The following is a 144,179-nucleotide window of genomic DNA, read 5'->3' as shown; positions in this document are numbered from 1 at the left end:
TCAATGATCTGACATTAAAACACTAAAGCAAAACATTAAAACATTACCATGTTTTAAAAAACTTATTAGGGTAAATGTATCTAGATTATCTGTTATATATAAAATAAATTTTAAACCTAGCATTTACGCTGTAATGTTTGTGTGGGATTTTTAATGTACAGTGACGAACTCTGTCAGATTCAGATCAGCTGTCGCGCAGCACACACACATAGGCGCACTGAAAGAGAGATTCTCATTATAAAACAGATTCTTAAACAAGATTTCAAGCCCATTATGTGTTTTTACCAAACTTTAGAAGTGATAAAATACGGACTTAAATCGGCTTTTTTGACACACAGTGATGAAAATGCGGTTTCAAAATCATTTATATTCACACCGGAGCCTGAAGAAACATCACTCTCCACTCCATGCCGTCTCGCTCCTCCATGTTCGGTGATCAGGTTTCATGCGCGTGCAGCTTTTTAGTAACAACATAAGGTGTAAACGTGCGTTTGTGTGTTTGTCGGTGCACTGCGCTCTCTGTTCAATATTCCGCTCGGTGTTTGCGCTGCGCGTTCTGCTCTGTCGTTAACGGCACATAACGTTAAGTAACATTGTTTGAAATTTAACTTCTCCAGTCGGACAACTAATTAGGGCCCGAGCACACCGGGGTGTGAGGACCCTATTGTTCTTCAAGGAGTTATTATGATTATTTTTTTCTTTTTCTCCGACTTCAGCAGGACTTTAGAGGGCCTAAACATACTCGAAAACTCATGAAATTTTGCACAGATGTCAAGAGTGATGAAAATGTACATGTGGTGTAGGCTTTAGAATTAGGCGTGAGAAAATGGCTCTATAGCGCCACCTACAAATTTTCAACGAAGCAGCCCTCGGACTGTGTTTGACGTACAATTACGAAATTCGGTACGCGTCTGTAGCATGACAAGACCTACAAAAAAGTCTCTTGGAGCGAAGCCGTAAACCAAACAGGAAGTCAGCTATTCGGAGTTATTTTTGTGATTTGGGCGCATTTTTTGTCATTTCCAGACGTCATACTTTAACTAACTCCTCCTACAGTTTTCGTCGGATCATCTTCATATTTGGTGAGTGTCATCTTAAGGCCTTTGTGATGCTAAATTGCGAAGGATTTGACTCTACGTAAAAATTTGTGTCGGTTCTGGCCCGACAAAGTTTGATGTTTTCCAATGAAACAGGAAGTTGCTGGAACTCATGCATACAATGTCCGATCTGTCCCAAATTTCACTTGATTGCTAAGAGTCCTGACCTGAACACATCTACATAACAATTTTCATTTATAGCCATAGCGCCACCAGCTGGCAACCTGAAGGAACATGTTTTAGCACCACTTTCAAATATTGAATGAAGCAGCCCTTGGACTGTGTTTAACTTACATGTACGAATTTCGGTATGCTCATGTATTATTACAAGCCCTACAAAAAAGTCTCTTGGAGCAATGCCCTAAACCAAACAGGAAGTCAGCTATTTTGAATTATTTCTCAGATTTTGGCTCAGTTTTTCTCATTTCCAGCAGTCATACTTTAACTAACTCCTCCTACAGTTTTCGTCGGATCATCATCATATTTGGCGAGTCTCATCTTAAGGCCTTTGTGATGCTAAATTGCGAAGGATTTGATTCTATATTAAAATTTGTGTCTATTTCGGCCAGCCAAAGTTTGATGTTTCGCTATGAAACAGGTTGCTGGAACTCAGGCATACAGTGTCCGATCTGTCCCAAACTTCACATGATTGCTAAGATTCATGACCTGAACACATCTACATGTCAATAGTCACTTATGGTTATAGCGCCACCAGCTGGCAACAGGAAGTGACATGTTTACAATGATTATCCAATGTCTGATCTGTCCCAAACTTCACATGATTAATAAGAGTCCTGGACTGAACACATCTACATGTCAATAGTCACTTATGGTTATAGCGCCACCAGCTGGCAACAGGAAGTGACATGTTTACAATGATTATCCAATGTCTGATCTGTCCCAAACTTCACATGATTAATAAGAGTCCTGGACTGAACACATCTACATGTCAATAGTCACTTATGGTTATAGCGCCACCAGCTGGCAACAGGAAGTGACATGTTTACAATGATTATCCAATGTCTGATCTGTCCCAAACGTCACATGATTAATAAGAGTCCTGGACTGAACACATCTACATGTCAATAGTCACTTATGGTTATAGCGCCACCAGCTGGCAACAGGAAGTGACATGTTTACACTGATTATGCAATGTCCGATCTTTCCCTTACTTCACATTATTAATAAGAGTCCTGGACTGAACACATCTACATGTCAATAGTCACTTATGGTTATAGCGCCACCAGCTGGCAACAGGAAGTGACATGTTTACACTGATTATGCAATGTCTGATCTTTCCCTTACCTCACATTATTAATAAGAGTCCTGGACTGAATACATCTACATGTCAATAGTCACTTATGGTTATAGCTCCACCAGCTGACAACAGGAAGTGACATGTTTACACTGATTATGCAATGTCTGATCTGTCCCAAACTTCACATGATTAATAAGAGTCCTGGACTGAATACATCTACATGTCAATAGTCACTTATGGTTATAGCGCCACCAGCTGTCAACAGGAAGTGACATGTTTACACTGATTATGCAATGTCTGATCTTTCCCTTACCTCACATTATTAATAAGAGTCCTGGACTGAACACATCTACATGTCAATAGTCACTTATGGTTATAGCTCCACCAGCTGACAACAGGAAGTGACATGTTTACACTGATTATGCAATGTCTGATCTGTCCCAAACTTCACATGATTAATAAGAGTCCTGGACTGAATACATCTACATGTCAATAGTCACTTATGGTTATAGCGCCACCAGCTGACAACAGGAAGTGACATGTTTACACTGATTATGCAATGACCGATCTTTCCCTAACTTTACATGATTAATAAGAGTCCTGGACTGAACACATCTACATGTCAATAGTCACCAGTGTTGGGCAAGTTACTAAAAAATTAGTAATTCGTTACAGTTACTAATTACTTATTTTAAAAGTAACTGAATTACTCTACCGGTTACTGTATATCAAAAGTAATTAGTTACTTAGAAAAGTAACTTTTAAGTTACTTGTATGTCTGCTTTTTAAATGTAAATATGAACAGTACTGAACAGTCAAACAGTAAAATGATATGGATGGGCTATTTTACACGTAAGACTCTAATATATCACATACTGTAGGAGCCTATTTTGCTTTAGATTCAACCTTTGAATATTTTTGTTAGAAATTATCTTAATATGTAAACTTAGTTTATTTATGTATATCATTTAGACCATTTAGACAAATATTCTGCATGTTTACAAAAATATAAAATGTGTTAAAATTGTGTAGTGTCTCTTTAAAAATTTGGAGACAATTGTGTCAACATGTCAAATTTTGTAAAATAAATTATAATTTTTCTGATTTCATATTTATTTTCTTAAGTTAGAAACGTCTCCGCTGTGTCCTGCTGACAGGCACGTTGCGCGTGCAGCAGATGAGGCAAATTATGGGTCCTCCGAAGGTTAGACCGTCTCATTTCAGTTCTCTTTGCGAACTTCTGAGCGCCTTGAATGGCAGAGTGCTCACCTTTTATTGCATGCTTAGTAGGGTGCAGCCCTTGAATTGGAACACAGCTTGTGAAGCTTGCCGCAGGGACTGCGCTCTTTGGTCATATATTGTTTGTTTTCTGTTGGATTTAAATGATACACAGGATTAAAGGAAGATATTTATTCAGAAAACGGAGTAGGCTACGTGGATTGTTTTGTCGGACGGACACAGAGCGAGTGGATTGTTTTGTCAGACGGACACAGAGCGAGTGGATTTTTTGTTCGGATACGGAGAGACTGAAACTAAAACTAAAAGCAAGCTCACACATACTATGGAGTTTTAACACGGGTGTACACCGCAGTGTGAATATTTTAGTGGAAACAACAATCGCGGATCGTTCTCTTCCATGAAGCCGATGTAAACATCTAAGAATATATGAACATTTCTTAGATTTATTACCTTTGTGGACTACAAATGCAAGTTGATGTCATACTGCGATTGCTTGGTGAAGATAATTTACAAACATGAGACCGGATGGATTATGACTTGCGCACAATTTTTAAACAAAGGTATGTTGTCCCGTTTAGATTTTTCATGTTCATTCTATATGCACTGTCAGCTATGATGAAGTGTAATGAATCATTGCGCCGCCAACTACGGTCCTGCGACGTCAGATATGTCTTGTCTATTTTTTACAAAATAGAGTAACGCGAGTAACGAACTCATTTAAATTTCAGTAATTGTAATTGCGTTACTTGATTTTAAAAAATTGTGGAGTTACAGTAACGCGTTACTCCCATCACTGATAGTCACTTATGATGCCAATAGTCAGTTACGGTCATAGCGCCACCAGCTGGTAACAGGAAGTAACATGTTTACAATGATAATGCAATGTCGGATTTGTCCCAAACTTCACATGATTGATAAGAGTCCTGGACAGAACACATCTACGTGCCAATATTTACATGTAGTCACTCATACTCACACACACTCGCTCACTCACTCTCTCTCTCTCTCTCTCATGCTATCTTACACGATGCTACCTCGCTGTCATTTGTAATTAGCAACAGGAAATGTGGCACATTATACTACACTTTCAAATGGTTCACCTATGTTTACATGCTTAAATGCCTATTTACTACTGTTCCCTTTAATTCTTATGCCACGGCGTGGCGGTGTCAGGTGTGCGAGGGCCCTTCCATCACTGCTTGCAGTTTTAATTTTCTCTTACACTTGTCCTTCAAAAAATCCACTTGTCCCAGACAAGCCTTAATGTCGAGCCCTGTGGTGATTTTGTTGTTTGAGCAACCTAGCTAGGCGGCACGTGCCTGATTCGCTCTTGCTCACGTTATTTATGTGCATTATTTACATGCTACAGTAGCTACACTCCTTTAAGATAATATAATGTTCTACAAAATCTGCTTCAGTTTGTGTTTATTAACCCTTAAGTTTCACTTCATCACGCAGCTATTCCCGTTAGAGGTATCTGTTAAAAACATTTAATTCATTAATAATCTAGTATGTGTTCATTTTCTGTCAGTTTCTTCAAAATTAAGTTTTATTTTCCTTTTCATCATGACGTGTACCCTTTGATTACCACGTCCATGGAATTCTACACCTCTGCTAATTTGGCTGGTAACACTTTATTTCGATAGTCCACTTTAGAAATTTTACTAATTATAAGTAACTTTGCAACTACTTATCAACTACCAATCTTTAGAGAATTAGTAGACTGTCTGCTTAATATCTACTAACACTTTATTGTGATTATATCTCCTCAGACATTTAACTGTCTACAACAGGGGTTTTCAAACCTGTCCTGGAGGACCACAAGTACTGCACATTTTGTGTGTTTACCTTTTGTGACACACCTCATTCAGTTACCTTACACACCCAGTTCAGGTCTTACAGTCTCTACTAATGAGCTGAAGATTTAAACCAGGTGTGTCTAATGACGGAGACATGCAAATTGTGCAGTACTACTGGTCCTCCAGGACAGGTTTGAAAACCCCTGGTCTACAAGTATCTTTGCAGGTGCATGTCAACTTATTCCACTAACCCTAACATCTTTCCTAACCCTTACAGTCTACTAATACTTTAATGACAGTTAGTTGATGTATAGTTGCAAATTAATGAAAGTTAGTTGACATGAAGTTGCAAAGTTATTTATACAGTTGAAAAAAAAGTATGTGAACCCTTTGGGCTTACTTGGATTTCTTCATAAATTGGTCATAAAATGTGTTCTGATCTTCATCTAAGTCACAACAATAGAGAAAAACAGTCTGCTTAAACTAATACCGCACAAACATTATATGTTTTCATAGTGCAGGGTGGAAAAAGTATGTGAAACCCTAGGCTAATGAGTTCTCCAAGAGCTAATTGGAGCCAGGAGTCAGCCAACCTGGGGTCCAATCAATGTGATGAGATTGGATGTGCTGATTAAAGCTGCCCTGTCCAATAAAAAACACACACCAGTTTTGAGTTTGCTGTTCTGAAGAAGCATTGTCTGATGTGAACCATGCCTCGCACAAAAGAGCTCTCAGAAGACCTACGATCAAGAATTGTTAACTTCCATAAAGCTGGAAAGGGCTACAAAAGTATATCTAAAAGCCTTGATGTCCATGTGTCCACGGTAAGACAGATTGTCTACAAATGGAGAAAGTTCAGCACTGTTGCTACACTCCCTAGACGTGGTCGTCCTGTAAAGATGACTGCAAGAGCACAGCACAGAATGCTCAATGAAGTGAAGAAGAATCCTGGAGTGTCAGCTAAAGACTTACAGAAATCTCTGGCACATGCTAACATTTTTGTTGACAAATCTACAATAAGGAAAACATTAAACAAGAATGGACTTCATGGGAGGACACCACGGAGGAAGCCACTGCTGTCCAAAAAAACATTGCAGCACGTTTGAAGTTTGCAAAAGAGCACCTGGATGTTCCACAGCACTACTGGCAAAACATTCTGTGGACAGATGAAACCAAAATTGAGTTGTTTGGAAAGAACACACAATGCTATGTGTGGAGAACAAAAGGCACAGCACACCAACATCAAAACCTCATCCCAACTGTGAAATATGGTGGAGGGGCCATCATGGTTTGGGGCTGCTTTGCTGCCTCAGGCCCTGGACAGAGTACTGTCATCGATGGAAAAATGAATTCCAAAGTTTATCAAGACATTTTGCAGAAAAACTTAAGACCAACTGAAGCTTAACAGAGGATGGACGATGCAACAGGACAACGACGCAAAGCATAGAAGTAAATCAACAACAGAATGGCTTCAACAGATGAAAGTACGCCTTCTGGAGTGGCCCAGTCAGAGTCCTGACCTCAACCCCATTGAGATGCTGTGGCATGACCTCAAGAGAGCGATTCACACCAGACATCCCAAGAATATTGCTGAACTGAAACACTTTTGTAAAAAGGAATGGTCCAAAACTTCTCCTGACCATTGTGCAGGTCTGATCTGCAACTATAGGAAATGTTTGGTTGAGGTTATTGCTGCCAAAGGAGGGTCAACCAGTTATTAAACCCAAGGGTTCGCGTGCTTTTTCCACCCTGCACTATGAATGTTTACATGTTGTGTTCAATAAAAACATGAAAACGTATAATTTTTGTGCGGTATTAGTTTAAGCAGACTGTGTTTCTCTATTGTTGTGACTTAGATGAAGATCAGAACACATTTTATAACCAATTTATGAAGAAATCCAAGTAAGCTCAAAGGGTTCATAAACCTTTTCTTTCAACTGTACTTAGTAAAATAAAGTGTAACCATTTGGTTAATTATCTGAACCTGCTCCTCCTTAACTTTGTTAATAAAACATCATAAAGTAATTCCTCAAATAAAGACCGGTATTCAAATAAACGCCGGGCCTCTGATGGTGGCCGGGGGCGTGGACATCGTGGACAAATAAATCCCAGTCTCAAATTAATGCCAGGGACAAATTAGTGTGAATACCTGCAATCTCCTAAATGCATTTAAGTTCATCATTATGCACAGCTGCTAATAGATGGCAGTAGCTAAATTGGATGGGTCTTATTTAATGCTAGTGAAGGAGTTTTTAAAGGACAAGTTCGGTATTTTACACTTAAAGCCCTGTTTTCAGATTGTTTATGATGAAATAGAACGTTTTTGACTGAAATTTGGACATATGATGCTGGGCCGAGAATTTTAGGGTGTTTTTTGTATCATGATCCCCACCTCTACAATGGCTGCATAGGTGCACTGGAACAATCCTTCCTAAAATGCATTAAATGAAAGTAAACGAAAGTTTAATGCATTTTAGGAAGGATTGTTCCTGTGCACCTTTACACCCATTGTAGAGGTGGGGGTGATACAACAAACACCCGAAAATTCTCGGCCCAGCATCATATCTCCAAATTTCAGTCAAAACCGTTCTATTTCACAAATTTGACAAAATTATTAACAAACCTCTTTAAGAGATGTGACTTCACTTCCTGAAGCGACAGGCTCATGGACGAGCTGGAAGACCAAAAGAAATTAGCTATAATGTGACTTAGCAGTAGACTATAAGTTTACAACATTTGTGTGTGTTTACTCATGGTTTATGAGGACACATGTGACTATTGTACATGACTCAGCAAGTAGACTATAACTTTACAAACTTGTGTGTGTTTATTCATGGTTTATGAGGACACATGTGACTATTGTACTTGACTCAGCAGTAGACTGTAACTTTACAACACTTGTGTGTGTTTACTCATGGTTTATGAGGACACATGTGACTATTGTACTTGACTCAGCAGTAGACTATAACTTTACAACACTTGTGTGTGTTTACTCATGGTTTATGAGGACACATGTGACTATTGTACTTGACTCAGCAGTAGACTGTAACTTTACAACACTTGTGTGTGTTTACTCATGGTTTATGAGGACACATGTGACTATTGTACTTGACTCAGCAGTAGACTATAACTTTACAACACTTGTGTGTGTTTACTCATGGTTTATGAGGACACATGTGACTATTGTACATGACTCAACAAGTAGACTATAACTTTACAAACTTGTGTGTGTTTATTCATGGTTTATGAGGACACATGTGACTATTGTACTTGACTCAGCAGTAGACTGTAACTTTACAACACTTGTGTGTGTTTACTCATGGTTTATGAGGACACATGTGACTATTGTACTTGACTCAGCAGTAGACTATAACTTTACAACACTTGTGTTTGTTTACTCATGGTTTATGAGGACACATGTGACTATTGTACTTGACTCAGCAGTAGACTATAACTTTACAAACTTGTGTGTGTTTACTCATGGTTTATGAGGACACATGTGACTATTGTACTTGACTCAGCGGTAGACTAGTGTTGGGCGATATGCCCTTTTTTCAGATCGTCCTATCGTCAGCCTGTGAGATCGGCGATACACGATATTATCGGGGGGCGGAGCAGTAGTTTACTCATTTTTTATTTGTTAATTTTTTACTCATCATAACAAGTCACTTGATGGGTGTACAAAAAAAACAAGAGCAATGACCGCAACCTTCTTAAACCTGATGCCATTAATGCGAGCGCGTCGACATCAAAACCCTATCAATCATGATTACTTAATAACTGTAAAAACATGCATCTGCGCACGCACACACACGTGCGCGCACATACAAACAATTCAATGCATTGGTTTAGTGCTGTTGCAGAAGGCTACACGTGTCAAGCAGTGGTGCTCTCAGATGAGACTTTAAACGCATCGGTCCAGCGGAACGCGATCATATTTTAAACACAATCATATATTAAACACGAGGGACGTGTTGCTACAACTCATTGAAATGCATATCATAAACAGGATTAATACCTAATCATCTGACTTCGGACAGAGCGCAGCTTTCTGCACGTAAGCGAGAGTGAGAGAGAGGCGCTAATATGCAGCGGGTCATATTTTAACCTGTTAACCTTTTTTTGTTTTCTGAACCCCCCCACAAAAAATGTCATAGCTAAACTAAAATAGATACAGTTTATGAAGTCTTTGCACTAAAAGCATAAGTTTGGTCTCATTTGAAAGCAGACACTTGGAAGTTTATTAAGAGGTGAACATTAGTTACTGTCATAATGAAAAAAGTTGTTATAGAGAGCTTAAATTATACTTGTTTATTAACTCCACCAAACATTTATGAAATATTGTTATGAAAAACTAAATAAATGGCCTTGGAGCAATCTAGAAATGCTCTGCAGATAAAGCCACAGGTCTGACCATGTTCTGTTTTAAATCTGAAGATGATACCTCTAAAACTCTGTATTTTATTAAATGTTTTTTAGACCCATGTCATGTAAATGTATTTAGAGAAAACAGCAAAAATGCTAAGCTAATGTTTGTTTATTTATATCTCAAAACATCCTTTCAGTTTATTGTCCTATTGCTCCGGGTTTTAAACAGACTCATTAAATAAGCATCCGAATGAGTCATTAACAACTTTTAATCCGGGATATGGCTGTCTAAATGTTTATTTTATTATTATTATTATTAATTACTCATACATTCTATTTAGTGTTTTATTTCCTCCTTTTGTCTCAATTCACTTTCTTTTTATTAAATTCCTTTCTTACAAAAAGAAACTTACCTTAAAGAAGCTTTACCAGTCGAAATTATTCCTAGAAACATATATCTCATATCTCCAGACAGCAGATGTTTACAGAACAGCTAGTACGTTAGCTTAGCATACCATCAAAACACGACAAATAAAAGCATTTATAATAAAACTCACTTTATAACATCAAAAGTCGAGTGCTTAAACAATCATGCGTGATCTGATGTGGCTTTGGATCATAAAATAAGACCGAAAATAAACAGTTTTATGCTATTTATGCTGTTAGCTTAGCATAGCATTATAATATATAGTACTGTTATGAAAATACCAGACATAGCGTTAAAAATACAGACAAACCATATATAATCTTAATCGTGTTTATTGTCTCCATGGTTTTAAAACATCAAAACATCTTTATTTGCATGTTATTATAAAAACCGCGATCGCTCGTTGCAGGTCACTGTTCAAGTTCACGTCTGACTGACAGCTGCTGCTGAGCTCTGACGTCTGATTATTTCTCAGAAAGTTTCATATTGAGACTTTAGCGCCCTCCGGCTTCACGTATGAATGAAACAAACTGAGTGGGAATGACTGCAGACTCAAACTTGCTCATATCGCCATTTTTGGAATAAAAATGGGTGAAATATTACCCCCCCTGCAGAAATTTGAAGTAAACATATAAAATTGAAGTAATATTTCTCCAAATATGCATACTTTGAATTAAAAGCCCCGATGGATGTTGTTTTATCGAGTGCTTTCATGACGATCACGGAGGAGTATTTTTATCAATGAGTGCGGCTGAGGGTTATATTTCAAATTAAAGGTATGTACCGTTTTTCATTTTCATAACGTCTGACAAAAATGAAGAAATTACTATTACTAGGATTCTCAGATTAAAATAAAGGTCAAAAACTAAATCTTAAATCAAAACACTTTTTAATGATGTATAGTTGTTTAATGTAAGTACATTTAAACTAACAGTAATTTAAATTATGTAAATAAATAGCTCTTCAGTACATCCACGTCCTCGCGCAGGTTATCAAGTTAAACAAAAAGTAAAGTTTGCCTCAGCTCGCATGAAACGCATTAAACTGAACAAATACATAAGGATTACTACTTTAGTTTATGTTTAGACTTCGGACAGACGCGAGAGCGCGTGCACGTACACGATATTATCGTCTATCGGCACAACCCTACGGTAGACTATAAGTTTACAAGACTTGTGTGTGTTTACTCATGGTTTATGAGGACACATGTGACTATTGTACTTGACTCAGCGGTAGACTATAAGTTTACAAGACTTGTGTGTGTTTACTCATGGTTTATGAGGACACATGTGACTATTGTACTTGACTCAGCGGTAGACTGTAACTTTACAACACTTGTGTGTGTGTACTCATGGTTTATGAGGACACATGTGACTATTGTACTTGACTCAGCGGTAGACTATAAGTTTACAAGACTTGTGTGTGTTTACTCATGGTTTATGAGGACACATGTGACTATTGTGCTTGACTCAGCGGTAGACTATAAGTTTACAAGACTTGTGTGTGTGTACTCATGGTTTATGAGGACACATGTGACTATTGAACGTGACTCAGCAGTAGACTATAACTTTACAACACTTGTGTGTGTTTACTCATGGTTTATGAGGACACATGTGACTATTGTACGTGACTCAGCGGTAGACTATAACTTTACAACATTTGTGTGTGTTTACTCATGGTTTATGAGGACACATGTGACTATTGTACTTGACTCAGCGGTAGACTATAAGTTTACAACACTTGTGTGTGTGTACTCATGGTTTATGAGGACACATGTGACTATTGTACTTGACTCAGCAGTAGACTATAACTTTACAACACTTGTGTGTGTTTACTCATGGTTTATGAGGACACATGTGACTATTGTACGTGACTCAGCGGTAGACTATAACTTTACAACACTTGTGTGTGTGTACTCATGGTTTATGAGGACACATGTGACTATTGTACTTGACTCAGCGGTAGACTATAACTTTACAACACTTGTGTGTGTGTACTCATGGTTTATGAGGACACATGTGACTATTGTACTTGACTCAGCAGTAGACTATAACTTTACAACACTTGTGTGTGTTTACTCATGGTTTATGAGGACACATGTGACTATTGTACGTGACTCAGCAGTAGACTATAACTTTACAACACTTGTGTGTGTTTACTCATGGTTTATGAGGACACATGTGACTATTGTACGTGACTCAGCAGTAGACTTTAACTTTACAACACTTGTGTGTGTTTACTCATGGTTTATGAGGACACATGTGACTATTGTACGTGACTCAGCAGTAGACTTTAACTTTACAACACTTGTGTGTGTTAACTCATGGTTTATGAGGACACATGTGACTATTGTACTTGACTCAGCAGTAGACCATAACTTTACAACATGTGTGCGTGTTTACTCATGGTTTATGAGGACACAAGCCTTTCCGTATACTGTTAACACACAGGTGTTTTAACATGTTAACTGCGGAATCACATTTAGTAGGAATTAGAAAATTTCACTTCAGATCAAATTATAACACGTGTGTCACAAATTTGACAAAATTATTAACAAACCTCTTTAGGAGATGTGACTTCACTTCCTGAAGCGACAGGCTCATGGACGAGCTGGAAGACAGAAAAAAAGAGAAATGAGCTATAATGTGACTTAGCGGTAGACTATAACTTTACAAGACTTTTGTGTGTTTACTCATGGTTTATGAGGACACATGTGACTTTTCTACGTGACTCAGCAGTAGACTATAAGTTTACAACACTTGTGTGTGTGTACTCATGGTTTATGAGGACACATGTGACTATTGTACGTGTGTGTTTACTCATGGTTTATGAGGACACAAGCCTTTCCGTATACTGTTAACACACAGGTGTTTTAGGATGTTAACTGCAGAATACATTTAGTAGGAATTAGAAATTTCACTTCGGATCAAATTATAACACGTGTGACACAAATTTGACAAAATTATTAACAAACCTCTTTAGGAGATGTGACTTCACTTCCTGAAACGACAGGCTCATGGACAACCTGGAAGACAGAAAAAAAAGAGAAATGAGCTATAATGTGACTCAGCGGTAGACTATGGGGTGGTTTCCCGGACAGGGATTAGCTTAATCCAGGACTAGGCCTTAGTTTAATTAGGAAATATAACTAGTTTTAACAAACATGCCTTACTAAAAACATTACCTGTGTGCATTTTGAGGAAAACAAAAGGCACTGATGTATTTTAAGTAATGTCAGTGCAAGTTGTTTTCAGTTTGGACAGCTCTTAAAAATGTTTTAGTCTAGGACTAGTCTAATCCCTGTCCGGGAAACCGGCCCTATAAGTTTACAACACTTGTGTGTGTTTACTCATGGTTTATGAGGACACATTTGACTATTGTACATGACTCAGCAAGTAGACTATAACTTTACAAGACTTGTGTGTGTTTACTCATGGTTTATGAGGACACATGTGACTATTGTACGTGACTCAGCAGTAGACTATAAGTTTACAACACTTGTGTGTGTTTACTCATGGTTTATGAGGACACATTTGACTATTGTATGCGACTCAGCGATAGACTTTACCTTTACAACTCTTGTGTGTGTTTACTCATGGTTTATGAGGACACATGTGACTATTGTACATGAATCAGCGGTAGACTTTACCTTTACAACTCTTGTGTATGTTTACTCATGGTTTATGAGGACACATGTGACTATTGTACATGAATCAGCGGTAGACTTTACCTTTACAACTCTTGTGTGTGTGTACTCATGGTTTATGAGGACACATGTGACTATTGTACATGAATCAGCGGTAGACTTTACCTTTACAACTCTTGTGTATGTTTACTCATGGTTTATGAGGACACATGTGACTATTGTACATGAATCAGCGGTAGACTTTACCTTTACAACTCTTGTGTGTGTGTACTCATGGTTTATGAGGACACATGTGACTATTGTACATGAATCAGCGGTAGACTTTACCTTTACAACTCTTGTGTATGTTTACTCATGGTTTATGAGGACACATGTGACTATTGTATGCGACTCAGCGGTAGACTTTACCTTTACAACTCTTGTGTGTGTTTACTCATGGTTTATGAGGACACATGTGACTATTGTATGTGACTCAGCGGTAGACTTTACCTTTACAACACTTGTGTGTGTTTACTCATGGTTTATGAGGACACATGTGACTTTTGTACGTGACTTAGCGGTTTATGAGGACACATGTGACTATTGTAGATGACGCAGCAAGTAGACTATAACTTTACAAGACTTGTGTGTGTTTACTCATGGTTTATGAGGACACATGTGACTATTGTACGTGTGTGTTTACTCATGGTTTATGAGGTCACAAGAGGTGTTTTAACATGTTAACTGCGGAATCACATTTAGTAGGAATTACAATTTCACTTCAGATCAAATTATAACACGTGTGACACAAATTTGACAAAATTATTAACAAACCTCTTTAGGAGATGTGACTTCACTTCCTGAAACGACAGGCTCATGGACGAGCTGGAAGACAGAAAAAAAACAGAAATGAGCTATAATTTGACTTAGCGGTAGACTACAACTTTACAACATTTGTGTGTGTTTACTCATGGTTTATGAGGACACATGTGACTATTGTACGTGTGTGTTTACTCATGGTTTATGAGGACACATGTGACTATTGAACGTGACTCAGCAGTAGACTATAACTTTACAACACTTGTGTGTGTTTACTCATGGTTTATGAGGACACATATGACTATTGTACGTGACTCAGCAGTAGACTATAACTTTACAAGACTTGTGTGTGTTTACTCATGGTTTATGAGGACACATGTGACTATTGTACTTGACTCAGCGGTAGACTATAACTTTACAAGACTTGTGTGTGTTTACTCATGGTTTATGAGGACACATGTGACTATTGTACTTGACTCAGCAGTAGACTATAAGTTTACAACACTTGTGTGTGTGTACTCATGGTTTATGAGGACACATGTGACTATTGTACGTGTGTGTTAACTCATGGTTTATGAGGACACATGTGACTATTGAACGTGACTCAGCAGTAGACTATAACTTTACAACACTTGTGTGTGTTTACTCATGGTTTATGAGGACACATGTGACTATTGTACTTGACTCAGCGGTAGACTATAACTTTACAAGACTTGTGTGTGTTTACTCATGGTTTATGAGGACACATGTGACTATTGTACTTGACTCAGCAGTAGACTATAAGTTTACAACACTTGTGTGTGTGTACTCATGGTTTATGAGGACACATGTGACTATTGTACGTGTGTGTTAACTCATGGTTTATGAGGACACATGTGACTATTGAACGTGACTCAGCAGTAGACTATAACTTTACAACACTTGTGTTTGTTTACTCATGGTTTATGAGGACACATGTGACTATTGTACTTGACTCAGCGGTAGACTTTAACTTTAAAACACTTGTGTGTGTTTACTCATGGTTTATGAGGACACATGTGACTATTGTACTTGACTCAGCGGTAGACTTTAACTTTAAAACTCTTGTGTATGTTTACTCATGGTTTATGAGGACACATGTGACTATTGTACTTGACTCAGCGGTAGACTTTAACTTTAAAACACTTGTGTGTGTTTACTCATGGTTTATGAGGACACATGTGACTATTGTACTTGACTCAGCGGTAGACTTTAACTTTCAAACACTTGTGTGTGTTTACTCATGGTTTATGAGGACACATGTGACTATTGTACGTGACTCAGCAGTAGACTATAACTTTACAAGACTTGTGTGTGTTTACTCATGGTTTATGAGGACACATGTGACTATTGTACGTGACTCAGCAGTAGACTATAACTTTACAAGACTTGTGTGTGTTTACTCATGGTTTATGAGGACACATGTGACTATTGTACTTACTCAGCGGTAGACTATAAGTTTACAAGACTTGTGTGTTTACTCATGGTTTATGAGGACACATGTGACTATTGTATGTGTGTGTTTACTCATGGTTTATGAGGACACATGTGACTATTAAACGTGACTCAGCAGTAGACTATAACTTTACAACACTTGTGTGTGTGTACTCATGGTTTATGAGGACACATGTGACTATTGTACGTGACTCAGCAGTAGACTATAACTTTACAACACTTGTGTTTGTTTACTCATGGTTTATGAGGACACATCTGACTATTGTACGTGACTCAGCGGTAGACTTTAACTTTACAAGACTTGTGTGTGTGTACTCATGGTTTATGAGGACACATGTGACTATTGTACTTGACTCAGCGGTAGACTATAAGTTTACAACACTTGTGTGTGTGTACTCATGGTTTATGAGGACACATGTGACTATTGTACTTGACTCAGCGGTAGACTTTAACTTTACAACACTTGTGTTTGTTTACTCATGGTTTATGAGGACACATGTGACTATTGTACTTGACTCAGCGGTAGACTTTAACTTTAAAACTCTTGTGTATGTTTACTCATGGTTTATGAGGACACATGTGACTATTGTACTTGACTCAGCGGTAGACTTTAACTTTCAAACACTTGTGTGTGTTTACTCATGGTTTATGAGGACACATGTGACTATTGTACTTGACTCAGCGGTAGACTTTAACTTTACAACACTTGTGTGTGTGTACTCATGGTTTATGAGGACACATGTGACTATTGTACTTGACTCAGCGGTAGACTTTAACTTTAAAACACTTGTGTGTGTTTACTCATGGTTTATGAGGACACATGTGACTATTGTACTTGACTCAGCGGTAGACTTTAACTTTCAAACACTTGTGTGTGTTTACTCATGGTTTATGAGGACACATGTGATTATTGTACGTGACTCAGCAGTAGACTATAACTTTACAAGACTTGTGTGTGTTTACTCATGGTTTATGAGGACACATGTGACTATTGTACGTGACTCAGCAGTAGACTATAACTTTACAAGACTTGTGTGTGTTTACTCATGGTTTATGAGGACACATGTGACTATTGTACTTACTCAGCGGTAGACTATAAGTTTACAAGACTTGTGTGTTTACTCATGGTTTATGAGGACACATGTGACTATTGTATGTGTGTGTTTACTCATGGTTTATGAGGACACATGTGACTATTAAACGTGACTCAGCAGTAGACTATAACTTTACAACACTTGTGTGTGTGTACTCATGGTTTATGAGGACACATGTGACTATTGTACGTGACTCAGCAGTAGACTATAACTTTACAACACTTGTGTTTGTTTACTCATGGTTTATGAGGACACATCTGACTATTGTACGTGACTCAGCGGTAGACTTTAACTTTACAAGACTTGTGTGTGTGTACTCATGGTTTATGAGGACACATGTGACTATTGTACTTGACTCAGCGGTAGACTATAAGTTTACAACACTTGTGTGTGTGTACTCATGGTTTATGAGGACACATGTGACTATTGTACGTGTGTGTTAACTCATGGTTTATGAGGACACATGTGACTATTGAACGTGACTCAGCAGTAGACTATAACTTTACAACACTTGTGTGTGTGTACTCATGGTTTATGAGGACACATGTGACTATTGAACGTGACTCAGCAGTAGACTATAACTTTACAACACTTGTGTTTGTTTACTCATGGTTTATGAGGACACATCTGACTATTGTACGTGACTCAGCGGTAGACTTTAACTTTAAAACACTTGTGTGTGTTTACTCATGGTTTATGAGGACACATGTGACTATTGTACTTGACTCAGCGGTAGACTTTAACTTTAAAACACTTGTGTGTGTTTACTCATGGTTTATGAGGTCACATGTGACTATTGTACTTGACTCAGCGGTAGACTTTAACTTTAAAACACTTGTGTGTGTTTACTCATGGTTTATGAGGACACATGTGACTATTGTACTTGACTCAGCGGTAGACTATAAGTTTACAACACTTGTGTGTGTGTAATCATGGTTTATGAGGACACATGTGACTATTGTACTTGACTCAGCGGTAGACTATAAGTTTACAACACTTGTGTGTGTGTACTCATGGTTTATGAGGACACATGTGACTGTTGTACGTGTGTGTTAACTCATGGTTTATGAGGACACATGTGACTATTGAACGTGACTCAGCAGTAGACTATAACTTTACAATACTTGTGTGTGTGTACTCATGGTTTATCAGGACACATGTGACTATTGAACGTGACTCAGCAGTAGACTATAACTTTACAACACTTGTGTTTGTTTACTCATGGTTTATGAGGACACATGTGACTATTGAACGTAACTCAGCAGTAGACTATAACTTTACAACACTTGTGTGTGTGTACTCATGGTTTATGAGGACACATGTGACTATTGAACGTGACTCAGCAGTAGACTATAACTTTACAACACTTGTGTTTGTTTACTCATGGTTTATGAGGACACATGTGACTATTGAACGTGACTCAGCAGTAGACTATAACTTTACAACACTTGTGTGTGTGTACTCATGGTTTATGAGGACACATTTGACTATTGAACGTGACTCAGCAGTAGACTATAACTTTACAACACTTGTGTTTGTTTACTCATGGTTTATGAGGACACATGTGACTATTGAACGTGACTCAGCAGTAGACTATAACTTTACAACACTTGTGTTTGTTTACTCATGGTTTATGAGGACACATGTGACTATTGAACGTGACTCAGCAGTAGACTATAACTTTACAACACTTGTGTTTGTTTACTCATGGTTTATGAGGACACATGTGACTATTGAACGTGACTCAGCAGTAGACTATAACTTTACAACACTTGTGTGTGTGTACTCATGGTTTATGAGGACACATGTGACTATTGAACGTGACTCAGCAGTAGACTATAACTTTACAACACTTGTGTTTGTTTACTCATGGTTTATGAGGACACATGTGACTATTGAACGTGACTCAGCAGTAGACTATAACTTTACAACACTTGTGTGTGTGTACTCATGGTTTATGAGGACACATGTGACTATTGAACGTGACTCAGCAGTAGACTATAACTTTACAACACTTGTGTTTGTTTACTCATGGTTTATGAGGACACATGTGACTATTGAACGTGACTCAGCAGTAGACTATAACTTTACAACACTTGTGTGTGTGTACTCATGGTTTATGAGGACACATTTGACTATTGTACGTGACTCAGCAGTAGACTATAACTTTACAACACTTGTGTTTGTTTACTCATGGTTTATGAGGACACATGTGACTATTGAACGTGACTCAGCAGTAGACTATAACTTTACAACACTTGTGTGTGTGTACTCATGGTTTATGAGGACACATGTGACTATTGAACGTGACTCAGCAGTAGACTATAGCTTTACAACACTTGTGTGTGTTTACTCATGGTTTATGAGGACACATGTGACTATTGTACGTGACTCAGCAGTAGACTATAACTTTACAACACTTGTGTGTGTTTACTCATGGTTTATGAGGACACATGTGACTATTGTACTTGACTCAGCGGTAGACTATAAGTTTACAACACTTGTGTGTGTGTACTCATGGTTTATGAGGACACATGTGACTATTGTACTTGACTCAGCGGTAGACTATAAGTTTACAACACTTGTGTGTGTGTACTCATGGTTTATGAGGACACATGTGACTATTGTACGTGTGTGTTAAAGGATTAGTCCATTTTCTTAAAAGAAAAATCCAGATAATTTACTCACCACCATGTCATCCAAAATGTTGATGTCTTTCTTTGTTCAGTCCAGAAGAAATTATGTTTTTTGAAGAAAACATTGCAGAATTTTTCTAATTTTAATGGACTTCAATAGAACCCAACATTTAATACTTAACTCAACACGTAACAGTTTTTTTCAACGGAGTTTCAAAGGAATATAAACAATCCCAAACGAGGCATAAGGGTCTTATCTAGCGAAACGATTGTCATTTTTGACAAGAAAAATAAAAAATATATACTTTTAAACCACAACTTTTCGTCAAGGTCCGGTCCAGCGGTATCTAACGTAAATGTGTAGTGACGTAGGGAGGTCACGTGTTACATATATAAAACGCACATTTGCGGACCATTTTAAACAATAAACTGCCACAAAGACATTAATTAGTATCAGTTGACATACAACAACGTAGGAACGGTCCTCTTTCTCAACACATGTAAACACTGGGGCGGAGTTTCGCGTTCGTCCTCTGTGACCTCTTGACGTGATGACGTATTGCGGTGACGTAGTGGGGTCAGCTGGCGCATCACGACCGGATCTACACGACGAGAAGTTGTGCTTTAAAAGTGTATATTTGTTACCTTTATTGTCAAAAATGACAATCGTTTCACTAGATAAGACCCTTATGCCTCGTTTGGGATTGTTTATAGTCCTTTGAAACTCCGTTGAAAAAAACTGTTAAGTGTTGAATTAAGTATTAAATGTTGGGTTCTATTAAAGTCCATTAAAATTAGAAAAATTTTGCTATGTTTTCTTCAAAAAACATATTTTCTTCTCGACTGAACAAAGAAAGACATCAACATTTTGGATGACATGGTGGTGAGTAAATTATCTGGATTTTTCTTTAAAGAAAATGGACTAATCCTTTAACTAATGGTTTATGAGGACACATGCGACTATTGAACGTGACTCAGCAGTAGACTATAACTTTACAACACTTGTGTGTGTGTACTCATGGTTTATGAGGACACATGTGACTATTGAACGTGACTCAGCAGTAGACTATAACTTTACAACACTTGTGTTTGTTTACTCATGGTTTATGAGGACACATGTGACTATTGAACGTGACTCAGCAGTAGACTATAACTTTTCAACACTTGTGTGTGTGTACTCATGGTTTATGAGGACACATGTGACTATTGTACGTGTGTGTTTACTCATGGTTTATGAGGACACATGTGACTATTGAACGTGACTCAGCAGTAGACTATAACTTTACAACACTTGTGTGTGTTTACTCATGGTTTATGAGGACACATGTGACTATTGTACTTGACTCAGCGGTAGACTTTAACTTTAAAACACTTGTGTGTGTTTACTCATGGTTTATGAGGACACATGTGACTATTGAACGTGACTCAGCAGTAGACTATAACTTTTCAACATTTGTGTATGTTTACTCATGGTTTATGAGGACACATGTGACTATTGTACTTGACTCAGCAGTAGACTATAACTTTACAACACTTGTGTGTGTTTACTCATGGTTTATGAGGACACATGTGACTATTGTACTTGACTCAGCAGTAGACTATAACTTTACAACACTTGTGTGTGTTTACTCATGGTTTATGAGGACACATGTGACTATTGGATGTGACTCAGCAGTAGACTATAACTTTACAACACTTGTGTGTGTTTACTCATGGTTTATGAGGACACATGTGACTATTGTACTTGACTCAGCGGTAGACTTTAACTTTAAAACACTTGTGTGTGTTTACTCATGGTTTATGAGGACACATGTGACTATTGAACGTGACTCAGCAGTAGACTATAACTTTTCAACATTTGTGTATGTTTACTCATGGTTTATGAGGACACATGTGACTATTGTACTTGACTCAGCAGTAGACTATAACTTTACAACACTTGTGTGTGTTTACTCATGGTTTATGAGGACACATGTGACTATTGTACTTGACTCAGCGGTAGACTTTAACTTTAAAACACTTGTGTGTGTTTACTCATGGTTTATGAGGACACATGTGACTATTGTACTTGACTCAGCAGTAGACTATAACTTTACAACACTTGTGTGTGTTTACTCATGGTTTATGAGGACACATGTGACTATTGTACTTGACTCAGCGGTAGACTTTAACTTTAAAACACTTGTGTGTGTTTACTCATGGTTTATGAGGACACATGTGACTATTGTACTTGACTCAGCAGTACTCAACGAAGTAAGAGAGATTTATGGGTAGGGCTGGGTATTGGCAAGGGCCTCCCGATACAATACGTATCATGATACATGGGCAGTGTTGTAATGTAACAAAGTAAAAATACTTCATTACTGTACTTAAGTAGAAATTTCACGTATCTGTACTTTACTTCGCTATTTAAATTTATGTCTACTTTCACTTTTACTCCACTACATTTTCTAGATAAAATGTATACTTTTACTCCGATATATTTTCACTAAGCATATTCGTTACTCGTTACTACAAAATAAAATCAGAACAAATGTGTGCAACCTCAACAAAGGAGGTTTTAGCGAATCAGTGCTTCTAGATTGATTTACGCATGCTCCGCACACTCAATAAGGGAGGTTTTGGCGAATCAGTGCTTCTAGATTGATTTACGCACGCTCCGCACACTCTATTTCACGTACACTCTTTTAGCGTAGTGTTGCCAAAGGATGAGGAAGCACAACTGTAAGTGCAACGAAAGCACCTACTGGAGGACCTCCCGTTATCGTAAACGATAGGGATGCTCCGATCAGGATTTTTGCAGGCCGATACGATCACCGATTTGTTGTCTTCGTGATCGGCCGATACCAATGCCGATACTGATTTTTCAAGCTGATATGCAAGCTCTTTGATGATTGTAACTTTTAAAAAAAATTCTAGATAAAGTAAAACCACAGATGTTGCCTTTGTTATATTACTTGCAGTAATTAGGTATATTATTGTTTTAATAGGGAATCAAATAAATTAGCACAACAAATATTTCTTCTGCAAAGATAAATTTAATATGCCTTTAAAAAGGCTTATGTCTGTAAAACCTAATGAAAATAAAACAGTTAACAGTCTTTACTGTATGAATTAAATATACACGCATTCGTATGAAGTACAACAGTTCTTTAGTGAAGAGCAGAGAGTGATTTTATTGAGAGATGAATTAGGTTACTTCAGCTTTAAGACTTGACAGAGATCGCTCTGTTCACGTGCACTGATGACAGGCTGCTGTGTGTGCGCTCTGCGGGTATATGCAGACGAGAGCAGCTGTGAGGAAAATTAAAGTTTAAACGCTCAAAACTTTAAAACGCATGCAAATAATAAACTTTTGACATGAGGATGCAATTGTCCGCGATAGATATGTGTTGTATACGCTGTTTTATGGGGATGTGAAGACGGGTCGCGATGTTAGGACCGGACCGCGTCCTCATAGAAAATACACATATCTCTGTAAAGGCAAAGAGAGAAATGCAAATCTACACGTCGCTCATCAGCCACGGGTTATAAAAATGCTCTCACTGCGTAAAAATTGTCTCTACGTGCAGCCGCATTGAGGAGCCATATCATGACAGACAAAAGTAAACAGAAAGATTGGTTCACGAGATCGGCAAATTTAACGAGGACCGATCGAGTCATTTAATGCCATTATCGGCCGATACCGATCTGCGGAGCATCCCTAGTAAACGACCACCCCGACGATGAACAGGGTGAGAAAGCTAACGTTATACATCCGTGGCCGTATTTGTAAGAAATGTTTTTGTACATTGGAATTAAAGATTCCCGATTACCGAATAAAGTGCCTCTTATGCCTAGCGAAAATCACTTACATTTTGTCATTTAAAAACTCCCCGTCCAACCTGAAGAATCACATCAAGGTACGTTAAAATAATAGTTATTAAGTAAAGCCACAATGTCAATGTGATTAAACATTAGTTATCATAAGCCGTATTAGATAATTATCTGTCTAATGTGATGGCCAGGCGCACATGTTTAATAAACGTTAACATTACACCGCTGATTTTCCATGGATTTATTTAATTCACAGAGAACTCTCAACTGAAACACGCTTAACGTTAACTGTTTATGGTAACATTATAGCATAACTGCCAGCCAAATATTCCCTCCGGTAGGCTAATGTTAGATTGAGAAATATTTGTTAAAAACATGTTAATCAGTGGCAGGTTAGAAAGAAAGTGTTAAGGACTATATTCACGTCTTTAAAAGCATCATACGTTTTGTCAAACTTGAGATTTCCTTTTATGTTAATTAACTTAAAACTCAGTGGTTATAGGATAATGTTGTGCTAATGTTATACATTGTGAATGTACGCTTGCATTGTATCAAAGTCACAGTGCTTTCATTGCCACACAACGAGTTGGCATTTTTTTCTTAGTAGAGCAGCTAATTTAAAGGGATACTCCACTTTTTTCAAAAATATGCTCATGTTTTGAAAGAAATAAGTTATAATGTATTTTTGCGTTTGTAAGTTCATACAAAAGTGAAATTTCTGCTTTTTTATTTGATGTCAGCTCTAAAAATATGCTGTTTGCTCTTTGAACTTAAGAGAATTGTGCCTAAAAAGTGCTGGAAAAGACAGATTTTTATTTGATGATTGAGATTAAGAAGATAATGGGAACCCTGAATATGCTTTACCATAAGAAAGCCACAATAAAGTTCACAATCAAAGTTCTAACTGCTTGCTTTAAAAAAAAAAAACTTTTTACTTTTACTTCAAATACTTAAGTACATTAAATATCAGAAAATTACTTTTGATACTTAAGTACAGTTTATATCAGATACTTTAAGACTGTTACTTAAGTAATATTTTAAAAGTCAACTTTCACTTCTACCAAAGTCTTTTTCTAGTAAAATACTTGTTCTTTTACTCAAGTACTGCTTTCTAGTACTTTATACAACACTGTACATGGGTCATGATACAATACGTATCACGATACAATACAATACGTTGCATATTGCGATACATTGCAATACTTTTTCAAGCTGAACAGCTCTTTGAAAGCTGCAGGTATTTTTAAATTTTCTGCCATTTTCTCACTCCCTAACTTCTGAGACATTGGCTGAATGGCCGTATATGGCATACGATACGTATCACGATACAATACAATACGTTGCATGTTGCGATACATTGCAATACTTTTTCAAGCTGAACAGCTCTTTGAAAGCTGCAGGTATTTTTAAATTTTCTGCCATTTTCTCACTCCCTCTAACTTCTGAGACATCACGATAGTTAGCTGTATCGATATTTTTGCACAGCCCTATTTATGGCCAACACACACACAAAGAAAAACTTACCTTTGATGGGATTAATATATTTTCTGGTTATGTTGTCTTTGTCCTTGCCCTTTTGTTCATGGATTTCTGCATCTTTCAGAGGATTTGGTCCTCTTCTCCGATGACTCCGAATCACTACAAAATATCATGTCAAGTAAATCTTTACAGATAAACAGTATAATATTAATAAAGTGCTTAAGTTGAGAGAATTTGGTAATGCTTTGTTTCAAAATGGCTGCTTTTTCATATTCATAGTTACTAATATAAAAGATTTCATCATTAGCTATACGTTATTCTAACTGAAATTGACACTGCATTAGGGCTGCAGATATTGATTCTTTTTGTAATCGATTAATCTAGCACTGAATCGAACGATTAATCGAGTAATCGGATAAAAAATGTGTGTGTTTTTTAAACAACCAAAATAAATACTGCATAAAAATAATGCATAACTAAAATGACGTGGCTGTAAAATGTTCAAGCATTTGGCTTTTATTTCTAAAAAAACAGAGGTATTTGGCTCCAAAAAATAAGCCTATTTATTTCAATTTTTACCCATTTAGTGTTTATAAGTGCCAGTGCCGACAATTAAACACTTTAATTTATTAATATGCACAACAGGTTTCATGCTGTAATCTAGCCCTGACATCAAAGTAAATATCTGGTTTATGTACATTTCTACACCTGCAGCATTTACCATTAGGCTTTTAACATATAATATATCATTTCTGGGGTGAGCCTATTTGCTATGGTAACAACCTGTGTGTGTGCGCGCGCACGTGGGCTGTGCGTGAGGAAGAGTGACACCCCAGTCAGACGTTCAGCTGCTTCATTGCATTTTGGTACGGCAGAAATACATACATTCCTTTTCAATAGAACGCTGCGTTTGGTTTGCTCACTTGCATTGCGGTGCATTTTAGGTTAAGAATCCGTTCGAAAAATCACAGCATCACGTCCCGCTGTATACAGTGAATGCATGCTGAAAATATTGCTGCGTGGCTACATAAAAAGTTTAAGCATATGTGATGCATTGCGCGATCGGTCTGACTCGCGTGAGGAAGAATAACTTCCTTATTCTAAACTCCAATAAGACAAAGATTATTATTATTGAACAAAATATGTCAGATTACAAGTTGCCCATATATGATTGCACTGTGGTGCTGTTTTTTTGGTACACACACCTGTAAAGTGCATGCGTGTGTGTGAAGGGGTTCTTTTTTAAGCTACTCTCCTGCAATTGAACGTGAATACGAAAACATCAAAGCTAAACATCATATCTAGTCAAACCGCATAACGACATCGCTACAAATACAGTATGGGATTAAAATCAGCGGAAGCTCCGTTACCTTGTTTCATCGACGCTTGGTGAAACAGCAGTGGATTCAGATGCTGAATGTAATGATTCCAAACTTTAGACATTCTCTCTCTGCCGTTTATGGACATATTCGCTCCGCCATCGCGCCAACCAAATTCAAAATGTACCGCGCGCTATGACGTGCTTCCTGAACATTGAACAACGGTCCGTGTGAATCAGATCTCGGCGCGTGTAGTGCGCGTCATAGGAATTTAACGAGGCTTCGAGGCAGAATTTTTGCCTCGAGGAATTTTTTGAATCGAGTAAATCGAGTAACTCGATGAATCGTTTCAGCCCTACACTGCATATATTTATTTAGTTGAATCACTCAGTGTTTGTGAATTCACAATAGCATTATGCATTATTATAATTTTTAATTAGGGCTGCAATAAACTATTATTTTGATAATCGAATAATCTATCGATTATTAGACCATCAACTGATCATCGATTATTTTGATGACTAATCAGTGCGTTTTGAACTATTATTCAGCTTTTTTAATCAGTTAAAGTTACGTTTTACATATTCTTACTAATAATAAATGAAAAAGAAAATCACTTCAGCATATGAAATAGTTGTTTTAATGAATTTTGGGCAGGTCATTCTCTTAAGTTTTCAGATTTGTGTCTAGATCAAATTATACACAAATGCTTTCTAAGCATTGTTTTAATATATTTAAAAATTAAAATAAACAAAAACTGAGCAGCATTACAGACAAAATATTTTTTAACCCAAACATCTCTTGTCAGCAGTATTAAGAACCTATTTTCTAAAACAGACTATAGTATCTAAAAGAGTTACTACAATAACACTATTTATTATCACTATCCAAACTCCTAGGCTCGATAAAGGCTTTAATCTTTGAAAAATAAATCATCACATTACTGTTATTATATTGGTAACATTTTATAATAAGGATCCATGAATCATGAACTGATGTAAATGAATTCTCACTGAAATATGAAGTAATGCTGAGCATGTACTAGTTATAAACTAATAATGAGTCATCATTAACTATAACATAACTCAACACATAAATTCATTGTTTATTAATTCATTAACTAACAACTAAAAAACATGTTATGTTGTACTTAATGACGAATCCTTATTAATTTATAATTAGTACATGCATTACTCAGCATTAGTTCAGGCTGAAGTAATTATTATTATAGGTAGTACTGCATTCTCATTTATCTAATAAAGAGATTTAGGGTATTACCTCCCACCTAAGTGCTCCAACATGCACCATGTGCTCCCGTGAAAGGCAATATCTGTCTTTTATGTATTACACACGACAGCATTCTTGGTTTTTAAGTGTTGTAAAACTTTCATTTGCACTTAGCCATAACCTGCGCTGTGTTTTTTCATCCATCTTCTTCTATCGCAGATTTGTTAGGGCTGCATTACACTCTAGCGCTACAGCGTCGTAGCGGTCAAATCACGATATTACATGCATTTATATTTGTTTAAGTCTAAATGAGATGAAAACGACCACTCGACAACAAAGATATGTGTCGACAATTTTAATTATTGTCGGCGTTGTAGACTAATCGTTTCATGGTTTTAACATATAATGCAGCCTTGGAAAACCGTCTCATAATGCTTAATGTTTTCTCATCCTTGAAATTCGCCATATTCGCCATGTTTTATGGTTACTGCCACGGGCAAAATCATGCAATCAATGTTTTTTTAATCGAGGTCTTAAATCAAATACAGAAATTGTGACATGGTGAGAAAATCACACGCTCCGTGCCCAGGGGAGCGAGAGACAATTGCCCCGTGTAGAGTTCACCTCAGCCAGCTTCGCTCAAACCGCGTGAACTGCGACATTAGAGAAAATTGTGCTTACTCAGATGTCAAACTACTGTATTATTAGGAGTTTGTTAAATTATCAAATAAAAAAATATATCGCAGCATTGTTTTTTTTAGGCCCCGTGACATATTGGCAGTCTGCTGTGCCCAAGGCCACTTTATTTTACAACGATATACTGTATTTCATTCAAATTGTATTTCTTAATGATTAATTTACCACATTAGTTGAGATCTACATCATCTTTGCGTCTGAGAGCTTATTATACATTAACGTTACAGTGCTACACGCCATTGCTAGAGTTTTAAGTTATTAAATAACATCAAATGAACATTTGACAATTGAAACTAACTACGAGTTTCAACTATTTGTAAAAAATAAAAGATATTACTTACTTTTATCCCCACAGATCCAGCTGCTGCGTTTGTTCTGCTGCAAATCTCCTTGACTGTTCCGTCAATGGCACTTGGCGCGAATTTGTGTGTAATCTGGCGCGAATATGTGTGTAATATGGCGCGAATGTGTATACCACGCAATACCAATTCCCACCTACAGGGGCACTGTTCCGAGTTCACACAGACACATCATGGTTTAAGAGGACCATGTTTATAAACGTCATAAAAAAGGTAGGGAGTGTCATAACAGTAAAATAGCGACAATACTTAATAAAAGTATTAATATAGTAAACATACAAGCATTAATAATTTTTAGAATTATTATTAGTCATTAATTATAACAATTCAAATTTCCAGAATTACGAGACCACACAAAATGGTCTCATAAACCGAATGGTCTTGTAATGCTGGTATGTAAACCTGAAAATTGGTCTCATAAACCACATATGCCTACACACACACACACACACACACACACACACACGCACACACACAGTGCCCTCCATAAGTATCAGAACAATAAAGACAAGATTTTTCTGTTTGATGTGGAGACCAGAAATTGGTAAGATAAATATCAGTATACCAGAAGTTTAGAATGTCACATTTTATTAACCTTTGTTTATGTTTCAACACATACATGCTTTAACAACAAAGAACAACAGCATTAAATGCTGACTTATGTGTATTGTACACAAATGCACATAAGTGAATCAAACTGATCCTACATATTTTATGCTTTTCATGTGTAAACAATCAGGACACAGCTCAGTGCCCATTAAAAAAAATAATGCGACAGATTCTGTACTTTTGTCTCATGTTCATCTTTTAATGTTTAGACATTTCTTGACTCCACAGCAAACAGAAGAATACTTATGAAGGGCATTTCTACAGTATGTGTAAAACTGCAACATACACCAACAGTATACAGAAAAATGTAGCTTGTAGCTGAAATATCAGACAAGTAAACTGACAACAGTTTTGTTTTGTATATGTATAAAGTTGGAATCTCCTAAGATGGTCTGAGGACATTGACAGTTTACACTTAGACAAAACTCATGTTTTCTTACGTTGTCATGTCACGTGTGTTTTGTGAGAATCACTTACATCATACAGTACATTAAACAGCGAATCAGACGTCAATCATCGATGGATTTTCTTCAATCTGTGCTACAGTGTTTCTGGAGGTTGCACGCGTTTAACTGTGTCTGACGACGAACAGGTCGGCGGTCGCGCGTATGTAATGGCGGGTACATGTGTGAAGTTTTGCTTTTAGTTAAAAGATTGGTAAATACATTTCCACGTCACCCAACACTGGTTATATTCTGCGTGTTTCTACATAGGTTACGAGTAAAACAGCTTCGGACGATTCCGTGTTTGAAGCGATCTGAACAATTCATTCAAACTGATTCGCGAACCACTTTAAAACATTTGGCCCATTCGCTTTGTAAAGAGTCGACTCAAAAGACTCATTTATTTGCAACACTTTGTAATGAAAACGACTCAAATGAGTCATTAATCCGCGAATGCGCCTGAAACACAAGATAGCAATTTAAAAATAAAATACAAATTTCGTAATTAATTAAAATACCGATGCCAAACGATCACTGCTACCCGAGGACGCGAAACTGACGTCTTTACAAACTAATACGTTTACAATGTATTACATTGATGAAAAAGGGAATTAAACTTGTCGTGCCATATATCACTGAAATAAAAGAAAGGGATTAAAATATGTCTGAATCATATAATTCCTACCTGTATGTGAAAATGCACATTCTCCAGAGAGCTCGCGTTGATTCAAGCATTCAGAATATAAAATCCATTTGCAGTTTTGCGTCCGAAACCGCATACTGTATAGTGAATAAGATGAAGTTTACGATTCTAAAAATATGTATCCAGGAATCTGTCCATATACGATACGAAGCTTGAGTGGCAGCCGAGGTTACTGAGTCCTCCACGGGCTCGCAGCAGAGTCTGAGGCTGTCGCCTCTTCCCCGGGCTTCTCTGCTTTCTCTTCCTCAGCTCTTCGCTGTATTGTGGCTCTTAAAGGAACACCCAATTCTCTCAAAAGCTCTTCTATATTCCATTTTGCCATTTTAACATTAAAACTACATCCCGCCATTGTTATTCAAACTTTTCCACGGAGCAATAGCCTGTTAGCTTAGCTTCTAAAGATGGCTGCCGCTATCTTTACATTCTGTCTAAAAAACACGTTTGAACGTAAAGGCTGCCCTCTACTGGTAAAGGCTAATGACATTTTTTAATTTTACACAGGTTTTAATTGGACATTTTAAAGTGAAAATAACATAATATAGACATGTTTCTGCAATGTTTTTTTTATCTTGGGCATCTTCACATTGGAGTAAAGAGTTCATATAAACATTTTGGTTAATAAATGTTACAGACATATTGAGATTTGAACTACTTCCTGTTTTGGCGGCGTTGACGCACATTTAGTTTGGGCTGTGGCGCGCAAACGCTTCCAAAAATCAAAAATCCTTCTGGTAACTTTTGTGAGGCTCGGTCCAAGGATCGCGTACGTGGAATTTCATGAGGTTTGGACAAAATTTGTGACCTGTGAAACTTTTTTAAGGTTTTGTGTTCTCTCCAATATGGCGGCCGAACGACATGGATCTGTGACTTCATCCTCTCAAGCAACTTGCACCGGTACTGCCCGAACATTTTAAAGTTTGAACGGTGTCTCTGCGTCAAACGGTCTGGTCGCTAGAGCTGGCCAAAAAAATCTACCCGGGAAAAATAATAATAACTAGAAAATGCACTTCCAGAGGAACCGCAAAAGTGTGCTTGCTCTGGTGCGGTCACTAACGTGATTTGTGAAATGTAAAATTTTAGAATGTTTTTTATCTTGTGCATCCTCGCATTGGAGTCCCAAGTTCATGTACAAAGTTTGGTTTCAATACGTGAAAGCATTCCTGACACACACACACACACACACACACACACACACACACAGAAATGTATACAGGCTTGTAACCAGGGGTGTTTCCAGCATTTAAGGACATCCGGGGCTTAGCACAGACCATTTTATGTAAATACAGGGATCACAAGCCTAGAGAACCCGCTCTAGCTAGCCTAGAACCAACTATAACGGCTGTGCTGCACATGTTCAGGGTTCGACATTAAGGCTTGTCCGCTTGTCCGGGACAAGTGGATTTTTTGTAGGACAAGTGTAAGAAAAAATTAGTTGTCCGACTCCTCTATGAAAAATCCCTTGCTCTGCCACTGATTAGCAAAACACAAAAAATACATTATATTATAAAACTTTACCCGGACAAGTGACTTTTGTGCATGGACAAGTGAAACACAAATTTACTTGTCCGAAGGACAAGTTCTTCAAAAAGTTAATGTCAAGCCCTCAGTGTTTTCTTATTAATTTTTTTTTAGAATTGTAATTTAAATAATTTTAATTTTTGAGTGAACAATCCCTTTAAACTGCCCTATTTTCACACACTAGTTTTGTACATAATATACCAAAAATCCTTTAGTACTTAAGATAATCTTAAAAACATGAGACTTAAAGGTGCAGTGTGTATATTTTAGCGGCATCTAGTGGTGAGGTTCCAAATTGCAACCAACAGCTCAGTTCACAGCTCACCCCTCGCTTTTGAAATGCATAGAGAAGCTACGGTAGCCACCACAGGACAAACATGTCATGATTGGAGACAACTTAATAAAAAAGTTTGTCCATTAAGAGCTTCTGTAGAAACATGGGAGCACAAAATGGCGACTTCCATGTAAGGGGACCCTCGGTGTATGTAGATAAAAACGTCTCATTCTAAAGTAATAAAAACATAACGGTTAATTATGAAAGGTGTTTATACACCACTGATAATATAGTTTTGTATATTATTTTGCATTTCTGTCAAGAGATCCTACCAGAAATTACACACTGCACCTTTAATGTAGGCCAGAGTTCACGTCACCAAAAGCAGCAGATATAAGCTGCATTTTATTGATCATAAGCTAATTTTTAAAATAAGCGATAGGAGAGAGCGACAGCAGCACTGATAGCCTAATATCATTGCATTTCTTTACTATTTATGAATATGATTGTGTGTTGAGCATCTACGACAGGGCTATTCAATTAGTTTGTCATGAGGGCCAGAGATATATCAGTGATGATGACTACATATACATTTAAACATACTCATGTTGTATTTTGAAACTGCATAACAACAAAATCAGTGCATTGTACAATATACTTTTTCTACAAACATGTATTTTCAAACTGCATACAACAAAACTTGTGCATTGTAATATGACCAAGTAGGCTTTATCTACATCCAGACATGTTCGTATTTTGTATTTTAAAACTGCATAACAACATAAGTGCATTGTAAGATACCCGAGTAAGCTTTATTCTACATTTAAAGGGGTAAATAAGAGCCATATCACACTTATTGAGAATTTAACTTATTTACTCACTTAAGTACACATAACCAAAAGTTTATAATATGGAACATAACATTGTTTTATGCAGTTTTTTGTCAATGCTAATTATTTCACGACCTCTATTTAAACTACAACCGCCATTTTAATAACTGGCAAACATTAGGCTAGCTTCTAATAAGAGAAATTATACTTTTAGATTTCGTCAGGGCAGTAAAATCAGGTGTATGTTTGTCAGCGCGATACGCATGCAGTGGTGCAGGTGCTGGGCTGTGAGCGATGGGCGATTAACTTACTATCTGTCTGATTATTTAGGCTTCAACGTGGCAAACTCAGCCTAGATTCATGAAGATTTTAACAGAGGTGGAAAGAGTAGCCAAAAACTTTACTTAAGTTAAAGTAAAAGTAACTAAATAAATAATTACTCAAGTAGAAGTAAAAAGTATGCAATGAAAATAATACTCAAGTAGCGAGTTACTAGTTACTCATGAAAAAATAAATCTAGATATATGCACACACACGCACACACACACGCACACACACAGTGCCCTCCATAAGTATCAGAACAATAAAGACAAGATTTTTCTGTTTGATGTGGAGACCAGAAATTGGTAAGATAAATATCAGTATACCAGAAGTTTAGAATGTCACATTTTATTAACCTTTGTTTATGTTTCAACACATACATGCTTTAACAACAAAGAACAACAGCATTAAATGCTGACTTATGTGTATTGTACACAAATGCACATAAGTGAATCAAACTGATCCTACATATTTTATGCTTTTCATGTGTAAACAATCAGGACACAGCTCAGTGCCCATTAAAAAAAATAATGCGACAGATTCTGTACTTTTGTCTCATGTTCATCTTTTAATGTTTAGACATTTCTTGATCTACAGCAAACAGAAGAATACTTATGAAGGGCATTTCTACAGTATGTGTAAAACTGCAACATACACCAACAGTATACAGAAAAATGTAGCTTGTAGCTGAAATATCAGACAAGTAAACTGACAACAGTTTTGTTTTGTATATGTATAAAGTTGGAATCTCCTAAGATGGTCTGAGGACATTGACAGTTTACACTTAGACAAAACTCATGTTTTCTTACGTTGTCATGTCACGTGTGTTTTGTGAGAATCACTTACATCATACAGTACATTAAACAGCGAATCAGACGTCAATCATCGATGGATTTTCTTCAATCTGTGCTACAGTGTTTCTGGAGGTTGCACGCGTTTAACTGTGTCTGACGACGAACAGGTCGGCGGTCGCGCGTATGTAATGGCGGGTACATGTGTGAAGTTTTGCTTTTAGTTAAAAGATTGGTAAATACATTTCCACGTCACCCAACACTGGTTATATTCTGCGTGTTTCTACATAGGTTACGAGTAAAACAGCTTCGGACGATTCCGTGTTTGAAGCGATCTGAACAATTCATTCAAACTGATTCGCGAACCACTTTAAAACATTTGGCCCATTCGCTTTGTAAAGAGTCGACTCAAAAGACTCATTTATTTGCAACACTTTGTAATGAAAACGACTCAAATGAGTCATTAATCCGCGAATGCGCCAGAAACACAAGATAGCAATTTAAAAATAAGATACAAATTTCGTAATTAATTAAAATACCGATGCCAAACGATCACTGCTACCCGAGGACGCTAAACTGACGTCTTTACAAACGAATACGTTTACAATGTATTACATTGATGAAAAAGGAAAAAAAAAACATTGATGAAAAAGGGAATTAAACTTGTCGTGCCATATATCACTGAAATAAAAGAAAGGGATTAAAATATGTCTGAATCATATAATTCCTACCTGTATGTGAAAATGCACATTCTCCAGAGAGCTCGCGTTGATTCAAGCATTCAGAATATAAAATCCATTTGCAGTTTTGCGTCCGAAACCGCATACTGTATAGTGAATAAGATGAAGTTTACGATTCTAAAAATATGTATCCAGGAATCTGTCCATATACGATACGAAGCTTGAGTGGCAGCCGAGGTTACCGAGTCCTCCACGGGCTCGCAGCAGAGTCTGAGGCTGTCGCCTCTTCCCCGGGCTTCTCTGCTTTCTCTTCCTCAGCTCTTCGCTGTATTGTGGCTCTTAAAGGAACACCCGATTCTCTCAAAAGCTCTTCTATATTCCATTTTGCCATTTTAACATTAAAACTACATCCCGCCATTGTTATTCAAACTTTTCCACGGAGCAATAGCCTGTTAGCTTAGCTTCTAAAGATGGCTGCCGCTATCTTTACATTCTGTCTAAAAAACACGTTTGAACGTAAAGGCTGCCCTCTACTGGTAAAGGCTAATGACATTTTTTAATTTTACACAGGTTTTAATTGGACATTTTAAAGTGAAAATAACATAATATAGACATGTTTCTGCAATGTTTTTTTTATCTTGGGCATCTTCACATTGGAGTAAAGAGTTCATATAAACATTTTGGTTAATAAATGTTACAGACATATTGAGATTTGAACTACTTCCTGTTTTGGCGGCGTTGACGCACATTTAGTTTGGGCTGTGGCGCGCAAACGCTTCCGAAAATCAAAAATCCTTCTGGTAACTTTTGTGAGGCTCGGTCCAAGGATCGCGTACGTGGAATTTCATGAGGTTTGGACAAAATTTGTGACCTGTGAAACTTTTTTAAGGTTTTGTGTTCTCTCCAATATGGCGGCCGAACGACATGGATCTGTGACTTCATCCTCTCAAGCAACTTGCACCGGTACTGCCCGAACATTTTAAAGTTTGAACGGTGTCTCTGCGTCAAACGGTCTGGTCGCTAGAGCTGGCCAAAAAAATCTACCCGGGAAAAATAATAATAACTAGAAAATGCATTTCGGGACGAACTGCAAAAGTGTGCTTGCTCTGGTGCCGCCGATTTAGTTTGTGCATCCTCACATTGGAGTCCCAAGTTCATGTACAAAGTTTGGTTTCAATACGTGAAAGCGTTCCTGAGATAAACTACTTCCTGTTTTGGCGGCGTCGACGCACATTTAGTTTTTGCGGTTAACTTATTTACTCACTTAAGTACACATAACCAAAAGTTTATAATATGGAATATAACATTGTTTTATGCAGTTTTTTGTCAATGCTAATTATTTCACGACCCCTATTTAAACTACAACCGCCATTTTAATAACTGGCAAACATTAAGCTAGCTTCTAATAAGAGAAATTATACTTTTAGATTTCGTCAGGGCAGTAAAATCAGGTGTATGTTTGTCAGCGCGATACGCATGCAGTGGTGCAGGTGCTGGGCTGTGAGCGATGGGCGATTAACTTACTATCTGTCTGATTATTTAGGCTTCAACGTGGCAAACTCAGCCTAGATTCATGAAGATTTTAACAGAGGTGGAAAGAGTAGCCAAAAACTTTACTGAAGTTAAAGTAAAAGTAACTAAATAAATAATTACTCAAGTAGAAGTAAAAAGTATGCAATGAAAATAATACTCAAGTAGCGAGTTACTAGTTACTCATGAAAAAATAAATCTAGATATATGCACACACACGCACACACACACGCACACACGCGCACACACGCACACACACACACACGCAGTGCCCTCCATAAGTATCAGAACAATAAAGACAAGCTTTTTCTGTTTGATGTGGAGACCAGAAATTGGTAAGATAAATATCAGTATGCCAGAAGTTTAGAATGTCACATTTTATTAACCTTTGTTTATGTTTCAACACATACATGCTTTAACAACAAAGAACAACAGCATTAAATGCTGACTTATGTGTATTGTACACAAATGCACATAAGTGAATCAAACTGATCCTACATATTTTATGCTTTTCATGTGTAAACAGTCAGGACACAGCTCAGTGCCCATTAAAAAAAATAATGTGACAGATTCTGTACTTTTGTCTCATGTTCATCTTTTAATGTTTAGACATTTCTTGACTCCACAACAAACAGAAGAATACTTATGAAGGGCACTTCTACAGTATGTGTAAAACTGCAACATACACCAACAGTACAGAAAAAGAATACAAGCACAGAATAGACAAGCATTTCAAATTAACAAATTAACTTTAGTCTCAATGTTGATGTAGCTTGTAGCTGAAATATCAGACAAGTAAACTGACAACAGTTTTGTATATGTATAAAGTTGGAATCTCCTAAGATGGTCTGAGGACATTGACAGTTTACACTATAACAAAACTCATGTTTTCTTACGTTGTCATGTCACGTGTGTTTTGTGAGAATCACTTACATCATACAGTACATTAAACAGCGAATCAGACGTCAATCATCGAATTCATGGATCATGGATTTTCTTCAATCTGTGCTACAGTGTTTCTGGAGGTTGCACGCGTTTAACTGTGTCTGACGACGAACAGGTCGGCGGTCGCGCGTATGTAATGGCGGGTACATGTGTGAAGTTTTGCTTTTAGTTAAAAGATTGGTAAATTAATTTCCACGTCACCCAACACTGGTTATATTCTGCGTGTTTCTACATAGGTTACGAGTAAAACAGCTTCGGACGATTCCGTGTTTGAAGCGATCTGAACAATTCATTCAAACTGATTCGCGAACCACTTTAAAACATTTGGCCCATTCGCTTTGTAAAGAGTCGACTCAAAAGACTCATTTATTTGCAACACTTTGTAATGAAAACGACTCAAATGAGTCATTAATCCGCGAATGCGCCAGAAACACAAGATAGCAATTTAAAAAAAAAATACAAATTTCGTAATTAATTAAAATACCGATGCCAAACGATCACTGCTACGCGAGGACGCGAAACTGACGTCTTTACAAACTAATACGTTTACAATGTATTACATTGATGAAAAAGGGAATTAAACTTGTCGTGCCATATATCACTGAAATAAAAGAAAGGGATTAAAATATGTCTGAATCATATAATTCCTACCTGTATGTGAAAATGCACGTTCTCCAGAGAGCTCGCGTTGATTCAAGCATTCAGAATATAAAATCCATTTGCAGTTTTGCGTCCGAAACCGCATACTGTATAGTGAATAAGATGAAGTTTACGATTCTAAAAATATGTATCCAGGAATCTGTCCATATACGATACGAAGATTGGGTGGCAGCCGAGGTTACTGAGTCCTCCACGGGCTCGCAGCAGAGTCTGAGGGTGTCGCCTCTTCTCCGGGCTTCTCTGCTTTCTCTTCCTCAGCTCTTCGCTGTATTGTGGCTCTTAAAGGAACACCGATTCTCTGAAAAGCTCTTTTAAATTCCATTTTGCCATTTTAACATTAAAACTACATCCCGCCATTGTTATTCAAACTTTTCCACGGAGCAATAGCCTGTTAGCTTAGCTTCTAAAGATGGCTGCCGCTATCTTTACATTCTGTCTAAAAAACACGTTTGAACGTAAAGGCTGCCCTCTACTGGTAAAGGCTAATGACATTTTTTATTTTTTACACAGGTTTTAATTGGACATTTTAAAGTGAAAATAACATAATATAGACATGTTACTGCAATGTTTTTTTATCTTGGGCATCTTCACATTGGAGTAAAGAGTTCATATAAAAATTTTGGTTAGTAAATGTTACAGACATATTGAGATTTGAACTACTTCCTGTTTTGGCGGCGTTGACGCACATTTAGTTTGGGCTGTGGCGCGCAAACGCTTCCGAAAATCAAAAATCCTTCTAGTAACTTTTGTGAGGCTCGGTCCAAGGATCGCGTACGTGGAATTTCATAAAGTTTGGACAAAATTTGTGACCTGTGAAACTTTTTTAAGGTTTTGTGTTCTCTCCAATATGGCGGCCGAACGACATGGATCTGTGACTTCATCCTCTCAAGCAACTTACACCGGTACTGCCCGAACATTTTAAAGTTTGAACGGTGTCTCTGCGTCAAACGGTCTGGTCGCTAGAGCTGACACAAAAAATCTACCCGGGAATAATAATAATAATAATAATAATAAGAATAATAAAACTTAAGAAGAACAATAAGTGTGCTTTTGCAAGCACACTTAATAATAAAACTTAAGAAGAACAATAAGTGTGCTTTTGCAAGCACACTTACCTAGAAAATGCACTTCCGGAGGAACCGCAAAAGTGTGCTTGCTCTGGTGCGGTCACTAACGTGATTTGTGAAATGTTACATTTTAGAATGTTTTTTATCTTGTGCATCCTCGCATTGGAGTCCCAAGTTCATGTACAAAGTTTGGTTTCAATACGTGAAAGCATTCCTCACACACACACACACACACACACACACACACACACACACACACACACACACACACACACACACACACACACACACACACACACACACAGAAATGTATACAGGCTTGTAACCAGGGGTGCTTCCAGCATTTAAGGACATCCGGGGCTTAGCACAGACCATTTTATGTAAATACAGGGATAGCTAGCTAGCCTAGAACCAACTATAACGGCTGTGCTGCACATGTTCAGGGTTCGACATTAAGACTTGTCCGCTTGTCCGGGACAAGTGGATTTTTTGTAGGACAAGTGTAAGAAAAAATTAGTTGTCCGACTCCTCTATGAAAAATCCCTTGCTCTGCCACTGATTATCAAAACACAAAAAATACATTATATTATAAAACTTTACCCGGACAAGTGACTTTTGTGCATGGACAAGTGAAACACAAATTTACTTGTCCGAAGGACAAGTTCCTCAAAAAGTTAATGTCAAGCCCTCAGTGTTTTCTTATTACATTTTTTTTAGAATTGTAATTTAAATCATTTTAATTTTTGAGTGAACAATCCCTTTGAAGTGCCATATTTTCACACACTAATTTTGTACATAATATACCAAAAATCCTTTAGTACTTAAGATAATCTTAAAAACATGAGACTTAAAGGTGCAGTGTGTAAATTTTAGCGGCATCTAGTGGTGAGGTTCCAAATTGCAACCAAAAGCTCAGTTCACAGCTCACGCCTCGCTTTTGAAATGCATAGAGAAGCTACGGTAGCCACCACAGGACAAACATGTCATGATTTTGTCCATTAAGACTGTAGAAACATGGTGGCACAAAATGCCGACTTCCATGTAAGGGGACCCTCTGTGTATGTAGATAAAAACATCTCATTCTAAAGTAATAAAAACATAACGGCCATATAAGAGCCATATGAAAGGTCTTTATACACCCCTGATAATATAGTTTTGTATATTATTTTGCATTTCTGTCAAGAGATCCTTCTAAAAATTACACACTGCACCTTTAATGTAGGCCAGAGTTCACGTCACAAAAAGCAGCAGATATAAGCTGCATTTTATTGATCATAAGCTCATTTTTAAAATAAGCGATAGGAAAGAGCGACAGCAGCACTGATAGCCTAATATCGTTTCATTTTTTTACTATTTATGAATATGATTGTGTGTTGAGCGTCTACGACAGGGCTATTCAATTAGTTTGTCATGAGGGCCAGAGATATATCAGTGATGATGACGACATATACATTTAAACATACTCATGTTGTATTTTGAAACTGCATAACAACAAAATAAGTGCATTGTACAATATACTTTTTCTACAAACATGTATTTTCAAACTGCATACAACAAAACTTGTGCATTGTAATATGACCAAGTAGGCTTTATCTACATCCAGACATGTTTGTATTTTGTATTTTAAAACTGCATAACAACATAAGTGCATTGTAAGATACCCGAGTTCTATTCTTATTCTACATTTAAAGGTGTAAATAAGAGCCATATCTACTCACTTAAGTACACATAACCAAAAGTTTATAATATGGAACATAAAATTGTTTTATGCAGTTTTTTGTCAAAGCTTATTATTTCACAACCCTTTATTTAAACTACAACCGCCATCTTAATAACTGGCAAACATTAGGCTAGCTTCTAATAAGAGAAATTATACTTTTAGATTTCATCAGAGCAGTAAAATCACGTGTATGTTTGTCAGCGCGATACGCATGCAGTGGTGCAGGTGCTGGGCTGTGAGCGATGGCCGATTAACTTACTCGTTTAAATTGCATTCTTTTGTGAGAACGATGACTCGCATAATATTTGAGCCTTTGCTGTATGAGCAAGCACAGAGAAAACATTCGTTGTGGCGTTGACTAATGAATATGGATGATCTCTGTTCTTCTCTTCAATGGAGCGGGGCGTGGCTCTTTATAAATAATGCAGTAACATGAGAGACGGTACATCTCCCTCTTTTAATACAGTTAACAACGAAGTACAATATTTGTTTTCGATTTCACTTACACCATTTAAAAGCAGACATTCCAAGCATTATGTAGACATTTATCTTATGTTTCTATGAAAACAATTCGTTAAGTTACAGCTCATTTTTCTGACGTGTTTCTGAAAGGACGTCACTAAGAGAGAGAGCAAACCCGCATTATGTTTATTTTCTTAATTTTGCGAAAAGCACAACATTCTGTTTCTAATGGGAGTGGACAGAAAAAATACTAGACACTTTAAAGTTTTAAATGATGTATAAATCATATCTGTAAGTCCAAAATCAGCAGAGTTATCTAAGTCTCTTTGCGGAGTGATTGAAAAATAAAGATTTTGCGGCGCCCGCGCCTCTGTTGACCCAGACTGTGAAATTAATGATAAAAGAAAATATTTCCCTCAGTGATTGACAGCATAATGCAATCAATCGTGTTCCCGTTCAATAGTAGCTAAGCATACGATTAAGATATATGTATCTTCTTACCTGAAGATCATGTAAATGGCATATACGCAGTCTTCTGGCAAAAGCTGTGTTTTTAAATGTGTCATACATTTCTGAAAGTCATGACTGTTTAAATACACTTGGCGTCACATGCATGATTTAAGGTAAAGTGACACTTTTTTGCGTCAATTCACAATCATTTAAATCATGCAGCTGTCATAGAGCCGACGCCAAACGATCACGCGAGCGAGGACGCGATACTGACGCGAGCGAAACTAATACGTTTACAATGTATTACATTGATGAAAAAGGGAATTAAACTTGTCGTGCCATATATCACTGAAATAAAAGAAAGGGATTAAAATATGTCTGAATCATATAATTCCTACCTGTATGTGAAAATGCACGTTCTCCAGAGAGCTCGCGTTGATTCAAGCATTCAGAATATAAAATCCATTTGCAGTTTTGCGTCCGAAACCGCATACTGTATAGTGAATAAGATGAAGTTTACGATTCTAAAAATATGTATCCAGGAATCTGTCCATATACGATACGAAGCTTGGGTGGCAGCCGAGGTTACCGAGTCCTCCATGGGCTCGCAGCAGAGTCTGAGGCTGCCGCCTCTTCTCCGGGCTTCTCTGCTTTCTCTTCCTCAGCTCTTCGCTGTATTATGGCTCTTAAAGGAACACTCGATTCTCTCAACAGCTCTTCTCTATTCCATTTTGCCATTTAAACCTTAAAACTACATCCCGCCATTGTTATTCAAACTTTTCCACGGAGCAATAGCCTGTTAGCTTAGCTTCTAAAGATGGCTGCCGCTATCTTTACATTCTGTCTAAAAAACACGTTTGAACGTAAAGGCTGCCCTCTACTGGTAAAGGCTAATGACATTTTTTATTTTTTACACAGGTTTTAATTGGACATTTTAAAGTGAAAATAACATAATATAGACATGTTACTGCAATGTTTTTTTATCTTGGGCATCTTCACATTGGAGTAAAGAGTTCATATAAAATTTTTGGTTAATAAATGTTACAGACATATTGAGATTTGAACTACTTCCTGTTTTGGCGGCGTTGACGCACATTTAGTTTGGGCTGTGGCGCGCAAACGCTTCCGAAAATCAAAAATCCTTCTAGTAACTTTTGTGAGGCTCGGTCCAAGGATCGCGTACGTGGAATTTCATGAAGTTTGGACAAAATTTGTGACCTGTGAAACTTTTTTAAGGTTTTGTGTTCTTTCCAATATGGCGGCCGAACGACATGGATCTGTGACTTCATCCTCTCAAGCAACTTACACCGGTACTGCCCGAACATTTTAAAGTTTGAACGGTGTCTCTGCGTCAAACGGTCTGGTCGCTAGAGCTGACACAAAAAATCTACCCGGGAATAATAATAATAATAAATATAGCTGCAAGCAGCGATACGGGGCCAAGCACCATCAGCGCAATGAGCACCAAAAGCACAGCAAGAAAGATACAACGTATCAATCACCCAGGGCGCATTGAGCTCCCAAGGTGCATCAAGAACACAAGGCGCCGCAAAGAACCCAAAGCGTAGCGATGACAGAGCAGAACCACCGCAGTGCAGAGCAGCAACAGAAAACATGGCAAAAATAGAACATATGTGAACTACAGACAGGTCAAGAAGAATAGGTGGGAAAGAACAAAACTTTAATACAACAAATTAACACCTGCCTCAGGTTGGATTCGAACCCATGAACTCAGGATCTCTATGCATACGACTTAACAGATGCGCCACTCAGTAGACACAGCTCAAGGGGCAGCAGAAAAGAGCTTACATGCCATACAAAGAATTCAGAAGTTATAAGCAGTTCTATAAGAACTGTTATAGTTTATAACCCCTAGGTGGCGCTGTTCTCTGATTTCCTCAGGACGTCATGCCGAAGCTCCCTACCGATTTTTGCGCCGATATATCGATACTTCAAAAGTTATAGCAATTCATCACAGATTTCAAAATGGCGGACAGGTGGTTCGGTCAATCCCGATATAATACATATCGGCAGATGCGGCATGAGCCAAGGAATCCGTAGACACAAAAATCACAATTTTCTGACAAACGACTCAGAAGTTATGCACAAAAATAGCCTTTTTTCCTATCTCATGACCCATAGGTGGCGCTGTCACCAAATTTGGCATGGACCCCCAGTTCATGATCGACATGAAGCGTACCAAATTTCATCTGGTTTGATCAAAGAATGACCGAGATACAGCTTCAGAACCAATTTTGCGTCAATCTCGTTAAGTTCACGCATTAATTACTTTTGAATAAAGAAAAATATCAAAATTCTGTTCAGTCATTTCTATGCGGCTCACTCCAAAGATCACATGTGCCAAATCTCCTAAGAATTGAACCAAATTTGAAGGAGGAGTAGCGAAAAAACGAAATACTGTACATTTCAAAATGGCCGCTACTGTAATGGGTGGAGTCTTACTGTAAGGTATTAAAAACAATAAGCATGAGGAGAGCAATCACGTGTACTAAGTAGAATTTTCATAGATCTAATGGATCACGAGTTATAACCATTTGAACATTGAATTTTTGAGCTGATGGTGGCGCTACAGAGTTACTGCTAGAGACCCCATTTTTGGTCACTTGACTTTTCAGGACCACCTCTACAACTGTGCCAAATTTCATCATTTTCCTATGTACGGTTCATAGGGCTGCCATAGACGCCTATGGCTAAGAAGAAGAAGATACAGAATAATAATAATACTGACAATTCCAATAGGTGTCACAGCACCTTCGGTGCTTGACCCCTAATAATAAGAATAATAAAACTTAAGAAGAACAATAAGTGTGCTTTTGCAAGCACACTTAATAATAAGAATAATAAAACTTAAGAAGAACAACAAGTGTGCTTTTGCAAGCACACTTAATAATAAGAATAATAAAACTTAAGAAGAACAACAAGTGTGCTTTTGCAAGCACACTTAATAATAAGAATAATAAAACTTAAGAAGAACAACAAGTGTGCTTTTGCAAGCACACTTAATAATAATAATAATAAGAATAATAAAACTTAAGAAGAACAATAAGTGTGCTTTTGCAAGCACACTTAATAATAATAATAAGAATAATAAAACTTAAGAAGAACAATAAGTGTGCTTTTGCAAGCACACTTAATAATAAGAATAATAAAACTTAAGAAGAACAATAAGTGTGCTTTTGCAAGCACACTTAATAATAAAACTTAAGAAGAACAATAAGTGTGCTTTTGCAAGCACACTTAATAATAACTATTGAATGCAATATTGTAAATATAAAAATATTATGTAAAAGGAAACAAATAATAATACATTTTATATCAATTTTTCTATAGTTATAATCACAATATACAATATGTTCTATATACCCCGTCTGTGTATAACATATATAAACTGCTATACTTATTTTTAACTAGCACAGTTCTTTGATAAATATGCATTAGAGTTGATATGAGATATGAGGCAAGGACTCATGCAGTGTGCAGATTCATGTTTATTGAACAACAAAAGATCATCAAAACTCTCCACAATGTCAATTTCTTCGTCAGTGTTTGAGAGGACTCAGGCAATACAGGGCTGGCAAAACATCAAGGGTCAGGATTCCTGCAGGGAACCACAGAGGAGGAAAACAGACAGAGGACAAAACATAGGAAAACAAAAGGGTAACAGAGAACAGAGCGGGGGGACAAATTAACAAATACTATAAGAGGGAGCAGTCAAGATAAAAATAACTGTACATGGCCAATAGATACACAGATCAATAAACATAGTTAAATGTTTTCAAATGTCTGTATAGAAAAACATAAAACAATATAAAATGTTAATGGTTAACATACATTTAAGGGTTTAGTGCAGTAAGCTTTTGACCATTACTTTATTCATCCGAATGAAGCTCCCATGTGTCCTTCCACTTTACTCCACCTAAAAACAATATAAGTTTAAAATATAAATATAAAAAAGTACATTGTTTTTTCACCCTAACTGACATTTATTAAAAAAAGATGCAAGTAACACTGTAGAATTTAAGTAGCAAAATATTAGAAGACAGAGAGAATAAAAATTAAACAAACTTATGTAAAACTGTGACAATGTATATGTTTATTATTTATATTATATTTATAATAATATTTTTATATTTACAAACTAATATAAAAAATACATACCAGCCAGAGCAAGGCTGCCAGCGAAACCTTTGTTTGTTTATTCCCTTGAAAATAAGCAAATAATACGTTTTATTTTCGACATTTTAACCATTTCTTTTAACAAAGAAATTTATCACAAAGCTCTCTGATCCTGCACAGAAATTTAAATTCAAGCCAAATAAAAACTCAATGTTACTTACATTTTTTGCTTTTCTCGTTCCCATTGTTTTTACAAATGGAAAGTGTTCTTTGAGTAAATGCACAGGACAGTCTAATAGGAAGAGAGCATAAACAATCATATTACTATTTGAGAAGGACTGAGGCTTTAAACAACACAATGCCGGATGTAGGATAGAAAATAAAAGGCATATACAGTGTGGATGCAGAAAGATGACAATGGATCTCTTTTCCTACTAAAAAATCTAACACTCCTGTTCAGCAGCATAAGGCCTGGTGTGCATGTTGGTAGTAACATAGGATGATAGTTACTAAAACTAGTATGTGTTAGCTTTTGAATGCTGTAATAATGCCAGCATGTCCAAAATAAAATTCACATGTCACATCTCTTATTTTTTTAAATAGTTGAAAAGACCAAAACAATCTTATAACAGTTCAGTGTACATATGGCCAAACTACTTTAATTGGTTACCACTAAATGTTTTTCATTTTGCAAACCACATTCTTTTTGCCCGATGTGTTCATAGATTTTTTGATGTGTCTATAGATTCAGTAAACATGAATGTGTTAAATATTGTAATAAGCAAGCAAAAATTCATTCAGGGAATTACCTTTAATCTTGTACCGAAATTTGTTTGTTTGTGAGACAGACAGATGAGGGTCATTTTCTGCTGCAGAAGAGGTTTGTACAGCAGCACTGGAGTCTTTTGGACCTAAAGAAAGTGTAAAGTGATTAGATAGACAGAATATGCTGAGTGAATGATGAATTGACAGACAGATGGACAGGTCTAGGTAGGACGTATGGATGGATGGTAGGGAGGATGTATGGATGGAAGAATGGACAGATAGAGAGTTGGTAGTATAAGTGTTACCTTTAAGTGATTGTGAGACAGACAGATGAGGGACATTGGCTGCTGCAGAAGAGGTTGTAAAGCAGCACTGGAGTCTTTTGGACCTAAAGAAAGTGTAAAATGACAGATTAGAAAGACAGAAACTTGCAGACTGGATGATGAATGGACAGACAGACAGACAGACAGACAGATTAGATAGACAGACAGATTAGATAGACAGGTCTAGGGAGGATGTATGGAAGAATGGGAGGGAGAATATATGGATGAGAGGATGTATGAATTTATGGATGGACAGATAGAGAGTTGGTAGTATAAGTGTTACCTTTAAGTGATTGTGAGACAGACAGATGAGGGTCATTGGCTGCTGCAGAAGAGGTTTGTACAGCAGCACTGGAGTCTTTTGGACCTAAAGAAAGTGTAAAATGACAGAGTAGACAGAAACTTGCAGACTGGATGATGAATGGATAGACAGACAGACAGACAAGATAGACAGAAACTTGCAGACGGAATAATGAATGGACAGACAGACAGACAGACAGATTAAATAGACAGGTCTAGGGAGGATGTATGGAAGAATGGGAGGGAGAATATATGGATGAGAGGATGTATGAATTTATGGATGGACAGATAGAGAGTTAGTAGTATAAGTGTTACCTTTAAGTGATTGTGAGACAGGCAGATGAGGGTCATTGGCTGCTGCAGAAGAGGTTTGTACAGCAGCACTGCAGTCTTTTGGACCTAAAGAAAGTGTAAAATGACAGATTAGATAGACAGAAACTTGCAGACTAGATGATGAATGGATAGACAGACAGACAGACAAGATAGACAGAAACTTGCAGACGGAATAATGAATGGACAGACAGACAGACAGATTATATAGACAGGTCTAGGGAGGATATATGGAAGAATGGGAGGGAGAATATATGGATGAGAGGATGTATGAATTTATGGATGGACAGATAGAGAGTTGGTAGTATAAGTGTTACCTTTAAGTGATTGTGAGACAGGCAGATGAGGGTCATTGGCTGCTGCAGAAGAGGTTTGTACAGCAGCACTGCAGTCTTTTGGACCTAAAGAAAGTGTAAAATGACAGAGTAGACAGAAACTTGCAGACTGGATGATGAATGGATAGACAGACAGACAGACAAGATAGACAGAAACTTGCAGACGGAATAATGAATGGACAGACAGACAGACAGACAGATTAAATAGACAGGTCTAGGGAGGATGTATGGAAGAATGGGAGGGAGAATATATGGATGAGAGGATGTATGAATTTATGGATGGACAGATAGAGAGTTGGTAGTATAAGTGTTACCTTTAAGTGATTGTGAGACAGGCAGATGAGGGTCATTGGCTGCTGCAGAAGAGGTTTGTACAGCAGCACTGCAGTCTTTTGGACCTAAAGAAAGTGTAAAATGACAGATTAGATAGACAGAAACTTGCAGACTGGATGATGAATGGATAGACAGACAGAAACTTGCAGACTGAATAATGAATGGACAGACAGACAGACAGATTAGATAGACAGGTCTAGGGAGGATGTATGGAAGAATGGGAGGGAGAATGTATCGATGAGAGGATGTATGAATTTATGGATGGACAGATAGAGAGTTGGTAGTATAAGTGTTACCTTTAAGTGATTGTGAGACAGACAGATGAGGGTCATTGGCTGCTGCAGAAGAGGTTTGTACAGCAGCACTGGAGTCTTTTGGACCTAAAGAAAGTGTAAAATGACAGATTAGATAGACAGAAACTTGCAGACTGGATGATGAATGGACAGACAGACAGACAGACAGATTAGATAGACAGGTCTAGGGAGGATGTATGGAAGAATGGGAGGGAGAATATATGGATGAGAGGATGTATGAATTTATGGATGGACAGATAGAGAGTTGGTAGTATAAGTGTTACCTTTAAGTGATTGTGAGACAGACAGATGAGGGTCATTGGCTGCTGCAGAAGAGGTTTGTACAGCAGCACTGGAGTCTTTTGGACCTAAAGAAAGTGTAAAATGACAGATTAGATAGACAGAAACATGCTGACTGAATGATGAATGGACAGACAGATGGACAGGTAGGTAGGACGTATGGATGGATGGTAGGGAGGATGTATGGATGGGAGGATGGACAGATAGAGAGTTGGTAGTATAACGCTGGTTTCACACCGCAAGCGTGAGCAGGGCATGCTCGCGTGGCAGGACCGTCGCTGAAGCAGCAGTGCTGCGATCATTTCAGCATCGGCTCTATTTTTGCTGTGCTGCTCACGCTCAATTAAAGTGACAGTGCATTGTTTATGTTTTAAATGGTCATGGATCGACGTAAAAAAGTGTAATTTTACTATAAAATCATAAATGTGACGCCAAGTGTGTTTCAAACAGTCATGACTTTGAGCAACTTAAAAGAAAGCAATGAAATATTTAAAGAGGCCCTTCCACACAAAACCGTTTTTACTTGTATTTTTTGATATGTGTTAGGTCCATATGTGTTTGAGTTGTGTTGTGAATGTGAAAATTAACTTCCACCTCCTTTGTCAGCTCTAGCCACTGAAAAGACATAAGCGGAGAAATCAGGTCAGTTTGAAAAGCTTATCAGTGTGACGTGGAACTGATCGAGGTCATTACTATTCATGAGCTCTTCAACTTGAGACCGCGCCCACATATTACGTGTATTTGAGTTTGTTTTCATAACAAGTTACAGCAAGCAAGGATGGCTAAACGTCAACCGTACCGTATTTGGGCCATTGTTTTTCGTCGAGAGACATCATTCCTATTAAACGAGGGAATCATAACAGTTGCTACATGTTTGGATGTTCAGAAGAATGCTGGATTTGAAGGGAGACTGCGATTAAAAAGCAATGCTCCTCCATCAATATTGGATCCGGACAGAATGGCGCAGCTTATGTGAGTAAAACATTAGCACTATGTGTCACTGTGGCGGCCGGTGTTTTCTCTTCCGAGGGACGCGAATTCATGCTGCACACGCGCTGAAAGGGTTTATGATAAAAAGACGCGTGTGTGTGAGTAAAACACTTTAGTACTATGTGTCACTGTGGCGGCCGGTATTTTTCTTCAGAGGGACGCGATTCACGCGAATCATGATGCACACGCATTGAATGTGATAAAAAGCACGTGTGTGTTTGTGCATTTATTACACGCGCGTCGAAGGGTTTATGTAAAAGACGTGTGTGTGTGTGTGTGTGTGTGTGTGTGTGTGGGCGCTGCTACACGCGCATCGAAAGGGTTTACGATAAAAGACACATGTGTTTTTTTGTGCGTGAGTTTACGATAAAAGACACGCGTGTGTGTGTCAAAAGGGTTTATGATAAAATATGCGTGTGTAAGAAAGACACTGTGTCTTAAGACACTCACTTAACATTAAACTGATTACACATGAGATTAAATTGAAAGTTAGTTTGAACGATAAACTGTTATCCAATCATAGCAGTGGGCGTTTACATCCAAGTCGTCAAAGCAGCCCGCCCATTAAAACGTATCACTTCTCTAACCAGCCTCAAAATCAGGGTACAAAATGGCCTATTACTTATTGCTTTTGATGTTTTTGGATGTAAAAACAGTCTAAAACAATAAAAACGCCAGAGGAAGGGCACCTTTAAAAACACCAGAAGATCGCTGTCATTCACTGTCTGCCCAGCACTAAATGAGTCCTCATCTATAATCTTCAGAGAAATAGATACATCTATAAATCTATGCTTAAACTGTTGAAGGGAAACACGATCGACTACTTCATGCTGTCAATCAGTGATTTTTTTATTTTTTCGTAAAACTTCAAAGAAACAGATTTGATAATGTGCCATGGGTTTTTTATGTCTATAATTGTGTATTGTGTCTATATCTGTCATTACACGGACCAAAACGGCACGAAAACAATGTGGGTTAAACAAATCACAGTTACATAAATTACACTGACCATTAAAAAGCGTCTTGAAGAGGTTTTGCTGATTAATGCATGTAAAATAAAGTAATGAGAAGTTGAGATGTTTATACTGTTATTAAACTGCACAGTATGTGCTGCAAACGCAGCCGTTGTGAAAGCACAATGGACACGCGCAGCAAACGCTCTCCTCACGAACTGCTCATGCTACGGATACGCGCTGCTCATGATTGCGGTGTGAAACCGGCGTAAGTGTAACCTTTAAGTGATTGTGAGACAGACAGATTGGCTGCAGCAGAAGAGGTTTGTACAGCAGCACTGGAGTCTTTTGGACCTAAAGAAAGTGTAAAGTGATTAGATAGACAGAAACTTGCAGACTGAATAATGAATAATGAATGGACAGACAGATGGACAGGTCTAGGTAGGACGTATGGATGGATGGTAGGGAGGATGTACGGATGAAAGAATGGACAGATAGAGAGTTAGTAGTATAAGTGTTACCTTTAAGTGATTGTGAGACAGACAGATGAGGGACATTGGCTGCTGCAGAAGAGGTTTGTACAGCAGCACTGGAGTCTTTTGGACCTAAAGAAAGTGTAAAATGACAGATTAGATAGACAGAAACTTGCAGACTGAATAATGAATAATGAATGGACAGACAGATGGACAGGTCTAGGTAGGACGTATGGATGGATGGTAGGGAGGATGTACGGATGAAAGAATGGACAGATAGAGAGTTAGTAGTATAAGTGTTACCTTTAAGTGATTGTGAGACAGGCAGATGAGGGACATTGGCTGCTGCAGAAGAGGTTTGTACAGCAGCACTGCAGTCCTCTGCTGTGAAATAGGTAATGTATGTGACAAGAAAGATTTCTGGAATAATTTAAAAAACAAACAGTGGCTACAAACACACATGCTAACGTATAGAGACACATATAAACATTCAGACACAATAAAGGGCAACTTCAACATTGGAATGTATTAGGCAAGGCAAGGCATTGGGATGTATTAAATAATGACCTACCAGAACATGTACACCCAGAATTTACAAGTTTACAGAAATTATTTGCAACTTTCCATTGCTCATTTATTTTTTGTTTGGCAACTTTTATTGCTTTTTTCGTTTCTTGCTTTTGTCTGCAGTGTTTGCAGGTTTTGCAAGCCACAGAAATTTGGACATTGTATGATTTACATTTTTTGAAAGTTGATCCAGGCATCCTGTGACACACGCATGAGAACACCTGTAAAAATCATTCAATGCAATGTTATATTGTTATGCTTCTACAAAATAGCATAGATCAATACATTTTTCATGCTGATTAACGTTGCTGGTATGGTGCTGTTTTAAGGTTACTTTAATAACTTAAATTAAACATGTTAAAGCTGGTCCAAGCCGTTTCAAGATGGTAAGGAGCTATACGAGTTAAGTGAGCTTTTTCAAGTGTATTATGAACTGGTGGATTAAATATCTTACATTTACACAGTACAGTACTTAGTGTAAGGAATAACATTAGCACATGCTGCAGACACTTTAATACATTATAAAATTTGAAAGATTTTCACGTTAAACGAGAAACTACATGTGACCATGCAACTATACAAATTATAGTTTACTTTGAATGCAATATCACCTAACAAATAATATAAATAAGAAAACTGTTGGATGGAGGGATGAATTGCTTACCTCTATATTTCTTTGCACAGCACACAGTGCGCAGGAGATGCAAAAGGAGAAATGCCGTGACCGGAAGTTGTCCAAGCAAAGCGAAGGGGAAAAATGCGTACCTGATAATATAAGTTAAATATTATACAACCCCCAAACATACATGCAGATTTCTCTACTAAAGTTCCATAACGAACCTTAACTAACCATTTTTATATATGTTATTCCTTATTGCATATGACAATATTGTATGTCTAACTTACTAATGTTCTGTAAAAAACATGATTTACTACAAGTGATTATTAAAAATTATGCTACAACGCGAGAGTGTGAAACTAACGTCATGCATATTGCATGAAAGAATCTACTTAGTTTATTGTTTGCTTAAAGCGTTAAAATCGTGATAAGGAGAATTACATCAACACATCTCAAATAAAAACGCGAAATGTCCGAGTATCCCATAACGTTGGAGGCGGTACGTCAAGTCTGTTATCCATTGGGCTGCCAACTCGCGTACGTGTCGCTATATAGTCTTTCATTTTTCCAAAAACTGTTGTTTTGCGATAACAGCTTTTCCCAGTAGATAACACTTTCTATTTAATTCAGTGTACATAAAGATGTCAACGTTCAGACAAAAAATTGAACAGGGGGGCATAAAAACCAGTAACTCCAGCAGAGAACTATCCTTCCGGCGCAGCCTGACGTCATCTTACATTCTCTAAACGTAAGCATTTATACGTAATTATTGTGAAAAAACGTAGGAGTTTTACGTTTTTGAAGCCGTAATACGTGTATATTGTACGTATAGGCATCTATTTAAACGTTTCATGCATACGTTTGCAATAGACAGATTTTACGTACAAATAGATACGTATTTTCATGAGATCATGTTGTCACATCCCGTTCTACAATCACCCACAGCAGAGGTCTGCATTAAGGAAGAAATATGGCTCTGCCTTGCTAAGAAAGGCTACATATTCGAGTGGTGAAGAGTATGTCCATCCAATACGTTCTTACTGTTACAAGAGTGTTGTGCAGTCTCTGGGAGGACTTGTTAAAAGACTTGGATTTGAAGAGAAATTAGATGAAAGGTGAAAGCGTGAACTGCCAAAGGGTGTGTTAGGAGATGTAAATGGACAAGTATGGCACGATTACCAGTATGTGAATTCAATAAACTGTAGTCATGCCACTATGCACAGTATTTGAGCTGTGATGTAATTGCACAAGTTACCTTGCTTCATTCCCATCCGGACAGACATTTTGTTGTTTGACATGGTGTTTGATGGTGTTTGCATAGAATGCACAAATTGAGCCTGATTAAAACTCTGTTAAAACAATTAAAATTGTTGAAATAAATAGTTTGGTGTATCTTTTTTACCTAACATTGGTTATTGCTAATTACATACAGAGTAATTAATATACACTGTTAGCCTGGAGAAATTGAATCTACTTAAAGGGATAGTTTAAAAATTATTAGGAAAAAATATTTTGAAAGTATTGTGATAAATGGTGAAGAAAAGTTTGATAAATGATTGTCATTAAACTTAAAGTTGATTTTGAATTACTCTGTCCAACATCTCCACTTAGTTAACTGAGTTGAAAAAAATTATATTTTTAATTAATGTATAATTATAATTCTCTTAGTGTTATAAATGGTATTATAACACAAAACTCATGACTTAGTCAGTCATTAAATAAACTTGATTCTCCACTGAAACACAATACAATACAATGTGTTGTTTATGTCAATAAACACTGATCACCTGAACGGGGACTTTCATTTACAAAAATGGTAATTTATCATTTTAAACTAAACAACATGAATAATATTAAAGCATAAACCTCTATGACATTTTAACAAATATTTAAGTAGTTAAAGTTCTTATTAGTTCTTAATTCTGTAAAAAAGCTTAAATAATCGTAATATTCTGAGACAAAGGATTATGGGTGTTCCTTAAAACATGTACTGCTAAAGTTCATTCACTTGAATGTTTTAGTTTAATTAATTTTATACACTTAAAAGTTAAATGAACTAAGATTTTTTAAGTAAATGTCCACAACTCAAAATATTAAGTGATGTTTACATCATGAAGACAATGTGTTAACAGTGTAGCATACTTTAAAAATAAATAAATTCAAACTAAAATTTAAGAGTCTGTAATTTGGCTTTACTGATACCAAAGATTTTCTTAAAATCAAAGTTTAAAACCTCTCAGAATGTCACCTGAGTAAAACTCCCCCAGCTGCTACCCTGATTTGCATTTGTACAGCTCACAGCATGTTCATTTACATGTTAAAGCCTCCCCTAGAATTAGGGGAAGGGGGGACAACTTCCAAGCAAGACCCACGTCAACTTCTGACAACTTACGGCAGTTTTCGGTGTTGGCTGCAAATTGTCGTGCGCAGTCGTAAACTTGGAGTTTCACAGCAATCTACAGTGCCACATTCTGAAGAAAATTCCACTTTTCATGCAGTGTGAGTTAAAACTTTCCTAACCGCAAAAAAAGAAAATAACAAACACAGGAAAAAGTCTTCCGGTTCAGCTCACTTACCCACACTTTCTCTGATCTAGTTTAACTAGACACATTCAAACTCACTGTTTGATGCCAAAAGAAATGCCAACATACGAAAGGTTTTTCAAACAAATGGGTAGCTATCCTCTGTGGGGGGGCAACAGCTCTTAAATAGTTATACCTCAGGTGTCATAGATAATTGGTTTCTGTCCCCTTCCAAATGGACAACCACTACTAGGACAGAGAAAACCCCAAACTACACAAAAATAAAGAGCAGGGGTTTAACAAGGTTATATAATTTTCACATTTAAATACTAATGGCCTGGGCTAAGTTAACTAGCACACAAGCATTTTCAGTATCTGGGGAGTGTGTATCGTAAGGCATTTCTCTCACATATCCAAAAACATTCAACTACAACAGCATTTTTTGTTTGTAACAGGAAAAAGTTATGGTTTAGTTTTAACAGGTATTTCTAGTTGACTGTACTGTTGTGAAGTTGTCTGCAAATGTCATTTTAGCTCACAGTTTAAATCACTTCTGACATATCAATTTTGCCAAAACATATACTGTATTTATCCGAATGTCAAATTGTGATACAATTATTATTCTGTTAAGACATTATCATCTATTGAGAAATCTTCATCACAATTGGGGCTACAGTTATGTCTCATTTTTATAATATGAATGCTGTAAAATGAAAGTAAGGCACTTAAATTTTGTTGCTTCACCGAATTATTAATGATTTTAGGGATACGCAATCTTTGTTAAATGATCTTCTATCCTATTAAAGCTAAACTTTGTCATGTTTTTTTCCTTTGTGGCATAAGAACCTTATTCATGCCTTCTAATTTGCTGGGTCATAATTATATGCAATTAATCTTCTCAAATATTTAACCTATGTTTAACAATGTTGTAATTTAGCTCTAGAGGCTTTGAGCCTCCCCCCTCAGATAATTTATTTAATACTTTTATAATCTCTACAGCATGGGTCAAGTGTGGGATAGTAAATTAATAGGTCATCCACATATTGGAATAGCGCATTGTCCAGCACTAGATCTTTTCAAATCTGTTTTTAATAATTAAAAAGGAAATCTTGCAGTAATCTAGAATAAGTTAGTTGTTTACCTTTGCAGGTAAATGTGAAGTTTCTGCATTTCTCGTCCAGTTAAATACTAAAGAAAGCAGAGCATAAGTCAATTTAATTTAAACATTTTACTTCAGGAGGGATACTCGTTAACAGTGTGTGTGGATCTGGAACTTATGCTGGCCAATCTTCAAATACATCATTTAAATTTCTCCAATCATGTACAAAAATAAAGCTTTAGCTACAGAAAATATTGGTGTTTGTTGTTTCTACTAAAAACTCCTAATGCCTCAATAGTGCTTCTAACATTTTATTGTTTCCTGTCACAATGGTAACCGTACTCTTGTTTTCTATTTTAATTCTTACGGCTTTTGCAATTTTTTGTTAAACTCACATATGTTTTAGCTTTTCCATAAATTAGTTTGAATCAGCTGCTCTATTTCTGATGTTAGGCCTGCCTGTATTTCTGGGATGACTGCCAAAGCATCTCTGTCTTATCAGTTGCAACTACTCCTGCCAGAACCATGGTGCACACAACTTTCTTGTTTCTCCTCTCTTCCAAAATGAGCAGTATAGAATTTTACTGCGTTCCCTATTTTATTTTTCATCATATGGCTAGGATCCTAATACTAAAATTATTTGCCTGCAAAATAGTTACATGTGCTGTAGAGTCAAAAATTTTTTCAAGTGGCTATCTGTGAAGCTGTAACTTGGGGCGCTATTCTATATGTGGGGAAATCAGGGGAACTTTCTATCCTTCCTTCCCATTTATTCACTCTTTTTCTAGATCTGTTCTGCATAAGGGGTCGTACATCATAATACAGTAGAAATTCAGATTGGATGTTCTACTTTCATTAATTTGATCTTTTACAAACTTTTTCCATTTTATAATTATCATATAAACATTCTATCCTAAATTTTCCTATCCAATATATGTTTACTTGTGGTGTTATTATTGTAATCCTTCTAACTACCTTACTGTCAATATAAATTCCATCAGGGGAACAAGATATCTGCAATTTTAATCTACACAGGGTACCTCTTTCTAATAATTAATGGATGTGCTTACAAACTAATATTGCTAAAATCACTTGTTTGACTTTTTCTTACAGACAGACAGACTGGAGCAGTCAGAGGTGTCAGCTGGGAGTTTTCCTTAAAATCCTGCGTGTTTTCAAAATTTTTCAAACAGGTGGAGGTGTGTGATATAATTTGGATTTACGCATGTGTAAGTTGCTCCAGTGTCAGTCATCATAGGTTCAGACTTGCCTTCAACTTCAACCCACAGAGTCAATAATCTCTTGTCAGCATTGTCAGTTATCATTGGATGTTGGCCCCTCCCATTAGAATCCTCTGGGCAACCTTAGTAGCTTTGGTCTGGCCCACACCACAGATTCACTGGACCACACTGTGATTGTTGTTGTCGTTGTGATTGCTGCTGCTAGGGTGGGACTTACTGTCTCTGGTTTGGCTGCCAGTCTTGTTGGTTCTGCTGCCAGTTTTGTTGATCTTAATATAACCATGGGTTATTCGGACATTCACTTCTGATGTGTCCAATTTGTCCACAGCCCCAGCATCCTTCTCGTGATCTTTTTGGTCTGCCTTGTCCTCTGCCTCCTTGCTGTTTTTGTCCATTCATGCTGTTTTACTATTTTGGCTTTTCACAGATAACCATGAGACTGGCTTGCTGCTGAGCTTTTCCCAGAGTGGATTGAGCTGGTGCTCCTATCTGTGTTTGCTGGATGGTGGGGGCAAGTTTGTTCATAAGCGCCTTTAGACTGGTTGTTCCTCGTTCAGAACAGCTTGTGTTTTTTTTTCTTAGTATTGCTCACAAGGTTGTCCTGCTGTAAAAGTGCCAGCCCCCTCTGCATCTCTCTCTCTGCTGTTGTTGCCTCCAGCTCATTCTTTCGGTGGTGCTCGATATGTGAAACATGATCACAGAACTCCTTGTGTGTTTTGGAGTTCAGTCCGACCACATCTTCAAGTTTGGTTTTAACTGGTGGTGGCACAGCTTCCACTATTGCATTTCTGAACAGTGCAGCTAAAGCAAAGTCTTTTTCTGGGTTTTTTTCCAGTTCTTCACGCCACTGCTTCAGCTGTTTCTGCATGTATGCTGTTGGATTCTCTGTTTCTCCAATCGGATCACCTCTCAGCATCTTTGGGTCAGTCCGCATGGGGTATTCTCTGCATAGTGTTGCCCACATGTTCATTCTGTAGGGATCAAAAGCCATTCCATCTGTTCTAATATTGTCAATTGCGATTCTCAGTCCAGCATTGGTCAAGAGTTCATTCAGTTTGTTCGTTCCCACACACCTTGCCAAGAGGGCTTTAATGTCTCCTATGGCCAAGACGCATCCTGTTGTCTTTTGCTCAAAAATTTGTATCCATTTTCCGGCTCCTTCGTGTATTTCTGGAAGACATAGTCCATCAATATCCTGGGTGGCCCAGGGTATATATTGTCCTTGTTGTCTCTTTATCGTGATTGGGCACACTGACGCATTTCCTGGTCCTGAAAAACATGCATTGTCTTCTTGTGACAAATCCACTAGATCCACACAGCTTGCTGCCCTTGTCAAACGTTTCCCAGGTGCTCGGTCCCATGCTTTACATCCCCGCTCTCTTTCTTCATCTTCAAGATAGAGGCTGCCAGTGACTTGGTTTAGTTTTCCTTTTGTGCAAGGTTCTCTCACTGATCCGGTTTCTCCAGCCTGTGTGTTCCCTACTCTACACTTTCTGCTGGGGTTGTAAGGAAGTGTTTTCATCCATTCTTCCTCCCTAATGTCTTTCTCTCCTAAGGATGCATCTGTCTCATATGCCTCTTCTAAATATCATCACTGTATTTGTCCATCCTTAACTTAGGCCTTACTGCTCTCCCTAAATTTGGGGGTGTTATCTGATGTAAAGCTTTGGCTGTACTGCACTCATATGTGTTATGTATCTCTGGGGGCACCATCATCTGTTTTAATGCTTTTGCAGCATCATCATATGTGTTAAGCACTGGACTATGATCTTTATTTGCCATCTGTGTTCTTTCTATTGGGCTAGTGGACATTTCTCTAACAGGGGAGAGTATGGGAAAGTGTGCTGGAGTGTGTGTAGGGGTCAGTAAACTAATTGGGGTATTTGCAGGGGTTTGCGTTTGGGTCTGTTTTTGGTCTGGCTCTACCTCTATTCTTTCCTCAAATTGTATGTCACCTGTAATCATTGGTAAATGGTTATTAGGTCCCTCATAAGGAGGTGGGTTAGGAAATGTTCTTTTTATCTTCCATTGTGACTTTTTATCTATTTATTTATAAATTATCATTATCTTCTAGAATTTCCCAAATCCCTTTTCACAAATTTCAAAAAGTTTTCCCACCTGAGTAAATTGAAAACAGTTCTTTCTATCTTTTCTCGTCCCTTCGTGTGTTTTAATTTTAGGGTTGGTAATAATTACAAATGCTTCTATGTCCCAGAGATGGGGACTCGAGTTTGAGACTCGGACTCGAGTGCGACTTAAGTCGCACACACAGTGACTTCAGACTCGACTTGAGACTCGACCCTCAAAGACTTCAGACTCGACTCGGACTCGAGCCGCGCGACTCGTGAACAATGTTTATTTTTAGGAAACGTGTGATATTATGAAGAAGTTTTATTTTAATCCCAATCTACATTAATATGATGAATATGAGTTTACCATTATAATCACATGCAATTTGTTTACTATGAAGTTATGCAGGTCATGTGTTATGTTGTGTGGGTCAGGAGTTTAAAAGCCATCTGTGTGGTGCCTTAGGTGTTAGAAGTTTTAAAGCCATCTTTGTGGATTTAAGAAAAGATGTGTGCATTCATGTCTGGCACAAAGGGAATAGCCCAGGGTCAAATAGGTCATGGGAAGGAGCCACGGGACAGAATCTTGCCTGAACAGAAACATATTGTTTTAACTATGAAGGGAGGGAACAAAGACCATATATATTTGCCAGGCCCTGGCTTGGAGGGTCAGACTGTTTTGGAGATTTCCTCCCAGGCCGGCAGACTGGGTTTGGGAGGAATTCTTCGGGCGGCCTCGGCTTATTATTTTGTCCGGAAAATAAAAGTCTATCTCTTGAAATCAGAACCTAAGACTGAAGATTGTTTCATTCGAGGAAAAGGAAAACCACACCATTTGGTGCCGAAACCCGGGATAGACAGGAGCTGGACAGTCACACCACATGGGCAAATCTGACGAGCAACACAAACAGCGTATGGCCATATACTAAAGGTAAGCACTTTTTGCTTATTTATTAGGTTTGTGTTGTTGGCCAGACTTTGCTCAACGTGGTGAGAAATTTAAGCTCTTCTAAATTTAAGAACCATATAGGTGAACTGGGTTTTGATTTCAAGGGTACAATCTAATTAAGGCATGCATGCATGAATATGTATTAAGTTACTTTGGCTTTGATGATCAAGGTGAATTGAAACAGATTTTAAGTTAAGAGAACGCGTAAGAGTTTGTATGCAAGGTTGCATATGCTACGTTTGTCAAGGAAGTGTATAACGTAGAGGTTTAATTTGGTTTAATTTGAAGTAAAAATTGTAAATCATTACGTAGATGGAAGTGTAGTAATGATTGTTTAATTGGTTAATGTAAACAAAAAAGGACACGCAAAAGTCGTCACGTCGGGGAAGTGCACTGACGATTGTGTAAATTATTTAATAATTTGTGTTTGAGTGTGTATGTATGCAGCTGCAGAGTTTGTTTGATAGTGAGAGAAATGTGAACGTGAATCTGGTAAAGCAGGGAGAAAGTTTCCCTTAGGCAGTCTCTGTGGGCTGTTAAGGGGGGTGTAAGTGCTTTCCTTTGAGTGTATGGGGGAGGACTACTGTGTTAGAGTGTGGAAGAATGAGCCCTAAAAAATAAATAAATAAATAAATAAATGCTAATGGGTTATTACTGAAAAATGGTTGGGTTAACAATTTGGTTTATAGGTTATCAAATATACACTTGAAATTTAAGGTTTGGTAAAAACAATTGACACCAGATGGGACATCAAAAGGAGAACAGAACCTGAGACCACAGCTGGCTTTCTCAATGGACAATGCAATCAGGTGGCCACCTAAAGAGATGAGCAGATTTGCTTTTTAAAAGATTGTATTGTTCACCTGAGATGGCTCGTGGGGGTCAACTATCAAAGGCTCTTCCAAATTTAAGAATAAAAAAGGCAAATTAAAGATTACTAGATTAAATGATAAGAATAAAGGGTTTCATTTTCAAAAGGAATGTGTGCTAGGACAGATGATGGTTTATGGTGTGAATGAGTTTTATTTTTGTCGTTGAGTGGCTTAGATAAAGAGTTAATGTTAAGTTGAGAAAATGCCTAAGAAGTTTCGCGAACCTGAGTGTTACCGTGTCGGGGCAGACACGTTGGGGTTCGGAGAGAAGAGTTATTAAGTCCTGCAGGTCAGGTACGGTCTATGTGTTATTTGTCTTGTTGTTTTGGAAGGCCCGGGCTGATGAGAGATATTGTTTTTGTTTTATTTGTCATGTCGGATTGGTAAATTGTGTAAGTGAATCTTTTCCACGTTGACTGAAGTGTAGTGGAAAGATGAACTTGGCCAGTTAGTCTAGATAGAGTTGTTTTATTTTATTTGTGTGAGAATGCAATGTGTCTGTGTGTGAATGTCTGAGATTGAAAGAGTGGAGGCTGAGTGAGCAGTGGGTGTGTCTTTCTCCTGTTGCTCTGTAGAGAGCACAGAGAGGTGTTGTGTTACAGGGGTGAAGATTGTTTAAAACTATAAAAAAAGGAGATAAAGTTTGAAAATATGAGTAAGAGTATGAATAAGAGACAGTTATAAATGCTGGGTATTAAAGATTAGATTTGAAGACATTGTGGTTCTGAGGTATTGTAGCCAAAAATATTAGTTATTACAGTGAAGTATACAGCTAATTCTAGAAATTAAATAATTCGTTTAAATGATTGATTAAAATAAAAAATTGTGCTCAATAGGAAAAGATTGCTTGTCTAAAAAAGGACAGATGTTGGTGATGGTATTTGATTCTATTTGACAAAACACTACAAAATATTATAAAGGAAATTTTATTTTAAAGACACATTGGAAATCTAAGTAACAATTTGGGGAATATATAAATTGGATAGATAAAAACAATAAGTTTGTGAAGTGGTTAAATGAGAAATAATTATAAAATATAAGGTGTGTTATACTGCAAGGAAAAGATTATGGCAGTCACATTAATGGAAAAATAAGGATTAAACAATTGTTGTGTGGAGAATTAGAAAATAAAATAATTGGAGTTCAAATAAGGAAACATTTGATGTGGCATTGTGTGAGGAGAAATACAATTAAATAAAAATATAAACTAATGAAAGATAAGAGGAGATAACTAGATATTAAAGTTTGAAGACAAACTTTATGTTGGCTTGAAAAAGCGAGTCTGAACATTTTTAACAATTTCACAGGATAAACGTTTACTTGAGAAGTTTAGTTTAGTCTAGCTGTTTGCATGTTTTAGTATGATGCTAGCATGATTAACATGAAACTAGCATGATGCTAGCATGATTAGCATGAAGCTAGCATCATTAGCATGAAGCTAGCATGATGCTAGCATGATTAGCATTAAGCTAACAAGTTTGAAGATAACATTATTAACATGAAGCTAACCTGAAGCTATCATGATTAGCATGCAGTTAACATGATGTTAGCATGATTAGCATGAAGCTAGCATGATTAGCATGGTGCTAACATGATTAACATAAAGCTAGCATGATTATAGCATGATTAACATGATGCTAGCATGATTAACATCGAGCTAGCATGATTAACATGAAGCTAGCATGAAGCTAACATGAAGCTAGCATGATTAGCATGAAGCTAACATGATTAGCATGAAGCTAACATGATGCTAACATGATTAGCATGATGCTAGCATGATGCTAACATGATTAGCATGAAGCTAGCATGATTAGCATGAAGCTAGCATGATTAGCATAAAGCTAACATGATTAATGAAGCTAGCATGAAGTTAGCATGATTAGCATGAAGCTAGCATGATTAACATGAAGCTAGCATGATGTTAGCATGATTAGCAAGAAGCTAGCATGATGCTAACATGATTAGCATAAAGCTAGCATGATTAGTAGGAAGCTAGCATGAAGTTAGCATGATTAGCATGAAGCTAGCATGAAGTTAGCATGATTAGCATGAAGCTAGCATGATGATAGCATGATTAGCATGAAGCTAGCATGATGTTAGCATGATTAGCATGAAGCTAGCATAATGTTAGCATGATTAGCATGATGCTAGCATGATGTTAGCATGATTAGCATGTTGTTAGCATGATTAGCATGAAGCTAGCATGAAGTTAGCATGATTAGCATGAAGCTAGCATGAAGTTAGCATGATTAGCATGAAGCTAGCATGATGATAGCATGATTAGCATGAAGCTAACATGATGCTAGCATGATTAGCATGAAGCTAGCATGATGCTAGCATGATTAGCATGAAGTTAGCATGATGCTTACATGATTAGCATGAAGCTAGCATGATGCTAGCAAGATTAGCATGAAGCTAGCATGATGTAAGCATGATTACCATGAAGCTAGCATGATTAGCATGAAGCTAACATGATGTTAGCATGATTAGCATGAAGCTAGCATTATGCTAGCATGATTAGCATGAAGCTAGCATGATGCTTACATAATTAGCATGAAGCTAGCATGATGCTAGCATGATTACCATTAAGCTAGCATGATTAGCATGAAGCTAGCATGATACTAGCATGATTAGCTTGAAGCTAGCATGAAGCTAGCATGATTAGCATGATGCTAGCATGATTAGCATGAAACTAGCATGAAGCTAGCATGATTAGCATGAAGCTAGCATGATGCTAGCATGATTAGCATGAAGCTAGCATGATGCTAGCATGATTAGCATGAAGCTAGCATGATGCTAGCATGATTAGCATGAAGCTAGCATGATGTTAGCATGATTAGCATGAAGCTAGCATGATTAGCATGAAGCTAGCATGAAGCTAGCATGATTAGCATGATACTAGCATGATTAGCATGATGCTAGCATGATTATCATGAAGCTAGCATGATGCTAGCATGATTAGCATGAAGCTAGCATGATGTCAGCATGATTAGCATGAAGCTAGCATGATGCTAACATGATTAGCATGAAGCCAACATGATTAACATGAAGCTAGCATGATGTTAGCATGATTAGCATGAAGCTAGCATAATGTTAGCATGATTAGCATGAAGCTAGCATGATGTTAGCATGATTAGCATGAAGCTAGCATGAGGCTAGCATGATTAGCATGAAGCTAGCATGATGTTAACATGATTAGCATGAAGCTAACATGATTTAACGTGAAGTTAGCATGATTAGATTGATGCTAGCATGATTAGCATGAAGCTAGCACTATTTAGCGTGAAGCTAACAAGATTTAACATGAAGCTAGCATGATTTAGCATGAAGTTACCAAGCTACATTATGAAATTAGCATAAAGCTAGCATGAAACTAGCATGAAGCTAGTATGACTTAGCATGGAGCTAGCATGAAGCTAACATGACCCAAAGACCCAACCCCCATGTCTCTATGATGTTCAGATCCAAAGATATAAGGCTTTGTTTATTATGTTGCTAGGGTGCTCATATTTGGTTGCTAGGGGCGTGGCTTAACACCTCAATAAGAATCCTATTAAGACTGATTGGATGCCTGAGTAAAATGAGCCCACCCCTATGTCTCTGTGACACTGTGCTGCAAAGATATCCATCTGGGCTTTTTATAATGGTAGTCTATGGGAGATGTTGCTAGGGTACCCAAAATTGTTGCTAGGGGTGTGGCTTAATAGCTCTGGGGCGATCCTAAGAGACTGATTGGTAAAATGAGCCCACCCCCATGTCTCTACGACACTCTAAAGTGAAGATATTCCATCTGGGACGTTTTTTTTCCCTTATATGGGCATGTTTCCTGCCCCATTATAAGTCAATGGGAAATTTTGGGGGCCTCTTACACCCCAGGGGTACAGCTTACACCCCATTGTGATGTATGTTCTTACACAGCCTGTCAGCCTCCTTAAATATGGTAAGCCACAAGGTTCTAAAAGTTTCTCACTCACAGCTATGACCCGTCAAAGTTTGTCTCCATGTTAAGTCAATGGGAATTTTGGGGTCTTTGAGCGCCCCGTTTAGGAATTCGGAAGGTCCCATCAGTTAGAAAAGATATAGCACACTAAGTCAGACCAGTCTGAAGGTCCGTGGAAAATTTGGTGCATATTGCTTGAAAGCTCTAGGACGAGTTAGTGTCAGAAATTTTGGAACAGAAAAAGAATAAGATATAAGTTTAATAGCAATAACAATATATTGGCTTTTTCAAAGCCAACATAATTAACAGACAAAGAAATGCTCAAAGGGAGAAGGAGAGAAAGAGAGAGAAAGGGAGGGGGAAGGTCAGCTCCCATAGCTCGAGGGAATTGTGAGATTAAGCTAAATCTAGCAGGAAGACAGAAGTAAAGCCTTGAAAAGAAAAAACAACAAATTAGAGAAAAAAGTAGAGACCAAGTTATTAAAGGTGGAAATAAAGAGAAAAATAAAAAGGACAGGAAAATTATTAAAAGGTGAATGACACAGATAAATTATACAAAGATAAATTATTACAAAATGAAGAGGAGTCTTCATCTGATGATTGAAGGTGGTCACAAAATAAATTTTATTTTAAATTAAACGGCAATATTTTGCAATGGGTTAAGCTAAACATTGAAAAGCTGAAAGCTCTCATCCTTTGACATTCAAGAAAGTGAATAAAAGCTGACGATGAAAAGACAATGGCAAAAACTGTGTGACATCAAAGTGTTGGAGTTGCAAAGAGAGGAGTAACTCATAAACTGGACTGAGAACACATCCTACAGGAATGGGACTATAACTTATCTCAAGCAGTGATGGGGGCACTGCACAATGTTCTGAAACATGTTCAGAAAAAAGACTGAGTGGAGTCCAGAAAGTCCCACAAAGACAATAATGTTCTTGGAGGCAAGAGAAACTGGACAACACTTCACTGGACACTGAACTTTTTCATTTTCATACGAGCCTTTGAGTGAAAGAGGGGAAAGAGTAAACAGCCGTTCAATGTTTGGCTAGGACCTTATAACTGTAGGGACACATACAATCTTTAGGTGAAAATCAGCTAGACAAATTTAAAGGCTGATCAAGAACTTATGTTGTTAGGTGTGACTACCTTTTCTGAAATCAAATCAGACTCCTATTAATCTGACAGGAAGAAATGCATAATGAAAATTGGGGGGGTTTGAATTTGGTTTCTACAGAGGAAGTTAGAACTCCAATGAGGGTACTAAGCTAAAAAAAAAACAAATATAAATGGCATCGAACAGCTATGGCAGAAAGGAAAATAAAATAGATAAAAGAAATAAATTGAAAAAACGCCATAGGATACTATAATAGGTAAACAAGAAAAAGCTGTGAGAATAGAAAAAAGAAATAACTAATTATTGTAACAAACATACGATTTAAGGAAATACATCTAAATTGTATCTAGTCACGATTTAAGAGCAATTAATGACAAGAAAAGATTGATGATCCAAAAATGTACATACTTTGCTTACAAGTGTTTCTCCATTTGATAAACATTTTTACTGTGAATTATGATTTGCATAAGAAGTAGATACTTGCATTTACGTATTTAATTATAAGGGAAAATATTATACAGGTTTAGAATGGATGAACTACTATTCCAACATGCGGAAAGTTAATTTGGTTGATTAATGCTAAAAAGTTGATAAAATGATTGGTTGTTATTGAGTTATAGGCACACAGGAGAACAGGTGATTTTGACAGCATAGGCAAACAGATGGGGAAGCTAAAAAGGGCCTCAGAGTGTCAGGAGATCTTTTTAGATTGTATAAGAAGTGAGAAATCTCAGTCATAAATATTATTATCATAGATGTACATGGGGCGAATAAGTGGAATGAAAATGAATTATTTGATTCATGAGAAAAATAAAGATTTTGAGAGATAAAAAGGGAAAAACTGATGTGACGGGTAAGAGAGAAGAAAAATTTGACTATCATCTATAATCACAAAGGATGGTAGATAAAAAGGTATAGAAAAGGAATAATCATCAAAGCCATACTTAACAAAATGTGTGAAAATACTAATCATAACAGAATTGATGTTTTACCTTGTATTAATTAAACTAACAACCGTACACCTTTAACACTGCATGAAATATTCGCCGATAGACCTATGCGTATTGTAAAAACATCTGGAATTAAGTGTTATATGAAGAAACTAATTGTCTATGTATTGAGTTATTTGTGTACAGAAAAAGCTGAAAGGAGTTGAGGAGGAGATGAGAAAACATGACGTGATGAGTGCGAGATGATCTAGCTTATCTGAGGTTCGAGAGGTCGGAGGAGACCAAACACGGCCACAGGTGGCCTAACTGGGGGAGACAGGATGAGACCAGCCCCAGAATGTCCAAGTGGGAGGAGCAGCCAATGTAGCAGAGCTCATAGGAAGGAGAGAAGGAGAAAGAATGCCAATGATATGAAAGAAGAAACATCAAAACCAAATCAAAGTAAAAGCAATTCAAGTATACCGACGGATGGAGAGCAAAGTTTTGAGCACCGAGAGGAAGAAGTGAAAAAGAGAAATTGTCAAAAGAAATTGAATTGAAAAGAACGAAGCTGATCACTACAGAAGATTTGCATTTCTACAGTCAATTAAACTTCCTGGCGATGGACTTTTGCCTTAAACAAGGCCCAGTGAAAGATCTGCAATAATTTCAAAGGAACAGACTCTGAAAGAAAGACTGAAAACATAGAGACATTGAACAGAGAACATAAGGTGGACATTTTATGGGAAACATCCCAAAGATAACAATGATACAAATGGGGAATACTTACAGTTAAGGAAATATATTTGCAAAACCAGATTTCAATAATGCAATAACATTTTCAAGTCCACATACTTTGGGGTGATAAATTCAACAAGAATTCTTATGGATTACGAGAAAAAGTTTAGGGTCAATTTATCTGGATAATATTAAGGTCTTTTGGGAAATTCTGAATTTAAAAATACATCTGGTAGGCCACAATTTGGAAATTTGTGTCAATGGAAGTAAATAACAAAACACTAAAAATAAAAAAGGAAGGATAGATATTTCAGAATGGTACAGTAAAAATTCTGAATGGTACAGTAAGATTACAATCAAGAAAATATAAGCCTTATGGAATTATAGACTTAAGAAAATTAAATAGGAAATGTTTTATAACAAGAATTTTGAATGAATCAACTAAGAAACCTCTAGATCTATTATGAAGACATCAAAAAGTATAACTTAAGGTGTAAAAGTGAGAAGAGAAATGCTATTAGAAGAATAATATAATCAAATCAGAGCAACATATACAATGAAGTTATTGGAAGATCAAATAATATCGATTGGAGAATTATTTTGGATTGGTAGAAAAAGAAAATGCTTGACCTCATTAGGAGACGACAATACACTATAACAATGTTTATTAAATGTAAACAAAGAGAGAGTATTCAGAGTCAATGCGGAAGTAATCCAGTCCGGTGTTGTGGTGGGCAATGGTGACGATGACTACGGTGGAAGTTGGTGCTTTGAGTGCGACGTTGGTGGAGTGATGAGCAGTGGTGAAATCCAGGCTGACACGGAACATCCACACGAAGACGACGACGACAATACACATCCAACTGTAACACGTAATCCAGAGCACACGAAACAACCAAGCAACACGGAGACTGAGCAAACATAAGAATCTGGCAGGGAACAGAAAGTCAGGTGAGTATATATGGAGATGATGTAATGATGAACAGCTGGAGCGAGACAATCAACACACAGGTGAAAGGGATTGCTCTAACGAGCACATGGCAGGGGTAAGTGAACAACACACACACACAAACATGACACGGAGGAAAACAATGGATTTTCCTACCGTGACAGTACCCCCTGCCCTAGGAACGCCCCTCGGCGTTCCCAGCCTGCTTTACCTGTTGATTGAATTCATCAATAAGGCGGTGATCCAGTATGTCCCGAGCAGAAACCCACCTTCTCTCCTCCGGACCGTAACCTTCCCAATCCACCAAATACTGAAATCCGCGTCCCCTCCGTCTGGAGTCCAGAATACGGTTAACCGAATATGTGGTTTCCCCATTAACGATACGAGGCGGGGGGGGAACCGGGGCAGGCGGATTAAGACGTGAAAAAATCACTGGTTTAATCTTGGATACATGGAACATGGGGTGAACCCTCCTGTACGCCGGAGGAAGGCTCAGACGCACTGTTACCAGATTAATAATCTTGGTAACAGAAAACGGGCCAATAAATTTGGGAGCAAGTTTATTCGAGACGGAACGAATATTCTGGGTTGAAAGCCACACTCTTTGACCGACGACGTATCGGGGAGGCTTCGACCGGTGGCGATCGGCCTTGGCCTTGGTGCGTGACCTTGCCTGGAGCAGAGCTCCACGTCTGTCGGGAGGCCATGTATACGGAAGACGTGGTCAATGACAGCTACCGCTGTTTCCTTGGCTGATGGTAATTTGGGCAAGGGAATGAAATGGGTCGCCTTCGAAAACCGGTCCACTACGGTCAAAATCACCGTATTACCCTTAGAGGGTGGGAGGGCGGTAATGAAATCTAGCGATATGTGGGACCAGGGTCTCGAAGGGACAGACAGCGGTAAAAGTAACCCATCTGGAGGACGATTGGAAGTCTTACCAACGGCACAAACCGAACAAGCCAAGACGAAGTCGTGGACGTCACGAGCCATACCAGGCCACCAAAATCGTTGCTTGACTAGAAACCTAGTTCTACTAACCCCTGGGTGACAAGCAACACTGGAACCATGACCCCACTGGAGGACGTCTGACCGTAACCCTTCCGGCACAAATAAACGGTTCGGTGGGCAGCGAGCCGGGGGCGTTACCCCTTCTAAGGCTGTCAAAACCTTCGATTCGACCTCCCATCTGAGCGCGGAGATAATGATTTTCTCTGGTAAAATGGGCTCGGGAGTAGCAGTACGATCGGAACGCTCAAAAAGACGGGATAAAGCATCGGGTTTGATGTTTTTGGAACCCGGCCGGTAAGAAAGTGTAAAATCGAAACGACCGAAAAACAATGCCCACCGAGCCTGCCTGGAGTTAAGTATTTTGGCAGTTCTAATGTATTCGAGTTTCTTATGGTCCGTCCATACAATGAAAGTTACACCTGACCCTTCAAGCCAGTGACGCCATTCTTCCAGTGCTAGCTTGACCGCCAACAACTCTCGATTGCTAATGTCATAGTTAACTTCCGCAGGAGATAAACGATGAGAATAATACGCGCAAGGATGAACCTTTCCGTCTGAGGATGCGCGCTGGGACAACACTGCTCCTACCCCCACCTCTGACGCGTCGACCTCCACTATGAATTGACGTGAACGATCAGGGGTAACGAGAATGGGAGCTGAAACAAAGCAGCTTTTCAGTTTGGCAAACGCAGCCTCAGCTGCGTCTGACCACCTGAACGTCAAACCAGGGGAGGTCAAAGTGGTCAGAGGTGCGGCTAGTTGGCTGAAATTGCGAATGAAACGCCGGTAAAAATTGGCGAACCCCAGAAATCTCTGCAGGGCCTTGCGAGATTCTGGGGATGGCCAATCTACCACAGCCTTAACCTTCTCAGGATCCATGCAACACCCTCAGTCAAAATGATGTGTCCTAAAAAAGAAACAGCCTGTGCATGAAAAACGCATTTCTCCGCCTTGACAAAAAGCCCATTCTCTAGCAACCGCAGAAGCACTCGTCGTACGTGTTGCAAATGTTCCTGGAGAGACGAAGAAAAAATCAATATGTCATACAGGTAAACATATATGAACTGATCTACCATGTCTCGCAACACGTCATTAACGAGTGCTTGGAAGACTGCCGGCGAGTTCGTGAGACCGAAAGGCATCACGCAGTACTCAAAATGGCCAAGAGGGGTGTTAAACGCAGTCTTCCATTCATCCCCCTTCCTGATGCGAACCAAATGATATGCATTACGTAAGTCCAATTTAGTGAAGACGGACGCTCCCTGCAACCTCTCGAAGGCTGAAGACATCAACGGCAAAGGATAAGTATTCTTTACCGTGATGTTGTTCAACCCTCGGTAGTCAATACAAGGTCGCAAGGATCCTGTCCTTCTTCCCCACAAAAAAGAACCCCGCCCCCGCTGGAGATGAGGAAGGGCGAATGAACCCCGTTGCCAGAGAATCAGAAATATATTTCTCCATGGCCTCCATCTCCGGAACGGACAGAGAGTATAACTTGCCCTTAGGCGGAAACGTACCTGGCAATAAGTCTATCGCACAGTCATAGGGACAATGAGGAGGAAGAGAATCAGCCCGCGACTTACCGAACACCTACTTCAGGTCGTGGTACTCCGCGGGCACGGTAGACAAATCCACTGCCTTCCCCTGAAACACAGACTCAGAAACAGAAACACAAGCAGAGACAAGACAGGACTTATGACACTCCTCGCTCCAGCTGGTAACAGAACCCAGTTTCCAGTCAATTCTTGGGTTAAGGGAATGAAGCCAAGGGTGTCCAAGAACTATGGGGGAGAGAGCAGTGTCAGTAATAAAAAATGAAATAGTCTCTGTGTGGTTTCCAGAAGTGATGAGTGTGATAGGTGCTGTGGTGTACTTGATAGTGGGTAACTGATGTCCATTGAGGGCGAAGGGCGCAATCTGGTGGGTGAGTGAAGTGGAAGGTAACTTGAGCTTACATGCTAGTGAGCTGTCGATGAAGTTGCCCTCCGCCCCCGAATCCAGAAGTGCGTACCCTGAGTGCGACATAGTGGACCACCGTAGTCTCACCGGAAGGAGAGTGGATGTAGTAGAGGTCTTCTGTGTGGAGATCCTGCCCGATAGTAGCCTCTGTTTTACTATCGGGCTTTTTACCTCTGACATTGGTGACCCGGCTCGCCACAGTACATACAGAGACCCAGGGATCTCCGCCGCTTCCTCTCCTCCCGGGGTAACCGAGCTCGACCCACCTGCATGGGTTCCGGATCTGAGAGACCACCGGCGGAAACTTCGTTGGACGGATCCGTAGACTCCGCTTGACGTAGGGACGGACCTCGAGTCTTCCTCTTGGCAGCGGTGGAAAGGCGTGCGTAACCCGGATCGCCAAATCCACCAACCCGTTGAGCGACTTCGGTAACTCCGCCGTAATGATCTCTCGATGGATCCGATCCGCCAACCCATGCAGGAAATGATCCCACTGCGCTTCCTCGTTCCACCTGCACTCCGCCGCCAGGGTACGGAACTCGATGGCATAGTCCGAGACCGACCGCTCCCCCTGCTGGAGATCCGTGAGGAGACGGGCAGCCTCTCTCCCGGCGACGGAGCGGTCGAAAACCCTCCTCATCTCTTCCGCAAGCAAGGCGAACGAGGAACAACAGCTGTCCTTGTTTTCCCATACCGCCGTCCCCCAGAGGGCAGCCTTGCCTGTTAGTAGTGAGAGTGTAAACGCCACCTTCGTCTCCTCGAGAAAGAACGACCGGGGCTGTTGGGCGAAGTGTAAAGAACAATGAGAGAGAAAAGTACGGCAATAGTTGGGCTCACCAGCGTACTTCTCTGGGATAGGAAGTCTTGGTTCCGGGGTGAAGCTACCCCCTGGAGGTGAAGATGGTGCGGGCGGCATGGGTGGCGCAGTGGGAGGCGTGATGTCCGGAGATCGCTGAGAGAGCTCGGAAACCTTCGCCACCATTACCTGGACGGCCTTCCGCATATCTTCGATGGTTTTATCCTGATGATCCATACGAGCCAGAGATCGCTGGAGAAACTCCTCCAACGCGGAGATCGGTTGACCACCTGCTGCTTCCATAATGGCCAGATTCTTCTGTAATGAATCGTAAGAGACGGAAGCAAATGCAGGTGAAAATATAAACAATGTTTATTAAATGTAAACAAAGAGAGAGTATTCAGAGTCAATGCGGAAGTAATCCAGTCCGGTGTTGTGGTGGGCAATGGTGACGATGACTACGGTGGAAGTTGGTGCTTTGAGTGCGACGTTGGTGGAGTGGTGAGCAGTGGTAAAATCCAGGCTGACACGGAACATCCACACGAAGACGACGATGACAATACACATCCAACTGTAACACGTAATCCAGAGCACACGAAACAACCAAGCAACACAGAGACTGAGCAAACATAAGAATCTGGCAGGGAACAGAAAGTCAGGTGAGTATATATGGAGATGATGTAATGATGAACAGCTGGAGCGAGACAATCAACACACAGGTGAAAGGGATTGCTCTAACGAGCACATGGCAGGGGTAAGTGAACAACACACACACACAAACATGACACGGAGGAAAACAATGGATTTTCCTACCGTGACAATTAGTGGTTCACATTTTATTATGTTATTTGAGTTAATCTACATTTATTTGTGTTTTTGATGCCATCTTTACCTAGTTTTATTATTGGTTATTGCTTTTTACTTTGTTTATTTGAATTAACTTACATTTATACTTGTTTATTATACTTAATTTTTGAGTTTTTATGCTTCAATTCAGTATCAATTAGTTATACTCACTTGTTTTGAATTTGAACATTGAATCTATAACATTTAATTTGTGTTTATTATGCATACTTTACTTTTGTTTTATTATTCTTTACTTGGATTCATTAACGTTGACTTTACATTTACGATGCTTTATCATATACTCTACATAGCTAAAATGATAACTGTAAGCGTAGAACCAATTGCGCACAAACTGTTTAGGGCTTAAGTACTTTTACTTTTACATTCAAGTCAAAATGAGAATGGAAAGATGCTTGTCTTATTGTCCATAGTTCGAAGTGCAGTGGCATAATTTAGTAATTGGTAAGGTATAGTGGCTTTCTTTAGCCACAAGATATTAATAATTGAAACGCTGAATTATGAAACTGCACTCCGGATTAAAATAAACAGGAAAGGTGAGGCTAAATTAAGCCTCAGAGCGGGGATTATGAAGAAGTTTTATTTTAATCCCAATCTACATTAATATGATGAATATGAGTTTACCATTATAATCACACGCAATTTGTTTACTATGAAGTTATGCAGGTCATGTGTTATGTTTTGTGGGTCAGGAGTTTAAAAGCCATCTGTGTGGTGCCTTAGGTGTTAGAAGTTTTAAAAGCCATCTTTGTGGATTTAAGAAAAGATGTGTGCATTCATGTCTGGCACAAAGGGAATAGCCCAGGGTCAAATAGGTCATGGGAAGGAGCCACGGGACAGAATCTTGCCTGAACAGAAACATATTGTTTTAACTATGAAGGGAGGGAACAAAGACCATATATATTTGCCAGGCCCTGGCTTGGAGGGTCAGACTGTTTTGGAGATTTCCTCCCAGGCCTGCAGAATGGGTTTGGGAGGAATTCTTCTGGCGGCCTCGGCTTATTATTTTGTCCGGAAAATAAAAGTCTATCTCTTGAAATCAGAACCTAAGACTGAAGATTGTTTCATTCGAGGAAAAGGAAAACCACACCAGAGCTCGCTGTTATAGCTCCCTCCGTTACCTACAACCTGCCCACGACGTAACACGTGACGTATCTGCTCCGCGCGCGCGGCCGCGAATATACATGTCGACTGTACCTGCAGGCAGCCGCTGCTGTGGCATTCATCTAAAGCTTTGGGTAGTGCTGTGACGGATCCGCGGTTCGGCTCGCATGTGATTTGCGGATTAATATGCAATTTAAATAGGGTAAGTTTATTATTAACGTGTTTCTAAGGCTTGCAATTGTTTAAATGGTCAAACAATTTAACCGCAAAAAAGGCGCTCAAGTGAGCAGATTTCTGTACGCACATGCGGTTCAGTGTATCCGGTCCAGCTCCAGTCAGGTCCAGAGTTGCGCTACTTTGTGTCATACTGTACTTGCCGAACTGCGCGATCCGATCGGCGTATGAAATCAAATTATTACTATAGCGGATCTAGAGTGACTGGGGAGCAGACTGCTGTGGCGCCACAAGAACCCACAGGCAAGTGACAACAAAGTACCGCGAGAGCGATTTCAGTTATCACATGGAGAAATCTGCTTTGAATCGCTCTCACGGTACTTTGACATCACCAAGAGGTCTGCTTAGCGCCAAATGAACTCGAACCTGCAGTGTAGCTGCTCACGCGACACTGTAAACAAACAGGAATTGTCCATCTGGAGAAGTGAACGAGTGGAGCAGTGCTTCAACATGAAATCCGAGAGTTAACACGCACATGTGAGTAAACGACATTTAAATCATCAGTCCAGTTTAATAGATAAGGTTTCAAGTGCAATAAAATAAGCCCGTGATTATATCCTGATGATTTTTAGCTGCCTTCAGCATGTTTGCTTGTGCTTCAGTGTTAAACTTCCCTTCTCTGTGTTCATTTATATATTATCTACGTTCAAGATGTATATGATCTTAAACTTCTGTGAGGAAATTCATGTCTGCGTTGATGTTCAGTTTAGACTTGCAAATTAAAGATAATTTTCTTCACTTTGGTTTTGGTGTCTAATATTAGGCTAAAATGATGGTCTTGTAATAATAAAAGTAAAAGCCTATTTTCATTTTTAGACAATGCTTGTATTATATGCAAAAAATAAGCTTTTTATATCAATGACTATGCAAATTAGAGTTAATTCATGGTAATCTTAAATGTGTATTAATTAAAAACATTTACACCATTAAATTACACATGGTAATGTTATCAATAGTTGTCAGATAATAGCTATTGAAAGAGTGGATATTTTTCTTCTTCAATGCATGTGTTAGTCACGGATTGAAGATTGTAAACAGTTTATTTAATTTTAATTAACAGTTGAGTAAGTTTTGGCCCTGATGTTAACTAACACTAAACCAGTCTAAAAATCAGTCCAGTTTCCCCAGCTGTAAACCCATTGGCTGTTAAACTCTTTTTTTTTCTTATAATAAACTGACATGGTGATAACACATTCAGTTTATGTGTTTATGAGTACACTTTCAGAATGCTCTGTTACATGAAGATCCATACTGTATGCATCTGTGAGTGTGGTGGTGCGTTGCGCTGGGACGAGTGAGCATAAGGGTGAGAGGGAAAAATCACAGTATACTCACTACAAAAATCTAGACTACACCACTGACCTTACTTAATGTGCAACTTTGTTTTTTTTATAAATGTTTATAATTTCATTTTGTTATTAGAGTTTTATTTGTTACAACGAGACTTGAGACTTGACTTGGACTCGAGCCCAGAGACTTCAGACTTGACTTGGACTCAGGCTCAAAGACTTCAGACTTGACTTGGACTCGAGGTCAAAGACTTCAGACTTGACTCGGACTCGAGCTCAGAGACTTGTGAACATCTCTGCTATGTCCTCACACACTGTTACCTTAAACGTCCCATCCTTTGGCCATTTTGTCCTCAAGTGTTTGGTATGTTTGGTCCATTGGTTTGAATGGAAATTTTCTTAATCAAATTCCTGCTGACAGAATACCTGGATTTCAGCCTTTTCAATGATGTGGATGTCCTATCTGTAAACACACTTCAGCATAATTAGAATTAATAACATGGGTCAGTTTGGAAAATTTATTTTTTCAAGGTTCCTCCCTCAACTTCTCCCACAAATACTCTTATTACACTCTCTCTGTCACAGGCAATCAAAGCCTACGTTCATAATGCACTGTTCTTATTTGTGCATATACTCTTATCACTGAAGCACGTATAATTTATTTGTTATTATTATTATTGTTACTTATTATTATAATTATTATTATGTGATAACTGTTTTCCGATACAAAATAATAATTTAGCAGCTTTGCATTCAAAAATAAAATTTCCAAAATAGTTTCAGGTGAACATGAGCTACTCGATCTCTGAAAGTTGTATAAGCAAACTTCTTCTAAATATCCTGTCAACACTGGCACTCCACAAAGAATTCTAATTATTACTTGTCAGGTTACGTATGAATGCTTTTTCTCAACTTCTGGTATTATTTATTTATTCATTATTGGGGCGGTTTCCCGGACAGGGATTAGACTAGTCCTAGACTTAAACACTTTCAAGAGCTCTCCAAACTGAAAACAATTTGCACCGACATATCTTAAAATACATCAGTGCCCTTTGTTTTACCTCAAAATGCACACAGGTAATGTTTTTAGTAAGGCATGTTTCTTAAAACTAGTTATATTTCCTAATTAAACTAGGGCCTAGTCCTGGATTAAGCTAATCCTGGTCCGGGAAACCGCCCCATTATTATTTATTTATTTATTTTTACTTCCACTACTTATCTTAAATTCCAGTCTATTAATATTGTATTATCGTATTGTATTACTGCCAAATTTTGTGAAATGTCTTTCCAAAAGTGATTGTTAAAGGGGCCGTGAATTGGTCGATTTTATTGCTTTATGACGTTGATTGATGTCTACTTATTCATTTCGCGTTGTTTTTACATTCAAAAACATCAAAAGCAATAAGTAATACGCTATTTTGTAACATGGATTAGTGGCTGTCTGGAGAAATGGTTCGTTTGAAGGGGCGGGCCGCATTGAAGACCTGAACGTAAACACCCACTGCTATGATTGGACAGCTTCATTCCCCGTCATTACATGTAGGGAAATGTTTTAAAAACATTAATGTGATAAAAATAGCAGCCGAACACAAATATGTTTGAGACACAAAAGATTCTGGGTGCTAAAGATGATACACATAAATGACAATACGTATATTAAAGTAGAAACAAAACTCGACGTGACTAAATTACCGTATAAAACACAGTAAGCGTGCATCCGAATCTAAACTGCGTCTAATAAATCCTTATCAATAACTTTGTATATTTCTATTGTGCTTGTGAGGTTGCTTTTACATTCACGTAATGTTAAATACCACAGTTATATGATAAAAAATATGCTTTGTTGAGTGTTTGACCTTTCAAACGCAACTTGCCTAAATTACCGTATACAACACAGTAAACGGGCATCAGAATCTAAACTGCGGTTGATAAATCCTTCCTTATAACTAACTTTGTATATTTCTACCTTTAAATTACAGTCGTATTGTTAAGTGTTGTACCTTTATTAATCGTTTAATGTTTTTAGTAAATTAAAACAGTCAACAAACGTATTTAGACACGGATGTTACAACAGGACATATCAAGCAATCTCTTTTAACAAAGCAATAGTGAAACGCAGTAACTTAAATAAAGTAAAATGTCTTACTGTGAATTATACTGCTGTGTCATTGTTGTCAGATCCAATATAAGTGGTGCTTCTGAGTCTCTCTGCAAATCCAGCATCGACTTCTTTACAAATGAATCCATGTCCACAACGTTAACAAACGCTCCCCACACGAGCTGGAACTTCTTCAAAAGCAAACTTTATCCAAGCATATTGCTAATGTTAAGTTCCAAGCCTCCGAATTGAAGTATTTAGCTTCTGTGTTGTTCCCATGGTTGTTCCCACGCGGTTCTTTCACAACCGAAAATGCGTTTCCATGGTATCATAACAGATCACCGCGTCAAAATAAAAGTCTCTCAGAAAAAATGTATTTAAAAAGTCATTTTGGTTAAATTTGTCAATTTTTAAAGACATGTTTACTTACTGAGACACACGTGTCACGCGAAGCTGTGGGCGGGGCTACAAAAGTAGACTTGTCCTTTTGGTTATGGGGAGGTGTTTCAATTCTACTTTGACGTCATACATTTCCGAATTTTTCACTGGAGTGTTTAGCTGGCTTGGTGCCAAAGACGGTTATATTTCAGTAGCACGGACGTTTTCAGTTCTGAAACTTGCAGGATGTTCATTTAAGTATGATGACCTCTTATATAACAAATTATCAAGTTAAAATTGAGTTTTTGATTAAACGCTCCTTTAATATCTCTTGTTTCATTTATAATCTAGGTTTCACACTCTTTCTGCTGCTTTAAATACACATCTCTTATATTTTAAGTTATTATCATCCACAATTACTTCATTAATTCTAATAAGGAAAAAATAAAATTCGAAAATGAAAAATGAAAATAAGATCAAAAGCTATGTTTTTAAAGATAAAATTAAAATCACTCAGATTTACAATCTGCTGTATATTTACAGAGGCCTCACTTTCTCCTTATCTCTTCACTTACACACAAACATATAGGCACATACAATGAATCTCTCACAGGCACAGAGATCTCTCATACGTTTTCACTCAAAGCAGTTTCTCATTCACAAAAATCTCTCACTCTCTCTCTCATACACAATGAGCCCCTCCTTCCTCCGCTCTCTTAGTTCTTATCTATTCACACACACAGTTCTAGCAGGCAAACATTTTTCCACGCTGAATAAGACACAGACATGCAAAACGCTCTCTCATCGGCCCGGGCCTTCACACAGAACACTCAAACTTCCTATATTACTTCTTTTTGGCAGTGATTGTTGTCTCAACACAATTCCCCACAAATTATTACAACGTAACACTCAGACCCAACACGCCTCTTGCGTGACCTGTACCTACAGGGTTTTTTCGAGCTACCTAGCTCTGGATCCCAAAGCGTTTACCTAAACGCCGTAACACTCAGACCCAACACGCCTCTTGCGTGACCTGTACCTACAGGGTTTTTTCGAGCTACCTAGCTCTGGATCCCAAAGCGTTTACCTAAACGCCGTAACACTCAGACCCAACACGCCTCTTGCGTGATCTGTACCCACAGGGTTTTTTTCCGAGCTACCTAGCTCTGGATCTCAAAACGTTTACCTAAACGCCGTAACACTCAGACCCAACACGCCTCTTGCGTGACCTGTACCTACAGGGTTTTTTCGAGCTACCTAGCTCTGGATCTCAAAACGTTTACCTAAACGCCGTAACACTCAGACCCAACACGCCTCTTGCGTGACCTGTACCTACAGTGTTTTTTCGAGCTACCTAGCTCTGGATCCCAAAGCGTTTACCTAAACGCCGTAACACTCAGACCCAACATGCCTCTTGCGTGACCTGTACCTACAGGGTTTTTTCGAGCTACCTAGCTCTGGATCCCAAAGCGTTTACCTAAACGCCGTAACACTCAGACCCAACACGCCTCTTGCGTGACCTGTACCCACAGGTTTTTTTTTTTTCGAGCTACCTAGCTCTGGATCTCAAAACGTTTACCTAAACGCCGTAACACTCAGACCCAACACGCCTCTTGCGTGACCTGTACCTACAGGGTTTTTTCGAGCTACCTAGCTCTGGATCCCAAAGCGTTTACCTAAACGCCGTAACACTCAGACCCAAAATACACCCGCACTCACATGCACACCTGTTTAGAATCTGGAACCCTTTTTTGCTTTTTCAATTCAATATTTTATCATTATCTTAATGGAAGCAAATAATTTATATTATAAGTATCAAATTGCTGTGTTCAATTTGGAGAGACCTGGAGTATCAACACCGCTCAGGGCTTACCTTCGGCAGACCACACAAGCACTATACAGAATAAGCAAGTAAATTTATGCTCACCTCTATAGTGGCGCGCCCTTGTGTGACCTGGCCGACCTCTGCCCGTCTGCAGCCCTCCACTCCATACGGACGACCGGCACATCCGGGAACTGGACTGTAAATTTCGTCACCGCCCCTTTTCGGGGGATAACAAAGCAGCGCTCCCATTGGCTTCCATTCAAAATAGCGGAACAAAGCAACGTTTTTACACAGCCGGCAGGCGTAAATAACTTATGAAATCGCTCAGATTGGGCATGTCGGGTATTTGTCTGTCCATCCTGCCTGAGCGCGAAAGATACATTGACACGTTTGATTTGGTCAATGTGAAAACATGTCCCTTTGATTCTCACAGCGTCAAATTTTGTGTAACAACGCCATCCAGTGATTGCTGGAAATATCGCTAAGGTAGTTGTATGGCTGGATGGAAAAGTGCACTCATTACTCTAAATATAAAGACATAATAAATAAATACGAAGTAACTTTAAAATACGAAGTAAAATCATTCACTTGCTTCCCTGTTGACTCGATGAGGTAAGAGTAAATGTCCGGGTAAGACACCTCTGGCCAGTAGGGGGCGTTGTTGCACAGATTTGGTGCTGGGGGAGTGGGGGAGACATGTTTTTGTATTGACCAAATTAAATATGTTAATTTATCTTTCGCGCTCTATGGCCGGCAGGGTGGACAGATAATTACTCAACATGTTTAATCTGAGTGATTTCATAAGTTATTTACGCCTGCCGGCTGTGTACGAAGGTTGCTTTTTTCCGCTATTTTGAATGGAAGCCAATGGAACGTCTAGTGCGATTTCCCCCAAAAGTGGGCGTGAACATGTTCAGAGACATTCTATGACGTTGCGCCGGTTGTGCGTATAGCCTCTGTCCAATCACGTTGCGGGGTCACCAAGTTATGTTGTGGCAAAAAGTCTTAGCTTGAATCTTCATAAGAAAAATACTCAGGAGACAAAGGTTCCAGGTGCCAAACAAAAATTACTTTATTCGCTCGAGCCAACAAAGTGAGACAATCAATACCCCTCAAAGAGGTGCTCAAAGATCATCTGCCCTCCCAACATCTGACTCCATTTTTATACAGTAAGATCAAACACTTCTTATCTGAGATGACGTATACTCTTCTCATTGGTCTCGGTCTGCCACAATTAATCTGTTTGTTTTATGTGCAGCTGAATCCTTCTTCATATCTAAAATGACAGCTGGACTTCTTAAATCTTAAAGTGACGTTCTCTGTTTATTATTTCGATTGGCCTTGGCTTTCCCTGACATAACCAACTTTTTGTTAATGTAGCAAAGTACAGCCTGACGAATTCTCTAATCTAAAATGACGTACTCTTGTTTATTGGTTGTTTGACCTTGTTTCTCAAACTATTCGTGGCGAGAACAATCGGGGTATAGTTGCAGGATAGCACCTGGTCTCTTTTAATTAGGAAACTGAGAAAACGAAAGATAACTAATCTGAAATGGCGTCCTCTTCTTTATCGCTTATGTTGACCTTGTTTCTCAAACTAATCGTGGCGAGAACAATCGGGGTATAGTCGCAGGATCGCACCTGGACTCTTTTAAGTAGGAAAAGAAAGTTAACTGAGAAAACAAAAGATTAACTGGGTGTCTTATAGCCTTGTGTAGAAACAACAGGCCTTAGCCCTAATATAATATTAATACAGCATATGATCAGAAATTTACCCAACAAAAACTACTATATGGACAATGCAATCAGGTGGCCACCTACAGAGATGAGCAGTTTTGCTTGTTTAAAGATTGTATTGTTCACCTGAGATGGCTCGTGGGGGTCAAATCACAAATGCTCTTCCAAATTTAAGAATAAAAAGGGGAAATTAAAGATTATTAGCTTAAATGATAAGAGTAAAGGGTTTCATTTTCAAAAGGAATGTGTGCTAGGACAGATGATGGTTTGTTGTGTGAATGAGTTTTATTTTTTGTCGTTGAGTGGCTTGGATAAAAATTTAATGTGAAGTTGAGAAAATGCCTAAGAAGTTTCGCGAACCTGAGTGTTACCGTGTCGGGGCAGACACGTTGGGGTTCAGAGAGAAGAGTACTCAAATCCTGTAGGTCAGCTACGGTCTATGTGTCATTTGTCTTGTTGTTTTGAAACGCCCGGGCTGATGAGAGATATTGTTTTTGTTTTATTTGTCGTGTCGGATTGGTAAATTGTGTAAGTGAATCTTTTCCACGTTGAAGGAAGTGTAGTGGAAAGATGAACTTGGCCAGGTAGTCTAGATAGAGTTGTTTTATTTTATTTGTGTGAGAATGCAATGTGTCTGTGATACAGTGAGTCTGTGTGTGAATGTCTGACATGGAAAGAGTGGGGGCTGATTGAGAAGTGGGTGTGTCTTTCTCCTTGGGCTCTAAAGAGCCCACAGAGAGGGGTTGTGTTACAGGAGTGAAGATTGTTTAAAACTATAAAAAAAAGAGGATAAAGTTTGAAAGTATGTGAATATGAGTATACGGATAAGAGACAGTTATAAATGCTGGGTATTAAAGATTAGAGTTGAAGACATTGTGGTTCTGAGGTATTGTAGCCAAAAATATTAGTTATTACAGTGAAGTATACAGCTACTTCTAGAAATTAAATAATTCATTTAAAGGATTGATTTAAATAAAAAACAATGTGCTCAATAGGAAAAGATTGCTTGTCCAAAAAAGGACAGATGTTGGTGATGGTATTTGATTCTATTTGACAAAACACTACAAAATATTATAAAGGAAATTTTATTTTAAAGACACATTGGAAATCTAAGTAAATATTTGGAGAATATATAAATTGGACAAATAAAAACAATAAGTTTGTGAAGTGGTTAAATGAGAAATAATTATAAAATATAAGGTGTGTTATATTGCAAAGAAAAGATTATGTCAGTCACATTAATGGAAAAATAAGGATTAAACAACTGTTGTGTGGAGAATTAGAAAATAGAATAATTGGATGTTCAAATGAGGAAACATTTGATGTGGCATTGAGTGAGGAGAGATACAACTAAATAAAAATATAAACTAATGAAAGATAAGAGGAGATAATTAACAGACAAAGAAATGCTCAAAGGGAGAAAGAGAGAGAGAGAGAGAGAGAGAGAGAGAGAAAGGGAGGGGGAAGGTCAACTCCCATAGCTCGAGGGAATTGTGGGATTAAGCAAAATCTAGCAGAAAGACAGAAGCGAAGCTTTGAAAGAAAAACAACAAATTAGAGGAAAAAAAACCAAATTATTAAAGGTGGAAATAAAGAAAAAAAATAAAAAGGACAGAAAAATTATTAAAATGTGAATGACACAGATAAATTATACAAAGATAAATTATTACAAAATGAAAAGGAGTCTTCATCTGATGATTGAAGGTGGTCACAAAATAAATTTTATTTTAAATTGAAAGGCAATATTTTGCAATGGGTTAAGTTAAACCTTGAAAGGCTGAAAGCTCTGATCCTTTGACATTCAAGAAAGTGAATAAAAGCTGGCGATGAAAAGACAATGGCAAAAACTGTGTGACATCAAAGTGTTGGAGCTGCAAAGAGAGGAGAACTCATAAACTAAACTGTGGACACATCCTATATGAATGGGACTATATGAAGCAGTAAAGGGGGCACTGCACAATGTTCTGAAAAAAAAAGACTGAGTGCAATCCAGAAGGAGACTCACAAAGACAATAATGTTCTTGGAGGCAAGAGAAACTGGACAACACTTCACTGGACACTGAACTTTTTCATCTTCATACGAGCCTTTGAGTGAAAAAGGGGAAAGAGTAAACAGCCGTTCAATGTTTAGCAAAAGACCCTGTTACTATAGGGACACAGACAATCTTTATGAGAAAATCAGCTAGACAAATTTAAAGGCTGATCAAGAACTTATGTTGTTAGGTGTGACTACCTGTTCTGAAATCAAATCAGACTCCTATTAATCTGACAGGAAGAAATGCATAATGAAAATTGGGGTTATTTTTTAAATTTGGTATCTACAGAGGAAGTTAGAACTAGAATGATGGTACTAGGCTAAAAAGCAAATATAAATGGCATAGAACAGCTATTGCAGAAAGGAAAAATAAAATAGATAAAAGAAATAAATTGAAAAAACACCACAGGATACTATAAAAGGTAAACAAGAAAAAGCTGTGAGAATAGAAAAAAGAAATAACTAATTATTGTAACAAACATACGATTTAAGGAAATAAATCTAAATTGTATCTAGTCACGATTTAAGAGCAATTAATGACAAGAAAAGATTGATGATCCAAAAACCACATACTTTGCTTACAAGTGTTTCTCCATTTGATAAACATTTTTACTGTGAATTATGATTTGCATAAGAAGTAGATAGTTGCATTTACGTATTTAATTATAAGGGAAAATATTATACAGGTTTAGAATGGATGAACTACTATTCAAACATGCGGAAAGTTAATTTGGTTGATTAATGCTAAAAAGTTGATAAAATGATTGGTTGTCATTGAGTTATAGGCACACAGGAGAACAGCTGATTTTGCCAGCATGGGCAAACAGATGTGGAAGCTAAAAAGGGCCTCAGAGTGTCAGGAGATCTTTTTAGATTGTATAAGAAGTATAAAATCTCAGTCATAAATATTATTATCATAGATGTACATGGGGGAAATAAGTGGAATGAAAATAAATCATTTGATTCATGAGAAGAATAAAGATTTTGAGTTAAGAAGGGAAAAATTGATGTGACGGATAAGAGAAAAGAAAAATTTGACTATCATCTATAATCACAAAGGATGGTAGATAAAAAGGTATAGAAAAGGAATAATCATCAAAGCCATACTTAACAAAATGTGTGAAAATACTAATCGTAACAGAAGTTATGTTTTACCTTGTATTAATGAGCATGTAAACTAAAAAACGTACACCTTTAACACTGCATGAAATATTCGCCGATAGACCTATGCGTATTGTAAAAACATCTGGAATTAAGTGTTATATGAAGAAACTAATTGTCTATGTATTGAGTTATTTGTGTACAGAAAAAGCTGAAAGGAGTTAAGGAGGAGATGAGACAACATGACTCATTGTGCGAGATGATCTAGCTTATCTGAGGGTTGAGAGGTTGGGGGAGCCTAAACACGGCCACAGGGGGCCTAACTGAAGGATGAGACCAGCCCCAGAAATGTCCAAGTGGGAGGAGCAGCCAATATAGCAGAGCTCGTAGAAAGGAGAGAAGGAGAAAAGAATGCCATGATATGAAAGAAGAAACATCAAAACCAAATCAAAGTAAAAGCAATTCAAGTATACCGACGGATGGAGAGCAAAGTTTTGTGCACCGAGAGGAAGAAATGAAAAAGAGAAATTGTCAAAAGAAATTGAATTAAAAAGAACAAAGCTGATTACTACAGAAGATTTACATTGCTACAGTCAATTAAAGAACAAAGCCAATTACTACAGAAGATTTGCATTGCTACAGTCAATTAAACTTCCTGGCGATGGACTTTTGCCTTAAACGAGGCCCAGTGAAAGATCTGCAATAATTTCAAAGGAACAGACTCTGAAAGAAAGACTGAAAACATAGAGACATTGAACAGAGAACATAAGGTGGACATTTTATGGGAAACATCCCAAAGATAATAAATTATACAAATGGGGAATATTTACAGTTAAGGAAATATATTTGCAAAGTTGCTTTTTATGCTTTAAACTAAACCACCTTTTAATAAGGTAATAACAATTTCAAGTCCACATAAATATGATAAAGGTGATAATTCAACAAGAATTCTTATGGATAAGAGGAAAAGTTAAGGTCAACTTATCTGGATAATATTTAGGTCTTTTGGGAAATTCTGAGTTTAAAAATATATTTTATAGGCCACAATTTGAAAATTTGTGGCAATGGTATAAATAACAAAACACTAAAAATAAAAAAGGAAGGATAGATATTTCAGAATGGTACAGTAAAAATTCTGAATGGTACAGTAAGATTACAATCAAGAAAATATAAGCCTTATGGAATTATAGACTTAAGTAAATTAAATAGGAAATGTTTTATAACAAGAATTTTGAATGAATCAACTAAAAAACCTCTAGATATATTATGAAGACATCAAAAAGTATAACTTAAGGTGTAAAAGTAAGAAGAGAAATGCTATTAGGAGAATAATATAATCAGAGAAACCTATACATTGAAGATATTTGAAGATCAAATAATATCGATTGGAGAATTATTTTGGATTTGTAGAAAAATAAAATGTTTGACCTCGTTATCATTAGGAGGGAGAGGAAAAGTACTTAAATATGATGGAGACAAGAAATCACTACAAAAGAAGGGTATTTAGAATCCTTATAAAAGGATGGCCAAAACAGTTAATCATAAATTATATCTAGACTCTGTTGATCAACCAAATGGGTACCAAATTAGATAAAGGGATGGGATTAAGCTAAATAAGGAATTTACTAAAGTTTTGTCAGAATAAAAATAGAGAATAAATAAATTATATTCAATTCAATTCAATTTTATTTATATAGCGCTTTTCACAATTGGTGATTGTTTCAAAGCAGCTTTACATTAATAGAAGCAGTGGAAAGCACAGAAAAACGACAGATAGCACAACATAATACACGATAGCACAAGCAGCTAAATTTGATGCGGCTATGAATCAACATTATAAGCGTGCGTATTGCTAATGTAACGTAAAGAAGAGGGTGCTAAGTTAAGCCCAAGAGGGCTGCCTCCCCGGGTTGAAAAACCCCCTAGGAGAAAAAAAAACCCCAGGCTCAGCCGGGGAAGTAAAAAAAGTCATAGGAGGGAAAAACCCTTGGGAGGTACATTTATATATACATTGAAACGATTAAGGAGATTAGGCGGAGGTTAAGCGGGTTCTGTCGGTGGTCGTTGGTCATGCATCAGCTGGGCATCACGTTGAAGGTCTGCCGGTGGGTCAGAGGTGTGCCGACTTTCACATTTACCGGAACTGGGTCTGTTTGTCTCATTGTCCTCGGAGAGAAGGACGAGACATAAAGAAAGAAAAACAAAACCCAATTAGCGTAGGGGCCATTCATATGTATACACATGTACATATACAAAAACATATATCCATATATATCCATATATATCCACACATATCTATATACACATACATACATATGTATATACATACACATACACATATATACATATATACATATATATATATATATATATATATACATACACACACATACATACACATACATACACACACATGTACATATACGTATTGAAGATACAACGTCATCCTAGTGAAAGACTCTGCACAGTTTGGTTTAGGGAGAACGAGAAAAATGTACGGGACGGCGAATGTTTTGGAAATGGGTGCAGTGACACCCTTTTAAGGACTGAAGTCCCGCCCCCGACTAGTGGGCTTAACACCACAAATCTATACCCATCGTGCTTTATTGAAATCCGGACGAGCAAGGGAGTAAAGGGGAGACAGGGACGTGACTGCGCCAGCCATCTCCCTGATGCCTGTCTGGGCTTCACAGTACTCCCCTACTCGACTCAGAAACCTCAGGAGAAGGGCCTATTTTATATATAGATATAAAATACTACAATCAAAAAGTAGATGATTAAGTTTACAAATAAGGCATTAATTTATCTTAGGATAACCACTAGATGCAACGATTAGAAATACATGATAACATATACTGAATCAATTTTAATTAGAGGTTAGTGGGTAAATGAGGCATTGGTGTCTGGTTAGAGAACCAAATAAAAGTTAAAATATCAGGATGATGGAAAAATTTACTTGAAATCAACAAGAATGTTATCAGGACTTATGTTACAAGACAGTAATGAATTTACAAATAGTAAACGAGAATTCAAGCACCTCTGATGAGGATGGGAAAAATTCATTTAAATTGTTATCAAGAATTATTATGCATGATTTACTTAGTTGTATTATTGGTTATTTCCATTTACTAGTTTTATTTGAATTAATTACATTTATGTGTGTATTATGCAATCTTTACTTAGTTTATTATTGGTTATTAACATTTACTTGTTTTATTTGGAGTACTTTACCTTAATTTGTGTTGCAATCTTTACTTAGTATATTAGTGGTTCACATTTTCTTATGTTATTTGAGTTAATCTAAATTTATTTGTGTTTATTATGCCATCTTTACCTAGTTTTATTATTGGTTAATTTTATTTACTTTGTTTATTTGAATCAACTTACATTTATACTTGTTTATTATACTTAATTTTTACTCGTTTTGAATTTGAACATTGAATCTATAACATTTATTTTGTGTTTATTATGCATACTTTACTTTTGTTTTTATTAGTTTTTACTTGGATTCATTAACGTTGACTTTACTTTTACGATGTTTTTCATATACTCTACATAGCTATAATGATAACTGTAAGCGCAGAACCAATTGCGCACAAACTGTTTAGGGCTTAAGTTCTTTTACTTTTACATTCAAGACAAAATGAGAATGGAAAGACGTTTGTTCTTAATGTCCATGGTTCGAAGTGCTGTGGGATAATTGGGTAATTGGTAATGTATAGTGGCGTTCTTTAGCCACAAGATAGTAGTAATAAGGGAGATACTGAATTATGAAACAGCACTCCGGATTAAAATAAATAAACAGGAAAACTGAGGCTAGGTAAGCCTCAGAGCGGGGATTATGAAGAAGTTTATTTTAATCCCAATCTACATGAATATGAGTTTACCATTATAATCACATGCAATTTGTTTACTATGAAGTTATGCATGTCATGTGTTATGCTGTGTGGGTCAGGAGTATAAAAGCCATCTGTGTGGTGTCTTATGTGTTAGAAGTTTTAAAAGCCATCTGTGTGGATTTGAGAACAGCTGTGTGTATTCAAGTTTCATGGTAGTTTAAAGAGCCATCTGGACAGGCACAAAGGGTTTTCAGCCAAAGGGCAAATAGGTCATGGGAAGGTCTGAGGAATGTCATGTGGTTCTTTGGATTACAAATCCTGTGTTGTTTTGGCCATGAGGGGAGGGAACCAGGACCTGTATATTTGCCAGGCCCTGGCTTGGAGGGGCAGACTGATTTGGAGAATCCTCCCAGAACGTCACTCTGTTTCTGGGGGGATTCACCAGGGCAGCCTCGCATTCTTATTTTGTCCGGAAAATAAAAGTCTATCTCTTGAAATCAGAACCTAAGACTGAAGATTGTTTCATTTGAGGAAAAGGAAAACCACAACAAAGACTTTAAAATTACCTTCTTTTGTTTTCTTTATATTTTGTTTTGCAGAATGAGTTAAATTTTCAGTTTTCTTTCTTTGTTAATTTGTATGTTGTGATTTTGGTTTTCTTGACAAATATTGTGTTTGTGAATTGATTACTTTTGCAATACTGTTTATTTAGTTGTGTGGATTTATGTGAGACATTTACATTCTATTTTGTTTGTTTGATTTTGGTTAAAATATTATTTAATTTGTTTTTTGTGTTATTGGATTGGGCATTAAAGCGTAACTAAACCCCTGCTCAGAGCCTGACTCCACCCACTGGCAATATTTGAAAAATGCAAGAAAGTGGGCAGTTCCCAACGGAGATAGGGGGGACGAACTAAGCGTGTGGTGAGATCGTAACAAGGGCGTGGTGATCTTGAACCTGCTTACGTCACGAGTTCTTTTTTGGACCCAACATCCAATAGGAAAATTCAGCTGCAGTAGCCACCGTTCAACCTGAAGAGGGCAGCACTCAGACGTTTTTACACCATCTATTGTAGTATTGAAACACTTTATATCCAAATGTCAAAAAACTTACTAAAATCAATGAACAGCACTAATAAAGCATCATTCTTACATATCATTAACTAAAAAAAGTTGGTTTAGGGTTTAGTTACTCTTTAAGGTTGAACATCAAGGCCTACAGGTGGATGAGTATTTGCCATCCACCTGCTCGCTTATATAACCCTGTATCAATCTCTTCTCTGTGTGGTACGTGTGTGGTGTGGAGAGTGTGTTTTTCAGGAGCTGTGGCCGTTTGTACTTAGGAAGTCGTTTCCCCCTATCTTTGGTGGTGGTGTCCACGACGTGTGCTGTGATTGATCATTTCACTGGGGGTCTTGGTGCTGTGAGTGTGTAGTGCATGTGTGTGTGTGAGTGAGGGCAAACGGACATATCCTTTGTAAGGCTGCAGTTTTTCCTGTTTTTTTTTAACATTGTAAATGTAGTTGACTGAGTCTTGCTTGTTTTATTGTGTGTGTGTTTTTATCATTAATTATAATAAAACCTTTTTTGTAATTTTCTATAAATACTTGTGTCTCCATGCTTTTCTGTCATTAGGAGGGAACCTGAGTGGGGATAATATTCTCTGGGGGAGATTCCCGGGGTGGCGTAGTCTAAATTCAATCAATATATATTTATATATATACTGTTCTCTGCCTCAGTGGCTGCCACATTTGGCATTATACATCACGTCTACTGCTGCCTACAATGTACATAGGTGTGATTGACAAAAAAGCAGGAAAATATACGGCACACCTACCATGACGTGGCGACATACATATGCACACATGCACGCACGCGCACACAAGCACACACACACACACACACACACATTTATATAAAATTAAATACAGTTAAAATATAATTTGGCCTCAAAGTTGATCGATCTGAGTGGCCAATCGTCAATGCGTGGGCAAGTGCCACCCTGACCATTATGTAGCCTTGCCACTGCATAGACTGAACAAAATCATTTTGTGCATTTAAAAGTAAATACATCAATGTGGTGCATTTTGAGAGTAAAAATAAGTGACTAGATCTATGAGGATTTTTATGTTCTTCTAAACAAATGTATGCCCTTTTAGTAAAATCTTTGGTTGCATATGGTAATAATAAGGCACACAAGCCACATACACAATTTGATAAATGGGATTTGCTATTGGTCAAAACATGTTTAACGTTTATAGAATAATTAGTGGGGGCATTTAATACAGATTAATTATTGATTACAACATTTGTTACTTAATTCAAATGTTATAACTTTCTGGAAAGGCAGTCAAGTGCATTTGTCTTTTGCATAGTTCTTTTGGCACAGTCGAGCTACGCGTTTCACACACACACGCGCGCACACACACACACACACACACACACAGGCAAACCAGATCCATGAATGTGTGTTTTTGTCATTATATTATTCTGTAATCACAAGCATTACCGCCAGATTCACAAACCGTTAAGAGGAGCAAACGTATGCGTGTGTTCGTCAGGATGACGTTGGATCTGATTCGCGTAACTTATATGCGTGCGTTAACGTAAGTGATTACAGTATAATAATGCAAGCAAACGTTTTGACACAAACGCAACTTTATATTGATATTGCGAGACAGCATTTCACCTCAACGAGAAATCTGATATTTACATTACTGGCATAGCCTGATTTGAAACGGACAGTTTTGTCAAAGCAGCAAACACCTGGCGGGTTCTCTTAATTTTCTTACTAACTTACTAAAATGCTGTTTGTCTCTGCCTATTCCTTCTATCCATGCCCAGCGCCACTGATTTAGGTCCTTTATCAATTAGGTTGTCTTACCTAGGCTAGGCTTCATAAACTTACTCTTCATCCTGCCTGCTGACAATGTTAACTTGTTACGACTTCACCGCGGCCGCGCTGCATCTGTAGCTGGACCTCAGCCGCACCTGAAAGACTCCTCCCCATTCTACTTCTGATTGGCTAGTTTGTTAGTTTGGTTCAGAGTGAAAGATGTGTTTCTCTCATACTATTTGTTGGCAAACTCATGTTTTTTTTTAATTCGCAGCCAACAACACACGCCGGAGATCTGACTGCAAGCTCTTTGGTGAGCTCTGCTTTGAATGAAGTTCCATCGTGACAAATAAATAGACTAATGCGTAGTGATATGCGGTTATTTATAACGGTGCCTTGCAACCCCCCACCCACACGCACACACAAAAATTGGATTTGCATGATTCACGAAAGCCTCATTTTCAGGTCGGAAAAGCCTGAATTCCGGATTTATCCGGAAGAATCACACCCCTGAATGTAGAAGGATGTGTCCTGCTGTGAATCTAGGATATAGACAAATAAAACAAACATGTAATCAGTCAAAAAGACATATTATAACAAAAGGGTACAACGACTATAAATCGTTAGACTATTCAATGCCCCACATTAGCAACACACATTACGTGTTTACTTCGTTTCAAAAAAAGGGTACAACGACTATAAATCGTTAGACTATTCAATGCCCCACATTAGCAACACACATTACGTGTTTACTTCGTTTCAAAATCTAAGAAAGCTTCAAGTAACAGTAAAATACATATTAACAAATCATCTGTAACGTTACTTAGAGTTTCTTGAGTTTTATCATGAGAACAAACTTTACCGGTAACAGTTTAGCTGGTAACTTAGCAAGTTTGTGTCTAAATCAACATCAATAAAACAAAACGTACACGTGGGTAAATATGTGTGATGGCCCGTCATGATGCGGTCACACATTAACAATTGGTAACACACATACACACCCACAAATTCATTCACATTATAGTTTATAATAAAACAGACTCCAGTTATTTGTTTAATCATGTTTATTTAATATTAGTTTCAGCAGCAATTTGGAGTGCACTAGTGATGGTAGTTTTCGAAGCACTGCTTCATGAGGCTTCGAAACATTTACGAATCTTTTGTTTCGAATCAGTTGTTCGGAGCTTGTTTCAAACTGGCCCAAGTCAAGTGATTTTAGCAAATGAGGTTTCATTACGTCATAACTGTTTCAAAACATTTCGAAAATCCGATGGTTCACCACTAGGGAGAGTTGATCACATGACCAGTGTCTAATATGTTTATGTGAACTCGGGTCAGTTTTATTATGAGTTTATAAAAGATATTATCCGTCTGACTAATAACACTGCCATTTGTCTACTTTTTGGTTATAGACAGATTTAATGACAAAAATGTGCATAATTAAAAGGGTAGTTAGTTTTAATGATTTGTTTGCCCTAAATAAAACTAAAACACATAATAGACTTTAAAGTTAAATAATTTTTTAAACATATTTTAATACAAATCTTGCTATTATTTTGTTAAAAAAGTGTAAAACGTTCGGACATATCTGCTTTTACACTATTTTGACCAGCAGGGGTCGCCAGCGTGTATGGTGTTTCGAACTGCTTCGAAAAACTGAATCAATTTTCAAAGCAAAACTTCGAAAAGCTTCATTACTCCCATCACTAGAGTGCACACAAATTTGTTTGCTGTACTATATATTTGTGTTAATATAGTTTTCTTTGAGTTAAAGTTACCGTGTTGTGGATGGCTGGAGTGGTGGAGGATTCTCTCATGCTCCGATGAGAGGTCCGTTCACATTAAGGTCCGACGGGCTGCCGCAACCGCACTTTAGTTCCGCCTGCCAATACCAACTACTGATGATTTGTGGGGAGATTTAAAATGTGTATTTTGTCATATCTAAACTTATTTTTATTTCTTTAATTGATTGGTTACCTTTTTGATTTGTTAAAAGATTATCTATTTAGTCTTTTGTTAATTAATTTTGCCAAATTAACTGGCCATTGTGGTGTTGTAGTTTGTGTTGTGTTCCCCCCTCTGTGTTAAACATGGACTATTCCACTTGTATAAATTGTGCCCTTTTGTGTCATTTGTTAGGGCAGTTCAGTTTGTTTGCACATGGTCTAGTTGTGTTCGTTTTGTTCTGTTGACCTCTTTTATAGGCCTAGTTATTTGATTTGCTTTATGTAATTTGTTTATTTACTTTTTTCCCTTAATTTTTTAACTTTATTAAAAACCTATACTTTGGAAACTATTTTTTGGCTTGCCCTATCTTTATTGACTGCTCGGTCCCTCACAATATGGTACGTTGTTTATGAAATACAGTATTACAACACAAAACAATTAGCTTGCAAGCTTAGCTCTACACGCACACATTAATCTCCGGTAACCGGTAACGTAAAATCTAAATAATAAACATGGATACTTACAGCCTGTGATCCAGAAGTGCACAGTAATCCAACTTTCAGGAGGAGACGTCGCACAAATCCAGCTTCAAATTCGTTACGTTCATGAAGCAGTCATTGTGAAAACTCTGTTAACTCCCTGACTGGATTTTGCCGGAACCGTATTAAACCTGATGTCCTCTTTGGAAGGCCATAAAGTGCTATTTTGCTCTCGCATCTAAAGAGACAGCATCTACTTGAGAGATTTAATCACTTAAACAATGAAACAAGAGTTTACAAACACACCCGAAACAGATGGACTCCCAACCTCCGCCATTTCAGCTCTCTCTTCGGAGCTCTCCACCCCCGTCTTTGAGGGCGTACCCAAGCAAAGCAGAGAGGGCTGAACTATGATAATGTTGGTCTTGTCTACGTCACCAATCCCAGGAAGTAAACTGTTGCCTACAATCCAACTGTTTTTTGTAGTCCTAGAACGTTAGAGACGATGACGCGCGTCATCATTTTCTTTGAGGTATGTACTTTTTGAATATGGTTAGCATGTACTAATACACACCTACACACAAAAGGATGTTTAAAAACGTGTATCTCATAATAGGTGCTCTTTAACTCTTTCACCGCCAGCATTTTTTAAAAAAGTTGCCAGCCAGCGCCAGCGTTTTTCATGATTTTCACCAAAGTTTAATGACTTTCAGAAAATGTTCTTCTTCAGATATATAAACATACAATATACCAAATGAAAGAACAGACCCTCTGCTTTCAAACAAAAAAAACGTTTCATCCTACCTTGAGTAGTTCTTTTGTAATCAGCTTTTGAATATGGGTAGGTTTCTGCAAAAACCCCACATTTTGAGCAAAAAGCAGAGATAATTCCATTTTTGTGACGGACTTTTCATAGAGATCCCATTCAGAGCGATCTTTAAAACAGACACGGACATGCAGCAGCTTGCCAGAGGGCAATACTTCCGGGTTTAAAAAGTTGCGGAAGGGACAGAAATTCTCGTCATTGGCGGGGAAGCGTTTTCTCTTGATTGACGAGATATCTCGTCAATGGCGGGGAAAGAGTTAAATACAGACACCAAAAAACATCAAAAAGCGCCTATTTATTTTTGTGTTTATTAGAGGACTGACAACACATGCAACCATGTTTAGCACTTTCAACAGTGTTTTACGAAATTTCAAAGGGATTCCTGTAAAATGATACCAAACTTTTTTATGTACACCTCTGCATGTGGGTATTCAATTCAATTCAATTCAATTTTATTTATATAGCGCTTTTCACAATTGTTAATTGTTTCAAAGCAGCTTTACATGAGCAGATGTAGGGGAGAACACAGAATAATCAATAGATAATTATAAGAAGTAGAATACAGCGGCTAAGAATAAACTGCACAAGCAAGCGTAGTAATAATGTAATGTATACAGTAAAGTGCTAAGTTAAGCCAAGATGGCTGACTCTCCAGGGGATGAAAAAAAAACCTAGGAGAAAAACCCAGTGGGAAAACTCCTAGAAGGACAAAACCCCTTGGGAGAGATTAATACATATTTATATATAAACACGGTAGGGATAGGAAGCGGGTAAATGGATTAAACTGGTTCAGACGGTGGTCGTTGGTCATGTATCGGCTGGGCTTCACGTTGAAGGATAGGCAGTAGATCAGTGGTGTGATAACTTTCACAGCTGCAGGAACTGGGTCTGTTTGTCTCATTGTCCTCGGGGTCGAGGACGAGACAGGGAGAGAGAAACAGAATCCTATTAGCGTAGGGGCGGTTCACATGTAATGCAAGTGTCATACAGTATTGTGGTTAAAAATCTGCTCGGTTCCAGACAGGCAACCTATTGCGGCATAAGTATATTACCCATATGAGGTATGTGAGTGCTTTGTTCTAGACAAACTAACTATTGCGGGATAAGTACATTAACTGGACATTTTATGTGAATGCTTTGTTAAAGAAGAATGTCTTAAGTTTAGATTTAAATTGATCGACTGTGTCTGATACTCAAACATTATTTGGTAAATCATTCCAGAGCTTAGGGGCTAAGTATGAGAAGGATCTACCACCTTTAGACACTTTTGATATTCTAGGGATAATTAAGTGGCCAGAATTTTGCGATCGCAGTGTACGTGGTGGATTGTATTCTGGTAGTAATTCTTTAATATACGAGGGTGCAGAATTGGACTTATGTGGTCATACTTTTTAGATCGAGTAAGCACTCCTGCTGCGGCGTTTTGAATCAGCTGTAGCTTGTTTACCTGATTTGTATGACATATCCCGATTATCGAGTTACAATAGTCTATTCTAGAGGTCATAAAAGCATGGATATTCTGGGAAAATATATATACGAAAATATATATACGTAGTACATACAGTCTATTCTCACAAGTATAAACGCACGCAGATAAATATACATATACGTATAATGATTTATTCATTTTAATGAATTTGCAGGTGAAGTAAACAAAACATAACTAGAGGTACGAGAGCTTTTCTGATATGCAAGTGGTTGAATCTAATGTAGGATTTGAATGACCAGTGACTGAGGGCCTTAGTTTGTTGATTAGAGAGGCCTTTTGGAGCGGCAGTGGTTGCGGCACTGATGCTGAATGAAAATTTAAATAATGGGATATCAGAATGGATTCAAATGGATTTAAAATATTTTTGGAACCAAAATCTCGTAGCCAATGGAATTCGGTTGTCGATGAAAGAGGATCGAAACAAGTTTTGACCAGGATCGTCTGTACTGCAGGTAATTTAGTAGCGAATTATATGATTGGATGGTGTTCGGTAAATTGAAAATAGACAAAGTGTCTCTTCTTAAATTGGAAAGTCTTACTTTGTTTGAAGAAAAACGATATTAAAACCTTGATACTAAACTTTTCAATCAGAAATTGTAGGGTAGATGATTGGAGTGAAATTTTAGATGACTGCAAATCCTGAACAGTGAAAAAAAGCAAAAACACAAAATGAACACTTCGTCCAGCGTGCGGGCAGTATGGATGGAATTGTAGAGGGAGTGGTGGCCGAGCCGAAAGGTGGAAAGGCACCTAGACATAAAGTCAATTGTAATGGGATGCGTGGAGTTTGGGCGAATGGCCTTATTTATAAATATATAGTTTTGATGAGGGTGAGAGTTTTAGAGTTGTTTATAGCTGATAAAGTTTTACCAAAGATTAGTTTATACAAAATTAATGCCACTTAGGTAGCCTGAATGACTTAACTGTGTTGAATTAATGAGATGCCCAAAAAAGAATTCATCTTGTCCCTGAAAAAGTTCAGGCAGTTAAAGAGGCACCAACACCAACTTCAGTAACAGAGTTTAAGGCTTACCTGGGACTGTTGAATTATTATAACCGTTTTCTGACAAATCTCTCAACACTTCTAGCACCTCTGCACCAACTGTTAAAGTAAGATGTCCCCTGGTGTTGGAAAGAGGAACAAGAGACAGCTTTTCAGCAATCTAAAGAGTTAACGCAGTCAAATCAAGTTCTGGAACACTTTGATGCACAAAAGGAACTGATACTTGCCTGTGACGCTTCACCGTTTGGACTAGGAGCGGTGTTGGCACACCGGATGCCAGATGTAACAGAACGACCCATAGGGATTTTTTCACGAACACTTTCAAAGGCTGAAAAAAACTACTTGCAGCTCGATAAAGAGGGACTTGCTGTAGTGTTTGGAGTAAAAAGGTTCCATAAGTACTTTAATTTGTAATTATAATTTGTCATTTGTACAGATCATAAGCCTCTAATCAGTCTCTTAAATGAGCTCAGATCGGTGCCACAAATGGCCTCGCAACGCATAATGAGATGGGCCGTGCTGTTAGGTGCTTATGAATATGTGATTAAATACAGAGCTGGAAAAGACAACGGAAATGCGGATGCTCTCAGACGATTTCCCCTTCCAGAAAACCATGAGAAACTAAGTAAGCAGGAGCAAGTTTTCATGCTGGAAAAAGAGGTGAGCTCAATCACAACATCAGAACACATCAAGTACTGGACTGCCAGAAATCCTGTACTTTCTAGAGTTCATGAGTATGTTTTGAAAGGGTGGCCTGTTGACAGTGATTTACCTGATTTTGCACCTTATAAGAAAAGACAGCAGAAGCTTAGTGTGCAAGATGGTTGTGTACTGTGGGGAGCACGTCTTATCGTTCCTGAGAAAGAACGTTCAGTGATGTTAGACCAACTACATTAGTGTCATCCAGGGATGTCGAGGATGAAAGGCCTGGCGAGGAGCTACCTGTGGTGGCCTAACCTGGATGCGGACATAGAATCTAAAGTCTGAAGCTGCAAAATATGCCAGGAACAGAGAAAAGCTCCTGTATGTGCACCACTTCATCCGTGGGAGTGGCCAAGGAAGCCCTGGAGACAGGTGCATATGGATTATGCGGGCCCCTTTATGGGTAAGATGTTTCTCATTTTAATAGATGCACATTCTAAGTGGATAGATGCATACCCCCTGAATTCAGCAACGACAGCTGTCACTCTCGAGTGCCTGAGGAATAGTTTCAGTGTGCACGGCATTCCTGAAGTCATGGTGTCAGACAATGCTCAGTGTTTCATGAGTGAGGCATGTAAAGAATTCATGTCCAGAAACGGAATAACACATGTGACTCCTGCTCCGTATCATCCGTCATTAAATGGTCTGGCCGAGCGAGCTGTACAGACTCTCAAGGACCTTTTAAAAAAAAGCTCAGGGGAAACCATTGAGACCAAGTTACATCGGGCCTTGTTCAGTTATCGAATAACACCTCAGTCTACAACTGGTTTATCACCTGCAGAATTGATGATGGGCAGAAAGTTGAGATGCACACTCGACATAATACATCCTGATCTCAACAACAAAATTGAAACAAAGCAACAGAGTCAGAAAGAACATCATGATAAACATGCTAAGTCCAGATGTTTTGAAGTGGGAGACGCTGTGTATACCAGGAATTTTGGTCATGGACCAAAATGTTTGCAGGGAGAAATTACAGAGATCACAGGACCTGTGTCATACAGAGTGAGTTTGGAAAATGCTCAGGTGGTACGTCATCATGTCGACCAGTTGTTCAGTCGGCAACAGGAAGAGGTTTCAGATTCTGAAATTGTTTCACAAGCTGATATTCTGGATCAACCGCAAGAGCTGGTAGAAACTGTACATTCTGATGCCATAGACCCAGAACCAATAATTACGAAACCAGAATTGGTTGATACTGGACAGACAAAGCTGCCTGAAAGTTTACAAACAGGATGTGTAAGACGTACAGTAAGAGAAAGAAAAGCATCGAAATATCTCAAAGACTTTGTGAAATCATAACAATGAAAAATTAACACATGAAAACATTTCAACATAAGGTGTTGAGCTGTGTCATAAAGTTATGTTAATGTTGTTTATAATACATTTCTATAAATATATATGTTGGAAATTATGTAAGTGGATGTTTTCATGTTAAGGGAAGAAGGATGTTATATGTTAGGTGTTATAACTAAGAATGACCAGTAGAGGTCAGTGGCGGTGTATGTATGAGTATGTCATGCACTAGCAAAGAAGTATACAGTGTGTATGTTGGAGACTGCACGAGCTGTGTGGGTTTGTGTTGTGTTGCTCTTACTTATATAAAGATAAGTTATAAACAAAATGACGTCTCTGTTCTTGAATGTAAGATACAACAAATTTAATAGTCTTGTGATTTTTGTGTTTTAGAGTGGGAAAAAGGTCATTTAAAAAGTGAATAGGCTTTATGCCCAGCTGCACTACTTCCTGAACTTCAGCCAGCTCCTTGTTTCCTGTCTGCCATTATTGGGCAAACTGATAAATCCAGGTGTGCCTGACCTCAGTAGTCACAAACAAACTGATTAATCCAGGTGTGCCTGACCTCAGTAGTCACAACAACAATAATCAGACACACCTGGATTAATCAGTTTGTCCAATAATGGCAGACAGGAAACAAGGAGCTGGCTGAAGTTCAGGAAGTAGTGCAGCTGGGCATAAAGCCTATTGAGTGATTATAATGCCTTCGCAATACTTTTTACCTGCACAGCATTCCCAGGAAAGGATAGTGATTGATTTTGGGGGCAAAAAGCAGGATGACACTGTGAAAAGCTTCAACGGTTGAAGTCTGCAAGTGGGGACTGAGTTAATGATGATAGAGGATCGGTACATACCTGGAGAGTCAGCCCTCATGTCACCACCAAGTATGGCTTTTTGTGTTTTAAGCTTCTCCATTATACCAGCCTGTGTTGACTTCCACTTGTATATAATAGCTGGCTTTATGTAAAGTCTGGAATGCTGTCTATAGGTGTTGTGTTGGAACATTTGCAGCCTCATTGCTCGGAAGATCTAAGCAAAAACAAACATGTTACAATATGCCAGTGGTCACCAATCCTGGTCCTGGAGGGCCGGTATTTCTGCAGAGTTTAGCTCCAACCCTAATCAAACACACCTGAAGCAGCTAATTAAGGTGCCTCAGGTGTGTTTGATTAGGGTTGAAGCTAAACTCTGCAGAGGCACGGACCCTCCAGGACCAGGATTGGTGACCACTGCAATATGCCAATATTTAACACATTACAACTTTGAAGCTTTGAGTGTAAAGTTCGTACTTTTTCCACTCTGAAAAATGAGCTGCCATTGGAATACACAGCAACTGAAAGCTGTAGATTCCCTGCTGGGCTGCCTCCATGTAGTGGTTGACTATTCCATTTTCTTACAAAATCACAGTGTGGACATCGCTGCTCTACACACAGAAAGGGCCCAACTGTTCTGGCCTTCACCCTTGTCCCTCGTTAACACACTGGGCACACCTCAAAAAGTTCTAAGAGGCATTTTTCATATACAATATAAGTAGGCATTTTGTAGGTTGGTGTAGAAGGGTCCATGCTATAGAAAAAAACAACCAAACATAAATATACATAGAACAGCTTGTTCATGAAATTGTTTACTGGTATTGTTATGCATACATGTGTCCAGTATCCTCTGTCAAAGCACTTATGGAGTCCTCAGGGTTGTAGGTTGGATCATGGGGGCTCTGTATCATTGTAGAGCTGCCCTCTAAAGAGTCAACACCCACTTCAGTCTGCTCCAGACAGGGTCTCTTTATTGGCATGATTTCTTCCTCAATATCAAGCAACCGGTGTCGCTTCACTGCTGTGGAGGACAGGAAAGCATGTGTGCGCACAAAGGGAGTAGTTGAAGTGCCAACTCCAACATCTGAGCACTCTGGGGCGCACACCTGTGTGCCTTTGAGTAAAACAAATAAAAAGTGGTATTAGCAACATTGTTTTATTAGCCTAATTTTGTTTTTGTAATAAAATTTACATCCTAGCAGTTACCCCTTTTAGCTTACTTTTGACATGAGGTAGGAGAGTTTTCATAGAAAGCTGTGTCCCAACTGAGCACATCTGGGGTTTTGTTTGACAGCCTTTGTTAACAAATGTTGGTTTTTGCCTTGTTGGTTTAGCCCTCTAAATAAAGTGCAAGTAGATTATTTTCTCTCTATTAACTTTTCATAACTCGTGATACAATTCAAAGCATTACTGTCACTATAGTTTTTTCTAAATAAACTAAACATCAAATACAAATGGAGCCTTAAAACTCTCTAAAGATGTATTGTTTGTTGTGTTAAGTTACATCTTTTACATTAAATAAGTAAACAATAACGACCAGCTGCGTACGCTGGGATCGCCATGAAACAAGCAAACTAACAAGACAAATGATTACGGCCTAATCTTACCACTAAAAATCTGTTTATCTTTTTTAGAGTTATTTACATCTTACTGAGGTGCTCTGCTCATCGTCTCCAAAGATAGAAGGAATTAACCCCTCAATCAGACGAAGTCTGATGGCAAATCCTTCTTTGTACTGGCGGAGGTTGGTGAAGTGGTTATCCTTAAAGTGCTTCGCGCACACAAAAATGACTTTACCCACAGATGTGGGTACATTCCCGTTAAAAATAAAACTTAACCAAGCACTTCGAAGAGGTTCTGACATGTCACGTTGACATGTTTACGACCGGGGTTATCTCCAGGGGCGTTAGATCATGTCCTCCTACGATAAACCAATAAAAACAGTGTTTACACAAGTGGTCTTCATTATAACACATTCCATGCTCCCATCATAATTTATATAAGGTGGGGCATAATAATAAAAAGCCAGGGAAATCAGAGTTACAACAATCACAAACATGGATAGATCATGCAGCTCGCACGGTACTCCATTGAGTGAATGGTGAAATAGCATGGAGCATCTAGCTATGGCGACGAAAAACTTTTAACATGCATTGAAATTTTAACATGCACCATTTTAGAATGCGTGACATCATTATAATCTGCCATGCTGGCATTGAAATATTGTGAAATCCTCTCATTGATTAGTTTCTGTTATGACCTAGTTTCTTTCTCTCTCTTTCTTTACATTCTTTTACACATACACACACATTCACTCACTCATTAGCCGCTCTCATTACCTACAGCTGCAGCTGTTTCCACTCTCTCCTCTCTCCACCTGTCTCTCATCTTCTCTCATTAACTTTGGCTTTATCTATCGTGCTCTGCCTTTGTCTCATTGTCAGATTGTTAATTCAGTGTGAACTTGTATTACAAGCTGAGCTGTACGCTATATTGTTCTCTGTCCTGTCGCGTCGCGTCGCGTCGTGTCGTGTCCTGTCTAAAGTATATTGTTATCTGTGCTGTCTGCCTATTCATTGGAATTACCCTGCATCCTTTATCGTGTGCAATTACATAACTCTGGCGAGTGTGGTGCTTAAGAGGTACCTGTGAGGGGTGTTCGTTTGGCTCCTGCCTCGCCTTCACCTAGACCGGCTGCCCAGTGAAGCCTTGCTGCCACTTTTGTTTCTCTCTGCCACAGAGGACTATTAAGTAGAGCTTTTGCAAGCCATCTGGATATTTTTCTGTTCATCAGAGTTTGTGTTGATGCCGTTATTTACCTGTGGTCAGCTTCATTAAAACTGTGAACATTTTTCTGCTATTTCCTGCATTTGTGTCCTTCTTTTCCACAACAGAACAATCTGACCAGACATGGACTCAGCGGGTAGCAGCCCCTTCCAAGCAGCCGGCCCCTTTCAGGCAGCCGTCGAACAGCAGGGTGCCCTTCTAGGACGGCACGAGGAGGACATCACCGCTGCCAGACTTGCGGTTGAGACGCTTGGTGCCCAGATGTCTGACCTCTCGCAGCAGGTCCATCATATCCGCCAGCCGCGGGTCTCTTCACCGGACGCTCAGGTTCCGCCAGAGCCGCGAATAAACAACCCGCCTGTCTATTCGGGTGAGCCCACTCAGTGCTGTGCCTTCCTGACCCAGTGTGAGGTGGTTTTCTCCCTTCAGCCGGTGACTTATGCCAGGGAACAAGCGAGGGTCACCTATGTCATCTCTCTTCTCGCTGGCTGCGCTCGTGAATGGGGTACAGCTAACTGGCAGGCGGATTCGGATTGCGTCCTCAGCTTTGCTCAGTTCAAGGAGGAGATGATCCGGGTTTTTGACCGTTCTGCTCACAGCGCCGAGGCTTCGCGTCAGCTGTCCGTTCTTCGTCAGGGCAGGAGCTCTGTTTCGGATTTCTCCATAGAGTTTCGCACTCTCTCTACTACCAGTGGCTGGAATGAGCCGGCTCTCATCGCCCGATTCCTGGAGGGTCTTAATCCTGAGATCAGGGAGATTTTCATTCGGGAGGTTCCCGCTTCGCTCGATGACCTCATTGCCCTGGCTATTCGGGTCGAGAAGCGTTTTGATCTACGACGCAGAGCCCGTCGCATGGAAACGACTTTCCCCTCCACTTCCTCTGTCATGGCTGTCCCCGTTCCCGCTCGAGCTGAGCCCGAGCCCATGCAGTTGGGAGGCCTACGCATCTCTCCTATGTAGCGGGAGAGAAGGATCGCTAACCTTTTGTGCATGTACTGTGCAGCCGCTAATCACTTTGTTTCTGCGTGTCCAGTAAAAGCCAGTGCTCGTCGGTAGGCGTAGGGTTACTGGCGAGCGCCATCACACGGAAAACCCCTTCCAGGTCTTGCACGTCACTTCCAGTCATGCTTCATTGGTCCGCTTCATCGGTTGCCAGTTCTGCCTTAATCGACTCTGGGGCAGAGGGAAATTTTATTGATGAGGATTGGGCTCTACAACAAGGTATTCCCCTCATGCATTTAAGTGACAGTACTCCTTTATTTGCCTTAGACGGCAGTTCACTACCCAAAGTACAGAAGGAGACTGTTCCATTGACTCTTACCGTATCTGGTAACCATAGAGAGACAATTTCTTTTTTGATTTTTCGTTCTCCTTTTACCCCCATTGTCCTGGGTCATCCTTGGCTTAAACGCCATAGTCCTCATATTGATTGGTCTAAGGGTTCAGTTGTGTCTTGGGGATTGTCTTGTCATGTTGAGTGTTTAGTATCTGCTGTCCCTCCTGTCTCTTCTGTTTCTGTGTTTCAGGAAGAGCCTGGTGATTTGTCTGGAGTCCCGGAGGAGTATCACGATCTGCGGGAGGTTTTCAGTCGTTCATGGGCCACCTCTCTTCCTCCTCATCGTCCATATGACTGCGCTATCGATCTCTTACCGGGGACCACGCCTCCTAGGGGTAGACTCTATTCTCTGTCGGCTCCTGAACGGGAGGCGCTAGAGAATTATCTTTCTGATTCACTTAGTGCGGGTATCATTGTTCCGTCGTCTTGTCCCGCTGGTGCGGGGTTTTTCTTCGTAAAGAAGAAAGACGGATCGCTCCGTCCCTGTATAGATTATCGAGGGCTGAATGACATCACTGTTAAGAATTGCTATCCTTTGCCATTGATGTCTTCAGCCTTCGAGATCCTGCAGGGAGCTAAGATTTTTACCAAGCTCGATCTCCGCAACGCATACCATTTGGTGCGTATTAAAGAGGGAGACGAGTGGAAGACCGCCTTTAACACGCCCCTCGGTCATTTTGAATATCGGGTCCTCCCTTTCGGTCTAGTCAACGCCCCCTCCGTGTTTCAGGCTCTTGTCAATGATGTTCTCCGTGACATGCTTAACATTTTTGTGTTTGTCTATATTGACGACATTCTAATTTTCTCCCCGTCTCTCCAGGTTCATGTCCAGCATGTACGCCGTGTTCTTCAACGCTTACGTGAGAACCGGCTATTTGTCAAAGCAGAGAAGTGTTCGTTTCACGTATCTTCGGTCACGTTTCTGGGTTCAGTAATCTCGGCAGAGGGGATTAGTATGGATCCTTCAAAGGTTCAAGCGGTGGTAGATTGTCCGGCTCCCGATTCTCGCATCTCGTTACAACGCTTCATTGGTTTTGCAAATTTTTATCGCCGCTTTATCCAAAACTTTAGTCAGGTAGCCGCCCCTCTCACCGCTCTAACATCTGTCAAGTCACGCTTTGAATGGTCAGAATCCGCTCAAAGGGCTTTTGATCATTTAAAGTCTCTTTTCACTACCGCACCAATTCTTATTACGCCTGATGTCACTAGACAGTTCATCGTCGAGGTTGATGCGTCTGAGGTAGGGGTGGGTGCTGTTCTATCACAGCGATCTGCAGCTGATGGAAAGATCCACCCGTGCGCCTATTATTCCCATCGTCTTTTGCCTGCGAAACGTAATTACGATGTCGGCAACCGGGAGCTGCTCGCCATACGCTTAGAGCTTGGCGAGTGGCGACATTGGTTGGAGGGTTCTTCTATTCCCTTTATTGTCTGGACCGACCATCGTAATTTAGAATATATCCGCTCCGCTAAGAGATTAAATGCGCGTATCTCTTACCGCCCCGGTTCTAAAAATGTTAAACCGGATGCATTGTCTCGGCTCTTTGATTCCTCGACCCCCTCCACGTCACAGAAGGAAATTATTTCTCCAGGTCTCGTGGTGGGGGCCGCAGGGTGGGGAATCGAGGGACAGGTTAAGCGCTCATTATCTCGCGTTGCCGTGCCACGAAATTGCCCTAAAGGCTTACTCTTTGTTCCGGTGCCCACACGCTTGGCTGTCCTGCAATGGGGACACGCTTCTAAATTATCTGCTCATCCCGGTGTTCGGGGCACTCTTGCGGCGATCCGCCAGCGTTTTTGGTGGTCTACCTTAGATCGCGATGCTCGCCGTTTTATTGCTTCGTGTGCCGTTTGTGCTCAGACTAAGGCTGGTAATGCCCCGCCAGCGGGTCTGCTTTGTCCGTTACCCGTACCCACTCGCCCATGGTCTCACATCGCGCTTGACTTTATCACCGGTCTTCCCCCGTCTGATGGTAACACGGTCATTTTGACGGTGGTTGATCGGTTTTCAAAGTCTGCACACTTTATTCCGCTCACTAAACTCCCCTCTGCCAATGAGACCGCCCAGATTGTTGTCAATCATGTATTCAAATTACATGGTCTACCCTCTGAAGTAGTTTCTGACAGAGGACCACAATTTTCCTCTCTATTCTGGAGAGAGTTTTGTCGCCTCATTGGTGCCACTGCCAATCTCTCGTCGGGCTTTCACCCCCAAACTTGTGGCCAAGCTGAACGAGCCAACCAGATCATAGGCCGGCTCTTACGTAGTCTCGCATTTCGTAACCCATCATCTTGGTCTGAGCAGCTCCCGTGGGCAGAGTATGCCCATAATTCGCTCCCATCCTCTGCCATGGGTCTCCGTTTCAGTGCTGCCTCGGGTACCAGCCTCCTTTATTCTTGTCTCTAAAGGTTGATTCTAGATGCCCGAGCGTTCAGACATTTATTTCTCTGTGTAAACGAACCTGGAGAAGGGTGAGATCCACTCTTTGTCGCTCTCGTAAACGCATGTGCATTACTGCTAATAAGCGTCGGATTAAAAGCCCCCGCTATTTGACGGGTCAGAAAGTGTGGTTATCCACAGCTAATTTACCTCTCCAGTTTGAGTCTCGTAAATTGGCTCCTCGATTTATTGGACCTTTCCCCATCACTAAGATTATTAATCCTGTCGCTGTCAAGCTCCGTCTCCCGTCTAATCTTCGCCGGGTACATCCCGTTTTTCATGTCTCTTGCATTAAGCCTGCCACCCGCTCGTCCCCTCGCTCCGCGCTTTTCGCTATTCGTATCGAGGGGTCACCCGTTTACAGAGTCCGCAAGATTTTGGACATGCGTCGTCGGGGGCGTGGGCATCAGTACTTGGTCGATTGGGAGGGATATGGTCCTGAGGAGAGGAGTTGGGTTTCCCCCCGGGACGTCTTGGATCCTTCCCTCATTGATGATTTCCTCCGGTCTCGTCGGGCTTCCCCCTTGGGAGCGCCAGGGGTCGCTCCTTAGTGGGGGGGCACTGTTATGACATAGTTTCTTTCTCTCTCTTTCTCTACATTCTTTTACACATACACACACATTCACTCACTCATTAGCCGCTCTCATTACCTACAGCCGCAGCTGTTTCCACTCTCTCCTCTCTCCACCTGTCTCTCATCTTCTCTCATTAGGGGTCAAGCCACGAAGTGGCGTAGACACCTATTGTATCTGTTAGTTTTCTTATTATTATTCTTCTTCCTTCTTCCTCCATTGAAGTCAATGGCAGCCCATAGAACCGTACGTAGGAAAGTTATGAAATTTGGCACACATGTAGAGGACGGTCTTAGAAGTTACTATAGCAACATTGGTGTGTCTAACTCAAACCCTCTAGCGCCACCAACAGTCCAAAAATCCACTTATGTTCATGCTCATAACTTCTGACCCGTGAGTCCTAGAAACCAAATTCTTGTTTCCTCTGAATCCTTTGCTCATGATGATTCAATTGCACACATTGATGTCATTTGTGTCATGCACATCTTTCCGCCATTTTGAATTTTCCGTAAAACCTACTTTTTCGAACTCCACCTAGAGCGTTTGTCCGATTTGCATGTCCTTTGGTATGTAGCATCTAGAGACACCCCAGACAAAAAGTTATCAAAAGCTTTTTGATAGACCAATGCGTTCTCATATACAGTGACAACATACAAGGCGGCGAGCACGCCAAAACGGACGTGAGGCCGTATCTTCACAAAACTTTATTGTATCGACACGAAACTTGGTATATGTCTTAACAGTCATGACCTGAGGGTGCCTGCAACGTTTCGTCACAGCGCCACCTAGTGGTCACGAAATTCGAAAAATGGCTATTTTTGCTTATAACTACTTCAAACTTGAGTCTAAAATCATGAAGGTGGTCTTGTTAGATTCCTTGAAGCATGCCGAGTCAAACGATAGCAAACGGTTTTTGGTCGGCCATTTTGGGTGTCGGCCATTTTAAATTTTCTCATTAAGTTCAGTATTTCACAAACAGAATGGCGTATCGCTAAGAAATTTGGCATGGTTCATCAGTGACATGTTCTGAGCGCACTTATAAATCTTTAAGACAGCGCCACCTAGTGGTCAGGATATGTAAATAAATTGTTTAAAATCTTTATATCATTTGATTAAATTGCCACTATGACATAAGAATTCACTCTATTGATTCCTTGGCTCATGCTGAGTCCGACTGTACCAAATATGTCTGAGTCAAACCTACTTCCTGTCAGACATTTTGAATTATATTGAACACCTACTTTTTTGAACTCCTCCTAGAGCGCCCGTGTGATTGGCTTGATTTTTGGTATGCATCATCTAGAGACACTCTAGACAAAAAGTTATCAAAAGCTTTTCGGTAGACCTATCCGTTGTCGTATAACACATCAAAGAATGCGAGGGCGAGCACGCGAAAATGTGTTTGAGCCTGTATCTTCGCAAAACTTTTGCGTATTAATATGAGACTTGGTATATGTCATAACAGTAATGACCTGAGGGTGCATGCACCATTTCGTCACACTGCCCCCTACTGGTCACGAGATATAAAAAATGTCTATTTTTGCTTATAACTACTGCAAACTTGAATGTAAAATTATGAGACTGGTCTTGTTAGATTTCTTGAGGCATGCCGAGTCAAACGATACCAAATGGTTTTTGGTCGGCCATTTTGTGTGTCGGACATTTTGAATTTTTTCTTTAAGTTCAAGTATTTTAGAAACGCAATTGCGTATTGTTATGAAACTTGGTATGGTTCATCAGCAACATGTTCTGAGAGGACTTGTAAACTTTTCGGCGCCCTCTAGTGGTCAAGAGATTTGAAGCTATATCTCTGCATCTCTTTATCATATTTACACCAAATTTGGTGGGTGTCATCACAATCAAGACCTGAGTCACAATTTATTGTTTGGTCAGTGCCCCCTAGTGGTCAAGTCATTTAAGGCTATATCTCCGTATTGCTTTATTGTATTTACACTAAATTTGGTATGTGTCATCACAGTCATGGCCTAGGGCACCATCTTTTGTTTCGGCAAAGCGCCACCTAGTGGTCTCAAGATACAAAAAATGCTATTTTTTCATAAAACTAATGCAAACTTAGATCTTAAATCATGATAGTCATCACGTATGAATTATTTTTTGCCATGTTTGGCTTGACCCCGGTATCGCTGCTTGCAGCTATATTTAACTTTGGCTTTATCTATCGTGCTCTGCCTTTGTCTCATTGTCAGATTGTTAATTCAGTGTGAACTTGTATTACAAGCTGAGCTGTACGCTATATTGTTCTCTGTCCTGTCGCGTCGTGTCGTGTCCTTTCTGAAGTATATTGTCATCTGTGCTGTCTGCTAATTCATTGGAATTACCCTGCATCCTTTATCGTGTGCAATTACATAACTCTGGCGAGTGTGGTGCTTAAGAGGTACCTGTGAGGGGTGTTCGTTTGGCTCCTGCCTCGCCTTCACCTAGACCGGCTGCCCAGTGAAGCCTTGCTGCCACTTTTGTTTCTCTCTCTGCCACAGAGGACTATTAAGTAGACCTTTTGCCAGCCATCTGGATATTTTTCTGTTCATCAGAGTTTGTGTCGATGCCGTTATTTTGCCTGTGGTCAGCTTCATTAAACTGAGAACATTTATCTGCTATTTCCTGCATTTGAGTCCTTCATTTCCACAACAGTTTCATTAAACACAATTTTTTATGTGAAATGATCAAAGAAATTAAGTGTTCTTTCTTTTCTTTTAAACGTCATCCTGGCTTATAAGGCTATATTCATGGTGAGAATAAGCTGTAATTATATAAATTAAGATTAGAAAAGATGTTTAAAATGAACTTTCTCTAATAATCTTAGCACAATGTATGGATACGACTGATTAAAAAACATGTTCAAAAGTATCAACATAATAAAAAAGGTGTCATGGTTCTGCCATTTTGTCCTTTGTTTAATCTAGTCTTGTGGCAGAACCATGACAGACCCATGTTTTGTGTGAGAGCACTGGCTTTGTTTATTTCTAGCCATGTGCTCTCAGTCTCGTCTCTTGACCCCGCCCCCTTGTTTCCTCATTAATTATCCCATTATTGTTTGATTGATATCACCTGTTCCCCTCTTGATTTGTTACCCTATTTAATCTTCTTGTATTCATTGTCCTGTGCTTGTGCATTGTGAATCATTCCTGTGAGTACACTATCTAGTTAAAGTCAAGTCAAGTCTAAGTCAAGTTTACTGTATATTTAGTGTTCTGTCTAGTTTATTGTTTAGTGTTATAGTGTGTAGTCTTGTATCTTGTCCAGTTTAGTGTTCACTCCTTCAGTCCTTAGTTATCCTGTTTATATTGTTTTGCCCCCTCGTGGGTTTTGTTTTCTGTTTATTGTACAAATAAATATCCTTAGTTAACCCTTTGTTGTCTGCACTTGGGTTCATCCAACACTCCACATAACAGAATGCACAAGCCATAACTGAACCCAGCAGACAATGGACTCCAACCTTTCTTTCAGAAGAGCCCACCAGGCTCATGTATTGTTTGGTTTTCGCCAGAGGGGCAGAGATGTCAAGGACTTTGCCTTTGACTTCCTGAGAGCAGCGAGCGGCTCTGGGTTTCGCGAGCCAGAGCTAAAGCTCATTTTTAACAGTTGCCTGGATGAGCCCCTTACCACGTATGAGCAGCAGATTGTTAAACCCCTGGGCTTCTCCGACACGTTGGAGTTCTTAATGAACCGGGAGCCCAGGGACCCTATTGGAGCTTCCAGTCATGCCCTTCTTCCTTCCATCCCGGAGGGTCGAGTCCTGGCTGTTGCTACGCCTGTGGACCCTGCTCTCACCACCTCTGCTTCCAAGAGCTCTACCCAGCCTGTCGACCTCCAAAGGAAACGCGAGCGGAGGAGTTCGTGGGAGTCGGCATCCGAAGGATCCTCCACGGAGCCTGTCGCTTCCTCCGCAGTGCCCATCTCTACTGCCTCTCTCTCGGCTCCACGGCCACGGAGGAAGAAGAGGAGAAAGGGAGTATCGGCGTCACTGCTAGTCACAGAACCCCCTGTCTCGGCTCTCCAGCCACCGCTGCAGCCCCTGCCGTCTGCGCAGCCACCGCTGCAGCCCCTGCCGTCTGCGCAGCCACCGCTGCAGCCCCTGCCGTCTGCGCAGCCACCGCTGCAGCCCCTGCCGTCTGCGCAGCCTCCGCTGCAGCCCCTGCCGTCTGCGCAGCCTCCGCTGCAGCCCCTGCCGTCTGCGCAGCCTGTCACGGTCCCTGTCTTGTCCGCGCTGCCGGACGCAGCGCCCCCTGTCACTGACCCTGTCACTGTCTCGTCTGCGCTGCCGGACGCAGCGCCCCCTGTCACTGACTCTGTCCCTGTCTCGTCTGCGCTGCCGGACGCAGCGCCCCCTGTCACTGTCTTGTCTGCGCTGCCGGACGCAGCGCCCCCTGTCACTGTCTCGTCTGCGCTGCCGGACGCAGCGCCCCCTGTCACTGTCTCGTCTGCGCTGCCGGACGCAGCGCCCCCTGTCACTGTCTCGTCTGCGCTGCCGGACGCAGCGCCCCCTGTCTCGGTCTCTGTCTCGTCTCCGCTGCCGGCCGAAGCGCCCCCTGTCACGGACTCTGTCTCGACTCCGCTGCCGTACGCAGCGCCCCCTGTCACGGACCCTGTCTCGTCTCCGCTGCCGGACGCAGCGCCCCCTGTCACTGTCTCGTCTCCGCTGCCGGACGCAGCGCCCCCTGTCTCTGTTCCTGTCTCGTCTCCGCTGCCGGACGCAGCGCCCCCTGTCTCTCCAGCTCCTTCTGTTGCTTCCTCCCCAGCACTGTCATCCTGTTCGTCTGCCTGGTCCCCTGCCACTGTCTCCATGTCCTCCCTTGACTCTCTTCCCTACCCTGTGAGTCCTGGCTCGCCCTCATCTGCTCCCTTGTCTTCCCCTACCACGCCCTGGAACCCTACCTTGCCTCCTTTTGTTCCCCTTACCCAGTCTGCATCCCCAAGCAAGCCTGTACCCTCCAAGAGCCCCACCAAGTCTGCCCGGACTCCTCGTCCTAAGCCCTCCACCACCCCTGAACCCAAGACCCCTTGCCCACCCAGCTCCACCCTACCTGGACTTTCTCACGTGAACTCTGTTTTGCCTCCGCCCCCCCTCCCTTGTTTGTTGTTTTTATTGTGTCACCCCAACCCTCTTGTAATGTTATCTTGTCTGCCCCTTTGTATATTTATCATGTTTTCTTGGTGTCTGTCTATCTGTCAGTCTGTCATGTCTCGTGTTTAGTGTTCCCCTGGGGAGCGTCTGGAAGCCGCTCCTTAAGGGGGGGATTCTGTCATGGTTCTGCCATTTTGTCCTTTGTTTAATCTAGTCTTGTGGCAGAACCATGACAGACCCATGTTTTGTGTGAGAGCACTGGCTTTGTTTATTTCTAGCCATGTGCTCTCAGTCTCGTCTCTTGACCCCACCCCCTTGTTTCCTCATTAATTATCCCATTATTGTTTGATTGATATCACCTGTTCCCCTCTTGATTTGTTACCCTATTTAATCCTCTTGTATTCATTGTCCTGTGCTTGTGCATTGTGAATCATTCCTGTGAGTACACTGTCTAGTTAAAGTCAAGTCAAGTCTAAGTCAATTTTATTGTATATTTAGTGTTCTGTCTAGTTTATTGTTTAGTGTTATAGTGTGTAGTCTTGTATCTTGTCCAGTTTAGTGTTCACTCCTTCAGTCCTTAGTTATCCTGTTTATATTGTTTTGCCCCCTCGTGGGTTTTGTTTTCTGTTTTTTGTACAAATAAATATCCTTAGTTAACCCTTTGTTGTCTGCACTTGGGTTCATCCATCACTCCACATAACAAAAGGTTTCTCACAGCGGCAGATGAAATACAATCTAAAAGAATAAAGAACAATGAATTCTGTCAAGATGAACATTTTGTAGAATTTTCTCTAGAGAGTAAAAAACGATGTGTAATTTTTAAATGTCCTATTCTGCATTTTGTATAGATGACCTGATTTTCAAAACAGAAGTTATGTTTTTTCAAATAAACTGTTCAATACAAAGATATGGTCTTCTGCCACTTACACAGATCGTGGTCCTTAAAGTTGCATTCCTAAGAGATGCTTCCACTCCGAATCGTAAATCGTTTTGGAAGTGCCCGTGTGAGGACCGAGATATTTTGTTTTTTAACTCGTAAAGCATGTCCAGTCCTCCTGCGATAGCAGGACAGTGTTTATACAAGGGGCCTGCATTAATGCAGCATGCGTTGCTTTCATCATATTAATAAGTACAGCATAAGTAAAGACAAAAAGACACATATTACAAAACATTACCTGTCTAAAAACTGAGACTTTTAACTTTAGGTTATTAGTATATTAGGTTTAGTATAGTTTTCTGACTTTCAGAAAGAACTCATCAACTTAAAGAATAAAGCACTTATCAATTACATTTATTTTAATCTCAAAAACTCAAGTTTACGTCTAGTATTTATTATTGCACCTGAAATACAAGTACCTGAGACATGCTCACACTCCTTAGCCAAAACACTAAAACTTTTAGTGCTTTTGCATTTAATATAATATTTAATAATATTTGACAAATTACTCCATACAAGACAATCAAATTATATACATTCAATGAACACAACATCTAAAGTCTAACTTCATCACATGCTTTGATGCACTCATTTCTCTGTCTCTGTTGTTCTCAATTATCAGTTGTCGGCTATGTAAACTGTGTTTTTTTATAAAGTGTATTAAACTCACACTACTCTTTACCCAGAATAACATGTACTTCTTCCGTGGTGACAAAGCGAGGTACATGATTTCTTTAATTTATATAAACACAAGTAAACTTTTTTATTGTAAAATAATCAAATAAAATAGTAAGTCTAAAGACATAGGCTAACTGATGATCCTTACATATGAAATACCCGCACAAAATCATCTAGGTATATTCTTAAAGCGACGTTGGTTTTATTACACCATAATATAAGAATAATAAATCAGTATATACTATAAAGATTCACTTTGCTATCATTTCCAACTAATGTTGATTTATTGTGTTGTACTCAAAACATCTGAACTTCAGTCAGCTTTTTGGGGGGCTGAGCATTAATTTACTTTTTAAAGATTCCAACATCTAGTTGATTTTAACCCTTACCTATACATGTTGCTTGGCTCACTGTAAACCCGGCATGCTTACCGTTATGTTTACCTTTAAATGACAGAGAATATAATAGCACTTACCCCATAAAAACAAAAAATGTCATCACAGAAAACAGTAATAAACCATCTGGTAAATCGAGTGTTGTAGAACGAGTGAAAACTATGTGTTAGTTCAGATTAAAAATACCTCGCTTTATTATATACAGTTCCACAAGGCAAAACAAAGATCTCACGTAGTCCATCATGTTACACCGGCAGTTTGATTATTGTGACCACCGTGTCCTTTAGTGCACTAGAGGCATTATGGGAAATGTAGTCATTTTCACAAGGCGAATCGAACGCTGTATATGTTAAAGGTGCATTGTGTTACTTTTAAAAAAGACAAAAATGCTAAATAATATACATAACTATATTATCAGTGGTGTATAAGGACCTTACATAATGAACTGAATTGTTTCTATTACCTAAGAACGTGCCATTTTCATCTCCATACACCGCGGGTCCCCTTATACGGAAGTCACCGTCATATCTCTACAGTAGCCCTAAACGTACAAGCTGGTCTAAAGAGCACGTTTCTTCCCTACGTTGTCTCAGACGATGACATGTTTGTCGTGCGACAGCTACCATATGCGTTTTAAAATTGAAGAGTGAGTTGTCGGTGGCAATTCACAATCTCACCACTAGATACCGCTAAATTCTACACACACCACCTTTTACTGTTTCCAAGATGCATTACGATCTAAGCCATCGCACTGGGAGAGAGATGACATAGTGAGACATATTATTTACCATTTTATTTGTTGTTTTTGACACAATTTAATGTAAAGTGTAAGATCTTATTCATTTATAAAAAAGAACAGCTTAAAGATAACTATTAGGGCTGAAACTAACGCCTGTTTCACACATACTCCGTATGCAGTGCGTTTGCGGTACGTAATTTTTTACGTAGCCATGTTAACAGGTTAGAGCTTTCACACAGCACACGTATGCGGTCCGTCCTGTCCGTTGCAGGTGCGGTGCAGCAGTGCTGCGATCGTTTCGGCAGCGAGTCTATTTTTGCTGTATGGCACGCAAGCTGCACGCGCTGATTTAAAGTGATAGCGCATGTTTTGTGGTCAAAATGAACACGGATTTACACAAAAATGCAGTAATTTCACTCTAAATGGATGTAAATAAAGTTTTTCAGTAGTTTTTTCTGTAATCTTATTTGTTTAATCCCAGTATGAAGCAATTAAGGCAAAACACTTACCACGAGTTAAAAAATGATATGTATAACATGTTAAATATTCTACCGTGTTTATATACATTGCATATACATAAAGTATGCTATTAATTTTACCATTGTTTAATTATACTAACATAGTCTTTTAGTTTTTATTAGTAAAACAACAGTAACCAAATGTATATTGTCTTATAACAATATCCATAACCACAGAATTTTTAGTTAAACTAAGGTAATACAAATCATAATCAATCTGACAAAAACCGTTTTGTCAACCGTTAAAATTATGGTTAATTTTTCTAAAGAGAACTATACAAAATGATCTGTTTGATAGACGGGGAAGCGCACCTGTCAATCAGCGCTATAACAGAGCGAGGCGAGAGACGAACGTGCTCAGTTATATGGAATAATGTGTTGATCTGGAATGATTGTAAGAATACATTTGCTTTAAATATAATGTTTGTCATACAACGTTTTTGGAGATAATAATGATTTTTTTCAATTGTTATTGAGCTTATTTAGACTTGTTGCAGTTATAACAGAGTGTTTTACCTCAGAGTTTGTTTCAGTAATATTGCTGTTTTTCCGGTAATAATAATACAATTTGCATGTCAATCTTGCTTCCTTGTCTGTTTATTCATGTCATTATGCTGTTATTTTAATTATTTGAGAATATTTCTTGCCATATGAGCTTCATTGCCGTTATATAAATACTCTTGCCTATGCAAATATATAAATAGTATAGGAAATGTAGCCTATAATGTAACCATGCTAGTCACCTATATTTTCTCTTCAAAAGTTATAATGCTAATTTATATTTATGATATGTGAAGATAAATAGACCTTTGATCCTTTCATGTGTCCTGACCATTACCCTAGAGATTTTAAACATCCTAGTCTATCAAATAATATCTAAAGTATATTGTTTTGTGAAGAAAAAAAACACAGCAGGCTATTATATAGTTTATTGATGAGGCGCTTTTCAACAGAAAGTGTCAATCACATGATTATTTGATACGCAGAAGCAGCGGTTAGCAACGCACTGCAAACGGAGTATGTGTGAAAGCACAACGGATGATTGACGGATCGCACCGCATACGTACTGCAAAACGCACCGCAAACGCACTGCATACGGAGTATGTGTGAAACAGGCGTAAAAACCCTCATATTAGCTGTGTACATTATGAAACTGATTTTATTTCACCTGTTTTACAAGTTAAGAAAAATTTAAGCGTTCCACATAAGAAGCAAGAATTCCTTTTCCTACGGGTGCATAGAGCGGAGAGGATGATATAGAAAATACCGGGAAAGACCTTTCCCACTGACACTTTAATATTCTATAGCTTCATAACTCACACCGATGACTGTGTGATGGGGGGCGTGTGAATTGCTGTGTTTGGAGGGGACGGGTCAGGATTTTTAAGTTTCAAATCAGAGCCTGAAACTTAGAGCTCTCACACCTCAGATATGACGCTCTGGCATGTTCATTTAGTTCATTTAACGATTGTACTTGTTAAACATTATTAGTTTTCCTACTACTGTTTTTACAATTTGAACTCGTCTGTACATCATTTTTCAGTTAAAGAGCAACTTGAAAGTTAAACCACCCATTCACTCAAAGTACAGAAAAATACTGTAGGAAATAGATTAAAAAATATATATTTTTCAAAATGCACTAATTAGGCTTCTGGGGTCATTTTTGTAAGAAAATTTTAGACCCGCCTCTAAAAACCGCCAAACCGGAAGTGACATCACGAGAGGCGCACGCTGCATCGCAATGACAGTTCTTCGGACGCTGAGGAACGAGTAAATGTTTATTCATACTCGAATGGCGAACTACAGCCATACAATTATGACTTTGCTATGCAGCCAAGAGTGCAGGGACTGGTCAGGATTAAACAGAACGGTCAGAGGAGACAAATTGAAGTGTTATGTGAGGAGAAAAGGACAGATGTGTGGGTGAGATCAGTGATCTGGCGAGATGTAATACTGTGCTCAGATCACAAGATTGTACAGATTATTATCATATATCATGCAATAGCAAAGATAGTATTGATACTTTATGTCTTTTTAATGCTTATAAGTTATGTTAATATCCATCCACACTTACGTTACGTGATACAGATGTTGCTCATCACCGCAGGAGAGGTGAGCTGTCTAAACCCATATGTGCTACAGGCCAGGCCAGTAGAAATGAGTATGTTTATGGCAGAGATTATTTATTACTAATTTATTTAATATCCATGTATAAATGAACAGTAAACTAAAGATTTGAATGTTAAAACAATCTTAATAAATTTGTTTTTAAACAATCTTAATGAATTTGTTTTAATTACAAGTTGCCTATAGGTCATTACTAAGTCACAATTTTTGCTGGCACTAGTCGATATTCAAATTAACAATATTAATAGTTTTCCCATCTCCAGACAATACCACTAAATACAGCATAGGCAAGTTATCCGCTGGGCGTCTAAGGAACTCTGTGCAGGCGCCCTTACCTGCATGTGTCAGCCATTCAAGAACAGGTTCCAGAGGAAGGAGGACTTTATAAATGGTTTGAATAGCCCCATTTTGTGACAATCAATAAACAATAATCACAAATTGTCTTACCGTATAAAAACTGGTTTATGAAGTTTAGATCAGATATATACCAAGTAGATCTGCATTTGTAATTCGATTTAGTTTTATTTATGTAGCACCGAAAAAAAGATATACAATCTGACCCATTTAAAAACATTTAACAAATTTTCAGTATCTTTCCCATCATATGTGCAGGGTATTATAATAATGTGTTGAAGTGTGTTAAATTGTGAATGATGTGATTAATAGATCCCAACAGCTTCAGCCTTGTTGATCCTCTGGATGGATCTGGAGAGGGGAGCAGGTGTAGTGGAAGACAGGACAGTGCTGCATTCTCGTAGAGCCTGTGGTGACCTGGAGTATTCCAGAACAGAATATTTAAATAGATTAAATTTATTTGTCCCTGTTAACAGTGTACACCAAAGTAATACAGTTCTGATAAAAAATGTATAGTCAAAGTGGTTTTGATGATGAGTCAGCTTTATATTATTTTTTGAAAGCGATATACAATGCTATTGTTCAAACATTTACAATCTTTTAACAAAAAACAACCGCTTACTGCAAATCTCTCATTCTGCCACGCCTTCACGATGGTAGAAATTGTGTACATGGTGGAAGAAGGTGCTGACAAGATGCTCTGAAGCCCAAACAGCTTTAACATCTTGATGATTTGGGTCAGTGTCGGCCGGTGACTTCTTTTTCGAGGGCGCACGTTGCGAAGCTGGTCACATGCATTGAGCTCGTCATGTGTGTGGCTCGTCATTTCAAAATATAGGTTCAGCGCGTCATGTAAACTTATGTGCATCACATGTGATGTCAAAATCTGCTGCACACGCATGTAAAGGGTTTATGATAAATGATATGCTCACGTTTGCCTGATACTCACTTAATCTCCTGTGTAATTACAGTTTAGTGTCAAGTTAGTGTCTTGCGAGTATTTTGTGAACATGAGTGCTTCCTTCATCACAAACCCCTTCAATGCGTGTGCAGCAGGCACGTATTGTGACAAGAGGCATGATGCTCATGGTTCACACACGTCACAACAAACACACATTTGGAATTCACGTCCCTCAGAAGAGAAGTCACTGGTCACCAAAAATGCTGATACATGCCTGCTGCATAGACCTAAGAGATGTATATAAAAAGCAGAAAATTACTATACCATAGCATATAAAACAAAAAATACAGGTTATGGTACAACAGACATCAGCTGGCTTTAGCAAACAATGAACTTGCCAACAGCCCTGAATAAAAAGAAAAACATTACTTTTGACTTTGACAGACATGAATAAGTCTTACTTGTGTGAACAGGATGAGATTCTTGCAGTGGTTTCTCATCAGATGAGTCTTTTTTGTTTTTTCCTCCTCCATAACACATCGCCAGGTTCGTCCATGACAACAGAGGATGATTCATCATACTAAGCATCTTCATCTGTAGCTGGACAACTAGAATTAAAACAGATTCACCTTTATATAATTGTATAACAGCATGTCACTTCTTAGGTACATACATGAACACACCACATGACAAAAAACGAATTACGAATTAGCTATGCAAACAAAGTAAATAAGATGTAACTCGATTTGATGGTTATACTATTTGCAATCTAAGCTTATCAGTTAGTTGATTTCCATATTTATAAGAAACTTGAATGAAATCATTATGTTAAATGATTTGGTAGTAGCTAGCAAATGTTTAAAAAACAAGACTTACTGTGCATAGTTCACGTTATCTTCGAGCTGCATCTCAGACGGACCGTGATCGATTCATGTTTTCTCGCGGCGGCAAAAACACAGGCCTCACGTGGTTCTTGCTTCGGCATCCAACGTTTAACTCCATCATATTGCCGGGATGATAATCCTCCGATCTAACGTGAACGCTATAAGTTACACCACCGCGTTTTTCTGAAGCACATGCTGAACTGAAGTCGCGTCTCTCGTCTCTTTCCTCGTGCTGCGCTAAACACACCCAGACACGGAAGATAGCGCGGTCTTTATTCTTCAAAACAAACCTGTGGACTCATTGTCCTGACAGGCTGGAGTTTGAAAAACCTCCACTAACACAATTATTAACCATGACGATGCTAAATTGAAACTACGGAGAATCACATCAATTTGCGACTGCTTTTGCTGAATACAACCGCAGCACTGCCAATGTAGAGCCTGTCAGACGAGCGCCTCTGACTACGTAATATGACGCGTTGTTGAAAAAAACAGGGATTTTGAGAGCGGTCTTAGAAAATTTCAGCTTTTTTACTAAATTTATGAGCTTAGAGTTTTGTAAATGTTTTTTGCTTTCGCATTTAATTTTCATATGGTACTTTCATACAAGGTTATATATTTATCTCACAAAAAAATTTAACCTTAAAGTTGCACTTTAAACGAAATCAGTATGGTGTGAGGTGTTGAATGGCTCTTGTTTGGCTTTTAAACCTTCAGGATTGTGGCATGATTACAGTTTACCTCTGTTAAACCAGCACTCACTCCTGGAGACAATTAAAAGTAAAATGTATCATAATTCCATGTAAATGTGAGTTTCTGAAACTTTCTATAAAAATGAATGGTGTAAACTCAAAAATATGACATACAGTATAACAAATAATGGATAAGTAATAAATACATTGATGGCATTTAGACAAAGAAGGTTTCAAAGGTTTATGAAATCTGAGAAAACCCAAGGACAATGACCATATTTATCTTTAGAAGATATACAGAAGAAATTTGAAACAGATCAAAACTATGAAAACAAAAGATTGTCTAAATAAATACAACAGAGACATAGGTTTGGTGAAAGTGTTGAGATGAATAATGTTCCTGGTTTGTTTGAAACTAAAAAACTAGCAACGTTTTGGTGATTCACTGTTGCTTTCTGTGAATCATGTCGGGAATCGGGGTGCTTGGCTGCACTTGTTTGCAGGCGTTGGTGTTCCTGTTTGCCATTGTTGGGATGCACTTGGGTGTGGTGTGTTGTCTGTAAATATAAGCAACCTTTGAGAAAAAACACAGTCTAGAAATGTAAAGTCTAACTGACTGGTAGTGTTGCAACTACGCATGTTTTACAAATGGTAAATAAATGATGGTATATTGTAATGTGCTTAAAATGGTCCTGATAAGTATTGAAATTCTTGAGTAAAAATGTTGGCATGATTCAGTTATTGAAGGACACGTTTCATAGAGTTATACAGGTTATGCAAAGTACCTGACGTGTCTATTGTAAAAATCACTAAGTTACAAAATCACCAAATTTGTATCAGGTCATGCATACGGATTTAGCTTTTCATACTGATGCAAGTCACTTTTATTTTTACATAACATAATAAGTGTCACACTTTGTATGAACAAGATGTTTACAAGTCCAAATGACCGAATGTAGTGGTAACATTTCACACAAACGTTTATCACGAACTTATCAAATAAGCAGGCTATAGATGGAAAGAAGGTGAAGAAAAATTAAAAGACCATGTTCAAATGTTTAAAGGTAGGTCGTGAAAAAAAGTGAATGTGTTTTCAGGTGTACGAGGTGTCCCAGGAACTAGCATTGTTTTCAATCATCACCAAAGGTTATGATGTTGTCTAGATACAATAGAAAGTGTCAATCATAAAGTCAGCAGCAACTTCAACAATTTCACGCACATTGGTTTGGTCCTTCTTTGTCGCTACGGCAACACATACATCTATTACATATGCAGACATGTGGAGGTTGTTAGCAATTTCAAACTCCTCATCACCACATTCGTACAAAGCATCTAGAGCTTTTTTGATGAACACATTGATCGGTTCATCGGCGTTAACAGACACTTGAACCTTCTTATCAAAAGATTTGTCCGGACTTTTCGCGACATCTGTTTTTTTCTTGGGGTTGGTTACACGCTCAGCATCAGTTTCGCAGTAATTTTGCTGAAAGCACACATCAGCATTTGCAGATATTACCGCATAAAAAAGATTAACAAGCTCACTCCTGCAGTGTTCTGAAAGCATTTCTTTAAAAACTGGAGGACCGCACACGTACGGCATCTTGCGTTTGTGATCACGCTCAAGTGACATTTGTTCTCTCCTTTCAAGAATCCGCAGCGTTGTAGACAACTTTACACAATGTACGTCCACAAGTCTCTCCCTGATTTTGTTAAGCTTCCGGTCGTGCTTGCACCGTCCTCAAAAATAGCGTCTGCAACTCCTTGAATCCTGCACAGTTGAGCTATGCCGTGTTAAAAGCTTTGCTTTGAACAATTTACTGGAAAATTCCTGAAAGTAGCCTTCAAATTTCCCGCTAAATGAACATGCCAGACGTCATATCTGAGGTGTGGGAGCTCTAAGTTTCAGGCTCTGATTCGAAACCTAAAAATCCTGACCCGTCCCCTCTAAACACAGCAATTCACACGCCCCTCATCACATAGTCATCGGTGTGAGTTATGAAGCTATAGAATATTAAAGTGTCAGTGGGAAAGGTCTTTCCCGGTATTTTCTATATCATCCTCTCCGCTCTATGTGTCATGGGCTTGCCAGATCTTTTGTATTAAACTCAGGTCTGAGTGTATCTGGCAAGACCATGACAGTACTATGTTCTGTGTGAGGGACATGTGGAGTGATATTATATGTGTGGCTTCCACATGTTCCCAGTGTCTTGTTGCTGTCATGGTCTTGCCAGACCTTGGGGTAGATTCAGGTCTTATTTCAGAGGGCAAGATTATGGCAGCATTGTGTTTATGTGGGAACACGTGTGTTTTCACATCATGTATGTGTGACACGTGTTCCCAGTGTCTTGTCACTTTTACCCCACTCCCTTATGTACTCGTGTCTTAAGTGATTAATTATGTTCACCTGTTCCCCATTGATGTGCTGTCTATATAATGCCCTTGTGTTCTCTGTGTGGTGTGCGTGCGTTGTTGTATATCCAGTGTTTATGTACTCCGTTATCTGTTCCTGTGATTCTCATGTTCTGATTTGTGTTCCAGCACAGTGTTATTATTTCATATTCTGTTTTACCCCCACGTGGGTTTGTTTTGTTATATTTATTAAACTCATAGTTATTTTCGTATATCTGGTCTGCGTTTGGGTTCTCTTTTTGTTTTCCACTTCCCGGTGTTAACCGGTCGTGACATAACGCACGCACCCAACGGAACCCAGCGGACCAGCCATGAAGTGTGCTTCCGACCCAGAGTGGTGGTCGTCCATCTCCACACAGACAATCACGGGCAGTGGCCCCTTTCCACCGCAGCGGGGTCTTCCCTTCAGGGACTATGCCCGGGCGGTGGAGAAAAGCAAGGGGTGTTACCCGGAGGTTCTCGCCAGCGCTTATTTGGTAGCTGGAATGAATGAGCCTCCACCGATTCGGGAGAGAGAGGGTTTACTCCACCTACCCTATTGGGACCTGGTGGACTGTCTTGACAACCGACAGTCCAGCCCGAGGGGCATTATGACCGGGGCGATCAGGCTGGAGAGGTCGACTCCCGTCTCCCCAGCGCTGGAGGTCATTTCTGCGTCCGGTTCCCATTCCGCACTCCCTGCCTCTAGACGGAGGAAAAGGAGGACGAAGAGGGCTTCGGAACCGGCACAGCCGGAGACGCGTCAACCGCCGGTGCAGCCGGTGACACGTCACCCGCCGGTGCAGCCGGAGACACGTCACCCGCCGGTGCAGCCGGAGACTCGTCACCCGCCGGTGCAGCCGGGGACACGTCACCCGCCGGTGCAGCCGGAGACACGTCACCCGCCGGTGCAGCCGGAGACACGTCACCCGCCGGTGCAGCCGGAGACACGTCACCCGCCGGTGCAGCCGGAGACACGTCACCCGCCGGTGCAGCCGGAGACACGTCACCCGCCGGTGCAGCCGGAGACACGTCACCCGCCGGTGCAGCCGGAGACACGTCACCCGCCGGTGCAGCCGGAGACACGTCACCCGCCGGCGCAGCCGCCTGCGCATCCGCGAACACGTCAGCCGCCTGTGCAGCTGCAGGCGCAACCCGGACTAGGTCACGCCTCATCTAGGCAACAGAACTTTGGGACTCATTATTTTCCTCACCATGGACATTTTGTTTCCCCTGTTATTGCCCCACCACCCCTTCATGATGTTTTATTTTTGTTAAATCACCCCAATCCGTTTCTGACTTATGTTTGTCTACCATTGTTGTTTATTGTTATGTTGTCGTGGGTGTTGTCTATTGTACAGTCTCTCGTTCCTCGTGTTTAATGTTTTGTTTTGTGCCGTCTAGTATCCGTCATTAAAGAAGGGGGTACTGTCATGGGCTTGCCAGATCTTTTGTATTAAACTCAGGTCTGAGTGTATCTGGCAAGACCATGACAGTACTATGTTCTGTGTGAGGGACATGTGGAGTGATATTATATGTGTGGCTTCCACATGTTCCCAGTGTCTTGTTGCTGTCATGGTCTTGCCAGACCTTGGTGTAGATTCAGGTCTTATTTCAGAGGGCAAGATTATGGCAGCATTGTGTTTATGTGGGAACACGTGTGTTTTCACATCATGTATGTGTGACACGTGTTCCCAGTGTCTTGTCACTTTTACCCCACTCCCTTATGTACTCGTGTCTTAAGTGATTAATTATGTTCACCTGTTCCCCATTGATGTGCTGTCTATATAATGCCCTTGTGTTCTCTGTGTGGTGTGCGTGCGTTGTTGTATATCCAGTGTTTATGTACTCCGTTATCTGTTCCTGTGATTCTCATGTTCTGATTTGTGTTCCAGCACAGTGTTATTATTTCATATTCTGTTTTACCCCCACGTGGGTTTGTTTTGTTATATTTATTAAACTCATAGTTATTTTCGTATATCTGGTCTGCGTTTGGGTTCTCTTTTTGTTTTCCACTTCCCGGTGTTAACCGGTCGTGACACTATGCACCCGTAGGAAAAGGAATTCTAGCTTCTTATGTGGAACGCTTAAATTTTCTTAACTTGTAAAACAGGTGAAATAAAATCAGTTTCATAATGTACACAGCTAATATGAAGGTTTTTAGTTTCAGCCCTAATAGTTATCTTTAAGCTGTTATTTTTTTATAAATGAATAAGATCTTACACTTTACATTAAATTGTGTCAACAACAACAAATAAAATGGTAAATAATATGTCTCACTATGTCATCTCTCTCCCAGTGCGATGGCTTAGATCGTAATGCATCTTGGAAACAGTAAAAGGTGGTGTGTGTAGAATTTAGCGGTATCTAGTGGTGAGATTGTGAATTGCCACAGACAACTCACTCTTCAATTTTAAAACGCATATGGTAGCTGTCGCACGACAAACATGTCATCGTCTGAGACAACGTAGGGAAGAAACGTGCTCTTTAGACCAGCTTGTACGTTTAGGGCTACTGTAGAGATATGATGGTGACTTCCGTATAAGGGGACCCGCGGTGTATGGAGATGAAAATGGCACGTTCTTAGGTAATAGAAACAATTCAGTTCATTATGTAAGGTCCTTATACACCACTGATAATATAGTTATGTATATTATTTAGCATTTTTGTCTTTTTTAAAAGTAACACAATGCACCTTTAACATATACAGCGTTCGATTCGCCTTGTGAAAATGACTACATTTCCCATAATGCCCCTAGTGCACTAAAGGACACGGTAGTCACAATAATCAAACTGCCGTTGTAACATGATGGACTACGTGAGATCTTTGTTTTGCCTTGTGGAGCTGTATATAATAAAGCGAGGTATTTTTAATCTGAACTAACACATAGATTTCACTCGTTGTTCTACAACACTCGATTTACCAGATGGTTTGTTACTGTTTTCTGTGATGACATTTTTTGTTTTTATGGGGTAAGTGCTATTATATTCTCTGTCATTTAAAGGTAAACATAACGGTAAGCATGCCGGGTTTACAGTGAGCCAAGCAACATGTATAGGTAAGGGTTAAAATCAACTAGATGTTGGAATCTTTAAAAAGTAAATTAATGCTCAGCCCCCCAAAAAGCTGACTGAAGTTCAGATGTTTTGAGTACAACACAATAAATCAACATTAGTTGGAAATGATAGCAAAGTGAATCTTTATAGTATATACTGATTTATTATTCTTATATTATGGTGTAATAAAACCAACGTCGCTTTAAGAATATACCTAGATGATTTTGTGCGGGTATTTCATATGTAAGGATCATCAGTTAGCCTATGTCTTTAGACTTACTATTTTATTTGATTATTTTACAATAAAAAAGTTTACTTGTGTTTATATAAATTAAAGAAATCATGTACCTCGCTTTGTCACCACGGAAGAAGTACGTGTTATTCTGGGTAAAGAGTAGTGTGAGTTTAATACACTTTATAAAAAAACACAGTTTACATAGCCGACAACTGAACAACAGAGACAGAGAAATGAGTGCATCAAAGCATGTGATGAAGTTAGACTTTGGATGTTGTGTTCATTGAATGTATATAATTTGATTGTCTTGCATGGAGTAATTTGTCAAATATTATTAAATATTATATTAAATGCAAAAGCACTAAAAGTTTTAGTGTTTTGGCTAAGGAGTGTGAGCATGTCTCAGGTACTTGTATTTCAGGTGCAATAATAAATACTAGACGTAAACTTGAGTTTTTGAGATTAAAATAAATGTAATTGATAAGTGCTTTATTCTTTAAGTTGATGAGTTCTTTCTGAAAGTCTGAAAACTATACTAAACCTAATATACTAATAACCTAAAGTTAAAAGTCTCAGTTTTTAGACAGGTAATGTTTTGTAATATGTGTCTTTTTGTCTTTACTTATGCTGTACTTATTAATATGATGAAAGCAACGCAAGCTGCATTAATGCAGGCCCCTTGTATAAACACTGTCCTGCTATCGCAGGAGGACTGGACATGCTTTACGAGTTAAAAAACAAAATATCTCGGTCCTCACACGGGCACTTCCAAAACGATTTACGATTCGGAGTGGAAGCATCTCTTAGGAATGCAACTTTAAGGACCACGATCTGTGTAAGTGGCAGAAGACCATATCTTTGTATTGAACAGTTTATTTGAAAAAACATAACTTCTGTTTTGAAAATCAGGTCATCTATACAAAATGCAGAATAGGACATTTAAAAATTACACATCGTTTTTTACTCTCTAGAGAAAATCCTACAAAATGTTCATCTTGACAGAATTCATTGTTCTTTATTCTTTTAGATTGTATTTCATCTGCCGCTGTGAGAAACCTTTTTTATTATGTTGATACTTTTGAACATGTTTTTTAATCAGTCGTATCCATACATTGTGCTAAGATTATTAGAGAAAGTTCATTTTAAACATCTTTTCTAATCTTACTTTATATAATTACAGCTTATTCTCACCATGAATATAGCCTTATAAGCCAGGATGACGTTTAAAATAAAAGAAAGAACACTTAATTTCTTTGATCATTTCACATAAAAAATTGTGTTTAATGAAACTAATCAATGAGAGGATTTCACAATATTTCAATGCCGGCATGGCAGATTATAACGATGTCGCGCATTCTAAAATGGTGCATGTTAAAATTTCAATGCATGTTAAAAGTTAAATTTTTTCGTCGCCATAGCTAGATGCTCCATGCTATTTCACCATTCACTCAATGGAGTACCGTGCGAGCTGCATGATCTATCCATGTTTGTGATTGTTGTAACTCTGATTTCCCTGGCTTTTTATTATTATGCCCCACCTTATATAAATTATGATGGGAGCATGGAATGTGTTATAATGAAGACCACTTGTGTAAACACTGTTTTTATTGGTTTATCGTAGGAGGACATGATCTAACGCCCCTGGAGATAACCCCGGTCGTAAACATGTCAACGTGACGTGGGCGTACCGGTTAAAAGTTCAACGCGACGTGGGCGGTCCGGTTAAAAGTTCAATGCTACGTGGGGGGTCGGTTCAAAAGTTCAGAGCAGCGTGGGCGGTCGGTTCAAAAGTTCACAACGTGGGAGGTCCGGTCAAAGGTTAGCCCCTCCCCGGAGGTCAAAGGTTCACGACGTGGGTGGTCCGGTCAAAGGTCACCCCTCCCTCGCAGGTCAAAAGGTCAGCCCCTCCCTCGCAGGTCAAAAGGTCACCCCCTCCCCTGAGGTCAAAGGTTAGCCCCTCCCCTGAGGTCAAAGGGCACCATCAATCATTTTTATGTGACAGTATGTCCCCTATATTTACTACTATTATGTTTGGAGCGATTTGGTTCAATAATAAGTATCTCTGTCTTATTGGGGTTAGAATAAGAAATGCCATCCAGTCCCTAATATCACTAATGCAGTCTGTTAGCTTAGCAAACTGGTGGGTTTCGCTAGGATGTGACGAGATGTAAAGCTGATTATCATCCGCATAGCAGTGAAAACTTATGTTATGTTTCCTGATAATGTCTCCTAGAGGTAACATATATAACAAGAATAGGATATAGGGCCTAAACTGATCCCTGTGGTAGGCCTATGAGTTATTTAACGGGGGAGTGATATGATTTATGACATTTACATAAACAAAGTGATATAGATTGGTTAGATACGATCTAAACCAGGGTAACGCCTGACCACTGATGCCAACATAGTTTTCTAGTCTATTGAGTAAGATTCTGTGATCTATTGTGTCAAAGGCTGCACTAAGGTCTAGTAATATAAGGATAGAGATTTCACCACGATCGGATGTTAAAAGGAGGTCATTTGTAACTCTAAGCAGCGCTGTCTCTGTGCTATGGTGGGGCCTGAATCCTGATTGGAACTTTTCATATGTACTATTATTTACTATGAATGTGCGTAGCTTGCTTGCCACTACTTTTTCTAATATTTTAGAAAGAAAAGGTAGATTTGAGATTGGTCTAAAGTTATTTAGATCTCCCTGGTCAAGGTTTGGTTTTTTAATGAGCTGTCTAATAACTGCTAGTTTGAAAGCTGTTGGAACTTATCCTAATTCTAGTGATGAGTTAAAGATATTTACTACTGTGTCTGACACTACAGGAAATACCTCTTTAAGTAATTTTGTGGGAACGGGGTCTAATATACAGGACGATGATTTGGATGATGTTACTAATTTAGAGAGCTCTTCTATTGTAGTAGGTTTAAATGACTCAAGATGTTCGTATGGTAATCTAGTGTTAGATGTACTATTGGGTAGAGTGGTGGCTGCTTGCGTAGCTTCTATGTGTAACCCTTGCATAGGTAAATACACACTAGGTTCGATGATAATGCTTAAATCAAGATTCTATAATCAACTGTTTTCATTTAACAAAAAGTGAATTAAAGACAACAAGTAAAATGCATTTGCAAACGTAACTTGTATTAACTCAACAATGAATAAAATAAACAATTACAATAACGTGTGTGTGTGTTTCTTATCAGTGTAAGTGTATAGTTTGATCAATGATCAACCATTGGTCCGTTCGATTCACGTTGCTGAGCTCAGATTTAGTTGGTTCCAGTTCAGTGGAAAAGAGTTTGAATCAGTGTCAATTAAAGTGCCAGAAAGGGGAAAAGATTATCCATAGGTTGCAGATTGTGTTTTATACTGGCCTACCACAGCACTGCTGATCAGGAGTTGCCTGAACATAAAGATCTGCTGAAAGTTTCAACAATCAATCTCTCCATCCGGAAGAGAAATCAATTCAATCAAGAAACCTGGCCTACACAAAAACAGGCACAATCATCACTATTACATTCATCACAGTCTGTTGTGAAAATTTGTACTAATCAAAATTATATTTCAAAATGTCAACATTTTGGAAGTTAACAATTTCAGAATAACACATGAATACATGCATACATGTTTCCCACATATTATGCATTTGACACTATTAATATGGTGTAATGGTTTTGTTATGTGTTCTGGTTGTATTCTGTGTATTTTTGTATTTTGGACTTTTATTTTGACATCCTGTTCTGTTCTGGCTTTTATTTTGATATACATCCTGCCATGTTTCACTTCACACTTCCTGTTTGTTCTTGTATATAAGTCACATCCTGTTCACCTGCTCCAGGCTGATTATTACATCGCCACATCCTGTTTGTATCTGCCTGTTTTCTGAATCTGTTTTCTGTATCTGTTTTATCTGTTACCTGGATCTGCCTGTATTTTTGACCTGTGCCTGTTTTTGGATATCTTGCCTGTTTGCCGCCTGCCCTGTTATATTTTGCCTGTCTTTGGATTACGATTACTGGATTTACCTTTGGATTTGTTTGCTGGCCCTTATTGGGATTTTACAATAAACACCTTTTGCACATGGATTCACGTTTTCACCGCTTTCATTAAAGCGCCACGTTACACAACTGAACATCTTCAGCTCATATAAACACAATGTGGTATGATTTTGGTCTACATAGAAGATTAATACAACATTACTATGAACCTTTAAACACAACAATTTGTATCTTACAATCTTGTGTGCTTATGTATGAAAACAACAAATTGTTCTTCCATAAATCACATCATACCATCATATATACACACATTACATCTTATGTTGATGAAATTACCCATCATAACAATCATTTGGTTAATAGTTTTATACAACTAAATCACGCCGTGACTAGCAGCGCATGCTAACCGCACATGACATCACATGTGATAATTAGATATGATCACTCACCGAGATTCAATGAATGTTCTTTCCGTCTCGGGATAAAAATAAAACAAAAATCTCCAGTAGTTCACTGAACATATACACAAAAACTCCTAAACCAACTTTAACAAATAAAACAGTTTTAAGCCATATTTTAATGAGTTTAGCTTTCCGCTGATCACATCTTAAGTTTGCATCTCCCTCCGTTCTCACATACACCCACTCGCTCCGTAAGGGGCAGAGCTATAGCATTTTTGAACCAATGACAATGATCCCTTCATAACTCAGCTATCGCTAAGCAGAGGGGTATTGCACAAAAGCAAGATAATGGATTAAGCTGGGATTTTCCAGTTATCCTGGCTGAATTTAGCTTTGACTCAGTTGCATGAAGGGAGGCTAAATTAATCTACATTAAGGTACTATGGAGATTTACTCTTTGCAGCAACAACCAGGCTAATATTAATTCTGGTTATTAATTAAATTCAAAGAACTTTATTCATCCCAGGGGAAATTGCTTTCGTGTTACAAACAAAAGAAAGGGAAAAAATACATATAAATTTATGCCCATCAATGATTTAAAAATTAATAAACTATATACAATATAAACTAGGGATGCTCCGATCTATAGACCCCTTCACGGTTCACGTCACAGGCGGTTTCCACTACGCATGTCGGGGTAAGAAAAGTCATTACAGCAGACTGAGTTGCGTATTATTCGGTATCGTCAAAAATGCCTACTTGCGTCGTGGGCTGTGAAAATCGCACCAGGTCTTCCGTTAAGTTTCCGCGATTCATGCAGAATCTCAAAAACAAAAAAATACAACATCTGCGACTGCAAGTGTCACAGGTCGGAGCGGACCTGAGATAGCTAAAGGGTCACGCCCCTTCCTAGTTTCCACCTCGAGGAGGTTCCCAAAGCCACCCCAATGACCAGACACACAAGGTACAAGTAGAATTAAAATAAACTTTATTTAAATTATTTAAAATGTAAGTTGGGGAGGGGAAAGGGGAGCTAAAAATAACGGCCTCTTCTGGCCTCCAGGCACGTTTAGGGAGAGAGGAGGGGACGGGGCCTTTTGGGGGGTTCCTGCTATCCATGGCGCCCTCCGTATCCTGGAGGCAGAACTTCAGGGGAGTATGATCCAGCTACCGTCTGTAACACAGAATAGTTAATTGGTAATTCACTTCAATTTGTTTCTCTCTCTTTCTCCTTACAGCCAGCGGTGGGTACAGCGAGTTCTCTTCGGGCGCCAGGTCGTCGTTCTCCTCCTTTAAGAGGGCTCAAACTGTAACATAAGATCACACTTCACCTTTGACTGTGATTTTCGTTCTTACTTTCGGGTGACTGGCAGCAGTGGAAACGGTAAGTACTCCTCAGGTAACTGGTTCGTCGTTCTCCTCTTTTAGAGGGCTCGGGCTGTAACATAAGATCACACTTCACCTTAAAAGGCGCAAAAGAGGATGTTTCCGCCGACTGAGAATCCAAAGACCGTTACTGAGTTTTTTAAATAAGCGCATGCGCAAGAACAGCCTCCCTCCTTCACAGCTCATATCTAGGAAATGCCTTCCATAACTCGTGCACGAGTATTTGAACACGAGTGTTTGTTTACCACTGGCATATGCTGTGTCGCGTCAGTGGATTCATTATGTGAAAAGATATGATAATAAACACATAAGACGTAAAGTTAGATCAGTCGACGCTACTCCCATTTCAACTAGCGTGTAGCAGCCTGGTCACTTACAACTACAGTACAAGAACAACGTCGATATACCTGAATAACAGTACAACAATAATTATTCCACAAAGAAAGAATAATCACTATTACCTGTCAAAGGAATTTTTGCGACCTGCGCGTCTGACACCTCTCTGTTCCTTCATTGCTCTCCAGTGTTGAAATGTTTCTCCAATAACGACTCTGGTTAGATAACATTCTTCTGACAATTTTCTCCTCTTCTCAGCGACTTAAAAACTCTTTCTTTTACGTCTTCCTTCGGGTTTCTTCTCTTCCATGGTGCAGATTCGAGGAGGAAAGCAGGAGCGAAAATGAAAACAAACCGAAACTTAAGGCGGAGTTTCATGCGCTATGCGCATGCGTCACTCGTGTAACGTTACTGGAGCGCGCACGTCTCTCCCAAGAAACGTAATGGCAGTGATTGACAAGCCAGAGGGCCAATGACGATTGCGATGATTGCATCAACGATTGGCTGATGTTTATAAGGCCCTACCTTATGCACAGATGACATATATTAATTTTATTACTTTCAGTGCGCCTAATAAATAGTCTTTTATCATTTAGTAAAGACAGTTTCAGGTAACATTGCAAAAATGTATTAAACAAACATACTCTTTTACACCTTTAACTGTGATTTTCGTTCTTACTTTCAGGTGACTGGCAGCAGTGGAAATGGTAAGTACTCTTCAAGGAAACTGGCTCGTCGTTCTCCTCTTTTAGACAGCTCGGGCTGTTACATAAGATCACACTTCACCTTTAACTGTGATTTTCGTTCTTACTTTCAGGTGACTGGCAGCAGTGGAAACGGTAAGTACTCTTCAAGGAAACTGGTTCGTCGTTCTCCTCTTTTAGAGAGCTCGGGCTGTAACATAAGATCACACTTCACCTTTAACTGTGATTTTCGTTCTTACTTTCAGGTGACTGGCAGCAATGGAAACGGTAAGTACTCTTCAAGGAAACTGGTTCGTCGTTCTCCTCTTTTAGAGGGCTCGGGCTGTAACATAAGATCACACTTCACCTTTAACTGTGATTTTCGTTCTTACTTTCAGGTGGTGACTAGTAGGGGGCACGGAGGGTAAGTCCTGCGGCGATCTTCCTTTCCAGGGCCTGAATAATGCCCGGGGAAGTAATACGGTCACTGTCGAGCCGAACGCTGCCCTCTCCTGCTTATGCATGGAACTCTGGACAGGGCCGCACCTTTTAAGAGGCTCCGTGACAGATAGTTAATAGCTTCCGCAGTGCGGTAACTTTACCCACATGTGTGAAGCAAATCTATTTTCAAGAATCCCCCGCAAAGTCCCTCTGTTAAAAAAAAGGCATGTGCAGAAGAGGTTACAATTTGCCAAAGAACACATTAACTGGCCTAAAGAGAAATGGAGGAACATTTTGTGGACTGATGAGAGTAAAATTGTTCTTTTTGGGTCCAAGGGCCACAGGCAGTTTGTGAGACGACCCCCAAACTCTGAATTCAAGCCACAGTACACAGTGAAGACAGTGAAGCATGGAGGTGCAAGCATCATGATATGGGCATGTTTCTCCTACTATGGTGTTGGGCCTATTTATCGCATACCAGGGATCATGGATCAGTTTGCATATGTTAAAATACTTGAAGAGGTCATGTTGCCCTATGCTGAAGAGGACATGCCCTTGAAATGGTTGTTTCAACAAGACAATGACCCAAAACACACTAGTAAACGGGCAAAGTCTTGGTTCCAAACCAACAAAATTAATGTTATGGAGTGGCCAGCCCAATCTCCAGACCTTAATCCAATTGAGAACTTGTGGGGTGATATCAAAAATGCTGTTTCTGAAGCAAAACCAAGAAATGTGAATGAATTGTGGAATGTTGTTAAAGAATCATGGAGTGGAATAACAGCTGAGAGGTGCCACAAGTTGGTTGACTCCATGCCACACAGATGTCAAGCAGTTTTAAAAAACTGTGGTCATACAACTAAATATTAGTTTAGTGATTCACAGGATTGCTAAATCCCAGAAAAAAAATGTTTGTACAAAATAGTTTTGAGTTTGTACAGTCAAAGGTAGACACTGCTATTTTTTTTGAACACACCCCTTTCAACTAATTGCCCAATTGCACAGCCTTAAGAGCGTGCATGTCATGGATGCTGGGTCTTGTTTGTTTTCTGGGGGTCTACTGAACCTACTGGTGGCTTGTTTGCCACGTAGCAATAAAAAATATACTAAAAACCTTGATTGTTCTGGTGAGTGACATTGTACTGCTATTATTTTGAACAATACTGTAACTGCAAACAGGCGAGTCAGCATCTCAACCATAACAGAGGTTTAGAGATCATACTCATCCAAACCAACGGTCTTTAATCTTCGTCTCCAACTATCCACTTCACTGTTCCAGGAAATATCCACTTCACTGCTCCAGAGAATATCCACTTCACTGCTCCAGAACACCATTACGCCACCAGAATACACATTTAACTACTTTATTTAAGTCCACAATTCATAATACATATACATAAGGACATAAATGTTACAGATACAAAACATGTCTGAGGCCAGATCCCCCAGTATGAATCTAATGACAATTTAGACAGCAGATTTATGGATACACACAACACCTTCTTCTCCATATATGACGACTTCCAATGATGGAGGATATTGAACAATATTTAGCCATTTGCTTTGCCCTTGCTTTTGTAAAGCCAACTATCCTGAACCCCCTAATGACAAGCCTGTGCACATGCCCCAGGCTGCCAAAAATGAATACCAAGTATTGACCTTTATAGCCAAGGCCAGTTAATCGCTGTACAAGAGGTTGATATTTTACTAACTTTGTTAAGTAAGCCTCCTCTAGACATGAATCAAAACAGCAGCCTACTTCCAGGATGAACACATCCTCTTTGTGCTCATCAATGATTATAATATCAGGCCTGGTGGCATTTAAATCAGAGAACACAGACACTGTAGGACACCTAGAAAACATTTGTGAGTTAACAAAACCATTTACATGTATTGACACATTTGAAGAAAATAATACTGATAAATTCTCAGATAAAATGTCCACTATCCTATCATGCCTGGAAACGTAAAGACTTCTGTAATAGTGACACCCATTTAATATGTGTGACATAGATTCTATTACTTGTTCTTGCCCATGATGTATACACCATGATGGATGGGAACGAGGATACCAAATTGACAGATTTAACCTTGTTGGATAGACCTGAAGTCTCGCCTTAACTGTAAAGATCAATATATCTTCATCAATAGATGAGTTATGGAAGATTGTGTGTGAAATGGAGTGATCTGCAGAAGGGATACATGCGAGCTTTCCTTGGATTTTAAGTCCTCTCCAATGTCTCTGACGTTGCTGATGTTTAATTAACAGCAGAGACGCGTGAGTATTTCCAAGAGGAACTGGATGGTACATATCATCTTGCAGTAATGTTGCCGTCACAGTTATGTTTTTATCTTTAATCATTACTTCATGAGGTACAGCATGTCTAGTATCAACTCCAGACCACTGCAGGTCAACACCAGTCCAATTGCAAAGATCGTTGAGATCCGGCCAGTCCGATCTAACCCCGAAACCGGCGGCACGAGTGTCAAGTTTACCGTTCGCTTTCTTACGAAATCCTAGAAAGCTAGGATCCGATTCGCGGGCGAGGGGGACTTTGCGCTTCCCAAGGTCGAGAAAAAGTGAAGCACGGGCCATTTCTCTCACAGTCCTATCGTCATTATTTAGCATGCTTAATAAGTGCGATAACCTAGTGGCGATGTAAGTCCACTCAAAGTCTGGAACTCCTAAGCCCCCCTCACTTCTGCTGTGATGAATAACATCGCGGGTTGTATGACTATTCAGACCAAGCCATCCTCTCACTGTCTTAACAGTTTTATTGTTTAAGTCCTGCAAAACTTTTCTTGGTATATGCACATTGGCGAAATAATGTTGCACTTTTGATAAAGCCATCTGTCGTATTGCATCTATTTTCATAAGCAATGGCAAAGTGGATGCGTCAATTTTTTGCAACCTTATGCTGTATTCAGAAATTATTTCCTCTATTTGTTGATCCCAATCACCAGCAACGTTAAATCTGTGTCCAAGATAAGTGTACGATTCATGTCGGGAATATACTCATTACTTTTCCATGTGTGTGTCATGGCGTCCATGCTGAGTCCATGCGGAGTTGTTAGCGAGGGCTTTACCAAATAACCTGAAAATCTAGCCCGCACACCCGTTGTAATTGCCATCGTTAATGCAAACAGATACATAATCTATCCATAATCAGAATACACAGCCCTAATACACAGCCACAACACACGGCAAAAAACTCAGCACCAACCTTCGTTTTCCACGTCCTTTTTATACTCCTCCTATGCCTTTCATCCTCCAATCACCGATCGCTGCGTTCGTTCATCACACCTGCGTCTTGTTTACTTGATTTCTACTCACATAGTCTTTCCGGAAGTTCCGGTGTTCTCGTCTTGCCCTCCGTGCGGGAACACTTCCGGGCGGAACAAAACCTTCAGAATTTTAGTTACGCCCCATGAAATCGTCACCGTGTGACACAAGCAATTAACGTGCAGACTGTGACAATGCAAATATCAAAGAGGTTTGTGTTTGTAGTGCTCACTTCATTTGAGGTAAGTCATAATTTTTCAGCCCTGTTAGATTAAATTATAAAGCCTGGATGGTATGAACAGTTTGACCCCATGCTGCGCGCACACCCGATAGTCATTCAATGCTTACAAACCTTGAAGGGGTCTATGCCGATCTCCACTAAAAATATGTGGCCGATCACTATTCTGAATCGGACAGCCGATCTTATTCACAGCTATTTCATGTACTATGGCTTTTAATCAGTAAGTCCTTATTGATCTAAAATCACTGTTAGTTTGAGTCGTTTATAACATGCATTTGAAAAAGCAACACTCGTCAAACATAATTATTTTTTCCCCAGTTATTTTTATTACCATTTTTCAACAGTTATGTACAAATTACTTACATATATACAATTTATATATGTAGCTTGTAATCAGAAAACAAAACAGAAAAAAAACCTGCACACAAAGAATAAAAAAAAAAATTATAGTATATATATCAAATCAAGCATTAGAAGGACCAACCAAGTTTACCTGTTATAATAATCAAAATAATAAATAAATAATAAAAGGTTGCTAAATTGAGTAAAATGTTTGTTCTTTTTTCTTTAAAGAATAAAATATATATATTTTAAAATATATAATTTTTTCCAATTGTAAGTACCCCATTACATCGCGAAGAAGGTTTTGATGAGTAGGAGGAATTTTGTTTTTCCAGTTTAGTAGAATTAAGCGTCTGGCTAGCAACATCACAAAACACAACACGTTAATTTGTGAGCTATTCAAATGTATGTCTGCAGGTACAACACCAAATAACGACATTACTGGATCAGCTGGGAGTCAACATTAAAAATTGTAGATAAAGTCTCAATTATTTTAGACCAATAGTGGGTGAGATGGGGACAGTTCCAAAATGTATGTGACAAGCAGGGGTGTAGCCACAATGATCACAAGAGGCGTCCACTCCCTGAAACATCCTAGACAGTCTTTGCTTGGAAAGGTGCAACCGGTGCAGAATCTTAAATTGCAGCAGACCGTGTCTGATACAAACTGAAGAGGAGTGGACTTGCTCTTGAGCTTCGGTCCATTGGTCTTCTGTGATGTGTATTCCCAAGTCTTTACTCCAAGCGTCCTTTATATGCACTGTAAAAAAAATTGCCTCCCTAACTCAAAATTTTCTAGTGACTGGTAACATCGACATTTTTCACTTGGGCCAACAGATTTTCTGTGAATTGAATTTTATCAATTGTGGCAACGATCTTTGAACATTAGCTCAATGGAAAATAATAGGTTGAGCCAATTGAAAATAAGAAACCATGTTTTTTGCCCAATAAACTTTTTAAAATTGTGGTAGCATTCTTTTTTTAATTTACCCAATTTGAAAATGTATATTGGTAAAATTATATTGGTAAGGAACCATGCTGAATTCTTTATTTCCCGTTGTCCTAATAGAAAAAGAAACACTCAAACTATTTTGTAACATTTTATTAATTTTTTATTTATTTGTAATACCTTAAAATTATAAACATACAGAAATGGTCTGCATACAATTGGACAGTAGACATTAGAAAATTATTATTTCTAATAAAAAGTTTAGAAAAGATATTTTACAAATATCTCCAAAAACACCAATATAAAAGTGGGGAGGGTTCCTCACACAATGTTATTCACAATCTCACTTGAACTTAACATTCTTACACGAAGAGCTCATAAAACTACTTTAAACATTTAAACAATGCCTCAAAACGGTTTAAACATTAAACACCTAAACATTCTACAAATTAAAGGCATAAAGTCTCACAAATTTTCCAGCACAACCTGCTCACTGGAAATTAATCTTGACATGGATCAGCAACTGCTCAGTGTTTCACGAATTCCCATTTTCATGTCACGTGTGTAAATCTCCAAAGTCTTGGTACTCTGTAAGAAGTAAAAAGTATCACTGAGTGTACATGTACCAAATGAAGCCGATGTAATAAATAAAACCAGATCAATATAGAATATCCTCAAAGTTTACACTTCTGAACATAGAAAAACGGCTGCTCTTAGCTATATTGCTGTTCAACATTATGAAAAATAAAACAGTTTTAATATAGAAGTACAGTTATTTTGGTATTGGAAATTTTTCATTACACTCTAAAAAACAATGGGTTAAAAACAACCCAAATTGGGTTGTTTTTAACCTAACTGCTGGGTAAATATAGGACAGAACCCATATGGGGTTAAATTAACCCAAGAAGTTGGGTTAATAATTTTAACCCAGCCAATGGGTTGTTTTTTCTACCCAAAACTTGGGTTATTTTTTACTAAAATGATGGGTTAATTTGACTTCATAAATGGGTTAAAAATGTATATACTGTAGGTTTATTTTTATTCCTTTTAAGATTATCATTTAAAATTAAAAACCACAAGATAAACAAACAGGTCAACATTGCATTAACTTTATTTTTCATTAATATTTTTTAGCAAATTACACTTTGTGTAATGTAACAAATACAATGTGTGTAACGTACACTTTCTACACAATAGCTCAATCAAAAATTCAGGAGATCATACAAAACTATAAATACAATAAATAATAAAATTCAATTTTTAAACAATTTTAAACAATTTCTTCACTTGCCTCTAATTGCAAAAGTGTAAGGAGTGGTTTCCCGGACAGGGATTGGCTAGTCCTTAGTTATTAATTAGGAAATATAACAAGTTTGAACAAACATGTCTTCATAAAAACATTACTTGTGTGCATTTTGAGGGAAAACAAAGGGCACTGGTGAATTTTAAGATATGTCAGTTCAAGTAGTTTTCAGTTTGGACAGCTCTTACATTTACTTTATTCTAGGACTAGTCTTATCCTTGCCTGTGAAACCACCCCTATATGTTTTAACATTTTAAAAAAATTCATGAAATTCATAAAATACCTTTAAGAACAACTGTTTGTTACAAAGCAGTATTGTTTTAGTCTACATTATGAACACACACAAAAAAAACCTATGAAATACAGCATTTTGCCAGTGTAACATTTCATAAACATGTCATTAATATTCATCAAGTAATTCTCTTCCTTAAAGGTGCTCTAAGCGAATTCACGCATTTTAGATCATAAAACATTTTTTGTTACATACAGCAAACATCTCCTCACTATCTGCTTTTTGCCTGTCCGCTGATCAAACTGTAAAAAACGCGATCTCTGTAGACAGCCTAGGCTCCACAAACTACAATAAAAACAAAGGGCCAAACCTACTACCAGAAAGGATAACAAAGTGTTCCAGCCAATTAACGACAAGAAGGATTTGGGGTTGAGGGTTGGACGCGTTCATGAAAGCACGGAAGGGAGGGGAGGAGTTAGCTACGCTCCGTTTGTTTGAAAACAGTTCAAACATCAACAAAAAGTAACATCACACAGATTCGCTTAGAGCACCTTTAAGTCTGTAAAAAAAAAACTAAAATGATAACTCTTGTACCTGAAACCCAGTCTATTCAAAAAACCTCTTGTCATTTACTTGCAAGAATGTAGTGCTTCTACTACCCCAATCTAAGTGCCTTGTCCAAAGTTTCTCCTCCAAGGATGACGAATGCCTGGGACTCATGTGTCCATTTTCAAGTGACAGGAAATAAGGGTTAAGTCCTGATGCTTCAGCCTTCTGGAGGTACTCCATCATATGTTCCAACCTAAAGGACACATAATGCAAATGAGTTAAGGTGAAACTTGGGGGGTGTCAGGTTGTGGGTATGGGTGATGGGTTTGGGAGTTACACCTTGATCTTGCCCACATTAAGACAGCCACTAACATAATGTCCCAAACTTTTGAATGGTAGTTTATTTAAATACCTGGTAAATAACGTATTAAAGTAAATTTCTTGATTTGTACTTACAGGCTGAATGTCGATGAAAGCTTTTTTGCCATCATCAATGCTGGGCCGGACTTTTTCTGGCAGTTTTGAAGGGTGGATGTGGAACCAAAACAGGGAGCAGCTTTAATGCAAGATATCCGTTTGCATCTGTAGCAGCAGAAATTGAAAAGCAATATGTTCAGATAATGTCGGTTAACTGTCTGGCATTTCAAATAAATGAAGATGAGTGGAGAAAGTGCTAAATCTCCCAACAGCAATTATTGCTAAAAATTTTCTTCATTAATTTATCAGTGGGTGTCTTTATTAAATTGCTATTAGTAAATCTGGGCGTTAATATCAAAATAGTTGAGAAACTTTACCTTGTGTCATCTCCTCAACTGAACATGGAAGCTTTGCAAGATCCTATCGGTATATCAAGGGAGCCATTTCTCGAAGAGTTTTGGAGCTGCATCCTGGTGTAATGTGTAAAAGTCTTGTGCAATCTAAATGCAAGAATAACAAAAAACAACTTCTAAAAAAAGACTAAATAAAACTCTTGTTACTTTATGATAAAGACAGTATTTTAACATACCATGCCTGGGGTAGTTAGCCGAGGAAACTCATGGAAACTCAGACCACCTAAAACAGAAAAACACAAACTTTTAGCTGTAAGTGATGCATTTTTTTCTATCAATATAGATAATAGACCAGGGGTGGCGAACGTCGGTCCTGGAGAGCCGCAGCCCTGCAGTTTTTAGCTCCAACCCTGATTAAACCTCACCTGTCTGAAGGTTTCTAGTAACTATTTAGACCTTGATTACCTGTTCAGGTGTGTTTGATTAGAGCTGGAGCTAAACTCTGCAGGACTGCGGCTCCCCAGGACCGACGTTCGCCACCCCTGTAATAGACCATTCATACTCATTCATTTGTTCAGGTGATTTCAACATTGGCTTTCAGAGATCATGCACCCCGCCTTTAATTCACTTGTCACCACCTGCTGGCATTAATGTTGTACTAAAGAGAAACTATATTTGAAGCATTGTCACTGTCGAAAAGACGATTTAATTTATTTTGATCGTTTTCGTAGACAGTTTATATCTGAACTATAAAGATTTATTCCAGTAAGTTACTTCTGGAATAACATATATCTGATTGTTTGTTTCATACATGTAAACTGTTTTCGCTGGATAAGCACGGATGCAGATTTGAATGTCACAGAGTGTGATTAACTTAGGCTTTAATGGACATATTAAAGTTAGTTGAATCTTGTCATTTATAAACAACTTCCGGTAAAATCGGCTAAGAATAAATAACAACAAAGTCTTTTTAGAGTAGTTAATTTCTGATACCAAGCAAAATAAACAACAAGTACATTACCTCAGTTCTTATTTCATAGCTAAAGCGTAGGCTATAAAAACTACACTGAGCTAACATTGCTAAGTAAAATGTGTATTATAATGTATACAATGTTAACTACAAATCGGCTATCGCCGTCTCCCCCTGCCTTTAGGAAACCAAAACATTTGTTATTTTTGACGAGGTAATTTGTTCCAGAATTCATTTGAGGCACTAGTCAGACCATTAAACCGGAAGTAAAGACCAGACGCGACACGCGTGAGTCCGATGAAACGGTCTATACTCATAATAATAAGTATAATTATAGTCCAATGTTAATCGCCATTATTACCATATTAAATATATTGTCCAACGTTACCCCGTTCTGTGGTAAAAAACGCGCATCTGCTCACAAAAAGTTATTTCAAGCACTCGACTGATGTTGTTGACTAAACGTAATGAAATGCCCTCATTGTAGGACAACACTTTTGCCAATATCGATTAAATGATACAAAGACAAATACAGACCTTTATTTCACCAGAAAAGAACCGCTGAAGAATGTCTGCTTGTAAAGTCCTGCTGTATTTCTCCTTCTGACGATCCAAAATCCCCGCGACAGATGATCCATGAATGGGGTTATTTTGACCCAGCAGCACTGATGTACAGCGGACTGCAGCGGGGGAGGGGCTGCTTAAACTGTTCGTGTACAAAAAATGGTTTTCAGAAATTAATTACCAGAGATTTGTTACGGGCTGTAATTGTCTAAAATCTCATTTTAATAATCTGAAAAAGCAAAGAATGCATTTACTTTAACTTATATTAATCTCGTTTTAAGTTAACCGTTAACTGGGCTTTGAAGTAATGTAAATGTCGTCATATAACGTTAGTTAAGAAAAAAACTTAAGGCTTTGTCCAAAGGGGACATTTAAAACACTAAACAAAAACAGTAGAAAACGTATTTACTATCCAACGGGCATATCAAACAAGCCAACCTAAACGAACGAAGCTGGCGGCGTATTTAATGCCATGTAAAACTGAATGTAACGGCACTTACGTCTTTATATAGCCCTCGGTATTATGATACGTGTATAAATAGGTTTAAAAATATATGTTATATGAATAAATATGTTGATACGAACCTTATTTCTCCAAATATCAGTGTGCGTTGCATCCACCTCAAATTCAGTCAGCCGGTGCTGCACCTGAATCTGCGCCGAGTTGATTTGACCCAATGAGCTGGGTTGTTGAGTCCGGGAGGGGGAGGGGGTGTATTGATTCCACTCTCAGTGAAAATTACCCAGAAAATAACCCAGTGGTGGGGTTACATAAAACTACCCAAAAAACTACCCAAGACTGCAAAAATAACCCAAAAAAATTACCCAAATGGCTCAAACCAGCATTTGGGTAGAAAAAATAACCCCGGATTTTTTAGAGTGTACTATAGTTTCACATATAAATGTGTGGTTATATGGTTATCCAACACAAACAATAGTAAAACTATGGTTAATTTTCTAAAGGGCGAATTGTTCAAGCAAACCTGTACTACTTTTAAGCGCTACTTCATGTTGGTTTTATATTCGATTACTTACAGTACAGTGAACGCGCTGATTATTTAAACATCTTATCCGTTTGC

General features: G+C 38.9%; 1 protein-coding gene and 5 long non-coding RNA genes across 7 annotated transcripts in view; 1 reads left to right on the top strand and 5 right to left on the bottom strand.

Annotated features, from left to right (window-relative positions):
- Positions 1-8,076, bottom strand: part of LOC141350003 (uncharacterized) — a 16,134-nt gene extending 8,058 nt beyond the window's left edge. For both annotated transcript variants that reach the window (XR_012357855.1, XR_012357856.1), the window contains exon 1: positions 8,017-8,076. This is a non-coding gene — a long non-coding RNA (uncharacterized lncRNA). The remainder of the gene's footprint in view (positions 1-8,016) is intronic.
- A 6,568-nt stretch (positions 8,077-14,644) lies between these two features.
- On the bottom strand, positions 14,645-29,192 carry LOC129423998 (uncharacterized). The gene is made up of 3 exons (XR_012357854.1): positions 28,714-29,192; positions 25,176-25,289; positions 14,645-14,698 (listed from the first exon to the last, which is right to left on the bottom strand). It is a non-coding gene; the product is annotated as an uncharacterized lncRNA (long non-coding RNA).
- A 71,011-nt stretch (positions 29,193-100,203) lies between these two features.
- On the bottom strand, positions 100,204-102,392 carry LOC129422134 (uncharacterized). Its single transcript, XR_008637295.2, has 3 exons — positions 101,372-102,392; positions 101,015-101,291; positions 100,204-100,754 (listed from the first exon to the last, which is right to left on the bottom strand). It is a non-coding gene; the product is annotated as an uncharacterized lncRNA (long non-coding RNA).
- A 16,259-nt stretch (positions 102,393-118,651) lies between these two features.
- Positions 118,652-120,918, bottom strand: LOC141350002 (uncharacterized). The gene is made up of 3 exons (XR_012357853.1): positions 120,281-120,918; positions 119,126-120,012; positions 118,652-118,920 (listed from the first exon to the last, which is right to left on the bottom strand). It is a non-coding gene; the product is annotated as an uncharacterized lncRNA (long non-coding RNA).
- A 2,091-nt stretch (positions 120,919-123,009) lies between these two features.
- Positions 123,010-127,883, top strand: LOC141350107 (uncharacterized). Its single transcript, XM_073854592.1, has 2 exons — positions 123,010-126,341; positions 127,312-127,883. The coding sequence occupies exon 1, from the start codon at positions 123,701-123,703 to the stop codon at positions 124,748-124,750; it is 1,050 nt and encodes a 349-aa protein (XP_073710693.1). The 5' UTR covers positions 123,010-123,700; the 3' UTR covers positions 124,751-126,341; positions 127,312-127,883.
- An 11,910-nt stretch (positions 127,884-139,793) lies between these two features.
- On the bottom strand, positions 139,794-143,230 carry LOC129422132 (uncharacterized). Its single transcript, XR_012357852.1, has 5 exons — positions 143,074-143,230; positions 141,803-141,849; positions 141,591-141,713; positions 141,253-141,378; positions 139,794-141,049 (listed from the first exon to the last, which is right to left on the bottom strand). It is a non-coding gene; the product is annotated as an uncharacterized lncRNA (long non-coding RNA).
- Positions 143,231-144,179: the final 949 nt, after the last annotated feature.

The sequence above is a fragment of the Misgurnus anguillicaudatus genome, chromosome 16 (assembly GCF_027580225.2).
Source record: "Misgurnus anguillicaudatus chromosome 16, ASM2758022v2, whole genome shotgun sequence".
Classification (NCBI taxonomy): domain Eukaryota; kingdom Metazoa; phylum Chordata; class Actinopteri; order Cypriniformes; family Cobitidae; genus Misgurnus; species Misgurnus anguillicaudatus.
The sequence above is the reverse complement of the archived record's forward strand: the minus strand, read 5'-3'. Positions and strand labels throughout refer to the sequence as shown.

Bases quoted from the DNA above. Each gene is read 5' to 3' on its own strand.
- LOC141350107 (XM_073854592.1), top strand. From the start codon at position 123,701: ATGAAGTGTGCTTCCGACCCAGAGTGGTGGTCGTCCATCTCCACACAG.